The 141,387-nt window shown below is 39.0% G+C and overlaps 12 protein-coding genes and 2 pseudogenes across 19 annotated transcripts; 7 read left to right on the top strand and 7 right to left on the bottom strand.

The window, feature by feature from the left end:
- Positions 1-25,259: 25,259 nt before the first annotated feature.
- LOC120296352 (3-hydroxy-3-methylglutaryl-coenzyme A reductase 2-like) lies at positions 25,260-26,438 on the bottom strand. Its single transcript, XM_039318226.1, has 3 exons — positions 26,326-26,438; positions 25,662-26,184; positions 25,260-25,529 (listed from the first exon to the last, which is right to left on the bottom strand). The coding sequence occupies exons 1-3, from the start codon at positions 26,436-26,438 to the stop codon at positions 25,287-25,289; spliced, it is 879 nt and encodes a 292-aa protein (XP_039174160.1). The 3' UTR covers positions 25,260-25,286.
- An 8,405-nt stretch (positions 26,439-34,843) lies between these two features.
- LOC120295370 lies at positions 34,844-36,957 on the bottom strand (annotated as a pseudogene).
- Positions 36,958-44,749: 7,792 nt separating this feature from the next.
- Positions 44,750-49,180, bottom strand: LOC120295728 (glutamate--tRNA ligase, chloroplastic/mitochondrial-like). Its single transcript, XM_039317185.1, has 13 exons — positions 48,831-49,180; positions 48,585-48,703; positions 48,171-48,292; positions 47,528-47,710; positions 47,166-47,284; positions 46,987-47,040; positions 46,786-46,879; positions 46,556-46,658; positions 46,371-46,434; positions 46,085-46,199; positions 45,691-45,791; positions 45,288-45,444; positions 44,750-45,177 (listed from the first exon to the last, which is right to left on the bottom strand). The coding sequence occupies exons 1-13, from the start codon at positions 49,088-49,090 to the stop codon at positions 44,947-44,949; spliced, it is 1,722 nt and encodes a 573-aa protein (XP_039173119.1). The 5' UTR covers positions 49,091-49,180; the 3' UTR covers positions 44,750-44,946.
- A 1,104-nt stretch (positions 49,181-50,284) lies between these two features.
- LOC104415926 (EG45-like domain containing protein) lies at positions 50,285-53,138 on the bottom strand. Of its 3 annotated transcripts, none has more exons than XM_018861601.2 (4): positions 52,177-53,138; positions 51,358-51,542; positions 50,982-51,270; positions 50,285-50,835 (listed from the first exon to the last, which is right to left on the bottom strand). In XM_018861601.2, the coding sequence occupies exons 2-4, from the start codon at positions 51,536-51,538 to the stop codon at positions 50,829-50,831; spliced, it is 477 nt and encodes a 158-aa protein (XP_018717146.2). In that variant the 5' UTR covers positions 51,539-51,542; positions 52,177-53,138; the 3' UTR covers positions 50,285-50,828. The 3 variants fall into 3 exon arrangements, with proteins under 3 accessions (XP_018717146.2, XP_018717147.2, XP_039173118.1); XM_018861602.2 differs by having other exon boundaries at positions 52,212-53,138; XM_039317184.1 differs by having other exon boundaries at positions 51,358-53,138.
- A 1,564-nt stretch (positions 53,139-54,702) lies between these two features.
- Positions 54,703-56,966, bottom strand: LOC120295726 (annotated as a pseudogene).
- A 1,686-nt stretch (positions 56,967-58,652) lies between these two features.
- On the top strand, positions 58,653-60,933 carry LOC104415924 (protein THYLAKOID ASSEMBLY 8, chloroplastic). Its single transcript, XM_010027352.3, has 2 exons — positions 58,653-59,038; positions 60,320-60,933. The coding sequence occupies exons 1-2, from the start codon at positions 58,697-58,699 to the stop codon at positions 60,716-60,718; spliced, it is 741 nt and encodes a 246-aa protein (XP_010025654.2). The 5' UTR covers positions 58,653-58,696; the 3' UTR covers positions 60,719-60,933.
- Positions 60,934-61,319: 386 nt separating this feature from the next.
- Positions 61,320-63,054, bottom strand: LOC104415923 (expansin-A20). The gene is made up of 3 exons (XM_010027351.3): positions 62,474-63,054; positions 62,072-62,390; positions 61,320-61,945 (listed from the first exon to the last, which is right to left on the bottom strand). Exons 1-3 carry the CDS (start codon positions 62,700-62,702, stop codon positions 61,642-61,644), a joined length of 852 nt encoding a protein of 283 aa, XP_010025653.1. The 5' UTR covers positions 62,703-63,054; the 3' UTR covers positions 61,320-61,641.
- Positions 63,055-68,831: 5,777 nt separating this feature from the next.
- LOC104417881 (exopolygalacturonase) lies at positions 68,832-71,119 on the top strand. The gene is made up of 6 exons (XM_039317800.1): positions 68,832-69,077; positions 69,474-69,614; positions 69,742-69,906; positions 70,126-70,415; positions 70,536-70,764; positions 70,886-71,119. Exons 1-6 carry the CDS (start codon positions 68,832-68,834, stop codon positions 71,117-71,119), a joined length of 1,305 nt encoding a protein of 434 aa, XP_039173734.1.
- A 1,309-nt stretch (positions 71,120-72,428) lies between these two features.
- LOC104417880 (damage-control phosphatase At2g17340-like) lies at positions 72,429-77,465 on the top strand. Of its 5 annotated transcripts, none has more exons than XR_005553024.1 (8): positions 72,429-72,732; positions 73,056-73,121; positions 74,342-74,410; positions 74,705-74,845; positions 75,435-75,521; positions 76,266-76,489; positions 76,607-76,684; positions 76,875-77,465. XR_005553024.1 is itself a non-coding variant. In XM_039317094.1 (3 exons), the coding sequence occupies exons 1-3, from the start codon at positions 72,563-72,565 to the stop codon at positions 74,355-74,357; spliced, it is 252 nt and encodes an 83-aa protein (XP_039173028.1). In that variant the 5' UTR covers positions 72,429-72,562; the 3' UTR covers positions 74,358-74,394. The 5 variants fall into 5 exon arrangements, 1 of the variants encoding a protein (XP_039173028.1); XR_005553025.1 differs by having other exon boundaries at positions 76,971-77,462; XR_005553023.1 differs by lacking the exon at positions 76,875-77,465 and having other exon boundaries at positions 76,607-76,871.
- Positions 77,466-79,486: 2,021 nt separating this feature from the next.
- LOC108954492 (exopolygalacturonase-like) lies at positions 79,487-83,762 on the top strand. The gene is made up of 4 exons (XM_039317799.1): positions 79,487-79,762; positions 82,514-82,654; positions 83,168-83,413; positions 83,532-83,762. Exons 1-4 carry the CDS (start codon positions 79,487-79,489, stop codon positions 83,760-83,762), a joined length of 894 nt encoding a protein of 297 aa, XP_039173733.1.
- Positions 83,763-93,049: 9,287 nt separating this feature from the next.
- On the top strand, positions 93,050-99,993 carry LOC104415922 (damage-control phosphatase At2g17340). The gene is made up of 12 exons (XM_018861522.2): positions 93,050-93,360; positions 93,654-93,719; positions 94,862-94,928; positions 95,044-95,112; positions 95,410-95,550; positions 96,658-96,786; positions 96,888-96,974; positions 98,117-98,191; positions 98,260-98,337; positions 98,455-98,532; positions 99,426-99,488; positions 99,618-99,993. Exons 1-12 carry the CDS (start codon positions 93,191-93,193, stop codon positions 99,696-99,698), a joined length of 1,104 nt encoding a protein of 367 aa, XP_018717067.1. The 5' UTR covers positions 93,050-93,190; the 3' UTR covers positions 99,699-99,993.
- A 1,128-nt stretch (positions 99,994-101,121) lies between these two features.
- LOC104415921 lies at positions 101,122-102,546 on the top strand. Its single transcript, XM_010027349.3, has 2 exons — positions 101,122-101,484; positions 101,994-102,546. The coding sequence occupies exons 1-2, from the start codon at positions 101,214-101,216 to the stop codon at positions 102,209-102,211; spliced, it is 489 nt and encodes a 162-aa protein (XP_010025651.1). The 5' UTR covers positions 101,122-101,213; the 3' UTR covers positions 102,212-102,546.
- An 11,621-nt stretch (positions 102,547-114,167) lies between these two features.
- Positions 114,168-118,872, top strand: LOC104415919. Its single transcript, XM_010027348.3, has 4 exons — positions 114,168-114,673; positions 115,044-115,684; positions 117,519-117,716; positions 118,443-118,872. Exons 1-4 carry the CDS (start codon positions 114,412-114,414, stop codon positions 118,485-118,487), a joined length of 1,146 nt encoding a protein of 381 aa, XP_010025650.1. The 5' UTR covers positions 114,168-114,411; the 3' UTR covers positions 118,488-118,872.
- Positions 118,873-134,413: 15,541 nt separating this feature from the next.
- Positions 134,414-137,251, bottom strand: LOC104415918. 2 transcript variants are annotated; one of them, XR_005553369.1, is made up of 5 exons: positions 136,575-137,251; positions 136,064-136,219; positions 135,021-135,298; positions 134,819-134,917; positions 134,414-134,644 (listed from the first exon to the last, which is right to left on the bottom strand). XR_005553369.1 is itself a non-coding variant. In XM_018860127.2 (5 exons), the coding sequence occupies exons 1-3, from the start codon at positions 136,911-136,913 to the stop codon at positions 135,282-135,284; spliced, it is 495 nt and encodes a 164-aa protein (XP_018715672.1). In that variant the 5' UTR covers positions 136,914-137,251; the 3' UTR covers positions 134,414-134,644; positions 134,819-134,917; positions 135,021-135,281. The 2 variants fall into 2 exon arrangements, 1 of the variants encoding a protein (XP_018715672.1); XM_018860127.2 differs by having other exon boundaries at positions 136,064-136,202.
- Positions 137,252-141,387: the final 4,136 nt, after the last annotated feature.

Below are 141,387 nucleotides of genomic sequence, written 5' to 3'. Positions count from 1 at the left end.
TAAGCGTATCCACCTCTATCAGTGTTTTCATGCGCCACATCAAGCTTCAATTCTTCTCCTCATGAGTCAATTGCCCCATTGCCGGTGGTTGCCAACACTCCTCGCCCGCATCCGGGAGAGGGTTGCAGACCTTTGCCAAGGCATTGGCAACCTGTTAACCATTGTCAATGCCCCACTGACGATGGAGCGGCGGCCATCTAATAAGTATCGACACTCTTTGGGAACCTTCATGTAGTGTCAAATACTCTGAAATGATCCAACACACTTCGACATGTTCAATAGGCATCAGAAAATTCAACACGTGGTCAACTCTCCCAACACGTGATTCCAAAATTTCGACACGTGATTTCAACATGCATAAGGTAAATTTTAAAAAATTTCAATAAAAGAGGAGTCGAAATGTATATATGTAAAAATAATAATAAAAATAATAAAGGGGAAAAGAAAGAATTTTTGTTATAATTGATAGTGAATTGTTGATTATTTTTTTTCAACTTGTTGTTAAATGTTAAATTTAATAGTGGAATGTGGATTGATTTTTTTTTCCTTTCGAGTTTCATAGATTATTGGAATCGAATGTAGTTGAATTTTTCATATTGAAACAATAACTGATATCAACAAATGGTGGATGAATGGTTTTAGTGTAAATTCAATCTAGACTATTTTTTATTATTTATTTATTTGTGAATTTAAAAATCAAATTAATTTGATTGAAATAATCATAAAAATTATAAACGTATCTCAACGCGTCGGAATTCTCTCTCTCTCTCTTTTTTAAAAATGACGTGTTGTGTCATGTGTTGTCTGTCAGTGTCAGTGCTATTTGGGTAGCCACAAGAGAGAGGGCTAGGGCCAACCCTAGCACTTGCATTTTTTTTTCTTTTCTAAAATTTTTTAGTTTTCTTAATTTTTAATTAAAATTTAGAATGAAATTGTCTTTGGAAGAAAATGCCATTGATCGACGGCTAGAATATTTTAATCAACCGGTAAGGTCAAGCTTTTATTTGAAATTACCATGATCACTTTAGTCCCTTATTTAAAACATGATCCACTTAAGATTCTTATTTGAAAAAATAAGAATATTTTTAGGCCATTTTTAGGCCTTTATTTGGAATTTTTCCTGCTTTGGATAATGGAAAAAGTAAAAACAAAAGCTAAAACATGATTAAAAAGGACTAAATCCTTTCTAATCAAAACACTACGTATATATTATTTAAAATGTAAGCTAATAAAAGAAAAAACTTCATGTTGGAAGTGCATTATTAAAAGGATGAACGTCCCATCTAAATATGATGTTAAATATGATTAGAGAATCTATAAAATTTGTGAACCCTAGCTTTATATGGTCCATGATGGTTTTAATTGGTGATGGGCTTAAGGCCCGTCCGCCCATGCTGGGCCCAAAAGGCCCGGCCCACGGGAATAGGGCCCGTGGATGGGGGAAGGTATAAAAGGGAGGAGAGAGAGAGATGACAACTGTTTTGGAAAAACGTACGTCTTCTTCTCTCCCGCGCGCTCTCTCTCTCTCTAAAAAGAAAAAAGAAGAAACAGTAAGGCATACGGCTTTTTCTTCTTCCCTTCAAGGCTTCATCGGATCGAACAGGGCCAGATTTTTTTCCTTTATCGGCGTCGGTGTCTAATCTGTGGCTAACAAGGTACGCTCAAATCCGTGGTGTGCTTTACGATCGGTGATACATGTTTTTCCCAGGCTTCGTCTTCCACTTCGCTTTAGGGATTCGATTAAGTGTCGAATCCGGTTTTGGGATCCGTTATTCCCAACATTGGTATCAGAGCCCAAGTTCACGTTTTTCCCGACCCCTTTGATGTTTTTTCATTGAATTTCCGCGAAGAATTTCAGCCGTACGGATCGGGGGAGAAATCCCGACACCCGAGCGTTGTTCGGCCATTTTTCTGAGTTTTCGTAAGTCAAACTCGAATTCTGAAGGCACGGGCTGAAAGAGGTCGTCGAGGCGAGTCCGGCGACATGTTGTGCACCGCCGGGAGACGCCGCACGCGCCCACACGTGCAGCCGAAGCCGCTGCACGTGGGCGCGACGCGCTTAGAAGCGCCGGCTCGCCCGGCCGTGCGCCACACGCCGGTGGCGAATCGGGCACGTGGGCGCCGGCGGCCGCGAACCGGCACGCGCTGGTTGGCGGATCGACGCGTGCCGACGTCACCCAACGGCCGCAACCGCTGGGGTGACGTCATCGATGACGTCGCAATGACGCCCGGTTGGCTGGGCGGTCACCGGCCGCGACCCAACCCGACTGAATCGCGAACGCCCGACACGCGTGCGGCATGTGCCGGCTGACGTCTGCGTGACGTCAGCCCGCGCACGCGCGTGGCAAGTGCGGACGGTTCGCGCGAACGAACCGGCCCGACCAGTCCGATCGGTCCGACGACTTGACCGTTGACTGTGACCGACCGTTGACCGTTGACTGACGACCGTTGACCGTTGATCGTTGAACCGAAAAAAAAAGAAAATCTTTTTCAATTATGTTTGTGTGGGTTATAGGTAATCCATTTTTTATTCTGCATTTGTTGCATGAATCATGGAAAATTATGTATTTTCCATTTTTTTATTGTGGATTAAAAGTGATCCATTTTAGTTCTGCATTTGTTGCAGGAACTATGATGCGTTATGTAAGGATACCTGCAATCCTGAGAACGGACGAAGGAAGAGCTAGACTGAAAAGGCTGATGAAAGAGTGAGCTGATTATCGGTGACTTGATGGTGATTTAGTATCACACATGGTTAGGGTCAATCAGATGATACAGGAAATCATCTAGAATGGTTATCTTATGCCGGATTTTGAGAAGGTGCCGGCTTTGATAAACACTCTTCCACCTGAATGGCAAGCAGTGTTAGATCGGCTATGGGAGGTCAACGTGGTCCCGGATTATAGGGGGCTAGTGGAAGCTTTTGTAAGAAAGTACTATAGGACTGAATTGGCCAAAACTTCAACCCTTAGATTGAGCGCCACATGGCGTAGAGTAAATGTGCATTGGTGGCGACATGAGAGCTCTCCAAAAGTTTTTCCATGGTTGGCAAATGTGCCTTCAGTTTTCTTAGATGTTTTGACCGATAGATTAGAAGGGACATTCCCTGTTTATTTCTTAGATTAATTATGAGATGTTTTTTTAGTGTTAAATATCTCTTTCTATGTTGATATTTTGCTTTGTATACATTACTTAGTGTAATGGATTGTTATATTAATTGAAAGCATTATTATTTTATTGGATATCAATTATCTGTTGCTTTCTATTATTGCTGATTGTTGTGGGTAGTTAGCTGTGGGTAGTTATAGAAGTTTTTGTAACTTCTAGAATTTATTTTGTATAAGACAATTATATTAATGATAGTTTTAAGTTAGGATTTTTGGAAGATGATTGGAAACATAGTGACATTTTGATTCTGAAACCTTACATAAAATTATTCATTGATATGATGGGTCTGTGTAAAGTGGATGCATAAATGATAGGCATTAATTATTCGTGCATATATGTCTGATGTGTGCAGATTGATGGATTCAGCGACTAAGAACGTAATTGCTGATGTGAACGACAACAATTGTGAAATATTGAATATGAAGATTCAATATGTGCTGGAAAAACAAGAAGCATTAGAAGCTCTTGACCATGTTATGGAAGATCTTGAGGATGTTGTGCGCCACCTTGAGCTGGTAGAGGACCGCTTAACTGCATGTGAGCTGAAAATAGATATTTGCAATGCTGGTTCTAGCTCAAAAAGGGCTTTGAGCTCTAAGCGCAAACGTATTGATTCGTTCAATATGTGGGAAAGCAAAGGATCAAGTCCTTATTGCAAGAGATCAAGAGTTAACCAACACAAGAGAGGAAAACGTCCTCAAGTGAAGAAAATGTCAAGGGTGAGGTGTTACAATTGTGACAAGAAGGGTCACTATGCTCGCGACTGTTGTGAGCCAAAGAAGGTAAACACCTCTTGTACATTTGAGAACTTTGCTTATGTGTAAAGTTCTGTATTATTGGCTGAATCCAATTCTTTGTGGACTGTAGATTCAGGAGCAACAGATGATGTAGCGAAAGATAGAGGATCCTTCGTGGAATTCCGACGAATACCAACTGGAACTAAGTGGATCTATGTGGGAAACAACTCCAGAGTTGAAGTTAAAGGGATTGGTACCTGCCAACTGAACATGTGTGGTGGGCGCACCTTGTTCCTACATGATGTTCTAAATGCTCTGGAGATTCGTCGAAATTTAAGTGTCTGTTTTGATGTTGGTTAAGCTTGTTTTTAGTGCGAACTTCCGTAATAACGGTATAGATTTGTATTTGGATAAAAACTACTATGATTGTGGTCACTTTCTAGATGGTTTTATTGTACTAAATGTTGAATGTGGTGATGTCAATATATGTTATTCCATTGTTTCACGTCTTCTACTTCATATGATAATGATGTGAATGTGTGGCATGCTAGACTTGGTCATATTGGCCAATAATGTATTAATATACTAGCCAAAGAGGGCTTGTTGGGCAACATTTAAAAAGTCGATTTGCCCATATGTGAGCATTGCCTAGTAGGAAAAACGACAATGAAACCATTTGGAAAAGGTAAAAGAGCTGACGTTCATCTGCATTTAATCCATTCTGACGTTTGTGGTTCAATGAATGTGAGAAGAAAGCATAGGGCTGTTTATTTCATCACTTTTATAGATGATTATACTCGATTCGGATATGTCTATTTGATTTCTCATAAATCTGAAGCATTGTGTTGTTTCAAAAGGTTTATGAACTTGGTTGAAAATCAATTAGACAAGAAAATAAAAGTATTTAGATTCGATCGAGGTCGAGAATATTTATCTGATGAGTTCAGAAAATTATGTGATGAAAAGGGAATAGAAAGACAGTTGTCTATTCCATATACTCCTCAACAAAATGGTGTTGCGGAGAGAAGAAACAAAACCCTAATGGAAATGGTTAGGTCCATGATGGCGCATGCTAACTTACTTATCATCTTTTAGAGTGATGCGTTGTTAACTGCTGTCTATATACTTAACTGGGTGCCATCCAAAACAGTTAGTACCACTCCATATGAGTTATGGACAGATAGAAAACCAGACTTAAGTTTTCTTAAGCCATAGGGTTGTACTGCCTATACTCATAAGTCCTCTCACAAGTTTGGGAAATTTGGTCCTAAAGGCAAGAAGAGTATTTTAATGAGATACTCCGAACACTCGAAAGGGTATGTGTTCATAAGTGAGCAGGAAAGTGGGAGTATAACTGAATTTGAATCACGGGATGTCACATTCTTAGTGGATGAATTTCCTAAGAAGGGCAAAATATGGGAAGATTGTTCCCTATTTGAAACCTTGGATCAAGATAATGATATTAGAGGAGTTCGTCCAAGTGGGAGTAATATGAGAAGTGATGAATTGAATTCAACCCATTCTCAATTACAACCACATAATGAGATGATTTCGTCATTATCTAATCCGAGTGGGAGCATAATGGGGAATGATGTGCTAAGTGTACATTCTCCCATATAGCGAACAAGTTGCCAAAGTATTCCCCGTCGACGTTTCGACATTGAAGGGGAAACTTTTATGGTTGCTCCACAAAATGAGGATGAGCCAAGAAATATTAATGAGGCTCTGAATTGCCCTAGTAAGGAAAAATGGATTTATGCAATGAAAGAGGAGATTGAGTCAATGAAATCAAACCAAGTCTAGGAACTGATTGATCTTCCAAAAGGGACGCAGAGCTATTGGGAACAAGAAGATTCTCAAAATAAAGCGAAAGGCTGATGGCTCGATTGAAAGGCATAAGGCTCGCCTTGTGGCGAAGGGGTATAATCAACAGGAAGGAATAGATTATGAAGTTACGTTTTTTCCTGTAGTAAGATTTATCTTGATTCGCATTATTCTGGCAATAGTGGCTAGTATGGATCTTGAGTTACATCAGATGGATGTAAAGACTGCATTCCTCAATAGAGAATTAAATGAAGAATATATATGGAACAACCTGTTGGTTTCATAGTGAAAGGCCAAGAAAAAAATGTATGTCAACTTTTGAGGTCGATATATGATCTTAAGCAGTCGTCAAGACAATGGTATATACGATTTCATAAAGCCATAATGGCATATGATTTTACAATTATAGATGAGGATCATTATGTATATATCAAAAGATCCAAGGATCAATTTGTGATCATATCATTATATGTTGATGATATACTAATTGCCGGAAGCAATATGGAACTTGTCAATACTGTCAAGAGTTGGTTATCTTCCAATTTTGAATTGAAGGATATGGGATTGTAAACCCATTGACACTCCTATTGCAAAAGGTGAAGGATTGAGCCATAAACTGTGTCCAAGGACTCCACAAGAGAAGGAACAAATGAAACGTGTTCCTTATGCTAGTGCCGTTGGGAGCTTGATGTACGCTATGATATGTACAAGACCTGACATATGTTATGCAGTTGGAATGGTGAGCATATACCAATCCAATCCAGGTCAAGCACGTTGGACAGCCGTTAAATGAATACTAAGGTATCTAAAGGGGACTGCTGATTATACGTTGAGTTATTATAGAAAGGATCTGCAACTCAAAGGTTATTCTGATGCTGATTGGAGAGGAGATTTAAATGAAAGAAAATCTACCTCTGAATTTGTTTTCTTACCGAATAATGGCACCATATGTTGGAGCAATAAGAAACAAAAGTGTATTATAGCCTTGTCCACGATGGAAATTGAGTTCGTGGCATTATCAGCAGCAGTATAAGAAGATGTTTGGCTTAAGAGATTATTGGATCATTTAGGTGTTATTGGAAGTGCTGCAGATTTGTTATTGGTTAACTATGATAGCCAAGCAGCGAAAGCGTACACCAAAGATCCAAAATATCATGGCAAGATCAAACATATAGATACCAAGTATACTTTTGTCAAGGATATGATTACACGAAAAGATATGAACTTAGAGTACATACTACGCATAGAATGGTAGCAGATTCTATGACAAAGCCAATACCTAGAGATGTGTTTTGTGGCCATATGAAATCTCTAGGATTGCGTAGAGGATGATGTACTGAATATTGTAATTTCCCTAAGAGGTTCACATTTGATGAATTTGTGTTTTCATCATTAATGCCTATGAATCTTTATTTGATCTTTATGCATCTTAATGCTCAGTGCATTACTTTAAGTTGAGAAAGTATGTCGGACAGATATAAGATTAGCCCACTCACACGGGTAATCGCCTCTATTTACTGTGTGATAGATAGAGATGAGACTATTTTTAAGCTTATTATCTAGGTGATAATCGAGAGCTCAAGCTTAAAATACGTATGTCACCTTAACTGAGTGTTAAGATGATGACATAATACTAACTATGTCCGAAAGTAAAATCACCCACATATTTTACTTTATCTATCTATGATGCCAGATGTGAATTCTGATGAATTTTATGATTGAGTAGATACGTAAACTCAAGTTAGACATTGGGTATGTCTGAACTATCATCTGTACGGTATTGAAAGTGTAGACATACGCTCCATGGGAAAGGAGTTAATACCATAATACGTATTTCATACTACGTATGCATGAGACGATCAATAAGAGTGGTAAAAAGTTTGATCTCAACTTTTTATGACGTGTGAGACTCTTGAGGAAAAGAGTTCCTCAATTTTTAGTCCCCTCATGACTCTTACCTATTCTCAAGATTTCTATTTAGTGTTTGCTATCTTAGGATGTTGTCAATGGTCATGAGTTGATTCGATCTAATGGGACATTTCTAGAAAAGCAAGCTGAACTGAAATTGAGAGTTTGAAGGAAAGAGGAAGATCGATTTTGGAGAATCACATTGTAGTTTTGTATTCACCGGTTAACCAATTATGACTGTCTTTGGGATAATCATAATTGTGAATACAATATATATATATCATTGTTTAAAAGAGATCAAGAGAGATATAAATGTGATCGATCGATCGATCTAGGGTACTGCATACTAAATCTACTTAGGATGTGATGCCCATTATGAGCTGCTATATATTCCTAACAGATGTATGGCAACGAGCTCTCAAAGTATGCTGGTCGCACGGATTATTCACCGATATGAATGTTGAAGAGAGGTAAAGAGAATCCTGTTCAGCCCACCATGTGCGAGTGGGAGATGATGGTTTTAATTGGTGATGGGCTTAAGGCCCGTCCGCCCATGCTGGGCCCAAAAGGCCCGGCCCACGGGAATAGGGCCCGTGGATGGGGGAAGGTATAAAGGGGAGGAGAGAGAGAGATGACAACTGTTTTGGAAAAACGTATGTCTTCTTCTCTCCCGCGCGCTCTCTCTCTCTAAAAAGAAAAAAGAAGAAACAGTAAGGCATACGGCTTTTTCTTCTTCCCTTCAAGGCTTCATCGGATCGAACAGGGCCAGATTTTCTTCCTCTATCCGCGTCGGTGTCTAATCTGTGGCTAACAAGGTACGCTCGAATCCGTGGTGTGCTTTACGATCGGTGATACGTGTTTTTCCCGGGCTTCGTCTTCCGCTTCGCTTTAGGGGTTCGATTAAGTGTCGAATCCGGTTTTCGGGGATCCGTTATTCCCAACAGGTCCGACGAACTTTCTCCCCTAGTTTAGATGATCAAACAGTTTCTGTAGTTAAGGAAAGGTAGGGTTTTTCTTCATATTTTGAAAAGAGTCCATTGCATGCCTACGTGAATGCATTAGTATGACGTCATAAATCCAAGTGTCGCGACCTAATTTTTCGGGTTCACCACCTAAAACTAGGTTAATGGATTACTAAGTCTTTAAGCTTAGCTCGGGCTCTCCCAAGCTCATACCAATTCGCGACTTAGGTTTGAATTCTTGTCATGCAAATGATTTTCAATCAGGAGTCGCCACTAATCTATTTTTGGTGGGTCGATTAGAAATCCAAGTAAAGTAACGGGAGATTTACTTTACTCCTACGAACCAGAGATTTAAGAGTTCGGGGACTTGGTTACACTAGACTATCCTAGTGCCTTTTCGGTACCTTTTTATTTCATTTTCAAAAAAGTGTTTGGCAATTGAATTGATTTTAATTTAACTTCCTAACATGTGAGGTGATCATACGTGTGCGCATACCACCAATTTAACACTCAAGAAAGCACTTAAATAATGCAGGACTTACCTCAAAGCAACGAAAGCATCTGCGGTGTTAAATTAAAATTCATATCAACAACCTTAGATATGATTTCTAATTAACAAGCAATTACCCAATTTTTGTTTTCGCTTTTCTCAATGAAAATCATGCGATGCATGCTAATAATCTAATATGACATGGCAGCATGACATAAACTATATGACATGAAGAAATGCAATAATTAAATACAATCTAAATAACCTAATTCTAATGACATGCAATGCGATGCAATGACATACAAAATTATTTAAACTAAAATAACATGCGACATACAATTTAATATGCGAGCTATATGTCACACGACATTTATTAAATGACATAATCTAATGACGAGCAATTTCTAATTAGAAATGAACCTAACAAAGAATCACTAAAATGACGTGCATTTCATGGACTTAATTCTATATGACATAGACATTTTTATTTTCTTAACAAAACATGCAATTTATCTAGGAGAGATTATCTACCTATAATTGATAAGCATGCAATCCTAACATGCAATGACGTGCAAAGAATGCCCTAATTCAACATGATATATACATTATGATTTTTTTTTAGTTTTTATATTAATTTCGAAATTAAAATTTCATATGCAATTCAAATAATGATAAAACTAACAACATAAATGAATGCATTTTTTGTTTTTTTTTATTTTCCTAAATTCGGAATAAAATCCCTATTCTAGATATGCAAGATAACAAGAAATATTCCAAAACAAACTGAATCATAATTCAAATATTTTTTAAATTTTTTAGTGGTTTAAAAAAAAAAAAAAAAAGCAATTATCAACTAAACATTGAATCTAAACAATCAAGATATTCAATCAAATAAAAGATTAAAATAATCGAAAAAATAACATGTTGTCTCACAGGTCAAATTAATGATTATCCTAACCCTAATTATCACGACAAAAAAAATCAAAATAACTAAAAATCTTATTCGAATTCTTATGGATCAAATTAATAGTTATATTGATTCAACACTTAAAATACTATCGACAAACCCAATAATTAATATAATTAGAAAATGACCCGACATTTTACGGGTCGATTAATAATTACAATAATTTTAGGGATAATTCCTGAGTAATGCTTACAATATTCATACCCTAAAATCAACTCACAATATTCAAACTTAAACAATAATAATAAAGCTAACTAAAAGTAAAGTAAAATAAAAGAAATAAAAGAAAAATAAACAACCTAAGGAAGATAGAGGGGCAGCCAATTCGTCAACACCGGGCGGGAGTTTAGATCGCCGGCGTTCGGGGCTCCGACGAGGTGAATCACCGGTGCGGCTGGACGGTGACGGCTCAACTCGGCTCGGGCAGAGGTGGAGCAAGGCGGACAGGTGGTTGCTATGGCGTGCGTTCGGTGGGCGGCCAGCCAACGGGAGGAAACATTGAAGAAGATGATGAATAGTGCTAGGATTTCTCTCCTATTTTTTTTTTTTTTTTTTTTTTCTCCTATTGCACGTCCCTTCCACTCTGCCCCTCTCTCTCACGTCACTCTCTTGTTCTGCTTTTTCCTCTTGCAAAACCGGTCAAAATCCTCCCTTTTCTTTCTCTCTTTCACTTTTTGACTTTTTGATTTCTTTTCTTCGAACCGAGCGCCCCCCCCCCACATCTCAACGTACCCGATTGCTTTTATAGGTAGAAACGAAATGCAATCCTTATATGAATATTTCATCCAACAAAAAGATTGTCTATAACCTCTTGATCACCCAAAATCCTCTTATTTTCGAATATTCTCCTTGATTTCATCATCTATCGATAAAGATAAGATTACAATGCGATTTTTTAATTTTCAAAAATCATCATAATATCAGATCAAATCTTAATTTTTCGCAAGATAATCAATTAAAAATAACGACAGGCTTGGGTTAATTTTATCCTTTCATGGGCCTAGCCCGGCCTACCGAACTAAAGCTCAAAAACATAAAATTTGAACCCATCCACCACCGGTCCTAAAAATAAATAAAAAAATGCAAAACATGTAAATTAAAAATAAATGCACCTAAAAATTATATGATATGCGATTGAATTGTAATATTTTTTAGGGGTTAAAAATTAATCCTCAATTTTTATGCAATAAATGACTAAATGGGTTGTCCAAAATTTAGGTGTCAACACCAAGCAATCACATGTAGTAAAACATACACAGGGAATGTTAATCAAACTCTACTTTACCGTCAACTAGCTAAACCTTACCGCACCATCTTAACTATATATGTTCTTGTTCCTGGTACTTGATACCCTCTTCAATTTTCAGGTTGTTTCTTGAATGATGAATCAAATCCAACCAAACCTCATCTACATTAAAATGGGACGGCGAAAGTTAATCAGACTCTACATTTACTCTCTGCGAATACCATTGTTTGATCTATTAGTTGATCGACAACGATGACGGCATGTCCTATCTAATAAAAGTCCTTATGAAACGTAGCACAAATGTGTGTCTATATATATATGCAAATCAATTTATGATCTAACAAAGTCTCGAGGTTGGTCAATATCTGCATTAGGTGTTTCGACACTGCTCTTCTTTGGGGTTTGGACAACTCCGTTATTAATTGGGTGGTTCATTAGGAAAGCTCCGCGTTTATTCGTTTTGAGAAAGGTACATAATATTAACAAAGGCATTAAATTCGCACATGCGCACTATATAGGCAGAACGAGTAGCCAAATGTTGACCTAATGTGTGTGCGAAAGAAATAAATGATTGGTCATCAACCCAATGCAAAAAATTCTACTGTAGCTGGCGCCAAATTCACTACACTAAAGAAATAAATGGTAGCACAATGTGCTTTACCTTGAAGCGCATGAGGAATTCAATGTTCAATATCGAGAAACATTACATCTCAACAATGGAAAAGAGACAATAAAAATGTTACAACTTTCGTACAGTAATCATTTTAGTGAGGATTTAGTGCCGATTTAGTCTAAACATTTTTTTGGTGCCGATTTAGTCCTAAACATTTTTATGTTGTGCCAATTTAGTCTTTTCTAGTCAATTTTGATCGGATTTTGCTGACTAGATGCCGGCCGGCTGACGTGGCATAATCAGCGATGATGTGTACAACTTTTAATAATATTTTAATATTTTTGAATTTTTGAATTTTTTTATTTTATTTTATTCTTTTCTTTTTTTTTTTTTTTTTTTTTCTTCTCATCTTCTTCCTCTAGCCGGTCGCCGGAGCTCGGTGACCGGCCAAAGGCGACGGCTGGCGAGATTGAGGTCGACCTCGCTGGCCCTCTTGCCAGTGGCCGGGCCAGCTCGGCATGAGGCCAACTCGAGGCCGCCTCCTCGTGCTGAGCTGGCGGGGCTCGCCCTCGCCGGCCATGGGCAAGGCTCGACCCTCGCCGATCCAGCGAGGGCGAGCCTCACTACCCAGGCCACCCTCATGGCCACTAGCGAGGTGGCCGTCGAGGTCAACCTCGACCTCGCCGACCGTCACCTCCGGCCGGTCGCCGAGCTCCGGCAACCGACTGAAGGAAGAAGATGAGAAGAAAAAAGAAAAAGATAAAAGATAAAATTAAAAATTAAAAGATAAAAAACTTAAAATATTATTAAAAGTTGTACACGCGCTAATAAGGCTACGTCGGGCCGGCGGCGTCCGGCGTCCATAGCAAAATCCGGCCAAAATTGGCTGAAAATGACTGAATTGGCACAGCATAAAAAGGTTTATGACTAAATCGGCAACAAAAAAGGTTTAAGATTAAATCGGCACAAAACCAAAAAGTTTAGGACTTTTTGACACTTTTCCCTTAAAAAACTCCAATGTAAAAACCTCTTCATGCTTCCTATATTTTTTTTCGTCATCATCCTTGACTGTCATCTCCTTCCTCGCGAAGAAACAATGCAGATCTTTATGAAAATCCCAATAAATATATTATACTATAGGATCATACTAAAAGAAATGGGTACAAAAGATAGCTGACTTGGTAATATTGACAAAAAATAAAATAATCACCAACCCATTTCCCCTTCCTTAAAAACCCTTAGGTAAAACCTCTTCACGCTTCACACATTCTCCTTGGTCATCATCCTAAATGATCTTCTCCTCCATCATGAAGAAACGATGCAGATCTTTGTGAAAATCCCAATAAATAAATTATACGATAGGATCATACAATAAAAATTGGGTACAAAGATAGACGACTTGGTAATGTTGACAAAAAATGAAATAATCACCAATCCATTTTCCTTGCCCTAAAGTACCCTCATGTAAAACCTCTTCATGCTTCACATATTCCCCTTGGTCATCCTAAACCATCATCTCCTCCATCGCGAAGAAATGATGCAGATCTTTGTGGAAATCCTAATAAATATATTATACGATACGATTAGACAAAAAAAAAAGGGTACAAAGAATAGATGACTTGGTAATGTTGACAAAAAATGAAATAATCACCAATCCATTTCCCCTACCCTAAAATACCCTAATGTAAAACCTCTTCACGCTTCACATATTCTCCTTGGCCATCATCCTAAACCATCATCTCCTCCATCACGAAGAAATGATGCAGATCTTTGTGAAAGTCCCAATGGGGAAGACAAACACTGTCGAAGGTTGAGTCGAACGACACCACCGGTTACTTCTTAAATTCCATAAAATCGTATAACCCATCTACATTACAAAGACTACTACACTCCCACTGAAGCATATTGTAGCCTAGAATTTTTATGATACCCATTCATCTATCTTTCAGTTTCACACGGCAAAATTTGCAGGGTTAAGAGTAGACAATGGAGTTAAAACAGTGAGAAACCACGAAAAACAAACAGAGGGACTGAAGATAAAAAGAGAGAGTTACAGAATAAACTAAATGACCTATCACATATTTTCTCTGGACGCTAGCCTTGAGGTCGGAAGTCGAAGGGGATGGTAGCACATGGTTGTAGGAAAAAGCTGATGAGAACAAATAAATTTGTCTAAGGCGTGCAAACGTAAGCATTGTCCTTAAGGATAATTTTGCTCATCGGAGTGCAAAACTCGGTGCGATAGACTTCTGATGGCTATCCTCCCAAGATACAACAGACCTTCTTCTATATTCCACACTAAATATAAGAAGGAACAGAAACAACGTCTGTGTATAACCCAGCAAGAAAAAGGAAATGAAAGATTTCGAAAAGAAAGAATATTCTCTGTTTCATTCAATGTGTATTTTTAAGATTGCCTTATGAGATTTTATATTCAAACAAAATAGAGCTGTTAAAATAGCCGTTGCAAAATAATGAAGGATTTATTTGAGAAATAAATTAAACGTTACAAAACGATTGAAAAGCCGTTATATGACCGTTAAGAAACCGTTATGTGATCGTTAAAAATAATGATGGTCTTCAATGCGGTTCTAATTTTTATCAAAATTATTATTGTAAATATTTCAAAATATTATTGAAATATCCAACAATCCCCCACATATTTCAAAAGATTTTGAAAATAAAAATTAATATGATGCTGGGTTATTGGAGTGTAATGCATCGGAACTGGTGCTTGTTAGGCTTTGAACCAACCCTAGAAAAAATGAAATATAATTCACGAAATTATTGGTGAAATTTGAAACTTCTATGAACCAAAAATTTCTTTTGTGAATTATAATTTTCATCAATCACATTGCACTCTCACAAACTTTGTTGTTCAACGTGGTTTTGCACTGATAGGCCATGCGCGTGTTTGGTTTATTCAGAAGTGCTTTAGAGATTTTCGCCAAAAATTCTTATAGGAGCGGCCTCACTCCACACTTATATAGGTGATTCCATCAAGTGTATTATGCAGCTTAATACACCACCAATAATGGCTATGGAATTTCGTTAAGAGTTTAGTTCAACCTCTTTTTTCCTTGCAGTTTTGCACCATTCTTATCTTAAGATGGACAATAATTTTAAATAGTGCATCACTATAACAACAAGTGACTTGTTATTACCCATATGAACCTAATTCATGGGATCGTCAATCACATAAGTTGGGTTACCATCATTGTTGCTTTTCCTCAATTGGCTTAAGTCTCATTCCCCTCGATGTGTCATAAATTAATTTTCTTCCCACAGGTTTAGTCAGAGGATCGGCCAAATTCACTTATGATTATACAAAATCGATGGATATAATTACATCTTTAAGCAGTTGCTTTACTACATCATGTCTCAATCGGATGTGTCTATTTTTACCATTGAAAGTTCTATTATTTGCAATGGCTATTGCCGCTTGGCAATCACAGTGCATAGACACAGAAGGTGTCGGTTTCATTCCCAAAGGAATATCCGCTAAGAGGTTTCTTAACCACTCAGCCTCATTACCAGCTAATTCTAGAGCGACAAAGTCCGACTCCATGGTGGATTTAGCAATTATTGTTTGTTTGGCTAACTTCCAAGATACAGCACCTCCACCAAGGGTGAATACATATCCACTAGTGGATTAGTGGATTTTGTATCATCTGAATCCGAAATCCAATTAGCATCACTGTATCCTTCTAATACAGTAGGAAATCCACTATATAAAATACCATAATTCATGGTTACTCTCAAATATTTCATTAATCTGCTCAAAGCAGTCCAATGATTATCATTAGGATTTTGTGTATATCTGCTTAGTCTACATACAGCATAAGCTATATCAGGTCGAGTATAATTTATCAAATGCATCAAACTCCTAATAATTTGAGCATACTTAGACTGAGCCACACCATCTCTTTTATTTTTCATTAATTGGATATTAGAATCGTAAGGAGTATTCACAGGTTTGACATCAAAGTGATCATATTTTTTAAGTAGCCTCTCCATAATGCGCTTGAGTAAGCATTAGACCACTATCACTCTTTATGATTCTAACACTCAAAATAATATTAGCTTTCCCCATGTCCTTCATATCGAATTTAGAAGTCAAAAAATATTTTCTTTCATTCACTACATCAATACACGTACCAAAAATAAGCATGTCATCAACATATAAGCTAATAATTATAGATTCACCATCAACATTTTTTGTGTATACACATTTATCTACTGCAATAGAGAAAAAATCATTATTAACTAGAACATCATCAAATTTCTCATACCATTACTTTGGTGCTTGCTTTAAGCAGTATACGGATTTAACAAGTTTACAAACTTTGTTTTCTTAGCCGGGAAAAATACAGCCTTCAAGTTGCACCTTGTAAATTTCCTCTTCCAAATCACCATTTAAAAAGCTGTTTTAACATCCATTTGGTGAACAATAAGTTTGTAAATAGAAGCCAAAGTAATTAAAAACATGAACTAATGAAATTCTTATAACTGGAGTAAAAGTGTCAAAATAATCAACATTTTGTTTTTCAGTAAAACCTTTTACAACTAATCTTGCTTTATATTTATTAATAGAACCATCAGGATTATATTTTTTTTTTTTTTTAAATCCATTTACAACTGATCGGTTTTGCACCGGTGGTAAATCAACTAATTTCAAGTTTGATTTTGTAAGATAGAATCAATATCGATTTTTATAGCTTCTTTCCAAAAATTGCTTTATGAGGAAGATATTGTTTCAAAATAAGTCAAAGGATCATTATCAATAAGATAAGTATAAAAATCATTCCCAAAAAAGTTTCTTTCCTTATTCTTTTGCTCCTTCTCAATTCGTCATTTGAATTTTCAAAAATGTTTTTATGAAGAGGTGCAGGACAAATAGTATCAACACTTAATGGGAAAATATGCTAAAAAATTCTACATTTTTGTCTCAACTATAGTATTATTATCAAGCACGTCACTTTTTAATACAAGAAAAATCATTATTAACTAGAACATCATCAAATTTCTCATACCATTACTTTGGTGCTTGCTTTAAGGTATACGGATTTAACAAGTTTACAAACTTTGTTTTCTTAGCCGGAAAAATACAGCCTTCAAGTTGCACCGTGTAAATTTCCTCTTCCAAATCACCATTTAAAAAGTTGTTTTAACATCCATTTGGTGAACAATAAGTTTGTAAATAGAAGCCAAAGTAATTAAAAACATGAACTAATGAAATTCTTATAACTGGAGTAAAAGTGTCAAAATAATCAACATTTTGTTTTTGAGTAAAACCTTTTACAACTAATCTTGCTTTATATTTATTAATAGAACCATCAGGATTATATTTTTTTTTTTTTTAAATCCATTTACAACTGATCGGTTTTGCACCGGGTGGTAAATCAACTAATTTCCAAGTTTAATTTTGTAAGATAGAATCAATATCGATTTTTATAGCTTCTTTCCAAAAATTGCTTTATGAGGAAGATATTGTTTCAAAATAAGTCAAAGGATCATTATCAATAAGATAAGTATAAAAATCATTCCCAAAAAAGTTTCTTTCCTTATTCTTTTGCTCCTTCTCAATTCGTCATTTGAATTTTCAAAAATGTTTTTATGAAGAGGTGCAGGACAAATAGTATCAACACTTAATGGAAAAATATGCTAAAAAAATTCTACATTTTTGTCTCAACTATAGTATTATTATCAAGCACGTCACTTTTTAATACAAGAAAAAATCATTATTGACTAGAACATCATCAAATTTCTCATACCATTACTTTGGTGCTTGCTTTAAGCAGTATAAGGATTTAACAAGTTTACAAACTTTGTTTTCTTAGCCGGGAAAAATACAGCCTTCAAGTTGCACCGTGTAAATTTCCTCTTCCAAATCACCATTTAAAAAGTTGTTTTAACATCCATTTGGTGAACAATAAGTTTGTAAATAGAAGCCAAAGTAATTAAAAACATGAACTAATGAAATTCTTATAACTGGAGTAAAAGTGTCAAAATAATCAACATTTTGTTTTTGAGTAAAACCTTTTTACAACTAATCTTGCTTTATATTTATTAATAGAACCATCAGGATTATATTTTTTTTTTTAAATCCATTTACAACTGATCGGTTTTGCACCGGGTGGTAAATCAACTAATTTCCAAGTTTAATTTTTGTAAGATAGAATCAATATCGATTTTTATAGCTTCTTTCCAAAAATTGCTTTATGAGGAAGATATTGTTTCAAAATAAGTCAAAGGATCATTATCAATAAGATAAGTATAAAAATCATTCCCAAAAAAAGTTTCTTTCCTTATTCTTTTGCTCCTTCTCAATTCGTCATTTGAATTTTCAAAAATGTTTTTATGAAGAGGTGCAGGACAAATAGTATCAACACTTAATGGAAAAATATGCTAAAAAAATTCTACATTTTTGTCTCAACTATAGTATTATTATCAAGCACGTCACTTTTTAATACAAGAAAAAATCATTATTGACTAGAACATCATCAAATTTCTCATACCATTACTTTGGTGCTTGCTTTAAGCAGTATAAGGATTTAACAAGTTTACAAACTTTGTTTTCTTAGCCGGAAAAATACAGCCTTCAAGTTGCACCGTGTAAATTTCCTCTTCCAAATCACCATTTAAAAAGTTGTTTTAACATCCATTTGGTGAACAATAAGTTTGTAAATAGAAGCCAAAGTAATTAAAAACATGAACTAATGAAATTCTTATAACTGGAGTAAAAGTGTCAAAATAATCAACATTTTGTTTTTGAGTAAAACCTTTTTACAACTAATCTTGCTTTATATTTATTAATAGAACCATCAGGATTATATTTTTTTTTTTTTTTAAAATCCATTTACAACTGATCGGTTTTGCACCGGGTGGTAAATCAACTAATTTCCAAGTTTGATTTTGTAAGATAGAATCAATCTCGATTTTTATAGCTTCTTTCCAAAAATTGCTTTATGAGGAAGATATTGTTTCAAAATAAGTCAAAGGATCATTATCAAAAAGATAAGTATAAAAATCATTCCCAAAAAAAGTTTCTTTCCTTAATCTTTTGCTCCTTCTCAATTCGTCATTTAAATTTTCAAAAATGTTTTTATGAAGAGGTGCGGGACAAATAGTATCAACACTTAATGGGAAAATATGCTAAAAAAATTCTACATTTTTGTCTCAACTATAGTATTATTATCAAGCACGTCACTTTTTAATACAAGAAAAAATCATTATTGACTAGAACATCGTCAAATTTCTCATACCATTACTTTGGTGCTTGCTTTAAGCAGTATAAGGATTTAACAAGTTTACAAACTTTGTTTTCTTAGCCGGGAAAAATACAGCCTTCAAGTTGCACCGTGTAAATTTCCTCTTCCAAATCACCATTTAAAAAGTTGTTTTAACATCCATTTGGTGAACAATAAGTTTGTAAATAGAAGCCAAAGTAATTAAAAACATGAACTAATGAAATTCTTATAACTGGAGTAAAAGTGTCAAAATAATCAACATTTTGTTTTTGAGTAAAACCTTTTACAACTAATCTTGCTTTATATTTATTAATAGAACCATCAGGATTATATTTTTTTTTTTAAATCCATTTACAACTGATCGTTTTTGCACCGGGTGGTAAATCAACTAATTTCCAAGTTTGATTTTGTAAGATAGAATCAATCTCGATTTTTATAGCTTCTTTCCAAAAATTGCTTTATGAGGAAGATATTGTTTCAAAATAAGTCAAAGGATCATTATCAATAAGATAAGTATAAAAATCGTTCCGAAAAAAAAAAAAAGTTTCTTTCCTTATTCTTTTGCTCCTTCTCAATTCGTCATTTGAATTTTCAAAAATGTTTTTATGAAGAGGTGCAGGACAAATAGTATCAACACTTAATGGAAAAATATGCTAAAAAATTCTACATTTTTGTCTCAACTATAGTATTATTATCAAGCACGTCACTTTTTAATACAAGAAAAAATCATTATTAACTAGAACATCATCAAATTTCTCATACCATTACTTTGGTGCTTGCTTTAAGCAGTATACGGATTTAACAAGTTTACAAACTTTGTTTTCTTAGCCGGGAAAATACAGCCTTCAAGTTGCACCGTGTAAATTTCCTCTTCCAAATCACCATTTAAAAAGTTGTTTTAACATCCATTTGGTGAACAATAAGTTTGTAAATAGAAGCCAAAGTAATTAAAAACATGAACTAATGAAATTCTTATAACTGGAGTAAAAGTGTCAAAATAATCAACATTTTGTTTTTGAGTAAAACCTTTTTACAACTAATCTTGCTTTATATTTATTAATAGAACCATCAGGATTATATTTTTTTTTTTTAAAATCCATTTACAACTGATCGGTTTTGCACCGGGTGGTAAATCAACTAATTTCAAGTTTGATTTTGTAAGATAGAATCAATCTCGATTTTTATAGCTTCTTTCCAAAAATTGCTTTATGAGGAAGATATTGTTTCAAAATAAGTCAAAGGATCATTATCAATAAGATAAGTATAAAAATCATTCCCAAAAAAAGTTTCTTTCCTTAATCTTTTGCTCCTTCTCAATTCGTCATTTAAATTTTCAAAAATGTTTTATGAAGAGGTGCGGGACAAATAGTATCAACACTTAATGGGAAAATATGCTAAAAAATTCTACATTTTTGTCTCAACTATATAGTATTATTATCAAGCACGTCACTTTTTAATACAAGAAAAAAATCATTATTAACTAGAACATCATCAAATTTCTCATACCATTACTTTGGTGCTTGCTTTAAAAGATACGGATTTAACAAGTTTACAAACTTTGTTTTCTTAGCCGGAAAAAAATACAGCCTTCAAGTTGCACCGTGTAAATTTCCTCTTCCAAATCACCATTTAAAAAGTTGTTTTAACATCCATTTGGTTAACAATAAGTTTGTAAATAGAAGCCAAAGTAATTAAAAACATGAACTAATGAAATTCTTATAACTGGAGTAAAAGTGTCAAAATAATCAACATTTTGTTTTTGAGTAAAACCTTTTTACAACTAATCTTGCTTTATATTTATTAATAGAACCATCAGGATTATATTTTTTTTTTTAAAATCCATTTACAACTGATCGGTTTTGCACCGGGTGGTAAATCAACTAATTTCCAAGTTTGATTTTGTAAGATAGAATCAATCTCGATTTTTATAGCTTCTTTCCAAAAATTGCTTTATGAGGAAGATATTGTTTCAAAATAAGTCAAAGGATCATTATCAATAAGATAAGTATAAAAATCATTCCCAAAAAAAGTTTATTTCCTTATTCTTTTGCTCCTTCTCAATTCGTCATTTGAATTTTCAAAAATGTTTTTATGAAGAGGTGCAGGACAAATAGTATCAACACTTAATGGAAAAATATGCTAAAAAAATTCTACATTTTTGTCTCAACTATAGTATTATTATCAAGCACGTCACTTTTTAATACAAGAAAAAAATCATTATTAACTAGAACATCATCAAATTTCTCATACCATTACTTTGGTGCTTGCTTTAAGCAGTATACGGATTTAACAAGTTTACAAACTTTGTTTTCTTAGCCGGAAAAATACAGCCTTCAAGTTGCACCGTGTAAATTTCCTCTTCCAAATCACCATTTAAAAAGTTGTTTTAACATCCATTTGGTGAACAATAAGTTTGTAAATAGAAGCCAAAGTAATTAAAAACATGAACTAATGAAATTCTTATAACTGGAGTAAAAGTGTCAAAATAATCAACATTTTGTTTTTGAGTAAAACCTTTTTACAACTAATCTTGCTTTATATTTATTAATAGAACCATCAGGATTATATTTTTTTTTTTTAAAATCCATTTACAACTGATCGGTTTTGCACCGGGTGGTAAATCAACTAATTTCCAAGTTTGATTTTGTAAGATAGAATCAATCTCGATTTTTATAGCTTCTTTCCAAAAATTGCTTTATGAGGAAGATATTGTTTCAAAATAAGTCAAAGGATCATTATCAATAAGATAAGTATAAAAATCATTCCCAAAAAAAGTTTCTTTCCTTATTCTTTTGCTCCTTCTCAATTCGTCATTTGAATTTTCAAAAATGTTTTTATGAAGAGGTGCAGGACAAATAGTATCAACACTTAATGGAAAAATATGCTAAAAAATTCTACATTTTTGTCTCAACTATAGTATTATTATCAAGCACGTCACTTTTAATACAAGAAATCTATATGTAGCACTATGTTCAACATAACCAATAAACATGAAGTCAAATGATTTAGATCTTATTTTCATTTTCTTAGAATTAGGAAGTATAACCTTAGCAAGACACCCTCACACTTTCAAATATTTTAAATTAGGACGATAACCTTTCTAAAATTCATACGGTGTTTTACCAATAAATTATTTGGAGCAGTAGAACTAACAAGCATATAATTCAACATCTCTTTGAAAGTCCTATTTTTCTTTCAGCTATGTCATTAAATTCAGGGGAATATGGAGGCATAGTTTCATGAATAATTCCTTCATTTTCACAAAATTCGTTAAGCAATACATATTCTCCACCTCTATCCGAACTAATTCTTTTTATCCTTTTATTCAATTGGTTTTCTACCTCAGCTTTATACAAAAGGAACATATCAAAAGCTTCATCTTTATGCCTAAGCAAATAAACTTTAGTAAATCTAGAATAATCATCAATGAAGGTCACGTAATATTTTTTACCTCATCTAGTCATAGTTTGTTTTAAATCTCCTAAATCAGTATGAATTAAACTCAACAAATCATATTCTTTATTTACAAAAATACAAGGCTTTTTTGTTAATTTTTTTTTTATACATATTATTTATTTATTAAAACATAGGTTTTTAATTCCAAAAATTAAACCTTATTTTTGCATTTTCTTAATATAAGAAATACTAACATGACATAATCTACCATGCCATAAATCAACATATTCAGCGACATAAGCGAAAGTAGTAGCATTTTGATTGATAACATTGGAAACGTTAAGAACAAAAAGTCCTTGATTACAATAACCCTTTCTCACAAAGACATTATTTTTTTTCATTACAATCTTATCAGATTTGAATGACGCCTTCACCCCAACCTTTTCTAAAAGGGCTACTGAGACCAAGTTTGCCCTTATATTAGGGACATGTAATACATCATTCAGGGCCAAAGTCTTGCCAGATGTGAGCTTGAGAAGAACGTTTCCTTTCCCTAAAATTTGAGCTGTTCTTGAATCACCAAGATAAATAATTTCTTCTCCTTCCCCTACTGGCGTGTAGGAGGAAAATGCATTTTTGTTTGCACAAATATGCCTAGTAGCACCTAAGTCTACTAGCCACTCTTTCACATTGGCCATAATGTTAGTCTAGGAAATAACCGCAACAATTATATCATTAGAGTCATCTGTTTTAACCAAATTGACTTTTGGTTTAGTACAATTGTCATTTCCCAATATTCTCTTTCTGCAGTGCGCTGGATGATGACCTAGTTTTCCACAAACAAAGCAAGAGCCTTTCTTTTTGAAGGTGGGGTGAGCAACCTTGGGTTTGTAATCAAGTTTTTTGTTATAATACATGTTTTGGCGATATTGAAATTTCCCTTGCACCAAATTTGCCCTGGTAGCAATTTCCTTAGCTTTGGCAGCTTTGATCTCCTTGCGAGTTATATCCTCAATGATAATATGCACGATCAGATCCGCTAGTGATAATTGCTTGTTCTTGTGCTTGAGTTGTTGCTTGTAGTTATTCCAAAACTTAGGCAACTTTTCAATTAGCAAGCCCGCAATAAATTCTTCTTGTAAATTGATGTTTTCTGTCTTCAAGTCCTCCACTAGCTTGTGATATTCATTGATTTGTGTCTTGATCTCCTTATCATCGAACATTTCCCATCAATAATAATTTCCGATTACAAATTTTTGTCTGCCCACATCTTCGGCAATGTACTTTGCAGTCATGGAGTCCCATATTTGTTTTGCTTTCTTGTACAAACAGTAGACATCAAACAATTCATTAGAAAGAGTACTAATAATTATGTGCCTACATACCTTATTAATGTGTATCCATTGATCTCGAAGCTTGTTATCAGTTTGTTCGGCCTCCATAAGTGCGAAAGCCACGCTGTGCACATCTAGGATAGAGAAAACCTTTCTTGCCACCTTCTGAAATTGTTGCCATTGAAAACTTCGATCTTCGATATGTTGGGGAATGGTTTGGCATAGGACATATGTGGTAGTGGTGGTAGTGCAACTGGACTGGTGGAGATTGAGGCATCAGCAACAGTATCAACTTGATGCTCCATGGAAATTATCCTTAAGATTGTAGGAAAAAATTGATGAGAACAAATAAATTTGTTTGAGGCGTGCAAGCATAAGCACTGTCCTTAAGGATAATTCTGCTCCTCAGAGTGCGAAACTCGGTGCGATAGGCTTCTACGGCTATCCTCCCAAGATACAACAAATCTTCTTTTATATTCCGCACTGAATATTAGAAGGAACAAAAACAATGTCTATGTATAACCCAGCAAGGAAAAGGAAATGAAAGATTTCAAAAGAAAGAATATTCTATGTTTCATTCAATGTGTATTTTTAAGATTCCCTTATGAGATTTTATATTCAAACAAAATAAAGCCGTTAAAATAGCCGTTGCAAAATAATGAAGGATTTATTTGAGAAATAAATTAAACATTACAAAACGATTGAAAAGCCGTTATATGACCATTAAAAATCGTTATGTGACCATAAAAAATAATGATGGTCTTCAATGCAGTCATAACTTTTATCGAAGCTATTATTGTAAATCCTTCAAAATATTATTGAAATATCCAACACATGGTTTGTTTCTTTGGCCCAAATTTAGAGCCAGTTGATCAATTTGGGGCAGAAATAAATGCCAATTTATAATTATTTTTTGTTGATTAGATTTCTCCTACCAACCTCAAATTTTCTTGCAAAGGAAATCCCTAATGGCAAGAAACAAACTTTTTTTTACCAAAGTGATACTTAAGTGATCGCTTTAAAAGTTTTGGTACTAAAGTGAGCATGGTAAAAAAGTTGTTGCATTAAAAATTTTGGTACTAAGGTGAGCACCATAATAATGTTGTGACACTTCTAATATCATTTTTCCTCTCAACAAGTATACAGAATATGCAGAGCCATCAACATAGATCGAATTTACAGAGGGTCGAAAAAAAATGAACTGAATGTGTGAAATAATACAAATACGGACAGTGGGATGTCTCCTCCTTCCCTGATGATCTGTCTTTGAATTCTTTTGCCTACCATGGCTAAACTGTGGCCAATTTCTTTCCTTTCTTGTTTATTCCTCGCGTTCTTTAATACTGTGAGCGAAGGTTTTTGAAGCAGAGAAGGGCAAGTTCAGTCATGGTTCAGGAAGAGACCTTGGAGACATCATTGTTGGACCTGTTGTACCTCATGTGGCTCTTGACAAGCTGGCCGGCCGTGAGAGCCGACGTCAGAGAGAGCTCTCTCGCAAGGACCGAGCCGGCCACAACGGTGGCCAAGAGCCACGAGTTTGACCCCGGCGCTTCTCTGTTTGCCCCCTTCACTTCAAGCAGGTTCAAGCACGCCGATTGCGAGGCAAGCTGAGTCCCACCTCCAACTGTTCCCACCTGAAACGAAAGATGGCAATTTTTTTCATGTCAGACACAAATTCTACATCCATCATCAACTAAGAGTTCCCAGAAGGTGAATTCTTGAATTAGCCATTTTGTTTTGTTCGAATCTAGGAAAAGTGAATTTACCTCAATTGACGGCATCGTGACAGAGACATGGAGGTCCTTGCCGTCGTCGACAGCTTCCATCATGGTAATGCAATGAGAGCTCTCCACGTTCTGGGCTGGGTCTTGGCCTGTGGCAATGTAGATTGCCGTGACGATGTTGCTGGCGTGGGCATTGAACCCTCCGAGGGCTCTGGCCATTGCCGAGCCGGTCAGGTTCTTGAGCATGTTCACCTTGACCAGCGCCTCCACACTGGTCTTGAGCACCCTCCTCACTACGTTGCCCTTGATCACGGCCTCGCACACGACCGACTTGCCCTTCCCCTCAATCCTGTTCACTGCCGTGGGCTTCTTATCCGAGCAGAAGTTGCCAGAGATCCCCATCACGTCTATGTCGGGGAAGTCCGTCTGCCGGAAATCCATGACGTTCTGGACTCCCTTTAAGACCATGTTCATACCCATCGCGTCTCCGGTGCTGCACGAGAACCTTAGGTAGAGGTTTTTGCCCGCGATTGCGCATTTTAAGCTCTGGAGCCCTGCGAATCGGCTAGAACTGCGTCAAAATAAAATTGAATTGAACATCCAAGTTGTACGCTAACAAAAGCACAAAGCCGACTACAGATTGTAAAGAGCAAATTTTGCATTTTCAAGATTGAATTACTAATCAGGACTTTATCAAGATCGAGACCAACATGTTAAAAACAGAGGAGAGGGCTTAAAATTCTCCGAGCTGTCCAGGTAAAACTTAAGCTCGGCGGCCCTCTTCGCCGACCCGAAGTGCATGACAGGCGCCCTCGTCATCTCATCCCTCAAGACGACGCTGCTTGCGCCGCCAAATTGTTGGTTTTTGTTTCAATAAATAAGAATACGTGCATAAATAAATTAAGATCAAAATCTGTTTGCAGGGGGAGTAAAAACACTTATACACATATTTTCAAAGCATTTTCGCGCATTCTAATAAAAACACGTAGATATGAGAAGTAGGCTATTCACATTACCCTTAATTCTTGCTAAAAAAAAATTGATTTTGACGTTTTTCAAATTCTGACCACGAACATCTAATGTTCTCACAATAGTTATTCTGATGTTCTTCTACGAACGTTGATCTTCTGCTAACACGTATTTCCAAAGCATTTTTGCGCATTTTAATAAAAACATGTAAACATGAGAAGTAGGCTAATCACATTACCTTGGTCCTTACTCAAAAATTTTGGCTTTGACGTTCTTCAGATTCTGACTACAAACGTCTAATGTCCTTAAAGCAGTGATTCTGATGTTCTTCAAATTTTGACTACGAATGTTGAATTTTTTTAAAAACATTGGTTGTAATATTTTTGGAATTTTGATCACGAACGTCTGATGTATTTTGGTAATACTAGTCCGACGTTCTTTAGATGCAAAATGTTTGATCTTTTTGTAACGCAGATTTTGACGTTCTTCATATCTAATCCCACAAGTGTTGGGCCTCTAGTTTAGACATACCACCAATCTCACGTTGAACAGAAGAGAAAATTGAGAGATCTCACAACTACAATTGTGTTAGCAATTGCTCTAGTGTGTGAATGACTTGGTTGATCACTATCAACACTCTCAATTATCGATTGATCATCCTGTGATCTGCTCTCGTAATGACCTTTTTATAACTAGTCCATATCACATTTAAGTTGACTCATTAACTCTAAAACCGTTTTAGAATTAATTTGGCCGTAATGTCTAACGGATGTAAGTTCTAATACCATTACAGAGCATTATTCCAGGCATTAATTTATAACTATTACAGGTCTTTACTCTAGGCATTAAATTTTCAATTGTTACAAATATTTAATTTGACCGTTGCATCTAAAACTATTTTAGAACATTAATTGGTATTAAACTGCCGATTGATTCTGAAACCGTTTAAGATCATTAATGTACTGTTACATCTGAAACCGTTTTAGATCATTGATGTGGCCATTAAATTTGAAACCGTTTCAAAATATTAATATGACTGTTAAGTTTGAAATCGTTGTAGACTATGCACGGGGAAAGCACACATGGCGAATGTTGATCAAACTCTACATTACCGTCAACTAGCTAAACCTTACAGCACCATCTTAACTATATATGTTCCACTTGTTCTAGGTTATAGTTCTTGGTACTTAACACCCTCTTCGATTTTCAGATTGTTTCTTAAATGATGATTCAAATCCACTGAACTTCATCTCCATATAAATGGCACGGCAAAAGTTAATTGGACTCTACATTTACTCTCCGCAAATACAGTTGATGGATCTATTAATTAATCAACAACGATGACAGTGTGCTATCTAATAAATGCACTTATGAAACATAGTACGAATGTGTGTGTATATATATATGCGATTCAACTTATATTTTAATGAAGTCTCGAGATTGGTCAAAATCCGCATTAGTTGTTTCAACACTGCTCTTCTTTGGAGTTAGGACAACTCCATTATTAATGGTCGGTTCATTAAGAAAGCTTCACGTCTATTCATTCGTTTTGAGAAAGGTACATCATACTAAAGAAGGCATTAAATTCACACATGCACACTAACATAGGCAGAATGAGTAGCCAAACTTTGACCAAAAGTGTCTGCGAAAGAAATAAAAGATTGGTCATCAACCCAATGCAAAAAAGTCCACTGTGGCTGGCGCCAAATTCATCACATTAAAGAAGTAGATGATGGCACAATGTGCTTTAGCTTGAAGCATACGTGGAATTCAATGTGCAATATCGAGAAACACTGTATTGGACTCCATCTCAACAATGGAAAAAAGACATTAAAATTGTCACATCTTTTGTACGCTACTCATTTTAGTGCTAACACTCTTTGAGCGATCATTTAAATGTCTTAGATGACAAATTCCAACAAAGAATCTTACATGGCTTTTCAAATAAACTTTTAAAACCTACATGGCTTTTCAAATAATCTTTTAAAAACCACTAGGATGTCCAACTATACAAAAATTAAAAATTAAAAAACCCCAAGGGGCTGCCCTAGGGCCACCCTTCCACTTGGGAAGGTGAAGGTAAGGAATTTAATTCCCTTTCTTCTCAGGGTTGGAGTGGGGACGCATAAGTGAGGGAACAGGATTTCGCGACTTGCACATAGCACATGGCACACCGATTGACTCGTGAAATAAATATTATAGGTTTGCCGACAATGGTGGCAGCTGACAACTGACCAAAGTTGAGCTAGAGCCTCGTCACAGGTCGACAAGGGTCAAGCTCGTTAGATGCCAGTGATGTTGAGCCTTGCTTGATCAAGCGAGGTCTAGCTCGCCTAACACTGGCAAACTTGAGCCTTGCCAAATCCAGCCACCTAGGTAGAGCTCGAGTCTTGTAGAGGTCACCAAACATCGGCAAGGCTCTAGTGACCTCCGATGAGGTTGGAGCCTCGCCCAGCTCATTGGATCTGGCGACCTCAAGCTTGGCAGTGGCGAGGGAGGTTAGCCTCACCACAGGTCGGCGAGGCTTGACCTCGCTGGAATTTGGTGAGTTCAAGCCTCACCAACCTATGGCAAGGCTTTAGCTTGCCTCTAACCGATTGTTGGCCATTGCGATGACCGGCGACAAGCCAATGAAGAAGAAGAAAAAAAAAGAATAAAAATAATTATAAAACAATCTTTTAAAAAAAAATTATTGAAAGGGGTGCATGTAAGAAAAGATTTTCCTATCTAACAGCAAAAAAAAATTTTCTAGTTCATTTTCGGGTTTTAGCCGGATAGTGGAAAATATGTTTATTTTCGGGAAAATGACTTCTTAGAATTTTTTTTTTTTTTTTAAGTCAAATTTTCTGTGAAACGAACGAAGTAAAATGTTAATTTGCTTGGGCTCTAACATTTGTTTCTTTAATTTTAGACCAATCTACCATTTCATAATTTGTCTAGTTTACAATTAGTAAATTAAGATAATATAAAATTCATTCATCTTTTTGTAATTAAAATTCATTTATTGGTACTGCCTGATATTTCTATGTATATCCACGGAGAAATATAGGACCAATTCTTCTCCAAGCCTATTAAGCGAATACATAATACAAAGTACGCAATCATGGATTGTGTCCTCATGCCTTCATTATCTATTATATGTATTATACACCTAATGTGTTACATTAGATTTCATACCAAAAATAAGGATTTTGGTGTCTTTTAAAGTGATAAAAAAAATTAACTAAAATGGTAATGTTAAGGTAATTGAATTGCTACGAATTTAATATTGCTTTTTCTTTTTTTTATTTCCATGTGATAGAATTTACAAAATTGTTTTCATTTGGAAAAGTAATGGCGGTATATTGAATTTATTTTTTCACCTAATTAAAAAAAATGAAATTCTTATGAAAACCAATTAATTTTTTATCTTGCTCGGCAAAAGACAATTTTATTAGAAAATTAATCTTACAATAAATAACAGCAAAAAAGAAATAAAAAACAGAAATAAAAACAAAAGTAAAAACCAAAAAACTGAACCGAACTAAACTAAATCAAACCAGGATTTCGTTTGGTTACATTTCATTTGGATTGGATTTCGGTTCGGTTCACTAAATTTTCTTATCGATTCAATTCGGTTTGATTTTCGAAAAACCGAACCGAATTGAACCACTTACACCCCTACCCGACAAGCCTTCAAATAATAATTCAAATATGTAAGTACGAGGTTGACCATTTTTTATCTCCTTAATTCCTTCTCAACTCTCTCTCTCTCTCTCTCTCTCTCTCTCTCTCTCTCATCAGGACCTATCGGGCACAAAACTTGGACGTCTCGACCCCGTTTATTGGTGTAGATCAATTTCCCAGTGAGACCTCCAGCCAAGTTCGCCACTCTTGTTTTAAGCATCAACACCATACATGAAACAAAAATCCTTGACGGACCGGTTACCCATATCTGTGACCCTTGCCTTCATCGTCGTAGTGCTAGGCAAGCTCAACCTTGCCCAACGATTGCAAAGGCGAGCCTCATCCTCACCAGGGGTGATTGAACCCTAATGGCCAAGGAGGTTGACCTCGCTGGCCCAAGCCTCTAGCTAGTTGCTAGACCGGCTAGAGGAAGAAGAAAAAAAATAAAAACTTTAAAAAGAGAAAACAAAAATAAAATAAAGATAAAAATTGACAAAGTCAACCTTGGCCGGATAGTTTGTGAGTCAAAATTAGTTGGATGGATTGAATTGACATAAATATAAAATGTTTATAATTGAATTGACAAAAAAAATGGGTTAAAGATTGAATTAGAAGAATTGCAGTAGGTTTATAACTATTTTAGTAATTTTCCCTTGAGAACTTGATCAGACCATTTGATCGAAATAGGAGCTTTGAAGGAGAGGGAAAAGGTTGATTTGGTTTTGCTATAGGAGGTTAATTTATCCTTCTTCTTTTCCTTTTTCATTTGAGAAAGTTAGTTGGAGATCATGAATAGTGATGAAGGAAGAGAGAGAATCCGAATCCTCAATAGTGTGAAACGAATGGTATAGATGAGGGTATATGAAAATTGACAAAGATTTGCTTGAAATCGGCCATGGTTGACGGAGAAACTAAAGGTGACAGTCGCTTTTAGCTATGTTGCTCGAGTGACTGTGATGTAACTTCCTTTGCATGCCTAGCGCATATCTTGTGGTAAAACAGAAGTTGACGCGATGGGTGTCAGTTACATCGATGTTCGTCAAATGAGATATAGGCCGTTAATTCTGATGGCCCAAAATTGGTGACACCTTGGGTTGCTCTATGTGTTTGGCATCTGTCCCCATGGCAAAAGGGGAAAATACGTGAAAGCCAATTTACCCTCATCCTATCAAGTACCCTTAAAGAGACTAGAGCGGGAGGCAAGTGTTAGTGGTGGTTTTAATTGAACAATTGACTCATGACACTTGTTCCATTAATGCCGAGGGGTTAAATGGCATAGCCCGATGGGAAGACCCACCAAAACATGATTTTGATGCTCGAGCAATTCAATTTATGGTACTTGACAAGACACCAGTTTAAAATCACCTCATTAAAAGTGGAACAGTGCAACACTATCTGAAAGGCTAGAGATACATTGATCCCTACAAGCGGTTCAAATCCACTTGTCAAGCCATCTCATGCACTTATCATACGAAAATCACCACCTCTCAAGCATTACCCAACAGCCTACTAGAGGGGTGACCTATAAATAGTGATTCAAAAACACATGCACAAGACTGGCCATATCCATCTCCCTAATTCCTTCTCAAACATCTCTTGCTTGCTTGAACATGATTTTGGTGTAGGTCAATTTCTCAGTGCAAGCTCCGGCCAAGTTCGCGACTTTCGTTTTGAGCATAAACATCATACATAGAGCCAAAATCCATGAGAGACGAACTAATATAGTCAAAAAGAGAGAACTTAAGAAGAAAGAAGCGTTACATTCACAAGATTAATCCATGAACTATTGTATGAGTAGTTGAGTTTGTTCTGCCTCTTCTCTTTCTCGAGGAGGAGATCTTTTATTTCTTCTTTCTGCAGCTCGAAAATAGAAGAAGCAATAGCACAATTCAAAAGGCAATATTCAGTTGATAAAAATGTTTCAACAAAAATCAATAAGGTTAAAAGTCATGAGCGCTACGAACGAGCCAACAAAAATTCCATCAAAATGTTCTACAAGGTTTAACTAAAGACAAGAAGTAGTTAATTTTCTTAAATCACAAAACGTAATCTTGATGACATTTGTGATGCCGCTGATGATGGAGAAGCCAAAACATGACTGAGAAGGGCTAAATCCTTGCTAATGAAAACACTATGTTTATATTATTTAAATTATAAGCTAATAAAAGAAAAACGTTCACGTTGGAAGTGCATTATCAGAAGGACGAACGTCCCATCTAAACATGATGTTAAATATGATTAGAGAATATGCAATGTTTGCAATCCCTAGCTTTATGTAGTCCGATGAACTTCGCCTCTAATTTAGATGATCGAATAGTTTCTGAAGTCAAGGAAAGGAAGAGTTTCTTAAAAGCATCTATTGCGTGTCTACGTCCATGCATTAGTAAGACGTCGATCCCATATAGGAAAACATACACGGCAAATGTTGATCAAACTCTACATTACCGTCAACTACCTAAACCTTAGGGCACCATCTTAACTATATATGTTCCGTCTGTTCTAGGTTACAGTTCTTGGTATTAATGCCCTCTTCGATTCTCAGATTGTTTCTTGAATGATGATTCAAATCCACCGAACTTCGTCTCCATATAAATGGCACGGCGAAAGTCAATCGGACTCTACATTTACTCTCTGCAAATACAGTCGACAGATCTATTAATTGTTCGACAATGATGACAGTGTGCTGTCTAGTAAATGCACTTATGAAACATAATACAAATGTATAATATATATATATATATATATGCGATTCAACTTATCCGCACTAGTTGTTTCAACACTGCTCTTCTTTGGAGTTAGGACAGCTCCATTATGAATGGGGTGGTTCATTAAGAAAGCTCCACGTTTGTTCGTTTTAAGAAAGGTACATAATATTAACAAAGGCGTAATCACACATGCACACTTACATAGGTAGAATGGCTAGCCAAATTTTGACCAGATGCGTGCGCGAAAGAAATAAATGATTGGTCATCAACCCAATGCAAAAAAGTCCACCGTGGCTGGCGCCAAACTCACCACACTAAAGAAGTAAATGATGGCACAATGTGCTTTAACTTGAGGCAAATGTGGAATTCAACGTGCAATATGGAGAAACACTGTAATGAACTCCATCTCAGTAATGGGAAAGAGACATTAAAAATGTTATAACTTTCGTACGATACTCAATTTAGTACTAAAACTTTTGAACGATTACTTAAGTACAAAAATCTTACATGACTTTTTGAATAAATTTTTAAAACCTACATGACTATCTTATTAAAAAAAGGCGTCCAACTGTACCCAAAAAACCCACTTGGAGTTGTCCTAGGCCCACTCATCCCACTTGGGAAGGTGGAGGTAAGGAATTCAATTCCCTTTTTTCTTGGGTGGCTAGAGTGGAGATGCATGAGTGAAGGAGTAGGGTTTCGCTACTTGCGCACAACACAGCACACCCAATGACTTGTTAAATAAGTATTATAGGATAGGATTAGACTAAAAAAAAAAAAAGTGTACAAAAGATAGACAACCCGGTGATCTTGACAAAAAATGAAATAATCACCAACCATTTCCCTTACCCTAAAAACCCTTATGTAAAGCCTCTTCAGGCACCCATATTTTCTCTGTCATCATCCTAAACTGTCGTCTCCTCCATTGCGAAGAAACGATGCAGATCTTTGTGAAAATCCCAATAGGGAAGAGCATCACCATCAAGGTTGAGTCGAACGGCACCATCGATAACTTCTTGAATTCCTAAAATCGTATAACTCATCTGCATTACATAGACTACTACACTCCCACCGAAGCATATCATAGCCTAGAATTTTTCTGATGCCCATTCATCTATCTTTCAGTTTCACGCAGTAAAATTTGTAGGGTTAAGAGTAGACAATGGACTTGAAACAGTGAGAAATCACGAAAAACAAACAGAGGGACTGAAGATAAAAAGAGAAAGTTATAGAATAAACATAATGACCTATCACACATTTTCTCTGGTCGCCAGCCCTGAGGTCGGGAGTCGACGGCGATGGCAGCACTCGGTTTGTTTCTTGGCCCTAATTTAGAGCCAGTTGATCAATTTGGGGCATAAATAAAGGAAATTTTATAATTATTTTTTTGTTGATTAGACTTCTCTAACCAACCTCATTATTTTATTTAAATAAATGCCTCGTCAAATCTTCCAACGAAGGAAATCATTGTGGCAAGAAAAGGATTTTTCAGGAAAGTGACATTCAAGTGATTACTCTAAAAGTTTTGGTACTGAGATGAGTGTCATAAAAAAGTTATGGCATTAAAAATCTTGGTATTGAGATGAGCACTGTAATAATGTTATGACACTTCTAGTATCATTTTTCCTCTCGACAAGTATACAGAATATGCAGAGCCCTTGACATAGATGGAATTCACAGAGGGTTGAAAAAAATGAACTGAATGTGTGAAATAACACAAATGCGGACAGTCAAGTCTACTCCTCCCTGATGATCTCTCTTTGAATTCTTTCACCTCCAATGGCTAAACCGTGGCCAATTTCTTTCCTTTCTCATTATTCCTCGCGTTCTTTGACACAGACAGCGAAGGCTTTTGAAGCAGAGAAGGGCAAGTTCAGTCATGGTTCAGGAAGAGACCTTGGAGACATCCTTGTTGGCCCTGTTGTACTTCATGTGGCTCTTGACGAGCTGGCCGGCCGCGAGAGCCGACATCAGAGAGAGCTCTCCCGCGAGGACCAAGCCGGCCACAACAGTGGCCAAGAGCCTCGAGTTCGACCCCGGCGCTTCTCTGTTGGCCCCCTTCACTCCGAGCAGATTCAAGCACGCTGATTGCGAAGCAAGCTGAGTCCCACCTCCAACTGTTCCCACCTGAAACGAAAGAAGGCAATTTTTATTCAAGTCAGGCGCAAATTCTACATCCATCAACTAAGAGTTCCCAGATCGTGAATTCTTGAATTATCCATTTTGTTCTGTTCGAATCGAGGAAAAGCGAATTTACCTCAATCGATGGCATCGTGACAGAGACATGGAGGTCCTTGCCGTCGTTGACAGCTTCCATCATGGTAATGCAATGAGAGCTCTCCACGTTCTGGGCTGGGTCTTGGCCTGTGGCAATGTAGATTGCCGTGACGATGTTGCTGGCGTGGGCATTGAACCCTCCGAGGGCTCCGGCCATTGCGGAGCCAGTCAGGTTCTTGAGCATGTTGAGCTCGACCAGGGCCTCGACGCTGGTCTTGAGAACCTTCCTCACCACGTCGCCCTTGATCACGGCCTCGCACACAACCGACTTGCCCCTCCCCTCAATCCAGTTCACAGCTGCGGGCTTCTTATCCGAGCAGAAGTTTCCGGAGATCCCCATCACGTCCATGTCGGGGAAGTCCTTCTGCAGGAAATCCATGACGTTCTGGACTCCCTTTGAGATCATGTTCATCCCCATCGCGTCACCGGTGCTGCACGAGAACCTTAGGTAGAGGTTTTTGCCTGCGATTGCGCACTTGATGCTCTGCAGCCGCCCGAATCGGCTAGAACTGCAAAAAAACAAATCGAATTGAACATCCCAATTGTACAGTAGCAGAAACACAAAGCCGACTACAGTTTGTAAAGAGCAAATTTTGCATTTTCAAGATTGAATTACTAATCAGGACTGATCAAGACCGAGACCAACCTGTTGAAAACAGAGGAGAGGACTTCGAAATTCGTCGGGCTCTCCAGGTAAAACTTCAACTCCGCGGCCCTCTTAGCCGACCCGAAGCGCACAACCGGCGCCCTCGTCATCCCATCCTTCAGGACGACGCTGTTTGCGCCGCCACACAGCGCGATTGCCTTGCAGCCCCGGTTGGCGCTTGCCACCAGGCACCCTTCAGTCGTGGCCATCGGGACCGAGTACTCCCGCCCGTCGAGCACAAGTGGCCCCGCGATTCCCACGGGGATCTGCACGTACCCAACTGGCATCTCGCAGCACTGCCCGAGAATCGAGTCGTAGTCTAACCCTTCCAGCGGCAATCCGGCGAGCGACTTCCCTGTCTTCCTCTGCAGTGCCTCACGGCGGATCGCAGCAGCCCTCCTGCAGTCCCCGAGCTTTGACTCCAGCGAGTACGACGGCGTGGTTCCCGCCACCACCGAGGCGATCACCTTCTCGTCCTCTTCGGTCAGACCGATCGGCTCATCCCATTTCTCTGTCTCGACCGGCTTCGCCTTCGGAGCAGCGGGCTTAACGGGGTCGAACTCCAGCTTGGTGGTCTCCTCATCAAGGGCCTGGCCACAGGGCGCTTTCAGCGCGCCCTCCTCGGCAACTACGGAGACCACCCTCTTTCCTCGCCGTCGTCGGCCCAGATGTCGGAGGGGGCGGAGGAGGAGGGACTGGAAGAACTCGACCCCGAAGAAGCCGAGGAGGTAGACGGAGGAGGCGGCGAAGGCGAGGATTGCGGCGAGCTCAGGGGCGGAGAGGACGTGGAGCGGGGAGGCGGAGCGGATCTTCTCGCGCCAGCGGGAGAGGAGGTAGTAGAGGAGGGTGAAGAAGGCGCAGATGGCGGAGGCGTTGACCAGGTAAAGGAAGGCGGGGACCTTCAGCGACGGGTCCTCGTCGGCGTAGTACTTGAGCGGCGATGGCGAGTGCTTGGATTTGGCGTCGAGGGAGGAGCCCGCCGCCGCAGCGGGCTTGGATGGTCGCCGGCTAACGTCCATTTTAGACATATAGAGAGAGAGAAAGAGAGAGGTTGGCTTGACTTTTGAGGTTTTATTACTTGGTGGTGGTGAAGGGTGTCGGGGTGGAGAGCTGTATTTATAGGGACTAGGGAGGGAAGAGTCAAAGAAATGGACTAGGGAGGGAAGAGTCAAAGAAATGCGAGGAGAAGGTGCAGCTCTTTGTCGTTTCTCTGCCGGCTTCGATGATGCTTCTGTCCTGTTCCGAGTTCTGACCCCGCTTTTGGATTCGTCGTTTGTTTAGCTTTCTCCTTCGCTTCGATTCCGTGTCTGGTAACGGGATAACCGCTGCTCCGTCCGTCGGTATCGAATCCCGAATGCCGCCGGTGATTTGGGAGGATCACACGGAGATGGCGACGGCTCAGTTAAAATTCCAAAACAAGAAGAAGGAGAGTTCCACTTAACTGGACGGTGGGCATTGCCAAATTTGCCATGCTTGGCATTATTACTGTCACTAACTATAGAAGAGCACGAGATAAAGATGGACACTGTTTCCTACTACCTTTCCTCCCTTGAAGTGATTCCAAGTAAAATCATTTCTTCCTCCTACGTCTGTTGGGACTATAATGGCAAAATTAAAAAAATTATGACAATATTTAGAAATAATTAATCATTTTCTCTCGTAAGGAAGTAAGCTAGAGCGGTCGCTCGGGTTAAACCAAGGGTCATTCAGGACCATGTGCGGAGGGTCCTAATCTCCCCTTGTGCCAAAGCTAGCCATTTTGATCGTCAAAGGAGAGGAAAAGGGTGAATTTGGCTTTGAAATAGGAGTTTGTTACAAATCCTTTTGAGGAAGTAACATGAATAGAGATAAAGGAAGAGAGAACCCAAATTTTAACACATGAGAAACGAGCACTCAATAAATTAATACCTCAAGATGCCTCAAGATTTGCCCAAAAACTCCCGTTTAAAAGAACAATCACGATTAATGCAGGAACTAAAGGTCATAATCATCATTAGTTATGCCACTATCGACAGGCTAGATTGCCCTAGCAAATCGGACGGCCTAGGAAGAATGTCGATGTACTTTGCATGCCTCGCCCAAATTTCATGGTGAAATAAAAGTTGACGCGTTGGCCATCGGTCACATCAATGTCAGATGGTTGAGATACAGACCACGAAATCTAACGGTCCAAATTTTATGTCATCGTGGCTTCTTCTATGCCTTTTGCATGGATTTCTAGGACAAAGAGCAAAAATATATAAAAGCCATTTGCCGTCAACCTGTCTGGTATCCACAACAAGAGGTGGTTTTGGCTAAAACAATTGACTCCTGACATGCGTTCCGGTTTTGCCAGTGGATTAAGTAGCACGATTAGATGAGAAAATCTATCAAGACACGGTTCGAGCACCCGAGCAGCCTGACTAATAGCACTTGACGAGAGATGACTTCAGAATCACCTTATTAAAAGGAGAGAACTATGCAACTACTTCTTCTTTTTTTTGTCAGTCATATTCTATTCTTACTCTATACTCACTCTCAGACTTTTGCCCTGTCTCGTGCAGAGCGTGGGAATCAAAACCCACTTGAAACTCAAGCGTCCTCACCCCATCCCCGAGAAGGTGGGGATTTGACCCCTCACCTCCCCTTCCATGTTGGAAGGATGGCACTGGGCGAATCCCGGTGATTAACGTACCAACTACTTAAAAGAATAGAAATACATTGATCTTTAAGGGTGGTGCAAATGTCACTCTTCAAACAATCTCATCCATTCATCATCCGAAAATCATTCTCCGTCAAACACTACCTTACAAGCCTAGAAATAGTAATTCAAGTATGTAGGTAGAAGGTTGGCCATTTTTATCTCCCTAATTTCTTCTCAACTCTCTCTCTATCTCTCCCTCTGTTTTACATATAAACACGGGATTAGGCATCGGATCTATAGGCGTAGATCAATTCCAGTGAGAACTCCAGCCAGGTTCGTGGCTCTTGTTTTAAGCGTCAACGCCGTAGATGAAACAACAATCCACGATGGACTGGTTATAAATGAAGATCCATAAACTAATATAGCCAAAAGGAGAGAAATAAGAGGAAAGAAGCCTTCCATTCAAAAAAATCAATCCATCAACTACTGCACGAGTTGGTGAGTTTGTTCTGCCTCTTCTCTTTCTCGAGGATGAAATCTTCTATTCCTTCTTTTACAACTCCGAGAAAAATGAAAGAAAGCAACAACACAATTGAAAAGGCAAGATTCAATTGCTAAAAACGATTTAGCAAATTCGAAAGGCTTAAGAAATCATGATCGCTACGAACGACCCAATAAAATTCCATCGAAACGTTTCATATGGTTTAACGGGAAATCCCAATTAGTTCATTTTCTTAAATCACAAAACCTAATCTTGGTGACCTTGGTGATGCCGCAGATGATGGAGAGCCTATATACAGAAGCTAAAACGTGATTAAGAAGGGCTAATCCCGTTCGGGGCAAAACCCTACGTATATTATATTTGATTACAGGCTAGCAAGCAAACACAAATTCATGATGGACGTGCTTTATTAGTGGACACGTCACATCAAAACGCGTGTCAAATATGATGAGCAGATATATTAAATTGGAAACCCTAGTTTTATCAAGTCCGAAGAAGTTTCGCCCCTAGATTAAATTGATCAAACCATCTCTAAAGTCAAGTAAAGGTAGGGTCTTTCCCACATATTCAGAATACAGAAGGGAAAGAGTAGTCCATTGACGCGTACGTGCATGCATTAGTGTGACGTCCTAAATCAAAAGTAGGTAAACATGCGCAGTGAATATTAATTAAACTCTAACATTACCGACCACCAGCTGGACCTTATAGCACGATCTCAATAATATGTGGTCCGCCTGTACTGGGTCATAAACTCTCAGTAATCAATATTCTATTCGACTTTTAGGTTACCAAACTCTGTCTCCATTCAAATGGGTCGGCACATATTAATCGGACTCAACATTTACTCGCCCCTGAGCACTGCCGATGAATAAATCGACAGATCCACAGCGGCCAACGACGACGTGTCCTCTCCTGTCTGTAAATGCCCGTATGAAACGCAGTACGAATACATGAGGGTCCGCGTAAGGTGTGTTTTGACTCGTGCGCGCATCAATGCCCATCGACTTCGGACAGCCCCATCAATTGGGTGGTCCCATTACGAAAGCTCCACGTTCGATCGCCTTGAGAAACGTAATATAATAACACAGTGCTTCAAATTCAACATACGCACACTATATAAATTCAGACGAGCTGCCGGATGTTGACCAAAAGCGGGTGTGAAAGGCATGAATAAATGGCCGCTTTGGTCGCGCGCACCCGGTGCAGAAAAGTCTGCAGTGGCTGGCGCCAACTTCATTGCACTAAAGTCCTCCAAAGCATCTGTGCTGTTGGGTAGATGTGAACGTATGTAGTCAATGGGAGACTCGGCAAGCGTGAGTGAGTTCAGTCATGAAACGACAATCTTTTCTATCTTGATGACGAGAATAGCTAGCATGAAGAGGTAGACCTTTTCGGTGGAGTAGCGAGACCGCCATTAGCAGCATGCTGGGAACGACTCCATTGAGAAACGCCAGATGACATGGCTACAAGGAGCATTGAATCTTTCTGCAAATAGACTGCCATTGGTGGTCCATCTGGGTGGGAATTATGGAATAAGGCTTGCTCAATTATCGCTCGGAATTTTCTCATTTAAAATCCATGATTGGTATTGAGAAGATTATTTTGGTCTCCTGCTTTCTTACCAAAGATGGAATGTTGATCATTATCCGAATTCTTTGACACTATGATTGCAAGAATTTACTCTCCATACATGGTACTTCACCAATTAAGCGAGTTGCTTTTACTTACCACATTTGGTAATTTTTGACTTAAACCAATCAATTATGTTGTGTGTAGTAAGTTATTCGCACTTCATAACATTAAGTGCCAACAAGTTCAATTTACAGCACTTAACGGGGTTATGAAACATAGACTAAGACTTCGACACTTTTGCTCTCCTGTTGCCGCAGCAAACTAGAGCCTCTTGCCCATCTGGGACCGAAAATCGTGATCCCTGTTGTCATTGTCGATATTTCCGTTGTATTGGGAGATCAATTGTTTGGACGTCATTGCATGCTTTCTATTCTGTTCCTCTAGATGTTACATATTTGTGAATGTAACATGAAGATTTTGCTTGTTTATTGAGCGTGCTGATTTCAGACCCTTTTCTGGATTTTAGATCTTCTGTTTGGTTCATCATATGCTCCTGGCAAATTCTTGAGGGAGTTGATATATTCCTCTCAACTGAAGAATATCCGAATCTGTGCTTTGCTTACCTAGTCTTTAATAGAAAAGTAACATCAAAATGCTTTTGAGACTTTAAGCTTCCTTTCAGCTTTTTGCTTTTCAAAGATCCGCAATGAAAAAGGAAAAGATTTACATTGGACTTGGACTGCTTACTCAAATCATTATCAGCATGAGCATGAAGAGAACTGCTAATCATGCCCATGATTAAGTTATACTTACCCTACTTTTTGTCATTTTCCTTAATTAATTTTATTATTTAGAATAAATACTTATCGAAGAGAATCGACTAGTTCCAAAACCATGTCCTCGCTTACGAGATCACCGGTAGCAAATAAGATGACGAGTACCTCCCTCACCATCATTTCACGAATTATCTTATATTTCTAATCCCCATTGTTCAATTTTCCTTTGTCATTCTTGATAAGCTTCTGAAAAAAGAAAGAAGAATTATCTTTTTGATCAGAAAAGAAGAATTATTCAACAAAAGGAACCGATGGAGGTCATTGAAATAAGATGACAAAAACTCAGTCTTCATCTTCAATTGAAGCGACCGAATAGTACTCATACATGCTATGCGAGTGATTGTCCGCGTGCGCCCTAGACAAGTCGAAGTATACAACGGTAGTCTTACAAAACGCTGGTTAGTCAACGGTCAAAGAGTGAAAAAAGCAACGTTCATGGAACCCTAAGTTGTCTCCAGCTAGGGTTAGGTGCGTACTCGTTTTTGGGCTGCCTTTTAACAAGGCCTTATGGACACGATTAATGTGTGAATGCGTTATTATCCGCTGATTAAATTAGTTCGTAGATGCCAAAAGAATGACATGTTGTCTACATTCAATGACTTAATTTCTTATTGTTGAAAACTTTGATTGTTCGATTTCTTAATGTAATTATTTGACAATGCGTATGCCGTGTATGATAAGGTTGGGAAATCGACAAGACAATAGGACGAGATTCACGGACTCATAGGACACAAGCAGTCATTGCTTAATAACATAATGGTATTGGTGCAAATTACACTAAAGCCCATGATATTCTTGACTCCATTTATTTCACGAAAAAATCAAGAATTAGAAAGATATTTTCTTAATTCTTCATCATTTGTTTCATTTGAGAATTTGAGTCAATGGAATGGTTTTCATTAATAATAGAAATCTACGTGTAAAACAAATTTCGTTGGTTGTGAAAATATTTTCGAGACATTATTTAATGCAGTCCTCATACTATTAACGGAATTCAATTTTGGTCCTTATGCCATGTTTTGTAGATGAATTAGTCCCTCAACTTATCTCGAAAGGGGATGGTTTTCATTAATAATGGAAATCTATGTGTAAAACAAATTCCGTCGGTAGTGAAAATGTATTCGAGACATTATTCAATGTAGTCCTCGTACTATTATAAGAGTTCAATTTTGGTCCTTATGCCATGTCTTGAAGGACGGTTTTCCATGTTCCAGCAAAACGTGAACGAAATATGTTGAGTCAGTGCCGGGAGTTACAAGTGGCGCTGATGTGGACCAATCAACAGAAGATTAGCTGAGTCAGGCTCATCGTGTAAAGAGAAAACGTGGGAATAGGCGCATGGTTCGATACTGAGATGTGCGTTCGTTCAAAGCGCATTAAAGATCTCGAGTACAGGTTTGACTAGTCGAGGCGCAAGGGAGAGGGATGTGATTGATGGTCGCATCTCGGGCCATCAACGCAGTCGTTCTCCTCTGTGTTTTGCCCGATCCAAGACATAACGACTTTATACCCACCTGGCTGTGTAGGATCCTTCTGGACAGTTTCATGCAAAATCTAATAAAGTTAGAGAAAGTTTGCATGCCCTGAAGAAGGTAGTCCCAGTAAAAGGCCTGTCAGGCATTGGCACACTTTTGGTTGGGTCGATCCCTGTGTCGATCCACGCATGGTTCGATACTAAGTAGTTAATTGGTGTCCACAAAAGCAAGTACAAAACAACATCCTGCAATACCGGAGTTGGAGCTCCTGGGATATGTAAAGAATTATTGCTAACTTGGCCGCGATGTTTTTAAAAAGTGGACTGAACTGGCCAGTTCAACCGGTACCGTCCAGGCCACTGGTCCTGTTCACACCTTTATAACGTTGATGGCCAAAATGGGCCCAGAAACGGACAAACAAGTCAGTTCAACCGGTACTGGCCAGGCCACCGCTCCTGTTCACACCTTTATACCGTTGACGATCCTGTTCCTGCCGTCTATATTTCCCTGCTCTTTATTTTCAAGCACTTTCATTTCACTACGCTTCCTAAAGTTGACATGTGATTAAACTTGAAAATACCATAAATGACTTGGGTTTAGCACTGTTTCGAACTTGAATACTTTTTGTTCGAGTTGAAAGGAATCAATTCTTGCATTTCCAATAGTTGAAATCATATTTCGCATCTTCTAAGGGAATTTCATTGCTGTTCCAGATGTTGGTTTTGTCATGATCCCATGAGAACAAATGAGCAATTAATTGACTTATCAAAAAAGAGTTTTGTTAAAGTATCCTAGCGCACTAGTTGTCTAGAGTACCTAGACAAAATGAACATAAACATATTTGCAAAGAATAGCATCCTCTAAATAGAAATGTTTATACATCCTAAATACAAATAATAAGCCTTAACAAATGCCATGAGTAGAGATGTGCATGGTCCCGGCGGGCGGTTCCCAACCTAGAATTGGAAACCGCTCATTAAGGACTTGTTCAAAAAATTGAAATCAGAATCCACCCGTTAATTGTATGGATCCACCCGAAAATCGGACCGCTTGTCCTGGTCCTAGGTTCCTAGTGGATCCATGGAACTTGATCTTACAATAATAATAATATTATTATTTTCTCAAAAGCTTTAATCTTGACGAGAAATAATTTTGGTTTTCGACCAAAATTGCCGATTCTTCGCCGCCTGACCTTTTCTTCTTCTCCTCCTCTTGCCGCCCTGCTTCTTCACATGCTTGTTTTTTGCCCACCAATTGCTCGACGTTTTGTCAAGGTGCACTTTAGACCTTTTAGCTTCAGCACCTCTCCATTTGGTTTGACTAAAGATCAGCGCCTCTCCATTTGGGGCGCTTTGGACTTTTTTCCCACTTTAATTAATTTTTTTAATTATTTGATCTAGGTTTGTTAATTTGTAATTTCATATTATATTATTTTAATATAATTAGTCCAGTCTGAGTGAGCGGGGTGGATGGATCCACTCATGGAACCAAAAACCGGACCGGTTCCCTCAAGAATCACCGGTTCCTGATGGTTCCGATCCGATTCTAGATGGTCCAGGCTAGTCCCGATTTTTTTGCATAGCCCTGGCCATGAGCATGCATTAATAAAATACAAACGTCTTGCGCCAATTGAGGATTCAGGTCCTCCCTACGCATTCATATACGCTTCTTCAACCAACTTTACTATATAACCTTGTTTCTTTTGTTCTTTCTCTCTTATTTGATTAGTGTTCATATATTAGGTTTCCCAAAATACCATTGGATCCTCATTTCAAGGAAAAAGTGTCCACCAGTCTCCCCGAATTGCCCAGGTAAAAACCATCTAAAGACTATTAGCTTTACTATAATACAGAAATAAATGGAAGCGAGCAAACATAGAGGCTTTATTGGAAATCACTAGTTAAACCACCAAAAGATACATTCCACGTGAGTCATGCTTCGTGCTAAGCCGCTAATATAAGATCCTTCATTTCTCATCTTATCGAGTAGACGACACAGAAGAAACAAATTACAAAGTTTCAAACATAACTCACCCTCTGGTCAAAACTGGCGGGTCTCAATTCGATAGGGTGGCAGTGGGCTCTAACAGAGTCTGATCCTGGTTAACAGATTCCCAGTTGATTTGCTTGAGCATGTTAAACCGCTCATCCAATGTTACAAACCCAGCTTCAGGAGCAACTACATCATATTTCCCAGCCTTGTAAAGCAAGAGAACACTGGCCCCCATATCAGGACCATGGAGCTTTCCAGTTAACAATACTCTCAGAGGCATGAAAAGTGTTTTCCCCTGCAACGGCAGTAAAGGTCAAAAGTGTGAATTTTCTTATCTTCTGAGGACTAAAAGCCAAAACAAGTATGACGCTGTCAATTATATTGGTGAAGCCAATTAAGGCTCACCTTGCGCTTTAGTGATTTGCCGAAGCCCTTCACCCACTTCTGCCACCCTGCATGGCCTTCTTCAAGTGCACCTATGAGCTCACCACTGTCATAGGCAGCTATGAGGCTCGCTGAGACTTCAGGAAGCTTATCTTCTACAACCACTTTACCTTCAGAGCTAAAGATAAGATTATATCTGTCATCACCAATCTGGAAGCACACCTAGCCAACTTTTCATCCATATCTTGATTTCATTTCACATGTTCTCATTTTATAAAAGCTAATGTACATATTCTATCAGTCCTTGTTGCAGTTAGCAGGGGAACTTGCGCAGGATTAACTTGAAATCAACAGCAATGGAAAGAGATACCACGCCAATATATGGAAGTAAAAAACATCTGATACAACCAATTAAGGTCATCACCTCGTCAATGTAGCATGTAAGGGATATGCCAACAAGTTAGTTAACGCCTTATCTGAGTCTGGTATCAGGTCAATCCCATCTTTGAGAAGTTGAACTGCCTCCTGTGGATGCCATGCCACATCACAGATTTAAGCATGCACCATAGCACAACAAAAAATAATCTAGTACCAAAATGGATTGCAGGCCAAAAGTTCTGGAAGAATGCCAATTCTTCCTTTTAACGCAATCAGCAACACTAAACTGTTTTCGGAATAGCTAAACAAGGGATGTAATCTACCATACACTATATGTAGCACAGTTCCTTTGCATAACATATCAAATCAACAATGACATAGGACAGCCTCCTAGTTATTGATTAGGAAACTAATTGACATGGCAGTAGATATGAACTCACCTCAACAAATGGGCCGTCTGATTCTTTCAAAGTGCAAGTGCTCTTCCAGTGCTGACCAATAAGCCCAGTCAATGCCTCTGATGGAATCGCTCTTAAATGCTGACCATTCATCCACCTTCAGTTCAGACATGTCAAAATAGATTCTCTCAGAAAACATGAATACAACTATCTAGGGGCATAGATGCCGGAGCACACAAACCACATGCACTGCAGCTGCATGCTATAGGTAGCTGTCATTGATAAAGGGAGGGATGAAAGCAGAGGCTAGCTGAAAAGTAATTATTACCTTAGCTTAGTAGAATCAAAGATTGCACCACTTTTGTTGACTCGCTCAATTGTGAACTTTTCAACTGAGAATTGCATAAAAGTACCCGTGCTAAGAAATTAGCCGAATGAAAAAGGGGCCTCAGGACAATAATCTATAGTTCAACAACCAAGGACATAAGTGAAAGTTGAAGGAAAAACACAAACCAAGTTGCTCAAGGGTAAAAAACTCGTTTTCAGTTCCATCTCCCCATCCTAACAGAGCCAGATAGTTCACCATTGCCTGAGGGAGATATCCCATCTCCTTAAACTGTCACATGTAATTAGGGAAGATTACATTTCTTATCCTGATAGGAACTTCAACTAGAAGTGAAGCAAAAATCTTAAGCAGAATCAGACGGAAAACAGAAAAAGTGTTTGATTAAAATTAAATATACCTGGCCCACGGAAGTTGCACCATGCCTTTTTGACAGTTTACTTCTATCAGGTGCAAGGATCAAGGAAACATGTGCGAAGTAAGGCATAGGAAGCCTAGAGCCTGTATTGAGAGTAAAGAGGACAAATTTATGCTGCCAATGTCTGATGAACTGATAAAGAACCACGAAAACCCATTACTAAATATAATAGGCATGAATCACATTACCTTATATATAAGCGCTTGCCTCAGAGTATTCGGCAGATGCTCTTCCGCTCTGATGCACACATGCCAGGAGAATGAGGTGAAGCATGACACAAAGCCTAAAACTATATGACTTGGGGAAAAGAAATCAACTTGCAAATACCCCAACTACTCACGTGACTAACGAATATTAAGTACCTTATAACATGTGAAATAGCCATAGTTGCATCATCGACAGTGACACAGAAATTGTAAACTGGCTGCCCATTGCTCCGCATAATTACAAAATCTCCAAGTGTGTCCAAGTTCCAACTAACCTTCAAAACACTATCCATAAGGTCAGCAGCACATACCATTGGACAAAAAGGGACAGGTACATTTCATCAATCATAAGAGTTATTGTGATCAAACTAACTGTTTTAAGTCAAGCGATTTTCTGGAATTCATTAGCTGTGTTTTGTAGAGATTAATGAAAGCGATTTTCTGGACAGACAACTTTTGTTCAATAAGAATATGAAAATGTTAGAATGCAGGAGGACTTGAATGGAAACATTACTTACTTCTCCTCGAATAAGATCACTTATTTTCAGACTTCCCTCCTTTGGCACACGAAATCGATATGTGAAAGGGGTTCCCTTTGCCAACTCTTCTTGCACTTCTTCTTCAGTTGCAGTAGCCCATCGTCCAGTATAAACTGGAGGCAGTTGCTTTAGTTTCGCAATCTCCTTCATTTTCTCAAGCTCCTGGAGTAATAATCTAATAGCCTTAAGTATTTCGAGCTAAAGTTCGACAGAAACATGACAAACGATTCTGATTGTTAAATACAATGGGATTATCTCTAGATGAATTGTAAGATGTGAAACTAATTCAGAGTAATATTGACTGACCAACACATCCAGCCAGATAAAACCTATTGCTTAAACCATAAGTAAATAAGGCAATTCAAGCTGACAACAATTGAAATTTCATGTACGTATTGTTTAAATCATGCCTCACAAAGAAGGGACATGACAAGCAGCCGCATTTGAGGTTACTGTCATACTTGCATATATTGAATCAGAGACCAATATTCCTCACTTTCAAAATCAACCAACAGGATTATCCTCTCTTATTGAAATTTCAACACAATCTTCTCGGCAAACACAGTGCTTCTTGCATACATTTACTAATGAAGTTCAGAGATCAAAAGCTAGAACAGATTACCTCATTCGAACAAAAGCAGCGGTAGACATGACCAGATTCTAAAAGCTTCTGAGCGTGCTCCTTGTAAAGGGAGTTCCTCTCAGATTGCCGGTACGGTCCATAATCTCCACCAATGCCAGGGCCTAGAAGATTTTATCGAAGATATTATCATGGATAAAGTAATCAAGAAAGTCCGCAAAACACAACATCAACATTAAACATCGAAAAGCCCACAACACACTTCAAAGAGCCAGAAGCAAAACAAGCAACAAAATCAACTAAAACCATGTCCATACAGACAATTCCCAACAAAGGATTTGGAATTGGGACTAACAATTCACAGTTAATTGCAAAAGAAACACGAAAAACTTCCCCCTGTTTTGATAAAAACTAGATGTAAAACACTTGAAAGAAGTAAGGAAGAAAAGAGAAAACCTTCATCCCAATCAAGCCCAAGCCATGACAGATCCTGCAACACTGCCTCCTCGGACTCCTTGGTTGACCTCTCCAAGTCAGTATCCTCGATTCTAAGCACAAATTTCCCGCCTTTCGACCTGAATCAGCTCCAGGAAACACGAAAGAATGAAAACAACCTCAACCACCCAATTCGCACAAGAGGCCACCAAAAACCACCACGACGCATGCACGCGCGGAAAAGAGAGAACCGAGAGAAAAAACTACCTAGCGAACAGGTAATTGAAAAGCGCGGTCCTGGCGCCGCCGACGTGGAGGTTGCCGGTCGGGGAAGGGGCGAACCGGACGCGGACCTGGCCGTCGGAGGCCGCGGAGGCGGCGACGGCGAAGCATCTCCGGGGGAGAGGGGCGGCGATTGACCTCAGGCGGAGAGGCGAGGAGTGGCGCAGCATCGGAGGATGGGCGAGGGTGATCTCGCCGATCGACCTGAGCCTGGCCCAGCAAGGCGAACCGACGAAAGTCGCCATTTTTACTCCTTTCTACCTCTGCTCGCGCTTCGCAGAAAGCCCCGCCGGCGGTGGACTTTTTGAAGAGCGGAGTCGAAGTGAAGAAGAAGAAGAAGAAGAAGAAGATAACGAGAGATTCCGAAGTCGCTTGTACGCTTCGCGTTTTGGATGGTTGCTGGAGGATGCGGACGTACGAACGCACCGTCGTTTTTGCGTATACGAAGGTATAAAATTTATGAGATTTGAAACCATAAAACTTGTTACAAAGTACAATTAAAATCTAAAAGTTTTCAAAAAATATAATGAATCTTAAAATTTTCGAAAATTATAATTAATGAAATAACTTAATTGTTCGATTAAAAAAGAAATGACTTAATTGAACTAATTTGATCAATTTTAGTATCTAAAACTCAATTACACTTTCATAATAAAATTTAGAATTTTTTTTATAAATAAAATGTAGATATGTCTCATACTATTTTGATATTACCTTTCTAAAATTACAATTTATTACATACTAACAATACATGGAAAATCAAGCATGCTAGTTAAAATACATAATTTATGTAGAGATCATATAAAAAGAAAGATCAAAATACTTAATCTAAAACTAGGATCATCATATCTCAGACCCAAATAATAATAATAATAATAATAATAATAATAATAATAACAACGCGTATCTATTTTACATTCCTTGTAGTACCGCTGTCATTTTCCCCTGCCGTCTATGTTTTGATTTACTATTATCTTGTCACACAAACCGAAAAGATAAAAGGATTTAGGTTCTTAAACTTTTAATGATTCTTGTGGTCCTGATTGGAAGGGAGGGATTTGACGGGAGATGAAGAAAAAAGAAACAGAACCACGATCACCAATTACATGATTTAAACGAGGTCTAAAAACCTCTCTTCAGTCAGAACTTGGATCATTAGAGCAGAAAAAACCAAGTAGTGAGCAACCAAGTTGGTGTATAGTTCAGAAAAGCAAAAGAAAGAGGACATTACAACCAACTTAGATGATTATGATAGAGAAAAACCAAATGGACATTAGCAACAAGGTTGGTATACGGTTCAGACGAGGAAATTAAGACCAACTCTAATGATCAGAGAAAATCCAGCACAGCCAACAGCGATCACAAGCATATGCCATTGTTCCATTAGTCTTTGCAAATAAATCCAATGACTCTTGCTGCCAATCATCAGGAATACCATCTGTAAATAGAGCAGTTTCAGATTGATTGAGTTTAAGTCCAGATAGAGTCCTAGACCAGTCGAAAACGCAGAGCACAGCCACCAAAGAACACACAGCAACTTCCCGGCTCTGAACAATTCAATGGAGTCCACATCTATAGTAGCAGATCTCCATGTTAGCACCGCTTGCATTCTTTCTCCCACTCAGCTGCCACGTAAAATTTGCAACGGTACCACCGACGGAATAGAAACAGTGAGAAAAATACCACATGAGTACAAATTTGGGGCAGTGCTATAATTCTTCCCAAAACTTCAAACCAGCGACAGAGTAACATCTATCTTAGCAAAGATCAACCGCGACCAATGTAACCTCCGATCTTTCCTCTCAGCCCTCACACTGGCTGAGTCCATCCTCTTAAATTCGAAAACAGCAAACATTTGAAAAACAAAAGAGCAACAAGACCAACCAGCATTCCGAATAAACTGTGTCTAAATTTATATGTATCACTATTACAACTCGATTTGCTTTCGCCTCCCTGTCTTGAGCCTTGTGCCATAACCAAAAATCAGACCCTGCACGTTTCACACACAAAAGACGATTTCAAAATCTGTACTACTATCGGAGTCAGGGGTCCCTCTGATCACCGCCGTTAGATCGGGGAAAATTCAATTGAATTGGGATTCTAAATGAAAAGGAGCAGAAGAAATGGATTCCTCACCTTTTAAACTCCACGCTGATCGAAACCATGGACGGATTGGCAATGGCTTCGAATGCAAACTGTGACAGGATCAAATCAGCGCCGGTCATGGACTGCCTGGGGCCAACCGATAGCGCGGAGTCGACGATTTTGACCCGGATAGCGCCGGAGCCAGGTTTGCAGCCACTGGTGCATGACACCTCATACTCCCTGCCGCACGCTGCCCCAAGGTCCCATAGTCCGTCGCCCACGGCCGCGAACGGCTTGCTCTCCGGGAACTGGGATGACCCCTCACCATAGCACTCTGTCCCTGAAATAATGGCAAGAAAAAGGTTTATATGGCAAAGCTCTTTTCTCCTTCTCTTCTTCTTGTTATTAGGGGGGGTTCGAGACTTACGATCATAGGGAGGGCCATAGTACGAAGCCGTGCCAGAGTCACCGAGGGCCACAGGGACGGTTGCCGAGAGCACGGAGGCCACAAGGAGGAGTTGGAGAAGACGATGGGATTGTAAAAGACTCCTGGTCGCTGTTTTTAAGCCATGTTGCATCATAAGGATGAAGCAACTGCTGAAAGCCATGACACTGACAACACCACATCCATCAGTGTAACTATAGAAAAGAAATATGTCCATGGGGAATAAATTAACTAATGCCAATGCTAGAGATGATGAAGGGGACAAGTTAATTCCGGCAACCCAAACAAGAGATCTTACCAAAACATTATGGAACATTTTACCAAGCCACTATTCAATGTCAAAGGTTCGTGAGCCAAACTGAGCAAATGTTCTCTACACCTACGTTCCTCAGACAAAGCACTTAAGCTACAAGGTTACTAAGACAGAGCGATCAACAAATCCATTGCTACGACTTTGCAATTTCGACCTTCGAAATCGCAGCTCATGGAATCCTCTTTCGTTCACCACACACGCAAAGTACAACGCATGCATATCCAATGAACATGCCAGCAACAACTTCACACTCTAAACAAAATATAGAACACCCATTTTGTGCATAACACATCCCCAGTCCGTATTCAAAAACACCAATTCAACACACCATCCACAGTAATAGCATACTCAGGCCATGAAAAAACTCATTTTGGAGACACACGTCGACTAGGAACCTTTCCATGTGGAATATCGCAATCCCACAACAGATCGCAAGGCAATTGATCAACAACTAAGAAATCGAGGTCGACACAAGAGAACATTATGACCTCCGAAGCAGAGTCAGACGGAACGGGATGCAAACCGATTTGATCGGACCAGGTCCGAAGAGGCGAGCTGCAGCACAACGCCGAGACACGGCAACGTTGAATCCTGGGACGTAAAGCCGCCGGTGCAGTCGAGCGCCGTCGCAAAGAAGTAGCGAGCTTCGTCAGTCAGGTTCCGCCGGTGCAGTCGACCTCGAAAGTCAACGGAACCCGCGGCTCAGCTACGGGGGTGGCGAAACCCGGCGTCGGATGGGGGGCGGCGAGCGCGGGCGGCCGGACGAGAGGGCCGCGGTGTTCCGGGAAATGGCGAAAGGGCCCGTAAGGTGGTGACGAGCGGGAGGAGAAAGATTCGAGACCGGAGGGGGAAAAACCTCGGCGGGAGAAGGTGCGGGGGAAGCTTTCTCGAGCGGGGCGGCGCCGCTTCTTGGCTCCCCGGCTTTGCCACGGAAGAGAAGAGAGAGAAGAGGGAAGAGGAAGGGGAGGGGGAACGCGGCCAGGAGCAACAAAGCTTAGGACGTGGATCGTAAATGAGGAATCATGCAGGAGACAAGAACTGCTGCAGCTTTTTATTCATATTTTCCATTCATTGGCGGACACAGTGCCGATGGGCCCCACTGTCCACTCTCTCTCCTATCCTCTGCTGCTGGCGGTTTCCCCTCTTTTTTTTTTCCTCCCCTCCACGTGCCTCATGTTCCTTCTCCAACCTCAGCCCTGCCTCCGGCACGTGACCTCGTCTATGCTCCCGCCCGCCCCATGCTCCTCCGTCTTCTTCCCTCTGTCCTGTCTCTCTCTTCGGTTTGAATCCAAACTTGTGGCATTTTAAATTATTCTTTAATTTTCATGTGGCTTTTTAAAATTAGTTTTTACTCATTTTTTAAAATATATTTAAAAACTAAAATTTATTTTTTCAAAAACAGTTTTTAAAAAAAAAATGGCAGCTCTTCCCATCACCCTTTTTTAAATAAATTTTAGCTTTCTTTTTAGTTTTTAAATCTAATTTTGAATAAATATAATAACTTTAAAAAGCCACGTGTGGAAAATAAAAAAATCATTTAAAATGCCACGTCCACGTCAGCGTCAGCATTTTCCGTTAATAAGTCTAACGGTGTTAACTTTATAATTCAATTGAACCAATTTAACAAATTTTAAAAATTAATTGCATTTTTGCTAATTTTATAACTTAATTGCATATTCGTAACAAGTTTTAGGACTTCTATTACATTTATTCTATTAGGGAACAATCTTTGGAGGAGGGAGAGGGATGGATATGGGAGTTGAGGTTGGTGAGGAAGATGGGGGTCTCGATTTGGAGGAAAGGAGAAAAATGTACAAGAGAATGGACTCCGGTTTCGTGGAGGAGGAAGACGACGTCGCCGCCACCGACATTGGGTCTTGTCGTCAACGAGAAATCAATAGTTCTGATACCCATATGTGGTGATGGACGAACTCTGTTGTTGTCCCGTGAGGTAGGCAAAAGAGAGTGAGACGGAGGAAACCGCGAACAGAGGGAAGAAAAAGAAATGATGGAAAGAACAAAGGGAAGAGAGAGAAGAGGAGAGAGGGCGTGTCAAACGGCTCTGCACGGTGGGGGCCGCGCGATGAATGGACAAATATCACACGGTGAAATAAGAGCTACAGCCAATATTTTCTCGATCGAGACATAACGACTTTATAACCACTAGCTCAGTAGGATCCTCCTGGACAGGTAGTCCCAATTATAGCCCTGTCAGGCATTGGCCCACCTTTGATTGGGTTGATCCTTGTATCGATCCGCGCATGGTTCGATATTAAGGGCGTGTCAAAATTTTTGTTTCTTTATTTCTCTATTTTTTTTTTTCCCGAAACAGATTTGAGGAAAAAAATTTGAAACAGAAATTCGTATTTCATTTTTCTATTTTTGAAAAATTTATATTCCAAAAATAGATTTAACACACAAATCAAAGGTTAAAATTTTTAATTTTTTTTTCTGAAATAAAAATGAAAAATCAAAATTTTTCTCATCGTTACTCTCGTCACCGCCGGTCGCCCACTTGCCGCTCATGGGATGCCGAACGCCCGCCGCGACCGCCAGCCACCACACTTCGGCTACCCGTCGCCATTCGCTCATCGCCAATCATTAGATGTCGAAGGCTCACCACCAATCACCGAATGTTCGTTGGTGACCGTCTGCCACTCGCCATCGGCCGCCGGATGTCGGCTGCGCGCTGCCGGACTCCGGCAACTGGCCACTCGCCATCAACCTCCTGTTGCCGGACTCCGGATGTCGGACATCGACGCGTCGAATGCGGACGTTGGGCCGGTTGCCGTCGTCGGACTCGAACTTTGGCCACCCGCCACCAGATCCACTGGACTTGGCGTCGGACGCCAAACGTCGGATTTCAGACTTCGGCCACCCGCTGCCGGTCACCGGACGCCGAACTTCGGACTTCGAACTTCAGCCGCCCGCCGCCGGTCACCGGACGCCGATCGCCGGTTGCCGATTCCACATGAGTCATGCTTCGTGCTAAGATGCTAATGTAAGATCCTTGATTTCTCATCTTATCGAGTGGATATGGACGCAGAAGAAACAAATTACAAAGTTTCAAACATACCTCGCTCTCTGGTCAAAACTGGTGGGTCTCAATTCGATAGGGTGGCAGATGCTCTTCCGCTCTGATGCACACATGCCAGGAGAATGAGGTGAAGTATGACAAAGAGCCCAAAACTATAGATGACTTGGGGAAAAGAAATCAACTTGCAAATACCCCAACTACTCATGTGACTAACGACTATTAAGTACCTTATAACATGTGAAATAGCCATAGTTGCATCATCGACAGTGACACAGAAATTGTAAACTGGCTGCCCATTGCTCCGCATAATTACGAAAATCTCCAAGTGTGTCCAAGTTCCAACTAACCTTCACAAAACTATCAATAAGGTCAGCAGCAGATACCATTGGACAAAAAGGGACAGGTACATTTCATCAATCATAAGAGTTATTGTGATCAAACTAACTATTTCAAGTCAAGCGATTTTCTGGAATTCATTAGCTGTGTTTTCAAGAGATTAATGAAAGCGATTTTCTTGACAGACAACTTTTGTTCAATAAAAATATCAAAATGTTAGAATGCAGGAGGACTTGAATGGAAACATTACTTACTTCTCCTCGAATAAGATCACTTATTTTCAGACTTCCCTCCTTTGGCACACGAAATCGATATGTGAAAGGGGTTCCCTTTGCCAACTCTTCTTGCACTTCTTCTTCGGTTGCAGTAGCCCATCGTCCAGTATAAACTGGAGGCAGTTGCTTTAGTTTCGCAATCTCCTTCATTTTCTCAAGCTCCTGGAGCAATAATCTAATAGCCTTAAGTATTTCGAGCTAAAGTTCGACAGAAACATGACAAACGATTCTGATTGTTAAATACAATGGGATTATCTCTAGATGAATTGTAAGATGTGAAACTAATTCAGAGTAATATTGACTGACCAACACATCCAGCCAGATAGTACCTATTGCTTAAACCATAAGTAAATAAGGCAATTCAAGCTGACAACAATTGAAATTTCATGTACGTATTGTTTAAACCATGCCTCGCAAAGAAGGGACATGACAAGCAGCCGCATTTGAGCTCACTGTCATGCTTGCATATATGAATCAGAGACCAATATTCCTCACTTTCAAAATCGACCAACTGGATTATCCTCTCTTATTGAAATTTCACTACGATCTTCTTGGCAAGCACAGAGCTTCTTGCAAGCATTGAACTAATGAAGTTCAGAGATCAAAAGCTAGAAGAGATTACCTCATTCGAACAAAAGCAGCGGTAGACATGACCAGATTCTAAAAGCCTCTGAGTGTGCTCCTTGTAAAGGGAATTCCTTTCAGATTGCCAGTACGGTCCGTAATCTCCACCATTGCCGGGGCCTAGAAGATTTTACCGAAGATATTATCATGGATAAAGTAATCAAGAAAGTCCACAAAACATAACATCAACATTAATCATCGAAAAGGCGAAAAGCCTGCAACACACTTCAAAGAGCCACAAGCGAAACAAGCAACAAAATCAACCAAAACCATGTCCATACAGACAATTCCAAACAAAGGATTTGGAATTGGGACTAACAATTCACAGTTAATAGCAAAAGGAACACGAAAACTTCCCCCTGTTATGATAAAAATTAGATGTAAAACACTTGAAAGAAGCAAGGGAAAAAAGAGAAAACCTTCATCCCAATCAAGCCCAAGCCAAGACAGATCCTGCAACACTGCCTCCTCGGACTCCTTGGTCGACCTCTCCAAGTCGGTATCCTCGATTCTAAGCACAAATTTCCCGCCTTTCGACCTGAATCAGCTCCAACAAACACGAAAGAACGAAAACAACCTCAACCACCCAATTCGCACAAGAGGCCGCCAAAAACCACCACGACGCATACACGCGCGAAAGAGAGAGAGAAGCGAGAGGAACAAACTACCTAGCGAACAGGTAATTGAAAAGCGCGGTCCTGGCGCCGCCGACGTGGAGGTTGCCGGTCGGGGAAGGAGCGAACCGGACGCGGACCGGGCCGTCGGAGGCCGCGGAGGCGGCGACGGCGAAGCATCTCCGGGGAAGAGGGACGGCGATTGACCTCAGGCGGAGAGGCGAGGAGTGGCGCAGCATCGGAGGATGGGCGAGGGTGATCTCGCCGATCGACCTGAGCCTGGCCCAGCAAGGCGAACCGACGAAAGTCGCCATTTTTACTCCTTTTTAACCTCTGCTCGCGCTTCGCAAAAAGCCCCGGCGGTGGACGTTTTGAAGAGCGGAGTCGAAGTGAAGAAGGAGGAGAAGATAACGAGAGATTCCGGGGTCGCTTGTACGCTTCGCGTTTTTTGGATGGTTGCTGGCTGGGGGATGCGGACGTACGAACGCACTGTCGTTTTTGCGTATATGCAGGTATAAAATTTATAAAATTTGAACTTATAAAACTTGTTATGAATGTACAATTATATTTTAAATTTCTTCAAAAATATAATGAATCTTAAAATTTTCAAAAAGTATGATTAATGAAATGATTTGTTGAACCAATTTGATAAGTTTTAGTTCTTAATTGTACATTTAAAAAAATTTAAAATTCAATTACGTTTTTATGATAAAATTGAGGACTTTTTACAATGCACTTATCCATTGTTAATAAATAAAATGTAGATATGACTCACACTATTTTGATATTACCTTTCTAAAATTACAATTTATTACATACTAACAATCTATGGTTAATTGAGCATGCTAGTAAAAATACATCATTTATGCAGAGATCATATAAAAAGAAAGGTCGAAATACTTAATCTAAAACTAGGATCATCATATCTCATACCCAAAAAATAATAATAATAATAATGAAAAAATAGAAAAATCATGTCAATTGGATATTATCATTTCAAATGATCCACGTGATGATCAAATTTATTCTTTTCTATTGTAATACAATCGAAATTGATGTGAGTGCTAGATTTTTTACATTTTTTCAAGAGCTCAAGGTCATTTCACTATCGACATCTATTTTCTTTCATGTTTTAAAGCAGACAATGATCAACTTTATGGAATATAGTAAACATTTTGAAAAGCGACCTAGAAGATGGTTTTCAATTATGAGTGTAAAAGGATTTCTTCATTAACATTGGTCCATGAAACATCCTTTCCGCCAAAGAAAAAAAGTTTTAAACATGAGTGTTTCTAAAATACTTAGAGAACATATCACAATGAAACTATCAATTTTCAATATACTCATCACATACTTTACAAGAATAATCAATGCATGAAAATTTTTAGACAAACTTAGAGTGTGATCTTTTTATAGAAAATCAATTATTTGAAAAACATCTTTCCTATAAATGCTCCATCGTATCACTTATAAAAATGAACAAAAAAATATTTTCATTATTTATAAAAATATTTAAATATAATGGTTGTTTATAATAAAAATATTTTCAATTAACTTATTATTTCTAAGAATATGAATGATTAATTTTTAGAAAATATTTTTCAAATCATTTCTTATCAGCAAAATAAATGGAGTATAAAAATTGACAGTTTTCTAATTAATTATCTGATATGTACTTAGAGACAAAAGTCAATAAATTGAAAAAAAAAAAGAATTTTAAATGCATAGTTTGTGTGCTCTTTTTTGCCACAAGCCTCATCTCCTCTCATTGATTTTTTTCAGCTGGTCAATTTTTTTTTAAAATTATAATTATCTAATCAAATGAGATGAACATGAACTTTACATAGAAAATATTATATAAAACCTCGTTTGTTACGCAGAAAATTAATGATTTAAAAAATAATTTATAAAAATGATTGCTTTAGATAATTATTTAATAAAAGATATTTTTACAGTCATTTAAAATATTTTTATCAATTTTCCATTCATTTCCTTTTTATAAAATACGGTCGTTTTTCAAAAATATTGTCCAAAAAAACCAAGCCTAAAATTCATCTTAGCCCGGGATATTTGATAAAAACATCTCGCCGTTCCCTCCTTTCACGTGCGTTTCCGTCCGACGATGAACGCCGTGCAGACTCCGACTCCGCTCCGCTCTCTCCCGTCCGTTCTTCCCCTCTCCCGGCCGGGCCACCGTCCGCGGCCTCCGCAGCCGCCGCCGCCGCCGAAGGCCATGAGGGTTTCGATGAGGGACCGGAGCAAGAACCGGAAGCCGCTCCAGCGGGGGAGGAGCCTCAGCATCGAGGCCATCCAGGCCGTGCAGGCGCTGAAGCGGGCGAGCGGCAAGGGCCCGCGGTCGCTCGAGCTGGCCCGCCGCTCCACCTTCGGGCGCCTCCTGAAGCGCGACATGGTCGAGGTGCTCCGCGAGCTGCTCCGGCAGAGCCGGTGCGACCTGGCCCTCAAGGTGTTTGTTCCTATTGCTTTCTTCGTTAATGGGTTCTTGCAGCCGGTCTCGTAAATTGAATTGGCAGTTGACCTCTATGTCACGCTCCTCGCTTGCGGCTTTGATTTCGTTCGTTTCCTGTTTGTGAGTTGGATTGACGGTAGGCCTCTTTGGAGGAAAATGCAATTGCGATGCGCCGCCAAAGATAACCGATGAAGAAAAAGAGTTGTCTTTTACTGGTTTGCATTTAGGTGTAAGCATGCTTTGAGGTTTTGAAACACTTTCTGTACATGAGTGAGTCCCTTCGTAGCAGATTCATACCTTAACGAGCAGTCAAGCGGGAATCTTGGGGTGTCTGGTCGTGTGATTGTATCTGATTGTTTTTCAAGAAACAAATTGTCTCATGTTGCCTGTCTTAAAGTTATTGTTCCAATATTGTGGAAGCTTAATTTGAAAATATGGCCTCTCTAATGGACTGATCAATAGTTGGAGACATATTCTTGCAATTGCTCATATATCCAAGATTTCCTCTTTTGCATTGCCTCTCTGAGTATATGTAGTTAGCTTCCGACAATGAAATTTGTTTTTGATTTATGAGTCCGAAGAGAGCGAGTTAATAAGTAGACTAGGAATATAAGAAGTAGAGTTGGTGCATTGGAATCTGCTGCCTCTTCTCACAGTCGCTGCGCCACTGAGGATCCATCCTCAGTAATGACTACTGCTGCTGTATGCCATATGAGAGTTTTGGGTTAGCAAAAAGAATGGTAAACTAGAAGTACCTGCCTCCGTGCTAGACATAGAAGACAATAACTGCACTTTATCTGGCACAGTGATGCAATCCCAATGGCCAGTTTTTTATTTTTTTTGTGCGGTCAGGCCTGAGTTTGGTTGGGGAGACGTGCTCTTGTCTAGGTTTGGCGCATGAGGAAGTGTGACTTTATGATTGGGGCATTGGTCAAAGGAGGGTGGGGTGCTTGAGACCATTTGGGTGTAAACTTAACAAGGGAGTCCTGATTACATGGACAGAGTATTAAATGAGATTGATGACACAAGAGGAGCCTCATCCCTGTCTCTCGTAACAAGGAAAGGTTTTCTTGTTGTTGTGGTTGCTCAAAAGGACAGGACAACTTATCTTTTGTGCTTTCCCATTGTCTTGGATGCTATATGTCGATAATTTGTATACCTATTCTAATTCATGTGATTTAAGTACTGGAGTATTATTCATTTTCCACTCCATAATTTTTGGATTGTCAGTATTACTCTCAGCTAACGTCTTTTAATTGCTTTGACTCATTCCTCCAGGTTTTTGAAGATATTCGGAAGGAGTACTGGTATAAGGCTCAAGTACTGTTGTATGCTGAAATGTTTTCAGTCTTTGCTGGCAATGGATTGTTTGAGGATGTTAAACTTCTTTACCTGTATCTGAGAACAGAAGATAATATTGAGCCTCATCTTGAGGGGTTCAATAGTGTCTTGAGAACCTTCATAAGTTTTAGTCTCGTTGAATTGGCAACAGACTGCTATTATTTCATGAAAGAAATAGGATGTGAACCAGATAGGTCCTCCTTTAGGATTCTTATAAATGGTCTTGAATCAATGGGTGAACAGGTTGCATCAGCTAAGCTAAGAGAGGAGGCTCAAAAGTATTATGGGGATCTGGAGTTTTTGCAGGAGACTGAAGAGATGATACGCCAATCTTGATCATACTTATCACTGTAGAAAGAGTTGAAAAGGCCATGTCTGCTGTGCCTTCATCTTCAGTTTCGACTGAAACTAAGGGTTTTGTCGAAAAGATGAAAAGGAAGTCGAGTGGTACATATCTCTCATGTGTTGTACATTCTAGAAACTTAATGGCAGTTCAACGTAATATACCAATATATTTGATTTTTCGTAGAAAATGACTGATATTTGCACTATATTTTTTTTCTCCATTTTCTTAACTTGGTCATCTGGAAATTCGATTACTTGTTTCTGGTATGCTTTGTAATCAAGCAATCAAGGTCTTCCTTGATTAGGATTAGCCTTTTTGACGAGGGGAGTCTTTTGAGTTCCTCATTCCCCGAATTGATTGTTCGTTTTGCATGATAGCATCAGTGAGATCTAAACAAGTTCTCCTGTACAGATTGACACTTACAAAAATGCACAATGCCTTTGAGCTTGCCCTGTACATCGCTACTTCTTCTAAGCAAAATATCGTAAAGCATCAATCTGTGGCTTAAATGTTTAAGTTCTAGCCTTTTTGCTCTCAAAAGTATTTGGGTTCAGGGATTTCAAATGAGCTTGGGCAAGCCAATGGCGTCACTTAGCAATAGATACTCCTTATAACATTAGGAAGGTATGATGGAAATACACATACTCCAATTGCCCAATGTAAATGCATTGCTTAGCAATGAAGGCATGCCTCTACCTTTCGATCATTAACACAATACAATGAGACAAAACTAGGGCCTTGCATTCATAGTCTTTTCAACTGTCTTAGGCAACTTTGCTACTCTCTTTTCGTCGCTACTATGTTCATGGTACAGAGAAGACATGATAGAATTCTGCTTCTACTATGAATGCGTTGCCCTGAAGCTTGGGAGAAGCTTGCAGTATACAGTTCCTGTTCTTCATGGTTTTCCATGTTAGAACTGTTTCCCTTCAAATGTCTGACCGAACTGCCAGCTCGGCGGAGCCACATTGTAAGATGTGAGGGTTCTTCTGTCGCTGGTGGTCACCTCGAAAGAGAGAGGCTGTCCTCTAAGGTCGACGTTGGATTGCCAACTTTGGCCCCAGTTTCTTGCCATCGGTATCCACCCTGTTTTCGATCCCTTCATTTTCATGGCAATCACCTCCCCATCTAGGCCTACATTCGTCACCAAGACCTGAAAGAAGTGAGAGTTTCCGCTCAATGTGAATCTCAGACCACCGCTTCTCAGACAGTTCACCCTGCAGATGTTTACACAGAGTCGAAAGATGTTAGGAATCAAGTCTCACAAATACATCCGTTAAAGTAGCTGCATTTTACGACCAAAAAAAAAGTAGCTGCATTTGCGTGGGTTGCTTTCACCATACCTCCTGTACTGGATAGGCACCACATCAGCCCTTCGCACCGCAATCTCGGCGAAGGCTGCCTCCGACATCTCGAAGTGCTCCTGCGGGAAGTTGCACCATCCGCCGTAATCTGCCGCGAGCCCGTAGTTCGGAGGGCAGAAGTCGGTGGCGGTGAGGATCACCGACGGGCTACCAGGGAGGCACCACAAAATGTGGTCGACGCACCGGAGCTCGAAGCAAGCCCCGCAGGTACTCCCTCTGTTGAACAGCATCGAGCTCAAGCCGGCACTGTACTTGCCATAGGTGGCCCTGTGAAGGTCCCCATAACCACAAGCCCCTTCTGCTAGCACCGGAAACAGAGGTTGAGCAAATGCCTGAAAACAGGGGAACTAGCGCAAGGAAGACAAGAGGGACTACCAGTACCCGTTATCAAAGATCCATCCGTCTCTACAGAGTATGTCGCGGTAGCAGTCTTCCATTCGCCACCAGAGTCAGAGGAGGCGACAAGCTCGCAGCTTTGCACGAGCATCAAACAGAGAAACGCGGACCGAAGAACACCCATTTGAGGATCAATGCTTCCTAGGAAGTTCGGCTTCGTACTTCTCTTAGGATTCCTCACCTTTTCTTCGCATTGCCATGGGGATTTGGACATGCTAGTGGTCTGGAGAGTGAGGGAAAAGGGAAGGAGGCCAAAATGACCGATAGCTCCTTGAACCCTTTTGACGAAAAGTAACAAATAGCTACCTCAGTTCACGCCGTGGGACATTCCAAAGAGCGCTTTGCCGAAACTTTGGGTGTAAACCGAGGAATGGAAGAGAAGGGTTCGAGGCTTTACGTTGGTGGCAGACACAGGAAGGGAGGGAAAAGGTGGGAAAGGCCCTAGAACCCCCCGTTCGTCCAAAAGAGCCAAAGGGTATTTTCCACGCTTTGCTGCAGGAATGCGGGCTCCCTGTTCGGGCTCTTCTTTTGAGAAGAGAAACCAGGGAGAGGGAGGGAGAAAGAGAGAGAGGCTCCTCCATTGTCAATAAAGTACGGCTGATTGAAGAAGAAGCGCCAAATAATGATTCGGCGGGAAGAGAGGGGGCCCTGGCCCTTGGACACTGCAATCATGCGCGGGAGGTGAACGAGAGTTAAATGCCATTCGCGTTCTTCACTTCTGTAATAATGATAATATCGCAATTCCTGAGTTGAGAGCAGGCTAGTGCAGCTGATTCTAGGCCATCCTACTGCCTTCGTAGCAACCCTAGTCGAGTCTCGCCGCCGAGCCACGCCCCTAGGATCTCCATCCGGGTCGTTTTGAACTGAATGGCTCGGTGTGTTTTTCCATCATGTCTCTCGATTTACCTTTATCTTGTTAAGGAGCTTGCGTTTTTTCACCCCATTTTTTACTTCGGACATCCCCTGCCATTTTGAACTGATTACCTTGTCCATTGTCGGTCTCAGTTATAATGTTGTTGAAACTTAAGATCATTCAATAATAACAGCGTGGAGATTAAGGTCAAGTGTGGGGCCCACTCTTGATTTAAGCTTATTGCTAACCTTTTTTCCTTTTTCTTTTGGGGTTTCTTCCTCTCTCTTTTTGAGTTTGAAACGAAATCAGTGTCCCTCTTTTCCAAAAATAAAGTAGTTTATTATATAGATAGACATGTAGTTATTGTGTCCCTGACTAGTATATTTATTTATTTTTATCCTATGCTAGCAAGACCATTATTCTAAAAACACCTTAAGAACAAGTAAGAGTGAAAAGAATCATCTTCTAATTTTAATGAATGCATTTGGTTTAATTGAGTTCAATACGTGTCATTAAATGATAATTCGCATATTTTAACGGCTCCACTATCAATTCATTCAGGGGATCCAATTTTTATTTATTTTTCATTGCATAACTAAATGTTTTTTCAAAGAAATTTAAAAAATAATGATCAATAGGACAAGGTTAAGTTGATTGAAAATTCTAAACTTTATCAGGCAAACTCAAAAGGAAAATCTCCCTAAATGTTATCACATGGGACACTATCTTCGCCTTGATTACATGGAACAATAGTGGAAAAGACTTTGTGTGTAATGTATATAGCAATCTTGATATTCAATATTTCCGTAAACTCTCATAATTTTTTTTGCTGGAAAAGAACGAGGGAAAATAAAGTGAACAATGGGCAAATAAAACTTTTTTTTTTTTTTTTTCACTCAGATGCATGTTTAATGTTTGCACGGATTTCAATCAAGCTTAAACTCTCGTGTAAGTGGACAATAGAAAATTAGTTCCGAAGAAAACAAAATGTAGGAAGTATTGATATATGATGGGTGAAAGAAGCGGGTGCTAGAGTGAAAAAAGTTGTCTGTAGCGATGTTTTTTGTTTTTTAGTAAAGTTGAAAAACCAACGTAAAAAAAAGAAGAAAAAAATAAAGGTTAGAATTAATAAGAGTGGACCCTACATTTGAACTTAGTCTTCATTGTTTGAGTAGAATTATGATTAATAAATGTGAAGTTTTAACGTTATGCTAGATAGAACCAGCGAGTGGCAAAGGATTTCAACACTAAAGAATAGAGTTGAGCAATATGAACTGACCAAACTAAGAACCGCCAGACTGGACTAGATCGATTGGTTTTAGACAATTCACAAGAGTGTTAGTCCAATTCTCAATTTCATAAAATTACAATAAGTGATTTTGAGTCCGATCCCCTGTTCCAATGGGGAACTAGAGCGATATGACTGGGACTAAACTAATGCTTTTTTTTTTCTCACACAAATTTCTTTTTTTCCCTTCTCATGTGCCACTTAGAGCTACTTTGTGGTCTATCTTTGTCCTCTGTGTTCGGTGAACCGCTCATAAAATTAACCATTATGAACAATCTATAAACTCTCAAAAGGAGTACAACACCAACCAATTACTATGATGCGTTTATGATGTGGTCAAATTCATGAACTTATCTTGAAAAAGAGTAGTTTGGATTCTCAATATTTAGATAGGAATATGTGCGAGGGGTTGCATTTTGATTTCATTTTCATCTCCCATTGGACCACCAGGGACCAAACTAGACCGGTCGGTCCAATCTGGTCCGATCCCCAGATTGGTTGGTCCTGTCCCCTATCCAGAAACTAGAAATTGATTGTTCTGCTCTAGTTCCTAATTCTTGGGTGGGACTAAATTAAACTGGAAACCAATCACCCCTACTAAAGAATGAGATGAAAAAAACGTGCCCCATGATATTTCCACCCCTAAACTGGTAATATGTGTCGACAACAATGGCACAAAATCGATTTAAAGTCGCCAGCCATGAGTTCGTGCCAACTTACGCCGAGTTCAAAAAGAAGGTTTTCTTATTGATGATGTTATTACACAAGAAGGGATAAGTTGTACATGAACGGGTAAAAAGAACCCCGGGCAACATGGTTCAGAAGGGGCCGGACTCGTCGGGCGATACAATGATGTTTTCCAAGGGCACGACCTGGCCGACTTCGGACTCGCCGCCCTTGCTGCGAACGGCAAGGACGTTGAGGTCGTAGACCCCCTCTCTGCTGCTGTCTTTGCTTCTGGAGCTCTCGGAATCGGAGTAGAGCTTGTGCGTTGCTTGATCCAGCGTCCCTTCTCTGTACACATAAACGAACTCGCCCTCCTCCAGAGCGTGCCACTTGCTATAGAGATCAACTCGGTTCATGGGCATACCCCTATACATCAAGAAATAGAAATAAAATAAGAGAAAAGAGAAAAATAATCAATTCTACAATTGATGCTGCTCCCTCCAATTCGATTGCCAATAGTTAATTAAGAAAATTTCAAATAAAAGTCTGAGATTTAAGAGTGAACTCTATTATAAGTGTTCGTGATCAGTAACTAATTAATGAATCAGATTGGATGACCGCTGGGTTTTGTGATCAATAAATGGTAAATAATCTTCAAGAGCTTAATTAGAAATAATTTCCTGTTTCATTCTTCTTCTTTTTTGGTTCTGGTTCAGTCCTATATCTATTTTACAAGTAAGTGTGCGTTATGTGCAGGTTGCAAAATCAAGAAATAATTTCCCATTTCATTTTTTTTGTCTGGTTCTATCTCACATCTATTTTACAAGCCACTATTCCCACTTTGCGTGCTATATGTTGTCTCCAAATTCCGAAACCCGGAAATAATTTCCTATTTCAATTTTTTTTATTTGTTCTATCTAATATCTATTTTACAAGTCATTATATGTGCTATGTGCAGGTTGTGAATCCAAGAAATAATTTACTATTTCATTTTACTATGTGTGCTGTGTGCACATTGTGAAACCTAAAAATAATTTCCCGTTTTATTTTTATTTTTTTGTCTGGTTCTATCTTGTATCTATTTTACAAGTCATTGTGTGTACTACGTGCTGTGTGCAGGTTTCGAAACTTTGCTCCCCCACTCAAGCTTTCCTATCCTAGTCTTCCGGAAAGGTGGTGAACCGAACTCTCCATCTCTCCCTTCTCAAGTGGGAAAAGCAACCGTGGGAAAATCTCAAGCGGTTTCCTATTTCATTTAGATAAAATAATTTAAAGATAATTACAAAGGACTCCTTGTTGGTTAAATCAGATTCTATTAGCTCTATAATCATAGTCAAACTAGGAATTGCATTAATTGCTAAGACTTGGCGCGTATCTACAATCCTAATAATTATGGGATCTGCATTTATGATATTTAAAGCGGAAGAAATTTCGCATTTTCCAGATTTTTTTTTTCCACCGGCAAGTATGTAAACACATTCCAAGCTACACATCATTGTACTGAATTAGCCGAAAGTGAATTTTTAGAAGTGAGATTGAATTTGCAATTTTGGTAAGCATCATCATCTGCCTAAATTGACTTGAAAAACTCGTCCTCGCGGGGTAGACTCAAAATTGTGAAACTTGAAAAGACGATTTTCAAGTTTGGTAAAGAGTATTAGCTGCCTATAAACTGATTTTTTGCAAACTTTGAAGAGAAAAGATTATAAAATCCACCTTATTTGCTACGGTATCACATTGACAAAAATGGGTCACATTAGGAATGACGTAATTACCTAATATTTTGACATAACGCATATACTCGAATCACATAAATGTTGTACATTGGCGCGGAAATATTACTTCAAATCGCGCGTCTATATATCAAATAGAGGGTACGAGAAGAAAACTTGTAGCCATACCTAACATGAAAAACAGTCGAGATATCATGCATCTGGAGATGGAAGTTCAATGCCTCTAGGAAAGCCCGGTAGGTGTGGTCGTGGAGGCCGTCAATCCTCGGGTACGGCAGCCTTGGCCGGGGGCGGTCATGTGGCCCGGCGGCGAACACGTACTCTTTCCAAGTGGTGCCGCCGTCAAAGCTCGGCAGGGCCGGCGGGAGGGCCGTGAATCCGAGCGTGGACATGATCGGCTCGAGCTGCTTGTGGCTGAACAGGGGCCTGAAGTGCCTCGTGTTCCATAAGGCCAGCTTCCTCATGCTCAGGGGTATCGTGATTCGCTCATCGTCCATTGCAGGAGTTGCTGCTTCTCAAGATGATCTTGATCTTGATCTTGCTCCAGCTATGGGGAAGGGAAAAGAAGAGAAGCACAGAGCATCTTATAATCTCTCAATGCTGAGGACTGCAACTGTGGAGTGTGCTAAAACCATGGTGCAACAAATCATGGGGTTTGGCCAAAGTACGGTAATTCGAATAATGGGATCGGTTTTTCAATGAAAGCCAAGTGATTTTTTTTTTCCTTCTTTTGATTTGGGAAGAAGACCAGTAACGAAACGATAGCTAAAAGTTTGAGAAGGAGAGATTGGATTTATATTGCTTTAATTTTTGGAATTTGAAACAGATTTAGATTCCTCGAAAGAGTTTCGGATGATACCAAATAAGGACTTATCGCTTTGGGAGATTTACTTCCTTAACTGGCTTCCTTCCTTAATTGAGTTATTATTTCGTTTTAGGAAATACCCTCTCTCCTCTCTTTTTTTTTTTGCGACACTTTTCCCCCCCGAAAACCGATTAAATGCACTTTTTCCCGCTAAACCCTAATTTCATTAGAAGCCCTCTTGACCAAATTGTATATCCTGAGTAATGACATGCAATAGAAATATTTTTCCATTTTTAATTTCGTTCTTTTAAAGAGCAACCAAAATAAAAAAAGAACTCTTTACTGAGATAATTTCTTTTCCGTATCTAGTAATACGAAATTCCTCATTGGACATCCCTTCCTTTTCTAACAAAAAGTCTGGCCAAGATCTTGTGAATCTAGAAGAAAAACATCGGACACTCTAGGAATGGTGATCTTTCTATCTGTCTCCTGTATATGGTTCTTATGATACTTAAAATATGCCAGAATTTTTACTTCGATTGACCGCTTACTGATGGAACTAGTACAAGAGCGGCGGGGCGGCGCAAGCTTATGACAGGCCCGGAAGTGAAGATGTGAGATGTTAGGTATTTTCACAGATTATATGAGCACCCGACAAGATGGTCAAGCTTGTTAATGTAGATTCCCGAGCTTGTTTGTTTTCCATGTTTTTTCGGTTTGTGAAATGTGCCAAAGATGGGTCAATCAAGCCTGTTCATGTCACACGACAAGGAGCCGGTAACTGTAGATTGTAGTGGGGACGGCAGTTAGCGACGGTTACTTCTCACTACTCGGCAAATCCCAGGAGAAACTTGTTTGCTTCGGGAACTCTCGCCTCTTCTCGCTTTCAGCAGGAGGCTACTCCCGATTCTGCTGATCAAACCACACGCTACTACCGCAAGAGGGCGCAAGAAAGAGAGGAGCTGCTGCAGTCCTGATCAGTGGAGTTGTGACGAGCGATGAGGCTCGCGAATGGCGTGAGGTTGAGGCTTCCACTGTTCGCCACGATGCTGTTTTTGGGTGGTGTTGTTGAAGGAAGAGGAGGAGCTTTGACGGCAAGTGGCGGCTTGGTTTCGGCTTCGAGTTTAGGAGACAGAACAGCAGATAGGGTTGGTCATTCGGATTGGAAGAGAAGGGTCGTTTCGGTTGTTTTTGATGTCAAGAGATTCGGTGCACTTGCCGATGGCCGGACCGACGACCGCAAGGTTTTTCCTCTCCTCTCCTTCCCTCCATGTCTGGGAAAGTTGAATAAAGAAATCAAGATCATAGCTAGATAGTCAGCATAGTTTCAAATGACTATAGAGTTCCAAACTTCAAGTGGGACTTAGAAGCTGATTTTGTTTGCCTTCACGAAATGTGCTTTTGCATATCCTGAGGAGTCTCAGAGTTCGAAAAAAGAATGTTCAAGAGAGACAAGAGATGCCATCGGTTCGCATCGATAGCATGAAGTTATCTCCCTCGGCTGCCTGCGACAGGAGTCATTGCTACTTTGATCCTGCTCTTGCCTAAATATCTTAGACGTTTAACATGGCATAGTGACCGGCGAAGACACAGACACACAAACTGTGTCTCGGCTCAGGAACTTGTGTTTCTTATTGCAGGCGTTCGAGGCAGCATGGAACGAGGCCTGCAGATCGACTGGCAGAGTAAATCTTCTGATACCTAAAGGCACGTACTTGCTTGGCCCCGTAAGGTTCGCAGGCCCTTGTACCGATGTGTCCTCGCTAACGGTCACCATGAAGGCAAGGGCTTAAATTCTTCACCCATGCTCCCCTGTTTCGTGCATGCTTCGTAGGATTGACCTGTCATTTATGCTGCTCGACTTCGGCGGCGATGTTAATGGAGATCAAAGTGCAGGGTCATCTGAAGGCTTCGACAAACTTGTCGCATTATGGATCAGATGCTGGCTGGGTCGAGTTCGGATGGGTCGAAGGGCTAAGCTTAACTGGAGGAGGAGTGTTCGACGGTCGAGGTGCGGAGGCGTGGCTGTACAACAACTGCCTCGTCGATTTTGATTGCAAGCTCCTTCCACCTGTAAGCTTCATTGCCCAAAATACTTGCATAAACCGTAGCTGTTACAAACATTCGATTCGCGCCTGGAATAAACGACTAAGCCTGATCAAGGGCATTGTGATATGCAATTGCATCTGAAGTCTCTCTTCTGCCTGAATTGTGTGTTCACTGGCAAAAGAAATTATGCAGGAACAAAGATTTCAGGAATGCCCTAACAAAGACAGCATTTTCTTGCTCTAGAACATAAAATTCATCTCCATGAACAAGACCAGCGTGCGTGGTGTAACGTCCGTAAACAGCAAGTCCTTTCACATTGCTCTGGTGGAGTGCGAGGGCTTCAGAGGCAGTGAGATCAGAATATCCGCACCAGCAGATAGCCCGAACACAGATGGCATCCATATCGAGCGAAGCTCGGGGGTCTACATCTCCAAGTCTCGTATCAGAACCGGCGACGACTGCATTTCTATTGGACAGGGCAATTCTCTGGTCAGGATAACAAACATCAACTGCGGACCGGGTCACGGAATCAGGTGATAATCATTTCGAGTCTTATGGTGTCGGACGCCGTTTCAGGTGGTCGAACTTTCGTTTCAGTGAATCGTAGATGTGGCTAACTCACCTTTCTTTTCCCCGTTTTCCCACGATTATAGCGTGGGAAGTCTGGGAAGATATCGGCACGAAGGCAACGTGAGCGGAGTCGTGGTGCAAGACTGCAACATGACTGGGACGGCCAACGGCATTCGGATCAAGACGTGGCCCGACTCCCCCGACAGCAGCATCGCGACCAACATGACCTTCGAGAACATAAGGATGAACAACGTGACGAACCCGATAATCATCGACCAGACCTACTGTCCGTTCGCCTCTTGCTCATTCAAGGTAAGTACCAGGTACCCGGAACTAATGACCATAAACTGAGAAAACCGAATCAACTCGAATCGATACCACATCGCATATTTGATCTCGTCTTTTAACTTCGTTGGTGATTTCTTTCTTGCAGGAACCGTCGCGGGTCAAGCTGAGCGACGTCCATTTCAAGAACATACGTGGGACCTCGTCATCGCCGTTGGCAGTGGCGCTGGAATGCAGCGGAGGGTTTCCATGCCAGGACATTTACCTCCAAGACGTGCGCCTGGATCTCCTGGATGGGAAGAGAGATATGAACGTGACTTCGTCCTGCAAGAACGTGAAGGCCAAGTACATCGGCACTCAAATCCCGCCGCCATGTGCCTAGCGATCCGCCGACTCGAGTCAATCGGAACAGTCGGATCACGTGGGATCCAAGCGGCCTGCTCGCATATAGATCCTGTCTCAACGGCTGTGCTGAACTGAATCTGGTGAACTGAGTCCAAACAAAAATTTCGCCTTCATAACGGATTGGCCAGGGATTGGCCTACTTTCCTTTCGATTTCCATTCAATTCTGTTGAATTGGTCACTTTGATCCCTAGGATGTAAATTATTAATTAGGGGCTGTTTGTTTAACTTTGTTTCTGCTATCCGGAATACAAATTTTTGTTCTTCGGGGAACAAAAGAAGAACAGAAACGTGTTTGTTTATACTTTTCTTCTTAGGAACAATTTTTTTTTTTTTCCTCGAAGTGATTTGGAACGAAACAAAAGTAGAAAAAACTTGTTTCTTATTTCCCGGAAACAATTCTAAGAAACATTTTTTTTCTCCTTTTTCTTTTTTTTTTTTATTTAGCCAGTGGCCGGCCATGGTCGAGGTCGGCCAAAAGAAAGAAAAAAAGGAAAAGGAAAAAATAAAAAATAAAAAAATAAAAAGAAACAAAAAAATTATACAATTTTATCAAATGTGTTTTTATTCTTTTTCATTCCAAGAAAAAATAATTTTTTTCTATTTTTATTCATTGAAACAATTTTTGAACATAAAACATTATCAAACGCAACTTTAGTATTCAAACCCTTCTTCGAAGAAGCATGTAGATGATTCTCCTTTGGCAATTGAGGAGTTTTTGGTATCGAATTGAATTATCTTAATTTGAAATTTTGAAGTTTAATGATAAAGCTGTTGTGTACGGATGAAATCTTCATAGCCCAAATCACATATTAGCATGGAAATTGTGAAACAAAGATTTCTTTTTCTCTAAAGATGCGTTTAAATTCCGGATTACCTCCCTTTGCAAAATAAAATTACGTGTTTTTACAATAAACTATATTGCCAATTAGAATGAAAATATACATCGAATATCAAGTAGACTGCTAGAAACTCATTTATCGAATTTAATACGTCTATTAAGCACGCTGTCCAATCTCAATTTCCTTTTTTTTTTTTTTTTGCAAATAGATCCTTTTTGTTATAGAAGAATGTTCTGTTTTTGTGAAAAAAGTTATCAAAATTTCATTTATTCATTAATTTTTGCTAAATGATACAAAATTGTTAATTACTTTCCATTTCCTTAATTACTTATCATTTTTTTGGGTCGAATTAACTAGTTATCATTGAAAAGCAAAGGAAAAGACCTCAAAAAAATTGAAAAAAAAAAAAAAACAAGAAGAAAAGAGAAGAAAAGGAATATGTTGAAACGGCAGAGGGAAGCAGGACGAAGAAGAAATCCATCCACGACAAGATCAAAGCTCCGACCTTCTTCCGCTCTCGTCGAACCGCCGCGAACCGGCCGCCGGCATCGAATCCGATCGGCGAAAGCGAGGAGGAGCGATGGAGAGCGCGTCGGAGATGGTGCCGTTCCCGCTGCTGCAGACGCCGATCGATTCCAACTACAGGGCCTGCACCTTCCCCTACCGGTTCCCCTCCGACAACCCGAAGCGCCCCACCCCGACCGCGCTCGCCTGGATCGACCTCTTCCGCAACTCCATTCCCTCCTTCAAGTAAGCAACCGCCGCCGTTCCATTCGTCGGCTTCGTCGATGTTCGCTGCATTCGCGCGTGGATGATGAGTTCGTAGGGGACTTGAATTTTAGGCCTTCGTTGCGCTTGGAGGTTGAAATTAGCCGGAACCGTTTTAGATGGTGGCGATTGTGTACTTTGGAGGATGATCGCTTAGATAAATCTGCTGAACGAGGGAAGCGAGATGCCTTGTTCTGCTGGGATGAAGATATTGAATTATTCAATTTGAAAGTTGTATAGGAGTTGTGGAGTGATCAAGAGGAAGCTTTTGAGATGTGATATTAAGCTTGTCATGCGTTTTGCAGGAAACGGGCGGAGAGCGATCCTACGGTCCTTGATGCCCCTGTCAGAGCTGAAAAATTCGCTGAGAGGTACATTTCTTTTAGTTTTCGCGCTGCTCCGTCGATCTGCTTGTGATAAGTAGAATGTGGTTGGGCTTCATGGTCTGGTTCACATGGACCGAGATTTCGGAATTAGGTCTACACCAATGCGAGTAATCGCTACTTGTGAAGGAGTGTGCTGGGATATTACTTCTCTCCTGCACCTCCTCATTTCTGTTGCTTGTGCCTTACATAATCAGGACTGCCCAACTTAGTCTGATGTATCATCTTCTTGGTAATCATGTTGCATGTATGGATTTTACATAGTTAAACATGACAATGACAACATGTGTATTTGTCGAAATTAGGCATTTCTGTAGACATTTATGTGTCCTGTTCCTTGGTAGTTCTGGGTCCTCTTATGGCCTTTTCCCGTTGAACATGCTAGAGGTATTAATTAGAAGTGATATGGAAAATGTTTATATAGTTTTTGGGACAGTAGCAGGCTCGTGCAATTTCCAAAAGATACTTTAGCAGAGCCTTTTTGAAGACTCAAAATTCTATTGTTGATGTAAATAACATCCTTACATGCTATCACCGGAATCAAAAGATTTATCGTCTCATCTGTCAGCATGGTTTTCTCGGTATGTGGTCTTTGTAAAGTGCATCCCTCATGCTAGTGTTGCTTAAATATTCTGGATCTGTCAAACTAGTAAATGTTGTGGTGTACAGTGTCCTTTAGTGGTAAATTATGAGACTCTAGAAGTTCAAGTTTTGACGACCATGTTCTCTTCCCACACACGCTCATGGGCACCGTTGCGCGCACCCCCATAGACACACACACACGCTACAGTAAGAGCATGCATACGTGTGTGTGTGCGCCAAATAGAATGGGGAACCTGGATGGATGGTTGAATGGGGTAGAAGGGGAGTTGCAAAGTGGGGAAAGTGAAAGGGAGTTCGAGAGAGAGAATTGGAGATCATGGGTTGTTGAATTTATATCTCATCATGATAATGCATGTCTCAAGTTTCTTCTTTAGGATTAGGAAAAGAAATTTCATTGCCTATATTGATGAACCATCAAATTTATTTTTAAACTTGGAGGCTCTATTATATCTCATCATGATAATGCATGTCTCAAGTTTCTTCTTTAGGATTAGGAAAAGAAGTTTCATTGCCTATATTGATGAACCATCAAATTTATTTTTAAACTTGGAGGCTCTATTAACTATTTGTGACCTTGTGATTTGTTTTATGTGGTGTTTTTACAGCTTCTGTGCAGACTAAGAGAGCAGATTCTTTGAGAGTTGGGTTTTCAAGACATATTCAAAAAAGTTGAGGTAATTATTGCACACATTTTTCTGTCTTTTTTACAATCTCCATGGACAATATCCAATGTGGAAAGATTACACCATTATCTTGTGGTGAAATCCTAGCAAAGTGTTTGGCATTTTCAATTAGGACACTTTGTTGATGAAAGGGAGAAAAGATAAAATAGCTTTAAGTTGAAAATTCATGATCAAGATAAGTGTTGTGGCCTACTTGGTAGTTGGACATCGCGGGTGTTCTTCTTTTCTTCCCTATGTTCCTTACTGATCTCTTCCCTTCTGTGAAATTGTCATTGACCATGACAGGATGAAGAGAATGCGGAAGCCATATCCCTTTTCAGTGATGTAGTTAATCTTAATGATGCAATTGAAGACGAAGGCAAGCGTTTGGAAAATCTAGTTAGAGGAATATTTGCAGGAACCATCTTTGATCTTGGATCTGCACAGGTTCGTAAATTTGGTTGTCTTCTACTTTTGGAATTATACTGCAATTATCATTTGGCTTTTTGTAGAGCATCCACTTGAAAACTGCCACAAATTACTTCGTAGTTTTGCAATTTTCTGAGTGCCATAAATCTAATATTATTATAGAATTTTGGCGCTCCATGGAGGGCCTTGTGGAAGGTTTATATGGGACCTAGTTGATGGTTGCCAGCATCCCTTCCCTAAGCTTTTATCTTTTTGTTTCTTCGTTCCGTTTCATTTTCAGGTGATAACTTATAAAAAAAAATACTTATCTTATGTGGATACCACTCCACCTCACATAGTTCACTTTTTTTTTTTCATTTTCTTCTTTAAATTCTTAAAAAATAATTTATTCTCAATAAAATTTTATTAAATAAAAAAAAAAATTAGATATCATTGTAATGATCATGATGCATGAAAGTTTTCAAAACAGCACATGATTAAATTATCTATGTTTCTTTTATCATCTTATTGAAACATTAAATTTAAACGAAAAACAACATTTGTTCTTTATGCACTTTTTGGATTCACGGCAGAATTTGTACTTTCCTGACCAAATCCTTTATGACAGGCTATCATATTTGCTGATAACCCCAGTGCAGATATCATTTTGGGTATTTTGCCGTTCGCCAGAGAATTATTTCATCGTGGGACTTAGGTTTGCTTTCGTCTTTGTTTCTTTTAAATAGAAAGTGGTCATAGTGATTACTCCATCCACAATATGCAGTACTAGATTTTGGAACAGTGTAACTTTGACCGGTCATTGTGATTGCTTTATCCACAATATGCAGTACTAGATTTCAGTATAGTGTATCTTTTATGTTTAAGTTCTCTGGTGCAGGAGGTTGGCCTGTCCTCCATACTTTTTTGGGAAAGTAATTCATGCATCACCTGTGGGATATCTTTCATTATTTGCTGCCTAAGTCTTTTTCATTGGAAATTACGCATTACCGATGAGACAAATAGATCTCGTTGTTCATGTGGAGACTTATTTGCATTTTCAGCATAAATATTGGTGAATAATGTTTTTGGTATTATGTCTGCATCTGATTTGTGTTGTCTAGGGACCTGCATTTATTGTTTACTGATTGATGTGTACCCTGTTACTTGTACGGTGATAGTGAGATCACTTAGTTGGTCATTTGGAGGCTCTATTGCCAGACTTGAGCATTCGACCGATATTGATTTTAGCTTTGGGTAGGCCTACATTTTATTAGACTTTGTTATCCTGATGCCAGTTCATTAGATATATTGTTGATAAAAAAGAATGAAAGATAGGAGTCCTAGCCAAAAAATGAAAGATAGGAGGCCTACATTTTATTAGGTGTCTTTCTCTTTTTTTTTCTAACTCTTGGATGGTAGATTTGGATATACTTCTGTCTAACCTTCTCTCCTGCTGTAGGTTGTGCTTGCTGTTAATGATTTGCCATCTCTTAACGATGTCACCTACCCTGAACTAATTGAGAATATATCCAAGGTATGAATAGCAAGATTTTTAGATGTGATGTGAATACACCATGTTGGTCCAGACATTGTTCCAGTAACCAGCTGAAGGATGAGAATGGGAAGTTAATGGGTGTTGATGCTTCAAATCTCTTGATCGCTAATTCTGGGAATGATTTGCCTGTAAGAAATTCGAGTCCCTGCTGTTGTTTTACCTACCCTCATATTTTGCTTTCCTGGTGATTGATAAATATGGTGAACTCCATGTCGTGAACAGTCTTCCTCCTAAACTTTTTGTAGGTTATTGATCTCGCACAAGTATCCCAAGAGCTAGCCTTTCTGGCGGCTGATGCAGATCTAGTTATTGTGGAAGGAATGGTAAGTTTGGGCCGGTAATGCCAGCAGATTTGCGGCACATTTAAGTTCTTTTTCACTGGAGTTGCCTTTGAGATTGTGGGGCAGACGAGAATGCGTTATTGTATAATTGCTATAGATCTTGGAATTTGGAATTATTGTTAAGATTTGCTTATTTCTTTTGTAATTGAGATGCATGAAAACTAATGCACAGGAGTTCGGGCCAACTAATGCCGAGTTCACAAAGGAATTTCCTTAATCGATTATGTTATTCCACAACAATGGATAAGTTGGACATGAACGAGCACAGAGAACATGGACGACATGGTTTAGAAGGGGTCGGACTCATCGGGCGATACAATGATGTCTTCCAAGGGCACGACCTGGCCGACTTCGGACTTGCTGCCCTTGTCGCGAATGGCGAGGGATTCGAAGTCGTAGACCCCGTCTCCGCTGCCGTCTTTGCTCCTGGAGCTCTCGGAATCGGAGTAGAGCTCGTGCGTTGCTTGATCCAGCGTCCCTTCTCTGTACACATAAACGAACTCGCCCTCCTCCAGAGCACGCCACTTGCTATGGAGATCAACTCGGTTCATGGGCATACCCCTATGTATCAAGAAATAGAAATAAAATAAATTATAATAAAGAGAAAAATAATCAATTCTACAATTGTTGCTTCTCCTACCAATTCGAATGCGCTATTTACTCATCGAGAAAGTTGTAAATAAGGACCTGAGATTTAGAGTGGGCTCTGTAATAAGCGTTCATGATCGGTAATTAATTAATGAATCGGATTGGATGGTCATTGGCTCTTTTTTTTTATCAATGATTAGTAAATAATTGTCGAGAGCTTAACTGAAAATAATTTCTTGTTTCATTCTATCTTTGTCTGGTTCTTTCGTATATCTATTTTACAAGCTACTTGTGTGTTATGTGTTATGCATAAGTTGTGAAACCTAGGAGTAATTTCCCGTTTCATTTCTTTTTGATCTGGTTATATCCTGTATTACAAGTCACTATGTGTACCATGTGCTATGTGCAAGTTTCGAAACTCTGCTCCCTCACTCACCCCTCGCCATCTGGGTCCCTTGAGAAGATAGTGAATCGAATTCCCTACCTCGCCTTTTCCAACTGGGAAAGTGATCACTAGGAACCTTAAGTTATAACCTGTTTGATTTAGATGAAAAGAATTTAAGATAACTACAAAGACCTCATTGTCGGTAATTATCTTTACATTGCACGAAATAATTTATTAATTCAGATTCTATTAGTTCTATAATCATAGTCACACTAGGAATTGCATTAATTGCTAAGACTTTGCGCGTATCTACAACCCTGATAACTATGGGATTTGCATTTATGATATTTAAAGTGGAAGAAAGTTCGTATCTTCCAGAATTTTTTTTTTCCACCGGCAAACACAATCCAAGCTACACATCATTGTACTGAGTTAGCTTAGAATTTTTAAAAGTGAGATTGTGAGCTAAACAACTGACTTGATAAACTCGTCCTCCTAAAACTTGAAAAGACGATTTTCATGTTTGGTAAAGAGTATTATCTACCTATAAATTGATTTTTTGCAAACTGCGAAGAGAACATTCAAGAGAAATTTCCAAAAAATGGCTTGAATTGCATCATATTTACAAATAAGGATCTAAATTAAATCTTATTTCAAATAAGAGTATGAGATGTCAGCATTTTCTTAAATAATGACCTAAAATGAATTTTATTTCAAATAAGAACATGAAGTAAATCTTGTATCAAATAAATGCATTAATTTCCAGTGGCTAAGGGTAGTTTAGTCATTTACCGTTTTCCCTTTTTTCTTTTCCCGGTTCTTCTTCTTCCTTTTCACCAGTGGCTAGCCGGCCACTGGCGAGGGACGGCCTCGCCCAGACTGCCCCTTGCGGCCATCTGCGAGGTCGGCCCTCACCGGCCCCAGGTGAGGGCTCAACGAGCAACCCTCGGGGCCCTAGGTGAGGCCGACCCTTGCCAGCGGCCGGCAAGGGCTCGGTGACCTCGTCAGCCGCGGGCGAGGGCTTGACCGGCGACCCTCGGGGCCCCAGGCAAGGCCAGCCCTTGTCAGATCTGGCGAGGGCGGCCTCGCCCGTGGCCAACGAGGGCTTGCAGGCCCTTGCCGATCCTTCCCAGCGGCTAGCAAGGTCGCCGAGCCCTCGTCGGCCATTCCCAGCGGCTGCGCGAGGGTCGCCAAGCCCTTGCCGGTCTTTACTAGCCAACGCCAGAAAAGAAAAAAAGGAATAAAAGAGGAAAAATAAAAGCAAATTTGGAAGACAACATTGTTAACCGAATGGAAAATTTAGCCGGCGGTAGCGAGTGAGGTTGGGTCCTTATTTGAAACATCACTACATGTCTTTATTTAAAAAATTGGGAATATTTCAGGTTTTTTTTTCCTAAAATCCATCTTATTTGATACGGTACTGCAATAACAAAAACGATTCGCATTAGGAATGACGTAGTTACCTAATATCTTGACGTAACACATATACCTGAATCACTTAAATGGGACATATAGGCGTGAAAATATTACTTCAAATTGCGCGTCCATATATCACATAGAGGTGTATGAGAGAAAACTCGTAGCCATACCTAACATGAAAAACAGTCGAGATGTCGTGCATGTGGAGGTGGAAATTGACCGCCTCTAGGAAAGCCCGATAGGTGTGGTGGTGGAGGCCATCAATCCTTGGGTATGGCAGCCTTGCCCGGGGGCGGCCATGCACCCCGGCGGCGAACACGTACTCTTTCCAGGTGGTGCTGCCATTGAAGATTGGCAGGGCCGGTGTGAGGGCCGTGAAGCCGAGGGTGGTCATGACCGGCTCGAGCTGCTTATGGCTGAATAGGGGCCGGAAGTGCCTCGTGTTCCATAGGGCCAGCTTCCTGATGCTGGATGGTATCGCGGTTCGCTTGTCGTCCATTGCAGCTGCTGCTGCTTCTCAGGATGACCTTGATCTTGATCTTGCTCTTGTTCTTGTTATTGATCTTGATCTTGCTCTAGCTCTGGAGAAGGGGAAAAAAGAGAAACCCAGAGCATCTTATAATCTCTCTATGTTGAGGATTGCAACCGTGGAGTGTGCTAAAACCATGGTGCAACAAATAAGGACTTATCGCTAAGTTGAAGACCAGTATGATTATCGAAACGATAGCTAAAAGTTATAGAAGGAGAGATTGGTTTTATATTGCTTTACTTTTTGGAATTTGAAACATGTTTAGATTCCTAGTAGGAGTTTTGGATAATACCAAATAAGGACTTATCGCTCTGGGAGAATTACTTCCTTAATCGGCTTCCTTTTTTAATTGAGTTTTTATTTCGATTTAGGAAATACCCTCTCTCTTTTCTTTTTTCTTTTTCCGACCCTTTTCCCCCGAAAACCGATTAAATGCACTTTTTCCCGCTAAACCCTATTTTCACTTGAAGCCCTATTTGACCAAATTGTATATCATGAGTTATTACATACAATAGAAATATTTTTCCCTTTTTAATTTCGTTCTTTTAAAAGCAAAAAAAAAAAAAAAACTGTTTGCCGAGGTAATTTTTTTTCCGTATTTAGTAATGCGAAATTCCTCGTTAGACTTCCCTCCCTTTTCTAGCAAAAAGTCTGGCCAAGATCTTGTAAATCTAGAAGAAAAACATCGGACACTCTACAAATGGTTATCTTTCTGTCTTCGTCCCGTGTATGTGGGTCTTAGAATACTTGAGAAAATACGCTGTTTTCTCCATAGAAAAGAAGAAGGAACAAGTTCTCATATGGATTCGACGAATTTTTCCTTTGATCGACCGCTTACGTACCTATGGAACAAACACAAGATCGGCGGTGCAAAAGGTATATTCGCAGAATATACGAGCACCCAATAAGATGGTAAGGTTTATGATTGTAGATTCCCGAGTCGTGTTTTCTCTTTAGTCTCTCGGTTTGTGAAACGTGCAAAAAAAAAAAAGATGGGTCAATCAAAGCTCGTTCACGTCGCGCGACAGTTAGCGACAGTCACGTCTCGCTGCTCGGCAAATCCCAGGAGAACTCGTTCGCTCCGGGAGCTCTCACCTCTCCTCGCTTTCAGCAGAAAGGTCTCTCCCGATTCTTCTGATCAGACCACACGCCACCAACCACCGCCAGAGGGCGCGAGAAAGAGAGGAGCTGTCGCAGTCCTGATCAGCCAACGGCGTGAGGCTGCGGCATTCGCTGCTTTTCGTTTCCTTTCCCTTTCCAAAATCCAGCGGATGATCCAAAGAAAACGCACGCTTGTCGCTGTCGGCGGGCGCGGGACCCGGGGGACACGTGTCGAGTTCATGCGGCATGTGATAATGATGTTTAGTCCCCAACTCCCCCCTTTTTCTTTTCACTTTTTGGAAGTTATATTTTAGCATCGCACCTCTGCATTTCGAGGGTTTTCCCCCACTTTTCTCTCTTTCTATTTATTTTTATATACAAAATTCATGCAAAATAACAAAATCTGGCCCCTTGGATCATGCGTCTGTGGATAAGGGTCGGATTCGATGGCCGTACCCCTGCCTTGTGAATTTGGAGAACTCAAAAGGCTGTGGCTAGGGTGGAATGCAGATGACAGCCGATCGTGGCGGCCTTCGGATCTGTCGACTACCATGATTTATCACGGTGCCATGGCACGCCTAACTGGAGGATAAACTCCGTGCAAGACAAGTTCGCCCCCGACGGCGAGCTGCCCCCGTCACTTATTAGGGAATGAATTCTGTAAACCGATTTTAACAAGCTTGACATTCTGAATGTCAAAAAGCGATGAGGGTTATGTTTGTTCTACATCTGTGGTTGCCGGAAACCATGCCTTGGATTGGCTGGCGGGTTATGAGTCGTGACGGTCGTTTCGGCTGTTTCCGATGTTAGGAGATTCGGCATGCTTGCCGGTGGCCAGACCAACGACCGCAAGGTTTTTCCTCTCCTATGTCTGTGAAAGTCGAATAAAGAAATGAAGATCATAGCTAGAGATAGTCAGCATAGTTTCAGATGACTGTAAAGTTCCAAACTTCAAGTGGGACTTGGAAGTGTTACAATTTTTTTGGATGTGTGCGTTGCGGAAGTTGGTATTAGTTATAGTTTTTGGTTAGTGACGTGTGCAAGTGTATGAAATAGTTTGTAGAGGATGGACAAGGGATAAAATATGATAATTAAAGGATAAAGAACATGGGATATGGGATATTTTGAGAAGGTTTATGGGACAAAAATAGTTTCATTAGTTGGATAAAATAATTTTACAATAATTGAAGGAGGTGTTGGTGAGGGAGCTACATGATGTGGATTTTATGCTTAGCTCCCCTCACTCTTTTACATTTGTTGCTCTACTATGCTCTCCCCTCTTTCCTATTTATAGGGTGCTCTGCCAACATTCTAGATTTGTGTAGAATGTTGTCCACTTTGGCTTAATCTAGAGAGTTCTAGATTGTAGTTTATCCTCTCTTCTTCTAGAGAGATCTACACATGTGCTTCTACATTTTTCTCTTTCTTCCAAAAACTTCATATAGGGAATTCTAGAAGTTTAGCAACTCTAGGAAATTCTAGAAAATGGATCACCATTTCCAACAGGAAGCTGATTTTTGTTTGCCTTTGCGAAAAGAACATTCATGTGCTTCGGCACATCCTGAGGAGTTTCATAATTCCGAAAAAAAGAATGTTTGAGAGATGAGAGATACCGTCGGTTCGCATCGATTGCGTAAAGTTTTCTTGCTCGGCTGTCTGCGACAGGAGTCGTTGCTAGTTTGATCCTGCTCTTGCCTGAATATCTTAACGTTTAACATGGCACAACGACTGGCAAAGGCACATACACACAACTCCAACTCGGCTCAGGAACTCATGTTTCTTACTGTAGGCGTTCGAGGCAGCATGGAGCGGGGAGTGCGGATCGACCAGAAGAGTAAATCTTTTGGTACCTAAAGGGACGTACTTGCTCGGCCCCGTAAGGTTCGCAGGTCCTTGTACCAATGTGTCCTCGCTAATGGTCACCGTGAAGGCAAGAGCTCAAATTCTTAAACCAATGCTCCACTGAGTCGCACATGCTTCATAGGATCGACCTGTCATTTATGCTACTCGACTTTGGCGGTAGCAGTAATAGAGATTGACGTGCAGGGTCACTTAAAGGCTTAGACAAACTTGTCACAGTATGGATCAGATGCCAGCTGGGTCGAGTTAGGATGGGTTGAAGGGCTAAAGCTTAACTGGAGGAGGAGTGTTCGACGGTCGAGGTGCGGAGGCGTGGCTGCACAACAACTGCCTCGTCGATTTTGATTGCAAGCTCCTTCCAACTGTATGATTCATCGCCCAAAATACCTGCATAAACCTTAGCTGTAACAAACATTCGATTCGTGCCCAGAATAATCGACTAAGTCGGATCTAGGGCATTGTGATATGCAGTTGCATCTGAAGTCTCACTTTTGCCTGAATTGTGTGTTTACTGGCAAAAGAGAATATGCAGAAACAAAGATTTCAGGAATGCCCTAATAAAGACAACACTTTCTTGTTCTAGAACATAAAATTCATCTCCATGAAGAAGCCCAGCGTGCACCGCGTAACGTCTGTAAACAGCAAGTCCTTTCACATTGCTTTGGTGGAGTGCGAGGGCTTCAGAGGCAGCGGGATCAATATTTCCACGCTAATAGATAGCCCGATCACGGATGGCATCCATATTGAGCGAAGCTCAGGGGTCTATATCTCGAAGTCTCGCATTAGAACCGGCGCCGACTGCATTTCTATTGGACAAGGCAATTCTCTGGTCAGCATAACAAGCATCAACTGCGGACCGGGTCACGGAATCAGGTGGTAACCGTTTCGAGTCTTATGGTGTCGGGCGCTATTTCAGGTGGTCGAACTTCTGGTTCGGTGAATCGTAGATGTGGCTAACTTACCTTTCTTTTCCCCGTTTTCCCGTGGGAAGTCTGGGAAGATATCAGCATGAAGGAAACGTGAGCGGAGTCGTGGTGCAAGACTGCAACATGACTGGGATGGCTAATGGCATTCGGATCAAGACGTGGCCCGACTCCCCCGACAGCAGCATTGTGACTAACATGACCTTTGAGAACATAAGGATGAACAACGTGACTAACCTGATAATCATTGACTAGACTGTCCATTCGCCTCTTGCTCAATCAAGGCAAGTACTAAGCACTAGGAACTAAAAACCATAAACTGAGAAAACCGAATCAACTCGAATTGATACCACATTGCATATTTGATCTCATCTTTTAACTCTATCGACAATTTCTTTCTTGCAGGAACCATCGCGGTCAAGCTGAGCGACATCCATTTCGAGAACAAATGGGGGACCTCGTCTTCGCCGGCGGCGGCAACGGTGGCGCTGGAATGCAGCATAGGGTTTCTGTTGGGATTAACCGATCCCTGAAAAGCGGATTCGACACTAAATCGAACCCCTAAAACGAACACGGAAGACAAGCCCGGGAAAAACACGTATCACCGATCCTAAAGCACACCACGGATTCGAGCGTACCTTGTTAGCCACAGATTAGACACCGACGCTGATAAGAGGAAGAGACTTTGGCACTATTCGATCCGATGACGACAATTCGCTTGGAAGGGGAGAAGAAAGTTGCCTTGTGCTTACTGTATCTTCTATTTGAGAGAGAGAGTGTGTTTTAAAGAGAGGGAGACGTACGTTTGTTAATTATGCCAAAAGGTACGTTCTCCCTCTCTCCTCCCTTATATATGTCCCTCCAAAAAACAATTAATCATGCCCCTTCATCCATGGGCCCTACTCTTGTGGGCCGGGCTTTTAGGCCTCACATGGGCGGACGGGCCTTAAGCCCATCTCATATAAAACCATCATTTCCCACTCGCACATGGTGGGCCAAACAGAATTCTCTTTACCTCTCTTCAACATTCATACTGGTAAATAATCCGTGCGACCAGCATACTTTGAGAGCTTGTTGACATACATCTGTTAGGAATATATAGTAACTCATAATGGGCATCACACTCCGAGTAGATTTCGTATGCAGTACCCTAGATCGATTGATCACATTTATATCTCTCTTGATCTCTTTTAAACACTGATATATATATATATGTATATATATATATATATATATTGTATTCACAATTATGATTATCCCAAAAACAGTCATAATTGATTAACCACTGAATACAAAACTACAATGTGATTCTCCAAATTCAATCTTCCTCTTTCTTTTAAACTCTCAATTTCAGTTTAGCTTGCTTTTCTAGAAATGTCTCATTAGATCGAATCAACTCATGACCATTGGCAACATCCTAAGATAACAAACAATAAATAAAAATCTTGAGAATAAGTAAGAGCCATGAGGGGACTAAAAATTGAGGAACTCTTTTCCTTAAGAGTCTCACACGACATAAAAGTTGAGATCAAACTCTTGCCACTCTTATTGGTCGTCTCATGCATACGTAGTATGAAATACGTATTACGGTAATAACTTCTTTCCCATGGAGCGTATGTCTACACCTTCAATACCGTACAGATGATAGTTCAGACATACCCAATGTCTAACTTGAGTTCACGTATCTACTCATTCACAAAATTCATCAGAACTAACATCTGGCATCATAGACATATAAAGTAAAATATGTGGGGTATTTTACTTTCGGACATAGTAAGTATTATGTCCTCATCTTAACACCCAGTTAAGGCGACATACATATTTTAAGCTTGAGCTCTCGATAATCACCTAAATAATAAGTTTAAAAACAGTCTCATCTCTATTTATCACACAGTAAATAGATGCGATTACCCGTGTGAGTGGGCTAATCTTATATCTGTCCGACATACTTTCTCAATTTAAAGTAATGCACTGAGCATTAAGATGCATAAAGATCAAATAAAGATTCATAGGCATTAATGATGAAAAACACAAATTCATCAAATGTGAACACTTAAGGGAAATTACAATCCAGTACATCAGACTCTACGCAATCCTAGAGATTTTACATGGCCACAAAACACATCTCTAGGTTTTGACTTTGTCATAGGATCTGCTACCATTCTATGCATAGATATGTATTGTAAGTTCACATCTTTTCGTGCAATCATATTTTTGATAAAATTTATACTTTGTATCTATAGGTTTGGTCTTACCATGATATTTTGGATCTTTGGTGTATACTTTTGCTGCTTGGCTATCACTATTAACCAACAATGAATCTGCAGCACTTCCAATAACACCTAAATGATCCAATAACCTCTCAAGCCAAACACTTTCTTATACTGCTGCTGATAATGCCACGAACTCAACTTCCATCGTGGACAAGGCTATACACGTTTGTTTCTTACTGCTCCAATATATGGTGCCATTATTCGGTAAGAAAACAAACCCAGAGGTAGATTTTCTTTTATCTAAATCTCCTCTCCAATCAGCATCAGAATAGCCTTAGAGTCGCATATCATTTCCTTAATAACTCAGTGTATAATCAGCAGTCCCTTTAGATACCTTAGTATTCTCTTAACGGCCTTCCAATGTGTTGGACCTGGGTTGGATTGGTATCTACTCACCATTCCATCTGCATACACATATGTCAGGTCTTGTACACATCATAGCGTACATCAAGCTCCTAACAACACTAGCATAAGGAACATATTTCATTTGTTCATTCTCTTATGGAGTCATTGGACACAGTCTATGGCTCAATCCTTCACCTTTTGCAATATGAGTGTCTATGGGTTTACAATCCCATATCATTCATCTCAAAGTTGGAAGACAACCAATTCTTGACAGTATTGACAAGCTCCATATTGCTTCCGGCAATTAGTATATTATCAATATATAATGATATGATCACAAATTGATTATAGGATCTTTTGATATATATACACAATGATCCTCATCAATCATTGTAAAATCATATGCCATTATGGTATTATGAAAACGTATATACCATTGTCTTGACGACTGCTTAAGGCCATATATTGACCTCAAAAGTCGATATACCTTTTCTTCTTGGCCTTTCACTATGAAACCAGCAGGTTGTTCCATATATGTTCCTTACTCTAATTCTCCATTGAGGAGAGCAGTCTTTACATCTATTTGATGTAACTCAAGATCTATACTAAACACTATTGCCAGAATTATGCAAATTAAGGTAAATCTCACTACAGGAGAAAATGTATCTTCATAATCAATTCCTTCCTGTTGATTATATCCATTCGCCACAATACGAGCCTTATGCATTTCTATCGAGCCATCATCCTTTCGCTTTATTTTGAGAACCCACTTGTTCCCAATAGCTCTACGTCCTTTTTGGAAGATCAACCAGTTCCCAGACTTGGTTTGATTTCATTGACTCAATTTCCTCTTTCATTGCATAAATCTATTTTTCCTTACTAGGGCAATTTAGAGCCTCATTAATATTTCTTGGCTCATCCTCATCTTGTGGAGTAATCATAAAAGTGGCGACTTGTTCGCCGTATGGGAGATTGTACACTTTGCACATCATTCCCCATTATGCTCCCACTAGGATTAGATAATGATAACATTGTCTCATCATGTGGTTGCAATTGAGAATGAATTCAATTCAATTCATCACTTCTCATATTACTCCCACTTGGACGAAGTCCACTAATATCATTATCTTGATCCAAGGTTTCAAATAGGGGTAATCTTCCCCTATTTCGCCCTTCTTAGGAAATTCATCCTCTAAGAACGTGACATCCCGTGATTAAAATTCAATTATACTCACACTTTCCTGCTCACCTATGAACACATACCCTTTCGAATGTTCAGAGTATCTCATTAAAATACTCTTCTTTCATCTGGGACCCAATTTCCCAAACTTGTGAGAGGACTTATGAGTATAGGCAGCATAACCCCATGGCTTAAGTAAACTTAAGTCCGATTTTCTACCTATCCATAACTCATATGGAGTGGAACTAACTAATTTGGAAGGCACCCGGTTAAGTATATAGGCAGCATTTAACAATGCATCACTCCAAAAAGTGATATGTAAGTTAGCATGCGCCATCATTGACCTAACCATTTCCAGTAGGGTTCTGTTTCTTCTCTTTGCAACACCATTTTGTTGAGGAGTATTTGGAATAGACAACTGTCTTTCTATTCCTTTTTCACCACATAATTTTCTGAACTCATCAAATAAATATTCTCAACCTCGATCGGATCTCAATGCTTTTATTTTCTTATCTAATTGATTTTCTATCAAGTTCATAAACCTTTTGAAACAACTTAATGCTTCAGATTTATGAGAAATCAAATAGACATATCCGAATCGAGTATAATCATCTATAAAAGTGATGAAATAAACAGCCCCATGCCTTCCTCTCACATTCATTGCACCACAGACGTCAGAATGGATTAAATGCAGAGGAAATTCAGCTCTTTTACCTTTTCCAAATGGTTTCATTGTCATTTTCCCTACTAGGCAATGCTCACATATTGGCAAATCGTCTTTTTCAATGTTGCCCAACAAGCCCTCTTTAGCTAGTCTATTCATACGATGTTGGCCAATATGGCCAAGTCTAGCATGCCACATAATCACATCATTATCATATGAAGTAGAAGACATGACATCACTACAGTCAACATTTAGTACAATGAAACCATCCTCAAAATGACCACAACCATAGTAGTTTGTATCCAAATACAAATCTACACCGCTATTACAGAAGTTCACACTGATAACAAGCTTAACCAATACCAAAAACAGACACTTAAATTTCGACGAATCTTCGGAGCATATAGAACTTCATGTAGGAACAAGGTGCGTCCATCACGCACGTTCAATTGGTAGGTGCCAATCCCTTTAACTTCATCTCTGGAGTTATATCCCACATAGATCCACTTAGTTCCAGTTAGGGGTGTGCAAAATACCTGGGAACTGCCTGGACCACCTGGAACCGGACCGGAACAGCCCGGAACCGGCGGTTCTTGAGGGAACCGGTCCTGTTCTCGGTTCCATGGGCGGATCCGCCCACCCAGACCGAACCGGTTCCCTTTTAATATTAAAAAAAAATACTAAAATTGAATACAAAGCAATTGTTTTGTGGCAATTGTTTTTGCTACAGGATGAATACAAAGCTAACTATTGGGGAATTCTTATGCTTTTTCGTTGTTTAGTTTATTTATTAATATAATGATGAAGGTAATGTATTCAATAAAGTCGTGTTTAGTTGCACTTCCTTTGTTTTCCTGTGTTTGGATGGTGCCTCATTTCACCTCCTTTGATTTGTTTGTGCGACTTGTGATATTTTGCCGAACCTAATGAGGGATATGTATAGTTCATAACTTTAAGAGAGACCCATTTTTCCTAAACACTTACTACTCTCTCTACCTCTATATCAACTTACGTACATCCATTCCTTCATTGGTTGCATTTATAGTTGCAACAAATGAATTTTGTTCCACGTACTTAAATTTGGTTTTTCTTTTTTTGGCTTGCTTTGATATCACGTAGTCGTTTTATGTTGGAAATCAAAATTGTTTCGCGTCAAGATCGGTTCCATGGATCCACCCAGGAACCGGACCGGACCGGCGGTCCGATTCCCGGGTGGATCCATGCAACAAACGGGTGGATCCCGGTTCTAATTTTTTGGAACCGGTCCTTAGCGGGCGGTTCTCGGTTCTAGGTCGGGAACCGCCCGCCCGGACCATGCACACCCCTAGTTCCAGTTGGTACTCGTCGGAATTCCACGAAAGATCCTCTATCCTTCGCTACATTGTCTGTTGCTCCTGAATCTATAGTCCACAAAGGATTGGATTCAGCTAATAATGCAAAACTTAACACATAAGCAAAGTTCTCAAATGTACAAGAGGTGTTTATCTTTTTCGGCTCACAACAATTATGAGCATAGTGACCCTTCTTGTCACAATTGTAACACCTCACCCTTGACATTTTCTTCACTTGAGGACGTTTTCCTCTCTTGTGTTGGTTAACTCTTAATCTCTTGCAATAAGGACTTGATCATTTGCATTCCCACATATTGAACGAATCAATACGCTTGCACTTAGAGCTCAAAGCCTTTTCTAAGCTAGAACCAGCATTGCAAATATCTATTCTCGGCTCACATGCCGTTAAGCAGTCCTCTACTAGCTCAAGGTGGCGCACAACATCCTCAAGATCTTCCATAACATGGTCAAGAGCTTCTAGTGTTTCTTGCTTTTCCAGCACATATTGAATCTTCATATTCAATATTTCACAATTGTTGCCGTTGATACTAGCAATTACGTTCTTAGTTACTGAAACCATCGATCTGAACACATCAGACATATATGCACGAATAATTAATGTCTATCATTTATGCATCCACTTTGTACAGACCCATCATATCAATGAATAATTTCAAGTAAGATTTTAGAATCAAAAGGTCACTACGTTTCCAATCATCCTCCAAAAATCATAACTTAAAACTATTATTAATATAATTGTCTTATGCAAAATAAATTCTATGAAGTTACAAAAACTTCTATGAATTACCCACAGCTAACTACCCACAGCAATTAGTAATTAACAGAAAGCAAATAATATCTAACATCCAATAGAATAATAATGCTTTCACATAATACAACAATCAATTACACTAAGTAATATATTCAAAGAAGAAATATCAACATAGAAAGAGATATTCACACTTAAAAAACATCTCAAACTAATCTAAGAAATAAATAGGGAATGTTCATTCTAATCTATCAGTCAAAATATCTAAGAAATTTGTAGGCACATTTGCCAACTATGGAAAAACTTTTGGAGAGCTCTCATGTCGCCTCCAAAGCGCATTCACTCTGCGCCATGTGGCGCTCAATTTAAGGGTTGAAGTTTTGGTTAACTCAATTCTATAGTACTCTCTAACAAAAGCTACCATTAGCCTCCTATAACCCGGGACCACGTTGACCTCCCATAGCCGATCTAATACTGCTTGCCATTCAGATGGAAGAGTGTTCATCAAAGACGGTACATTCTCAAAATCCGGCATAAGATAACCATTTCAGATGATTTCCTGTATCATCTGATTGACCTTGACCACGTGTGATACTAAATCACCATTATGCCACCGATAATCAGCTAACTCTTTCATCAGCCTTTTAAGTCTAGCTTTTCCTTCGTCCATTCTTGGGATTGCAGGTATCCGTGCATAACGCATCATAGTTCATGCAACAAATGCAGAACCAAAAAATGGATCACTTATAATCCACAATAAACAAAATGGAAAATACATAATTTTCCATGATTCATGCAACAAATGCAGAATAAAAAATGGATTACCTCTAATCCACACAGACATAATTGAAAAAAAGAAACAAATTCCTTTTCTTTTCTTTTTTTTTTTTTTCAGGTCAACGGTCAACGGTCGTCGGTCAACGGGTCAACGGTCAGGTCATCGGTGTCGGACCGGTCGGGTCGGTTAGGCCGGGTTGGACGAACCGACCGCACGTGCCAGGCGTTCGCGGGTCGGGTCGGGTCGGGTCGCCGGCCGGTGACCGCCCGGCCAACCGTCGTCGGTGCTAACGTCATTGATGATGTCATCCCAGCGGTTACCGACCGTTGGGTGTCATCATGCTGACGTTAGCACGCGTCGGTTCGCCGACCGGCGGCGCGCACGTGCCGGTTCGCCGATCGGCGCGTGTGGCGCCCACGCGCAGCGACTTCTGGCCGCGCGTGTGGGCGCGTGCGGCATCTCCTGGTGGCGCACGACATGTCGCCGGACTCGTCTCGACGAGCCATTTCACCTTACATTTTCAGAAATCTATTTCGACTTATAGAAACTCGAAAAAACGGACGAACAATGCTCGGGTGTCGGGATTTCTCGCCCCAATCCGTGTCGGCCGAATACTTTCGCGAAAATTCATTCAAAAAACATGAAAATGGTCGGGAAAACATGAACTCAGGCTCTGATACCAATGTTGGGATTAACGGATCCCCGAAAAGCGAATTCGACACTAAATCGAACCCCTAAAACGAATGCGGAAGACAAGCCTGGGAAAAACACGTATCACCGATCCTAAAGCACACCACGGATTCGAGCGTACCTTGTTAGCCACAGATTAGACACCGATGCCGATAAGAGGAAGATAATTTGGCACTATTCGATCCAATGACGACAATTCGCTTGGAAGGGGAGAAGAAAGTTGCCTTGTGCTTACTGTATCTTCTATTTGAGAGAGAGAGCGTTTTAAAGAGAGGGAGACGTACGTTCGTTAATTATGCCAAAAGGTACGTTCTCCCTCTCTCCTTCCTTATATATGTCCCTCCAAAAAACAATTAATCGTGCCCCTTCATCCATGGGCCCTACTCTTGTGGGCCGGGCTTTTAGGCCCAACATGGGCGGACGGGCCTTAAGCCCATCTCATATAAAACTATCAGTTTCCATACCAGGACATTTACCTCCAAGACGTGCACCTGGATCTCCTGGATGGGAAGAGAGAGATGAACGTGACCTTGTCCCGCAAGAACGTGAAAGCCAAGTACATCGGCACTCAAATCCCGTGGCCATGTGCCCAGCGATCCGCCGACCCGAGTCGATGGGAGCAGTCGAATCATGCGGGATCCAAGCAGCCCGCTCACATAGAGATCCCGTGTCGATGGCTGTGCTGAACCGGATCTGATGAACCCGAGTCGAGACAAGAATTTCGCCTTCAACGGGGATCGCCTGACTTTCCTTAGGACTTCCATTCAATTCGGTTGAATTGGTCACTATGATCCACGGGATGTTTTTGCTCTATTTTTGTCAATTTTAACTAGCATGTTAATTATAATTCAGTATTCAAATCCTACTTTGAAGAAGCATGTAGATTATTCCTCTGTGGTAACTGCGGGATGTTTTTGCTAATTCTCTTGTTTTTTGATATGGAACCGAATTGTCTTAATTTGAAAGTTTTAAGTTTAACGATAAAGCTGCTGTGTCTGGACGAAATCTTCATTACCCAAATCACAGATTAGCATGGAAATTGTGAAACAAAGATTTTTTTCTCTAAAGATGCACTTAAATTCCAAATTACCTCACTTTGCAAAATAAAATTGTGTTTTCACGATAAACTATACCGCCGATTAGAATGAAAATATATATCGAATACCAAGTTGACCACTATAAATGCATTTATTGAGTTTATAACATCTATTAAGCGTGCTATTCAATTTTAATTTCCTTTTTTTTGGCGAATGAACCCCTTTTTTATATGTTTTCTTCTTTATAAATGAATGTTATTTTTTTTGTGAAAATGTTCTCAAAATTTACTTATTCATTTATTTTTGCTAAATGATACAAAATTGTTAATTACGTTCCATTTCCTTAATTATTTATCATTTTTTTGGGTCGAATTAATTAATTATCATTGAAAAGCAAAACGTGAATTAGAAGGAAAAGACCACCAAAAAAAAAAAAAGAAACTTAAAAAAACAAGAAAAGAGAAGAAAAGGAATATGTTGAAACGGCGGAGGGAAGCAGGACGAGGACGAAATCCATCCACGACAAGATCAAAGCTCCGATCTTTTTCCGCTCTCGTCGAACCGCCGCGAACCGGCCGCCGGCATCGAATCCGATCGGCGAAAGCGAGGAGGAGCGATGGAGAGCGCGTCGGAGATGGTGCCGTTCCCGCTGCTGCAGACGCCGATCGAATCCAACTACAGGGCCTGCACCATCCCCTACCGGTTCCCCTCCGACAACCCGAAGCGCCCCACCCCGACCGAGCTCGCCTGGATCGACCTCTTCCGCAACTCCATTCCCTCCTTCAAGTAAGCAACCGCCGCCGTTCCATTCGTCGGCTTCGTCGATGTTCGCTGCATTCGCGCGTGGATGATGAGTTGCGCTCGGAGGTTGAAATTAGCCGGAACCGTTTTAGATGGTGTCGATTGTGTACTTTGGAGAATGATCGCTTCGATAAATCTGCTGAACGCGGGAAGCGAGATGCCTTGTTCTGCTGGGATGAAGATATTGAATTATTCAGTTGGAAAGTTGTATAGGAGTTGTGGAGTAATCAAGAGGAAGCTTTTGAGATGTGATACTGAGCTTGTTTTGCGTTTTGCAGGAAACGGGCGGAGAGCGATCCTACGGTCCCTGATGCCCCTGATAGAGCTGAAAAATTCGCCGAGAGGTACATTTCTTTCAGTTTTTTCCCCGCTTTGCTTCATTAGAAAGGTGCGGCTAAGGATTGATCTGCTTGTGGTGAGTAGAATGTGATTTGGCTTCGTGGTCTGGTTCACATGGACCGAGATTTCGAAATGAGGTCTTGACCGATGCTAGTAATCGCTACTCGCGAATGAGTGGACTGGGATATTACTTCTCTCCTGCATCTCCTTATTTCTGTTGCTCGTGCCTTACATAAACAGGACTGCCCGACATATTCGCAATGTGTCATCTTCCTTGTAATCATGTTCCATGTATGGATTTTATGTAGTTAAATATGACAGACAGTGTGTATGTGTCAAAATTAGGCATTTCTGGAGACATTTATGTGTACTGTTCCTTGGTAGTTCTGGGTCCTCTTATGGCTTATTTTCTGTCATACCTGTCGGGGATATTAAATAAAAATGATATGCTAGATGCTTATATAGTTTTTGGGACAGTTGCAGGCTTGTGCAATTTCCAAAAGATATTTTAGCATAACTTTTTTGAAGACTCAAAATTCTACTGTTGATGTAAATAACATCCTTACATGCCATCACCAGAATCAAAAGATTTATCATTAGTCATCATGGTTTTCTCAGTTTGTGGTCTTTGTAAAGTGCTTTCCTTATGCAAGTGTTGCTTAAATATTCTGGATCTGTCAAACTATTAAATTTTGGTGGTGTACAGTGTCCTTTAGTGGTAAATTATGAGACTCTAGAAGTTCAAGTTTTGACAACCGTGGTCTCTTTCCACACACGCTCATGGACACCATTGCGCCCCCCCCATAGACACACACACACATGATACTAGAGTAAGAGCTTGCAGATGTCTGTGTGGGCCAAATAGAAGGGGGAACCTGGTTGGATGGTTGAATGAGGGAGAAGGGGAGTTGCAAAGTGGGGAAAGTGAAAGGGAGTTCGAGAGAGAGAATTGGAGATCATGGGATGTTGAAATTATATCTCATCATGATAGTGCACTTCTCGCGTTTCTTCTATAGGATTAGGAAAAGAAATTCCATTGCCTAAGTCGATGAACAAAAGCCACCAATTTTTTTTTTTAATCAATGAGAAGATGACCAGTTTATATAATATCTTCTGATTAAAATTTGTCCAATCATGATACATGAAGGTATGGTGCAATATTAGAGGACCTTAAGAAAGATCCAGAAAGTCATGGCGGGCCCCCTGATTGCATTGTAAGTTGAATATCACATCTGTACCTTAAGCATAAGCTAGAGAATACGAAGGTCATTTGGAGGCTCTATTACCTATTTGTGACCTTGTGATTTGTTTTATATGGTGTTCCTACAGCTTCTGTGCAGAATAAGAGAGCAGATTCTTCGAGAGTTGGGTTTTCGAGACATATTCAAAAAAGTTAAGGTAATCATCGCACACATTTTTTTGTCTTCTGTACAAACTCCATGGACAATATTCAGCGTGGAATGATTACACCATTATCTTGTGATGAAAGCCTAGCAAGGTGTTCGGCATTTTCAGTTAGGAGACCTTGTTGATAAAAGGGAGAAAAGATAAAATAGCTTTAAGTTGAAAATTCATGATCAAGATAAGTGTTGTGACCTACTTGGATACTTGGACATCGCGGGTGCTATTCTTTTCCTCCCTACATTCCTTACTAATCTCTTCCCCTTTTTGCGAATTTGTCATTGACCATGATAGGATGAAGAGAATGCAAAAGCCATATCCCTTTTCAGTGATGTAGTTAATCTTAATGATGCAATCGAAGACGAAGGCAAGCGTTTGGAAAATCTAGTTAGAGGAATATTTGCAGGAAACATCTTTGATCTTGGATCTGCACAGGTTGGTAAATTTGATCATCTTCTACTTTTGGAATTTATACTGCAATTACCATTTGGCTTTTTGTAGAGCATCCACATGAAAACTGACGCAAATTACTTTGTAGTTTTGCAATTTTCTGAGTGCCATAAATCTAATACTATTATAGAATTTTGGCGCTCCATGGAGGACCTTGTAGAAAGTTTATACTGGGCCTATTTGATGGTTGCCACCATCACTTCCTTATGCTTTCACCTTTTTGTTTCTTTTTTCCTTTTCATTTTCAAGAAATAACTTACTAATAAAAAATACTTATAATATGTGGATACCACTCCACCTCACATAGTTGACTTTTTTTTTCTTCTTTAAATTTATAAAAATAATTTATTCTCAATAAAATTTTATTAAGTAAAATAAAAAATGAAAAATATTTAGATATCATTGTAATGCTTGCAATGCATGGTAATTTTCAAAACAACACATGAATAAATTATCTATGCTTCTTTTATCATCTTAATGAAATATCAAATTTAAACCAAAAACAAAGAAAATTAATCAGATAATTTATAGATACTCAATATTAACCTAATGTGAACATATTTTTCTACATTGACGTCATTTTATTTGAACAGAAAATTATAAGATAAGACGTGAAAAAATATAAAATAATCTCGAATATGTAAATAGAAAATTATTTCAAGTGAGTCCAACTATAGCTTCATGAAATGATAGGACAGACCCCATATTCTACAAAACTCCCCTATTTTATCTAACTCCCGATTTATCTCTTTTACTTCCTTTACGTCTTGTCATATTAAATTTGTTTTACATTCAATGATCTTAAATTCGCGTACTTTCTTTTTATAAATTGTCTATCTCAAAAATGATTTCAATAATTCATGTGACATTAGAATATGTTATTTAGTAGTGTAATCCAAAAATTAGTTTTTCTCCTGCACATAGCATGGGCCATAAATCTAGTGGCACTGTATAATTATGACATCTTGTCTGTCAAACATATTAGAATGTGAAGATTTGGATGGATATATTTATTATCAAAGTGATGAGCCTGAAGAGATGCTTCTTACGAATTGTGACGCTTAACCTTGCTTTTCCTTGGCAATTTTGAAGCTCGCAGAGGTTTTCTCCAAGGATGGGATGTCCTTTTTGGCTAGTTGCCAGAATCTTCTCCCACGACCTTGGGTCATTGATGATTTAGACACTTTTAAATTGAAGTGGAGCAAAAAATCCTGGAAGAAGGCAAGCTTGTGCAACTTTTCTAACAATATTTGTTCTTTATGCACCTTTTGGATTTGCAGCAGAATTTGTACTTTCTTTCCTGACCAGATCCTTTATGACAGGCTATCATATTTGTTGATAACTCTGGTGCAGATATTATTTTGGGTATTTTGCCGTTCGCCAGAGAATTACTTCGTCGTGGGACTCAGGTTAGCTTTCCTGCTTATTTTATTTTATTTTTTTTAACTAGAAAGTGATCATGGTGATTACTCTATCCACAATATGCAGTACTAGAATTCGGTATAGTGTAACTTTTATCAGTCATTGTGATTACTATATCCACAATATGCAGTACTAGATTTCAGTATTGTGTATCTTTTACATTTAAGCTCTTTGGTGCAAGAGGTTGGCCTGTCTTCCATATTTTTTTTGGGAAAGTAATTTGTGCATCACCTGTGGGATATCTTTCATTATTTACTGCTGAAGTCCTTTGCATTGGAAAATGAGAGAATGAGCATCACCAATAAGACAAATAGATCTTGTTGTTCATGTGGAAATTTATTTGCATTTTCAGCAGAAATAGTGGTAAACAATGTTTTAGGTATTATGTCTGCATCTGGTTTGTATTGTCTAGGGACCTGCATTTATTGTTTAATGATTAGATGCGTACCCTGTTACTAGTACGGTGATAGTGTGGTTACTTAGTTGGTGTGATATTGTCATCCTGTTCTCAATTTCTGGGCACTGATTGCTACACGGTATATTCCAGTGCTTTGACTGCATCAGTTTGTGTTGCTAAAAGATGATGTTCGACTATGGTTGTGATAATTTATCTTTGGATTATGCTAGTCAGTCTTTTGCCCTTCTTTCTGCTTTTCTGGAGACTGAATGATCATGCCATAGATAAGCAATCCTGAATCCAGGTTTTATCCCTGCCCCCCACCTTCATTGACCATGCCAAGGGTCACAAAATTTGCAATCAGATCTCAGTAGTGTGTCATTATTATGCATTTCTGGATTTGATGCGACAGTAATCCATCACATGAGTTTTGGGGGTTGTTTGTGACTTGGCAACCTTTTGTATCTCTGTTCCAGCTAACAATTATCATGGTCATGGTTGCCATAGTTGAGCAATCAACCAGTATTGATTTTAGCTTTGGGTATTCCTACATTTTATTTGACTTTGTTATCCTAATGCCAGTTCATTAGATATATCATTGATAGAAAAATAAAAGAAAGGAATTCATTTTATTTGTCTTTCTCAGTTTTCTTAACTCCTTGATGGTAGATTCAGATATACTTATGTCTATTCTTTCCTTGCGGTCGCCTAACGTTCTCTCGCGCTGTCCAGGTTGTGCTTGCTGCTAATGACTTGCCATCTATTAACGATGTCACCTACCCTGAACTAATTGAGATTATATCCAAGGTATGAATAGAAAGATTTTAATGTGATGTGAATATACCATGTTGGTCCTGACATCGTTCCAATAACAGCTGAAGGATGAGAATGGGAAGTTAATGGGTGTGGATGCTTCAAACCTCTTGATTGCTAATTCTGGGAATGATTTGCCTGTAAGAGATTCGAGTCCCTGCTGTTGTTTCACCTACCCTCATAATTTGCTTTCCCGGTGATTGATAAATATGGTGAACTCCATGTCGTGAACAGTCTTCCTCTTAAATTTTTTGTAGGTTATTGATCTTGCACAAGTATCCCAAGAGCTAGCCTTTCTGGCGGCTGATGCAGATCTAGTTATTATGGAAGGAATGGTAAGTTTGGACTGGTTATGCCAGCAGAATTGTGGCACATTTAAGTGCTTTTCTGCAGTTGCGTTTGAGATTGTAGGGCAGATGGGAATGCATTATTGTTTAATTGCTATCCATCATGAAATATTGGAATCATCGTTAAAATATGTTCATTTCTTTTGTAATTGAGATGCATGAAAACTGACAACACACCCACATACAGATTTCTCGATAGAGCTCAGATTCAGGAGTATAATTCAGCTGGTACAATGTTACAAGATGATCAACATGTTTATAGACATTTTTAGGGGAACCTTAATTAAAAATCTGGAGATACAAGTACCACTTAGAGTTTTGTGATTGTTCTTAACAGTACCATGCCATTCCTTTTCACACTCACAAGCTCATATGCTTTATGCTTTGTGTGCGCTACATTAGCTGCATGTCCTTTTCACCCCCTAATTTGTGGACTTCCTGCCCTGTGTAAAAGATGCATATATTGAGAGCCAAAACCACCATAATAATGGATAGGTATTTTGAGTTCTGATTTTTGGATATTCCTTCTTTTCATGCTGGAATAGACATTTGGAGAGCCACAACCACCTCTTCAATGTATAAGTCTATTGTGTTCTGATTCTTGGACTTCCTACTTCCCGTACACTAGAATAGACATTCTTTTGGTCATATTTTGCTTCAAATTCAATGGATAAATTCATTTTTCTCATTTTACCTGCTCATCATGCACGATATGCTCCTTTACCGATCTCTAGAGTACGTGCTCCAAAAAACTAGATCAACTATTAGATGCAAAAGAAGAGGTATCCGCATAGAGATTTATTAAGGCCTCTGCCTAAATGAATGCTTGAAATGTCAAATATATGATATTGCTCACTTATGACTGGCGTTCCTTTTGGCAGGGCCGGGGGATAGAGACTAACCTATATGCGCAGTTTAAATGCGATTCTCTCAAAATTGCAATGGTACTTGAGTTCATCCGTCTGCTTTAGATTTACGAGTTCTGTTTCATTGATTGCTGTCTGGTTTAATTGCTGCCAAATGGCTCTTTCTAGCGCAATTTCATCTTTGTGGCTTTGCACATTATTCAACAGGTGAAACATCCAGAGGTTGCTCAGTTTCTTGGAGGACGGCTTTATGATTGCGTCTTCAAGTACAGTGACGTATTGGGTTGATGGGAGATTTCTGTCTGCACCATCCGCCAAATAACATTATGTCTATGAATTATTTGATCCGAGCTCTTGCCTGAAGAATATTCTTCCTTCACGAGGATTCACGTCGAAACCTGCCGAGGCATAAAACCATCCTGTACTATGTATGGACGGACATCTACTGAATACGACAAAAACCTTATTCAAAATCATGGATGTTCTAGCACATGCGCACGCTGCTAAGCATGCATTATGTACACTAACAAAAGGAAATATTTTGCATCCGATTCAAGTCTTTCTATTTCGCCCGTTTCGATTATGATTGTGATCTCCATTGCATTTCTTCGGTCTTTAGCAACCTTTGCCGATGATGTTAGATTAACATTGACAAATGCAGGAAGTTAAAGGTATTAGAAAGGACCATGAGGGGACCCTAGATCTAAGGGCTATTACACCTTCACATGTTTTTCACAAGCTCGACTTTGCTCGATAAAGATCTGATACGCAATTCAAGCTCGAGTGAGCTTATTTTTGGCAGCTCGAGGCACCAAGGTACTCGATGCAAGGCATATTCCTTTCTTCCCAACACAGGTCGTACTAAAAACGCCTCGACTCGTTCCTCCCTATTTCCCAAAGTAAATGATTAATTTCACGGGCAACTATGATCGATCACCATTCCTATGGGATTCTCTTGCTGATCGACGGACTCAACCGATCAATCAGCTCGTCACCGACTCCTGCCTCTTGGCAAACAATCTCCAGCTCTTCGTTACCTAACAATTCGGAATATCCCTAATCGTAGTATTCCGATTCTCCCAAGTCATTGAATTAGAGAGCGCGAGGGACGTGTGCGTATGAGTGATCCACACTTCACAACCGACAAGGAATTGGACCTCACTTCTCATCCCATGCCCATGTTCTTCACATGTTCCAAAAGGAAAATAATAATAATAAGGTTGCCCATCTAGTCCAAAGGGCAAACACATGGCAATGGCGAGGCAAAGTCCAAAAAGAAATGCCCATTCCATGACCTTTTTGCAGGTAGATCTTTCACGTATCAGACATTACCCAGTACTTTTTTATTTCGTGTAAAACTTGAGGCCAAGTTATATTTACAAGAGCTAGTCCAACTGAATGGCCATCTTGAGTTAGAAGGAGATATTTATAGGCAAAATCAATAAAACAAACTCATATAATTCATCAAGACCCGCTTATTGTATAAATAAAATATTACACAGATTGGGTACCTGATAAAATAAAGTCCATGGAAAAAAAGTGTCTAAAATTAGACAAATGATGAACTTTTTAGCCTCCAAGTAAAGAAAGATTTTGCGCTCTTGCCCGATATTATAAATGAAAATAAGAATTCTTGCGTTGACCCCACACCAACCGGTCATCCACCTCCCCCAAGTACCATTAAAAACAGCCTTGTGATGGATGAAGCTGCGAACGCTACACTTCACCACTCTCTCTCTTTCTCTCTCTCTCTCTCTCTCTCTCTCATCTTCTTCAGTTTCTCATCCTTGTCGGGGCGCAACGATGTGCTCCATGGTCGAGAGCATCCGAAAGAGCACCTCCATAATTCCCAGGATCCTCCCAAACCAAGCCCACCATGACCTTCCACTCTCACAACCGCACTCCACCACTCAAGGGGAGCAAGTTGGCGGCGGCAGCGGAGGCAGCGGCGGCAGCTTAAGGAGGAGGATAATGTCATCTCTTTCTCTCAGGATACAACCCATTTCTCATCCTTCATCTTCTTCCTGGTCATTCCGCAGATCCAAGTCCATGTCCTCCATTGGAGACCAAGCAGGTTAAGTCCAACCAACTCCTCTTAGCGTTATCAATATGACAAACTCGTCCTGGGTTATAGCTAGGCACAGGACCACAAACACGACACGGTTGGACACGAGATACATAGAGAGACTCCGATAATGACACGGCACGAACAATGTTCGCTTGATTCCGGAAATAGTTAGCCGAGATCTAGATTTTTGGGTTAGGTGTATAATATTTGCCGGTTGAATTGAATGGTAGGAATGCTCACATGATGGAAAGATTGAAAAAATAGGAAGGATCCAACTGGATTGGTTATTACCTGTCAGCATGTGCATAATTAGGGAGAACTCGCCATATTATAGAGAATACAAGCATGTTTCGAGGCTGATGATGTCATGCATTAGTACCGCCACGAAATCACCCGAACTGCCATTTTTGTATTAACAGTGAAAACATGGCGGATTGAATGTTTTTCTTCTATGGTACTAACAATCTATGGTGTCGATACGATGCACTATCGATCTGGACTTGAACATGACGCAGGTAATTCGATCAAAAAGTGGTGGGAGTGGGGTTGGTCATGGATCACGTCGAGAAAGCCGGTCTTCGCCCAAGACCTGGAGATGAACGAGGAAGAAATCAGAGTCCTCGGCGGCCTCCAGAACAGAGGAAGCTGGAGACACGTTCTCTACAAGGTTAGGTCCGAGATCCGAAAGATTGTTCGTTCCGACGATGTGGGTCTCCCCCAGACTATCAAGTGATTGCTCGAGGTTCGTTCGTACGGACCTGCGACGAATATAAATTATCCATGAAATCTCGACGACAACGGAGTCATGCAAGCGCCGGGAGAAAAGAGAAGAGATCTAGAGATTTGCAGGGCGTTTGTGTGACTGGCCAATGCGTATTACTTCTATTCTTTGGTTAGTTGAGTGAACTTAATGGACGGAGTTTGCTGTGTAATTAGAGTGAATATATATCTAAGTTGGTTACTTCTCTATTTCATGATTATGTAAATGTGATCAAGTGACAATATCAAGAATTGTTGTTTGAGAGTAGGGTTTTCTAAGAGTATAAAAGGGAGGGTGATCTAACATTAGGGTTTTCTAAGTGTACGTAATTAAAAGAATTGTCTTTTTCGAAGGCCAAAGTAGGTAATAGTTACCTAGTAAGTATGAATTTAAAGCCATAACCATTAAGAAGTTTAATTGGAGTAATTTAGAAGAGCATGGCGTTATTTTGAATATCTACCTACATTTTTATCGTATCACTTAATAAATCAATTTTTTGCATACCCTCCGGTCTGAACACAGAAATTTAACAAACTCCACACATTAAACCTACAAATCCACAGGAAGGCGAGAAGATGTTGATAGCATGACAAAGAATCCAAACTCATCTCGAGAGCTTTAACTCGCACAAGTTTGAGGCAATTAGTATATACCGTAGGAGTATTGATAACGCAAGCACAATTTGTGAGATAACTTGATAACTCAGCAAAAATTGTCCCATATTCATTTAGATGTTGAGTGAAGAAGAAAGAGAGAGTTCTCACTTGGATAATTGTACCATCGAATATGTCCTTACTGTTGTGGCATCATTTCAATTTAACCCTGATATAGACAATCAATGGCTAGTTAATGGCATTCTTGTCCGGGTTGGCATTTTTCCAATCTGCAATTTTTACAGAGGCCTCATATAGACTTGTATTTGAAAATTTGAGATACTTGATTAAACCAAAGAAAAAAAAGTACTCAACAGGCCAAAGTTCAGATACTTACAATGTCATTTACCCACCTACACCGTGATGGTAAAATATTAACCTACCATATACTCTTGTGGTACGAATTGTCATATGTACATCGTGATCACTCTTGTAATTATAGTTTGAGATAGCAGTAGAAAGCGAGACAAACCCATCAACTTTGATTTGGAATTCGATTTTGATTGCGTAGTACAATGATTACAGTATTCCTAGGTTTTGTATTTCTTTTGGCAAATCAACATTTCATCACTTCTTAAAAAATAACCCTAGAGAAACATGAGGTCACTTATCCTAAATCCCACGAGTCACATGCAAACTGCTCTAGGTTAGAGCCTCATTTACGAAACAAAGGCCCGATCTTAACCAATTCAGAAGAAAACATAATAATTGAGGCTCTAGGGTCATGCTGCTTCTTTGTTATTTTAGAGTAAAGGAGAGAGCGGCCAAAGATGTATGATCACTGTTTTGATTTGGACTGGATACTTGCCAATGGGTGCTGTGATATTCCAACAACCAAATTGCTTCTTCTGGTTCTCTAATTGGTCACGTAATGAAACTACTCAGCTCAACCGTCGGTGGTGACAGAGAGACGCGCAACGATCGAAAGAGACGCCAATCATTTGCCAGCTCACGATGACAACAATCTCTTGGTGGCTTCCATGTCTCTTCTTTTGTTCTTTTTGGGGTCCGGTTCTATCACTTGCTTGCTCGCTACAAAGGACCACTTTTGGAAGGAATGGTTACTAGGGTTTTTACAGTTTGGTTGGGAAAAACACCATTGTCGGTGGTTGAATTTTTTATTTTTTATTTTTATTTTGATTATGCACTTATGGTAATCACTCGCTTTGTAAGCTAATTTTAGTACGTACCGAGCTCAGTTAGTCACAAAAAATAATCATATATTCATTTCACATGCAACAATTCACTTAACCTATCATGTCTCTTAGAATCTACTGAGCAAAATTTATGTCTTTAAATAGGAGGATTGATATGTAAGGGTAAAGGCCCTTTAAATGGTAAATCTCTCCTTTACCTTTTCCCTTTCCCAACCTTTTATTTTTGCTTTACAATATCTGTGCGTTAACTCTAAGTCTTATGAGAATTATTAGCAAAAATTATGATGTCTCAAAGTCTCGTATTATATGGAAAAAGATAACATTAAGTGCTTCGTAAGTAATATCTATCATTTTCTTTATTCTTTTTCAGAAAGTTAGATCCGTCCTTAAATGTTCACTACCTTATAGTCACCCAAATGTGTCTATGGAGGGCTAAGACCAGTTGAAACAAAATGGGCCACTAGAAAATGTTATGGCAGTTGCCTCAGACCTTCGTCATACATACCTACGGCCTCCAAAAGACGTTCGCTTTTGCTTAGCTCCTTTCAGGGGATGTCACCTCCATAAATATGATCAATTGCCGATATCTAGATGAGCTATACAAAACTGATTATCATTCACTTTTCAAACCGTTTTATATACTCTAACAAAGTAGAATTTCGATCATCAATTTGAAATGGGACTAAACCCTAAACCCTCAACTCTGAAAGGAACTAAGAAATAAAAAGCCCACCGGGGCTAATTTTTATAGATAATTTATTCTTCTATCTTGCACTAAACATTGCCGGTGGGAAAAGTGCCAAAAAAGTCCTAAACCTTTTGGCTTTGTGCCGATTTAGTCATAAACCTTTTTTTGGTATCGATTTAGTCCTAAACTTTTTTACGTTGTGCCAATTCAGTTATTTCCGGCCAATTTTGGCGGTTTTGCTAATCGGACGCCGAGCGCTGACGTGGCCTGATCGGCGCGTGTGTACAATTTTTAATAATATTTTTTGAATATTTTTGAATATTTTTGAATATTTTTATTTTATTTTTCTCTTTTTATTTTTATTTTTATTCTTTCTTTTTTCTTCTTATCTTCTTCCTCCAGCTAGTCGCCGGAGCTCGGCGACCGGCCGAGGCGATGGCGGCGAGGCTCGCCCTCGTCGGATCCGGCAAGGGTCAAGCCTCACCCATGGCCGACAAGGGCGAGCCCCGCCAGGCTCGGCGTGAGGCCAGCTGCCTCGGAGAACCCCAGGAATCCCAAAACCCTCACCCTCGACGGATCGCCCCTGCGGGAGAAACAGGCGAAAATCCGGGGCTGGAGCCGCGCGACCGAAGACACCTCGAGCTCCCGTAAACCCTAGAGACGACGACGATGACGAGCGGAGGAGGGAGGAAATTTCTAGGGCGAGATTGGGATTGGAGAACGGAGCCGGAGAGGAGTCCAGCTGGCCTCGCGCCGAGCTAGCGGGGCTCGCCCTCGCCGGCCATGGGCGAGGCTCACCCTCGCCGGATCTAGCAAGGTCGAGCCTCGCCGAGGGCACGAGGCCGCCCTTGCAGCCACTGGCGAGGTGGTCGGCAAGGTCAACCTCACCGGCCGTTGCCTCGGCCGGTCGCCGAGCTCCGGCGACCGGCTGGAGGAAGAAGATGAGAAGAAAAAGAAAGAATAAAAATAAAAATAAAAAAGAGAAAAATGAAATAAAAAATAAAAATATTTAAAAATATTAAAATATTATTAAAAATTGTACACGTCGCGCCAATCACACATCAGCCGACCGGCGTCCAGTCAACAAAATCCAGCCAAAGTTGGCCGGAAAGGATTGAATTGGCACAACGTAAAAAGGTTTAGGACTAAATTAGCACAAAAAAAAGTTTATGACTAAATTGGCACAAAACCAAAAGGTTTAGGACTTTTTTGGCACTTTTCCCCATTGCCGGTCATATCCAGTAGACTGAAGACAGTGAGTTTAGCTAGAGAAGATAGAGGGCACATCTCAATTCATGTTCCATGCTTTTCAATTTCTGATCAAGCTTTAAATTAATTCGCCAACTTACCTTGATCAACTTTTCATCATGTACTTTGAACCGCTTCAATTGCAAATAATACTTTTTTTAAGCAGCCCAATGTGAAAATATCAGGGTTTGTCAAGGTAATCGATACCTTTTTTTTTTCCTCATACCGCATCATTATGTCAAATCACTTTGGCCCATTAAAATTATTCATGAAATTCTTACCATAGCTCTCTTTTTCTTTATATTCTCTGTGTGTGTGTGTGTATATCTTATAGCCAGTACCTGTTTTGTAATGAATTGCAGAAAAGGGAATGGCATGGAAAAATTTAGCAGCAAAGGTGGATCGAGAGATGACGATCATTGTGGCTCAAACCCAAATAAACACCGATCAAAAGTTGCCCTAAAGCTCCCAGAATAAAGCCCATGATGTAGAGGCAAATACTTTCATTTATAAATTAATTGGGTCAAAATGGTCGGTCCAGCCCGAAATTCGTGGAGAAGATTTTGCACGTCTTTCATCATCCGTGCGATACCCGCTGTTGATGTTAGTTTTTGCACCTCCTCATTGAGTCAATTGCGCAAAAGATTCTAAACGACGCACACCAAATTTTTCGCCATAGTAGATTTAAGGCAATATTCACATAGAATACTTTAAATTACTCCCATGATAAATTTCATTTCCGTGATTTGTTGGCTCAGAAAGTAACCTATTTAGGACAAATTCTTGCATAGCATATTGCATTTTGTTATAGATTAGTTTACATTGGGTAACATGTATAACATTCTTGAACTTTTATTTTACCGCTTATAGGGTCTTGTCCGCAATTACGAGGTCATGTTTAATCATTGCTCAAGATGGCTTTGGATGATTTCTCTATTTCTTACATATTGGCTGGGATAGCTTGTGTTAAATTTATTATAGCAAGAGCATTGGGAAGTAATATATAGGCGGGAATTGAAAAATGACGGAAAAAAAAAAAAAAAAAAAAAAAGAGAACGAAGGGGTCAGTTCATTGACTATTCGATGACCAGTCACTGATTCGTTTTGGTTTTTGGGGTTGACCGCCGATCATTTTCTTAGCATGGCCTGGCTTGAACCGAGCAGGGACGGCTCATTTTGCCACCCGAAGGCCGGAAAAATTGATGCCCTATAGGTACTAGGACCAGATGCATTAATGTGTCTAGCATGTTCCAGAAAATTTAGCTAGGGCCAGGCAGAAGTGCTAGGCATGCGGTATAGAGGAGCATTAATGATCATGTCTGCTGGTGGAATTTTTCTTTCAAGCATAACTAACTGGTTCCAATTCAATGTTTGAACATAATGAGAGATGGTGTTGGGGTCTAATTCAAGAAATAAAGACAAACGTCCGTGATTATGAGGGTCCTGAGAGAAAGATCCCCCCAATAAGCTTAGGGATCTTGAGAGGATTGTGCAAGATCATTTATATCCGCCATCTCCTATTCCTGTGATAAGTTGTCCTTTCTTGATTCTGTGCCTAATTGAACTCTTCAAGTACCTGTCTAGCTTTAGGTGCAAGTCCAAAGTGGTCTCATGGGACAAGTGTTGAATAATCCCATACTTCTTCATAAATGATCCGGTTTTCCTAACATATAATTCTCTTAAATACTCTGTAGTTATATTCAACAAATCCAACACAATCAAGGAATGACTTGTAAAAACGAGCTTCCTGAATATATGGTTGAGGTTTGTAGGTTATAGTTCCTACTCCTATTGGAGCATTAGTGAATGTGCCATTATATTGCACAAAAGTCCATGGTTGAGGAAAAACACAATGCTATGTGTTTTTGGCTTTGCTCGAGTAGTTCTCAGTTCTTCTAGGAAAAGGTATTTCCAATAAACAAGGGGATAAAACCATTCGAGTACAGTCATAAGGTTTTTGTCACTTTCATTCTCATTGTTACAGTCAGGTATAATCAGCATGGTTAACTTAACAATAAATTTCCTAGTGGGAAACTCAATAGCTATTAAATACTTACTAGTTAAGTACCATAATAGCCATCGAAGTTTTTCAGGGAAATCAACTTCCTTCTAGACTAATGAATATATGAATAGATACCTAGGGTTTAATCCAAAATATGAAGAATTGAGCCTCCATAGAATTTGAACAAATTTGCATAACACTGCCAGATGAGATTGTCATAATTTCCAATGAGACTATTATTCTAGATTTACTCAATGATCTCCCGAGGGGTATTTTGGACATGGCCATTCTCGCATTCTCTCAATCTTATATTTTTCTTGCTTGGAAAAAGAGTGCCTTAGAATGTACATAGTGATATCCGTTGGTGCCTTTGGCTTAGGAAGAAAATCAACAAGCACATTTTTTTTTTGCTTGCAATATGTTTGGTTTCGAAGGAGTACTTCAAGAACCATTTAGCCTATTGGAGTAGTTGAGAATGAGGGATCTGCTTCTGTTTGAATTTGGTCATATGAGGAAAGGATGCCATATTGAATTTTACTAGAAAATGATGGGTAATAAGATGAAATTTAATTTTTTTTATTCCATTCTATATCATTTCAGTATGGGAAAACTTTCCATTTTTGTAGGTACACAAATGCCTCTTACCATTGATTTCTTCAAAAGGTATGGTTGCCTAGTATTCATCACTAGTGTTAGTTTGGAGGATTCTCTTCCCAATGATGGTATTTGCAATGAGAAAAGAGTTTACATGACTTCTTTTAATTATGCTACTGATGTGGTTTGATTCTTTTCCTAAGGTGGATGATTTTTCTTCAACATTAATTGCAATGGAATAAGCATTTTTGCAATATTGGAAACAAAGTTTCTAAGATAATTGATTATGCCAATAAATTGCTGAACTTGTTTTGCAAGAAATTGTTGAACTTGTTTTGTTGTGAAATCCTCTTCTAGAAATTTCAATAATTCCTTAGTAATGTGTGGCCTTGAAAAGTATGTACCTTTGTTAAGGTGCATATCTAGAAATTCAATTTCTGTCTCAGTAATGTCCATCTTTTTTTCAGGAAAGCATGATTCCATATTTCTTTTTGCATATTGCTCAAGAAGTCAGCAATGAGTTTTTTCATTAGGACTATAAAGTAATATGTCATCAATATAAATTGCTGCACTAGGCAGGATTGGCTAAAAGATGAGCTATATAGCTTTTTGGAACAATGAATGGGCTACTTTGAAACCAAAAGAGAGAACCTTCCATTGAAAATATTAGTTTGGAATACAGAACCCTGTCATGGGTCTATCTTCAAGACAAATACCCAATTGCCAAAATTTGGTTTTGAGGTCAAATTTAGAATAGATGTGAACTTCGGTTAATCTAGCAAAAAGGGAATTTCGAGAGGGCAAAGAAAATTTATCATTTTGGAAAAAAGGTCAAGGACCAATCGCATTATTCATATGTTCTGTTCAGCTCGCTTTTAACATAAAAAGCCTCGCAAACCTATTGAAAGTCTGAGATTTCAATAAAACCTTGCCGCAATGGTTCTGAGTATTCATTTTGAGCAGAAGTAAGATGTTCTAGGTTCATTTTCATATAACTTGCCTTAATAGCATTTTTTTAGAGAAGTCAAAGTGAGATTCTAAATAAGATTTTGACAATTTTTGCATGATTGGATATAATAAACTTATTTGAATAGAGAAGAGCTTTTGGATATTGACAAATTCAAAGAATTGATCTTTATACTTAAGCCCTTTTTCAAAGAAAAATTCAAGGTTGAAAGATTTGGGTCATAATGTCTCAACCAATGATCAAATCTTTATTAGAAAGGCTAGATCCAAATATTTTAGCCGTTATATAACACTGGAGAAAGAATTGAATAGTTACTGGGGTTGTACGCACATTTGTAGAAAAAATATTTCCAAAGGCAGAATTGAAGTACCGGAAACAAGAAGTCCAATATTCTTTAGGAAAAACTTTGGTATCCAAAATTGAAGAATTAACACCAATATCTATGAGAGCAATGACTGAGATTGGTTTAGTAAACTTTGAGGTAAAATTTTTTATAGGAAAATAAGAACAATAAACTTGGCTGGAGTAGATACTAGGGTTTGTAGATGTAGATGTTAGAGACAGATGAAAAGATCTTCATAGTCTAAATCAAAATCAATTTCATTGGGGTTTGATAGTAAGAAATAACACAAAGAGTTTGTTTAGATGGATTTTCATCAATGTAAAACAATGATTCGACATCATCATTCTCAAGGGAGATAGCAGTTTCAAATTCAATATGGTGTATCAAGTGATTCTATTCTTTTTTCACCTGGGAGCAATTTTTAGCAAAATGACCATTCTAATTGCAGATGAAGCATTTGGTTGATTTTTTGCGACCTAAGCGGTCTTTCCTTCTTCATAAAAATCTCCATTTTTTCTTTCTTCGAAAACGCTTGGATCCATGCTTGGATCTTCCCACCTTGTATTTCTTGAAATGCTTCTTTTTTCTAGAATATTTTTCACAAGAGCCATTGCAATCTTTTTTGAAACACTTGCTCTTAAGATGCTGGCAAGAATAAGCACCATTAAGCACTCGATTATCTCTAATGTAATTTTTCAGCATCTTGTGTTTGAGACACAAATTATCAAGACAGAGATGGATTTCTTGTTGTATTTTTCTGAAGAGAATGTCCACAATTTTTTTCTCTATATGTTGAGAAATGACCTCTCAACTTGCTGGGGAAGCTCTCTCGAAATAGAGGCCTAAAAAACTTATTTTAATTTTACATCAGATCAAGGCCAAAAAAGGGTTTGGGCATTTCTCTATAATGTTGATCAAGATATATTTTCTAGAGATAACAATTTTTTCTTTGAAAATATTCTCTTCTTTTGAGCTTAAGTAGATCAATGGGTTTACTAATGAAAAAGTGGTAGACAAATTCGATGGCTTCAGCAAAATCTACCAACAATAGAAATTGCGCTTGTCCACCTCAGTAAATCTTGTGACAAATTTGAGGATGATCTTGTATTTACTTTCAATGGTAAGAGCTCGAGTATTGAGCTAGTAATGAAATTCTTCAAATCTTTTTGGTCATTTAGGATATGAATATCATCAATGATGAAAAACTGTTTAGAAGAAGAAGTAGGAATCTGAGATGGGTTATTTAGTTGCATAACCTCTAGTTCGAAAGGATTTGATTTGATTTCTTGTTCTAGTGGATCATCCATAAATATTGAAGATGTGGCTAGTACAATGGAAAATGATTCTATAGCAGGGATTGAAAAAGAGGAAGAGGATGAAAGGGATATCGAGTCTAGTTCTGAGCCTAAGTCTAAGTCGATTGGGAGGATTGGTTTTGGGAAAGATTGAGCGTGATCTAACAAATTCGTAGGATTAAACTGTTTATCCTCCCAATTGCTTAGGTCTCTTAAGAATGATTCCAACAAATTGGATAACATCATATGGTTCAAATCTTACTTAGCCGGTTTGGAGGATTCCTCAGAAATCTTCTCCTTTCCTTTTTCCTTCCTTAGCATGTCCATTTCTTAGAGGCGATTTATCATTTCTACCACATCAATTCTATCTCATTTACTAAAAGTTTCTACAAGAGTAGTAAAAACTGAAGTGCTTTGTAGTGGTGGAAAAGAATATTTAGTTTTAGGAAAGTAGGGAATGGATTATAAGACTTGAATTTTTTTTTTCTTCAAGGAGTTGGATTTACCTTTTGAGCTTCTCTATTTAAGCCTTTGACTTTTAAGATGAGAATATCCAAAATGCTGTCTTGATTCCAAGGCATGAAGCATTTTTTGGAAATCTGAAAGCATTTTTGTGGTGGATTCATCATATCCGTTGAGATCTCAATTTATATCAAGAATTTTATAATCAATCGTTTTGAAAGCATTATTATGTGTCAAAAGAGTCTTTGATTGCCAGTTTAAAATAGTTTTAGTAACATGAGTCCTTTTTTGCCTTCTATGTTCATCCACATAAGTTGAAGCATGTATTTTTGGGACATAACGATACCTTCCCCGTGGATCAATAAATTCTTCAATGGCAGGAAAAGAAAGCTTAGAAGAGGGTCCTTGATTGAGAGAGAGAAAATATGTTTCTTGGAACATCGAAATAGAAGAGTTAACTTCTTCATGAGATGATGTTTCTTTTGGAAGTTCAAGTGGAATTGAATGCTTTTTTTGCCCATTTAAGGATTGGTTTGTAAAATGGAGAAACAATTGGATTTTTATACGAAGGTGAAGATGGGGAATAATAGAGGGATCTCTATTCAAATATCTTTGGTATAAACCATCTTTAGTCTTTCAGGCTTTTTGCTTTGATTTTGTAGCTAGGTCTACTTCATTACGGGAATTTGTACATGAAGAACATTGACAAAATGAATCTCATAAACAATGACCATAGGGGTCTTTTTAATAATGGAGAAGATTTCCATCACTTTAGAAGTACTAGACAAGTTTCTGTGGGTCTGGCTTAGGGACTGGATTGGGAACACAAGGCTAGATCATAAATAGAGTTTGAAAGATAGAAAGACTTTTTTTTTTTTTTCTTACTGAACATGATAGCAGCATTGCCAATTTTTTTCATGATGAATTTAGAATCTAAGGACTTAAGTGGTTTATTGGTTTGATGTAACTTTTCATAATTGGTAATCCAAGTCTCTAGGAGAAGCTTGGCCAACTTTTCTTTAGGGCTCTACCTAAGGACATGGATATAAGAGGCTTGATCATTTTGCATGGAGGTGAACATGGCATCTTCATTTCCATTGTGGAAGTTGAGATCAAGGGCATGATTCTACATATGATAGACCATTTAATAATGGAGGGTTGTAGCAATGGAGTTAGCAATGTGAGGTGCCTCTGTGAGTTGAGAAGGAAGTAATTGAAAATCCAAAAGAGCAACATTGAAATTTGGATATAAGGTTACAAAGACTATCTCGGCATTCGGGGTGATTTGGACAATGCCAATATAAGCATGCTGATATTCTAAGAACCAAGTGTCTAATAGGGCCATTCTGGCCATGACTGACAAGTCTTTTCAACCATGAAAAGTGAGTGCAAGATGCGCATCTCCATAATGGATATGCAAGTATCCTTTTGGGTCTATTGTTTAGGAAATTTTTGGGAAATCTGAAGAGTAACAAAATACTCATTTTCAATGGCTGAAATAGGATGCTAGTCAAACTTGGAAGATTGCACATATTCTCTTACTTCTTTCGGAGTATGACGAATAAGGTCGTATAGAGTAGATAGGGGAAAATGAAGAAGATGGTTTAGCAAAAGCCGAATAGGGTTTCATGAGGGGAAGCTATGTTTTAGAGATTTTTGTATCATCACTAAAAGAAAATTCATAAAGTTAACTGTGGAGGCATTTGACACACGAAACTCAACTAGAGATGAAGAGAATGGAGATGGAGATAGAGTGATAGGAGCATTGAGAGTTACTAGAGTAATTTCCGAATCAGCCAAAATGAAGAGAAAATTTTCTTAGTACTGAATTCACCATTTAAGCGCATTAAACAAATTCAGTTATAAATGGAACCATGGCTATGATACCAATGAAGGGATCCATGCTTAGAATTAGGGAAAACCAAGTCAGTTGCAATACCTCTTATTCGAGTCCTCTAGGGACCACCTTTTAGCTACGGACTACTCAGTGATTTATTTGAGAGCATAAATTTATGATAAATTTACCTTAAATTAATTTTTTATTTAAAAAAATTCATAAACTTATACGCTTGTAACAAATTAACCCTAAACTAGTTTTTCTTAAATTTGATCATCAAATTATTAAGTTGGATAATACGTGTTAATTGATAAATGTACCTATTTGTGATTTTATCCTTCTTTTATCACAAATGTACTGATTTGTAGTTTTTTGTTGTATTAATTTAATTTAATGAAAACTAATAAAAGTAAATTTGTCACAAATGTATTAATTTGAGGTTTTTGTGATAAATTAATTAATTTTGAATATATTTATTACGTGTGTATCGGTTTAAGGGTTTTAGTGATATTAACCTTGTTGAAATCTTTTATCACATGCTTTAAAGAAAAATGACGGGCGCATATGCATTTGTATTTCGCTCCATATAGTTTTCGTTTCTGTACTTACACATAAAGATCGCATGCCTTGGGGAGTACTTAAGGGAATCAAAAGTGGTTCGTGACTCCCTGCTCAAACAAGAATATTCCCCTGCCACTCCGCAAGATTCAATTTTTATTCAAGCCCATTCTCTCTCTCTCTCTCTCTCTCGCCTTACCGAATTCGACTGGTGCTCTTCTTCTCTGGTCCGCGCGTGCGTGTCTCCGTCTCGGTCCTCGCTCGAGCCCATCCACTCTTCTGCCTCTCTCGCTTCCCACCACCTTCGTCATCCTCTTCTTCATCTGGGTTCGAAGGGAAGAAGAAGAAGAGCGAAGATCGTCTGAGTAAATGGCATTAGCATCGGCCTCTGCAACGAGCAGGACTTCCATACTCTCATCCCGCGCGAGGACGCCCCTCAATATTGTTGCTCCTCCGCCGTCGCCGAGGCTTCAGAAGCTTCGGACTTTTCACCCTTTGACCACCCCTGGCCTTCGCTGCAGTTCCTTCTCTCTGTCCCAACAAGCTCGGCTCCCTTCGACCCCTTGCGCTTCGCCGTCCATAGCCGGCTCGCCAATCCCGGGTGTCGAAGTTCCGGAGAGTACCATCGATGGTAAGTGACGAATTCTCTTCTTGTTTTGATAATATTTCAGTCTGCGGAGTAGTGGGTATGCGGGAAAATTTCATCTTCACTGAGTTTGCTCTTGTAGAAGATTGGAAGCGGTGTTCCACCGTGGCTTGGTTTCAAAAAGGGAACGATCGTGTGATTGAAGTGAATGTTCATTGTTCTGAATTCATATATCTTAAAACTGATTCTTTTACTCAGTTTAATCTGGTCAAAAGGCTGTTAGGAGCGATTTCATTTGTCATGGTTCTGGTTAGATTCCTTTAGCAAAAATGCAATGATGTTTGTAATGATGTTTGAATTGAGAGCTTTATTCAATTGCCTGAGGTTTTCTATTCGATGTTGTGCATGTGAATAGCCTGGGGAGAATTCGCCAGAAACATATCTGGCGAGTGGGATGGGTTTGGGGCGGACTTCTCCATTGAAGGGAAGCCGATTGAGCTTCCTGAGTCGGTTGTGCCTGAAGCTTACAGGGAGTGGGAGGTGAAAGTGTTTGATTGGCAGACTCAGTGCCCTACTCTTGCAAATGCTGAAGAGCGTATTCTTGATTACAAGACGATTAAGTTGCTTCCCACCGTGGGATGTGAAGCTGATGCAGCCACGCGCTACAGTATCGATGAGAGATGTGTTGGGGAAGCAAACAACAAAGCTTCCGCATTTGCCTATCAATCTAGTGGCTGTTATGTTTCTGTTTGGCCAATGGAAGATAAGGTCACAGATAAGATGTTGGAAGTGGAGTTTTGTTTGATTAGTCCCCTAGACCGGGAGTCCCGTGTGAGGATAACTCAGGTCATACATGTGTCCAACAACAAGGTTCTGCTTAAAGGTGTTAGGGTTTTTTGTGAGCAATGGTATGGGCCATTTAGAAATGGCGACCAACTGGGGGGATGTGCTATCCGCGATTCTGCTTTTGCATCTACTCCTGCCACGGCAGCTTCTGATGTTGTCGGTGTTTGGCAGGGCCCCACTTCTACGGTGGATTTCCACTGTTCTCAAGATGTGAGTTTCCTTCCCTTCATTCACTTTTGTGTTCACTAAAGTCTATTTGTATGGTGTTTCATACATGGATCCTTAGTTACTGATGACCCTTTTTCCTTTCTTCTTCACTAAACTGGTCCAGACTTATTTCTCTTTACACATAGGCATTGCTTTTTCTTTTGGTGATGCTCTGTGATGATGTTGCAATAAACCGAATTAATCTATTATGTTCTTTAGTGGTGTGCTGTCTTGCATGATGCATAGATGGGACATAGTTTAGTCGTCTTTTCAGTCATTCCCATTGATTGTGAGTTCAGCTTTTGTGCGATAAAAATCCCGAACTTTTGTAGGGCTGTCAGGAACAACGCTATATAGATAGAAGAGGATAAGGAGACGAGAATAGTTGTTCTTCTGAAAGCGCTGTGGTTATCTTCTGATGATCTTGACTTGTTTGGTAAATCTTTTAAACCAAATCAAGTATGATGTCACAAACTTGAGGCAAAAGTGTTGGTGTTGATGTTTCGTCAGCATGACTATGCTAGTACTATCACATAGAATTCAAGGTTATGGAACCAACGATCTTCCTAGATTCATATTGGGAAAGGATTTTAGACGATTGAACATATTTTTATTATGGGAAAAGACCAAATACCATCCTCATATTTTACTCCATTGCCAATTTCACTCCTTTATTTTTAGATTTAACACTTTCAATCCTGAGCATCTTAGATACAAATTTGCAGCTTAGATGGGTTTTGCGGTTGGTGAGTTGAGAGTTATGCTTGTTTTCTAGATGGAGGGCAATTTGGTCTTTTGCCCATAACATTTTATCTAATGATGCAAATTGGTATTTGGAGAAATAGAGGAGAAAAAGTGGTAATGGAGTAAAAGTGAGAATGAAATTGGTTTTTGTTTTCTTATTATTATCTTCAAATTCAATTGGAAGGAGAGTCATGGCTCATTATCAATACATTCTGGTTGAACTATCATTGGTGCCTTTGATATCATCTCTTGTGTCTTTTATGGCAGTCAGCTGTTTGCACCTCATTTTGGTTTTATAATTGACTCATTTCTCTGTTCATTTGAATTTTTCTTTGTGAGAGCTGCCTTTAAGGACTTCAATTAATCCGAAAATCATCACTCAAAGATCTTTCAAATGCTTCTAATTGTTCTACAACCTTTGATATCAAATTTCTTCAAGGTTTAAGCTTTTTTTGGAAATAACGGTTGAGGCTTATGGCATGACCAAACTATTAAAAAAAAGAATAGAGAATCATTTTATCTTTAAAAAACAAAAATCATTGCATTGTATCATAAGAACAATATCCCTTCACACTCTTACTCTCTCCGAGTATACATTGGCTATGTATATAGAATACCGCATATGTAGATCGTAGAAAAGATGACAGAGTTCATCGGACCAGCCCAAAGGAAGCATAGTAGCTAAGAAAGGAATTTCACTCCAAAGTGAGGATCCCCCCAATCTTGTAGGTTGTTTGTATAGGTCATCTGAGGGTTTGCCTTGGGGGGTAATCAGCAATGTAGTTCTTGGAACTGCTTGGTGATGTTTCCATCAACTTGAGAATTGTGTAGTTATGACTTATAAGCTGATAAAGGTGATAAGGCTTTGTTGAAGATGCATAGGATGCAGATTGGGTATTTATTTAGTTTTTCTTCTTTTTTTTTTCTTGGAAATCAGGCTAAAAGTTAGTCAAATATAGTTTTCTTTTAAAGATGTGGCTGTATACTTTGTTCAAGTAACATTGCAAGTTCTACTAGTCAAAAAGTTTGCTTCTATATCCCAATAGCTTGAATCAGCTGATCAATATGTTCGTAATCTGTCAAATGATTTCAGAAACTCTTGGAACTTATGGAGGTTGGTGTACAAAGATTGGCGAGGGACGATAGTAACCTGGTGTTGCTTCCAAAACAGTTGTGGTGTTCACTTCGAGGAAGAGAAAATGGTGAAACTTGTAGTGAGGCGGGATGGCTGTTCGATAATGGCCGTGCTATCACATCCAGATGCATATTATCAAGTGACGCAGAGGCGAAGGTAAGTGCATTCAGTGTGCTTGCATGTGTACATCTTACGGATGCACATAGAGAGAGAGAGAGTGGTGTGTGTAGCCCAGTTTTATCAAATGCTGGAATCTCTTTCTCCCTATAAGATTCTCATGGAAGTTCATCCAAAAAAGTAGTTTCCCCTAATTCAGTTTAAAGTAAGCATAGATATGTTCTTAGCTCTCTGGGGTAAGCAAAGATTTAGATAGTGTCGCATGTTTTTGTTTTCTTTCGTCTCATATTATAAGGAGATTGGCTCTGCAATTATAAACAGAAAAGGACATCTGGCTGTTAATGCTTCTACAGGAGTACCATTATTTATGAGTAACTGGATTCGGACCTTCATATTATGGCTGTTGCCAAGAAGGAGATAATATAATGTGCTTGAGTGCATGTCTACGGACTAGATAACATCCAATTTTGAAACCTTAACATTCAGTCGATAGGCACAGTTTTAAGTGAGGCTTATGGAAATCCTAAGGACTGTTAGCCTCGACAATCTATTTGCAGTTTCTCTCTTGAATTGAACTTACTTTCACATTGAGAACATCTGGGCTGACCATGATGATATTTGTCCCGTTATGTGAAGTGAGGTTAAATATGGTGTAAGTGGTGCTGCTATTTGTGCTCGTGATTTCCTTTGAGGAACTGAAGTCTCTTGCTGCTGCCTGTTGCAGTTATCAATCATATTTGATGCAATGCACCATTTATTTTGCAGGAGATATCGATAATGCTTGAATCCGCATCGTTGGATAATGTATAAAGAGCAATGACAGCCAAAACTTCCAAAATAATGCCGGAAGTCTAGACTCGGTTTCAAGTATGTTTGGCTGTCGGTGCGTGAGCACTCAAGCTTCATAAGTTGAGGACTCGTTATCGTGATGAAAAAGAGATCAGCCATTTGAATGAGAGACATACCCATCAAGCAGGGGATACCACGGATTACGTCTGCTCTTGCTGTTTGCAGAGAGATGTTAGCTCTTAAATTATGTTTTGTATTGCTCTCCAGATTAATACCATCGTTGGGTCAGTGATACTTTTGCAATAGAAGTACACTGTATCCATCGTTCTCAAATTTCTTTTACTCTGTTGTCGTTACCATCTATCCATAGCTAATAAAGAAGTTGCTAGCCCTTGTCAATTCATGATGATTTGTTTTTTTCTCATCTGCTAGCACACTGTAAATAAACATATCGGTCTTCCTTCCATTCATGGCCAGATGCTGAATTGCATCAATAGCACCCTATTGTTTGTAAGGATTGGTGAGAAGTGAGAGACGGGAAGGTATAAGGCCTCGTTAGATGGGAAACTTGCATTAAGCATTCGAGAGTCATAATGTATCACGCCAACTGTGGCTAATGAACAATGACTGTTGTATGTCATCTTCGATTAGCTTTGCCTGAAAGCTGAAGTACTTCTCGCAAATGCTGTTTCGTATATGTGCCTGATCATAAAGTGCAAGCTTTTCATGGACAACCCCTGGAACGGAAAAGATCATATGAATCTTTACATCCAAGAATCAAAGAAATCCAGAAGAAGACACTGATTACTTCCGTGAAATAGAAAGCTCCGCATTGAGATCAGAGCAATTTAACAAGTAGACACGAGATGCCAACACTCAACACACAGCTGAAACCATTTTCGACAACTTCATACGGCACAGCCACAGGAAGGATAACCCGGAAAGTATCTGCGCCTTCAGCAAACCTAGAAAAAGGAAAGGAAATCATCAGCATAAGAAATCTTCCTACATGGTTATCAAGTTTCTTCTCTCCTCCCCTTTCTCTCTGCCCCGGTCACTCTTCCGCAACCGGAATGCCACAGGAGTGCAGATAGAATAAAAATGAAAAGGAGAAGAAAAAAGAAGAAAGAACAAAAGAGAAAAGAGGGCAGAGCACCACTGTGCTCTAGCTGGAATCCGTCAGCATCTCCCTCATTTCTTCAATAGGTTTCCCCACCAATGATCGCCACGTGTCCAGTGGGCCACCGCCATGATCAACACACCATAAAGCAAAAGCGGATTCTCATGCTTGTTTCTTCTATTTTATTTTTGTGGCCATGATCTCTGCAAATGTAGTTGATCTCCAAGCATTTGTGACCTGATATTTTGCACTGGAAGAACAACCATCGCTAAATCCCGTGTACACAATCGAATCGACAACTTCTGCTTATATCGTCACAAGTCTATATGCACGATGATATGACAATGCAGAGGTCAATCAACTCATCATCTTAACCCAATACAACACATTCTCAGCAGGTGAACTTAATCATTGCGGTGAATGTAGTAGATGATTCGAGATGGAAACACCACCAAAGGAAACATTTAGCTCAGAAAGGAATTTCATTCCAAACTAGGATCCCCACGCTTAATCTTGGATAGGTCGTCTGAAAGTTTGTCGTGGGGGGGAATCGGCAGTGCAGTTCTTGGAACTGCTTGTTGATCCTTCGATGAACTTGAAAGTTGTGTGAATATGACTAATAAGCTGATAAGGGTGATAAGGCTTTGTTGAGAATACATAGGATATGGAGGGGTACTGATATAATTCTTCATTTTTTCTTGGAATTTTAGTCTAAGAAATTGGTTGAATATAGTTTTCATTTGGAGATATGGCTGCATTCTTTGTTCAAGTGACTAAGCAACTTTTAGTAGTCGAAACCTTTGCTTCTATATCCCAACGTCTTGAATCAGCTGATCAATATGTTCGGAATCTGTCAAGATGCATATCATCAAGTGATGCAGAGGCGAAGGTAAGTGCATTCATCGTGCGTGCATCTTGTGGATGCGCAAAGAGACGCCGCTTCATCGGAAACAGGGCCGTCAACAACTCCCATCACTTCCATTGATTAGCCCAAAGGTCTCTTTCACTTCACCCATCTCATTCAACTCTCTGAATGTATGTCTTTAAAACAGAGGAAAGAGACTGGTTTCTTATGAGGCTCCGCTTTTGATGTGGGAGTAGGTGGAAGACGCAGGAACGTTGCAAGGAGTTAATATCAGCAATCATCAAAATGGAACTACTGAATTTATTTCTCCGAAACAACGGAAAGAGAGACCGGCTTGTCTTGTAAGGGCATTCGCTATTACTTCTACTCTGTCTCGTTAATCAAGGACGGTTCGCTTTTGATGTGGGAGTAGTTGGGAGACGCAAGAGAGAGCTGCAGAGGAGTTAATATGAAAACTCTCCATTCTCTCACAATTCAAGAACCAGCTGTACTGTTTACGCGTGCGAGGTAGAGAGTGTGAGGATCCAAACTTGGAAACCTGCCCTTAGCATAGGCCAAACTGCGTTGTCCTCGTGTTTCCAGGAAAATTTCACAGAGAGGGACTCCATTCACCGATCAGTTGAGCATATCTAACGGCCAAAAAGTTACTAGAGCCTACCGTCAACCTCCTTTGAGTGAAAGATCACACTCTCATTTTCCTTTTTTCAAAACAAAAACAAACTCATGGCTAGTCCCCTCGATGATCCATCAATAAAGGAAAGGCAGATGAGCATTCGTGAAAAATAACACGTGTGAATAATCAACGTGACTGCAAGGAAGTAGGTGGAAGACGCAGCAGAGGAGTTAATTCGTGAATGCTTTAAGCGTAAAGACAGGAAAGCAAGAAAGCTATATAGTATTGGATGAACCCGCCAAAGAAAACCCAGAGAGAGAATTTGCTTCGCACACGGTGTATACTCCAAAACTCGACTCTTGATTGCAAAAAGAAACAAGAAGGAAAAAGAGAAGAGAAAAAAAAAAAAAAAAAAAAAAAAAAAAAGGAAACAGAAGAGCAATAGCACCGCTAAACCCTCTAGCTAAATGGCTGCTATGTATTTGCCAACCCGGAAACCATGTAAAACTAGCCAATTTCACTAATTACTGAAAAGCAAGTTTTTCTTAGAGTTGTGTTACTCGATTTCTTAATTGGACCGTGATTTTCCCAGTTTTAAGTATATACAAGTGATGAAGTAGTGAATGATGATGATATAATAGTTTTTAGCAAAATAAAAGGTTCATGAAGTGTAAACAGATATTAGATGATTTCACCTGAGCAAAGACATAAGGTAGGCTATTGTAATTATCCGAGCTTGTTATTTTTGTTTTTATCGTCTATTGTGTTTTATATTTTTTCCTAGACGGCAAGTCTCTCTTGGAGCTCTTCTTAACCTTCTCACTCTATCCTTCTCACTAGGGGTGTAAGTAGTTTGGTTCGGTTTTTCAAAAAAACCAAATTGAACCCGTTCAATTCGGTTCGATTTGGTTCAGTTTTTTTATTTTTACTTTTGTCTTTGTTTTTGTCTTCTTCTTCTTCTTCTTCTTTTTTTGCTTTTATATATTGTAAGATTAATTTTCCAATCAAATTATCTTTTGCCCAGCAAGATAAAAAATTCATTGGTTTTAATAAGAATTTCATTTTTCTAATTAGGTGAAAAAATAAATTCAATATACTGCTATCACTTTTCCAAATGAAAATAATTTTGCGAATGCTACCACGTGAAAATAAATAAAATGTAATATTAAATTCCATAAGAATTCAATTACTTTAATATTAGCATTTTACTTAATTTTTATCACTTTAAAAGACACTTAGATTCTAATTTTTTTGCATGAAATCTATGTAACGTATACATATAATACATAATGAAGTTTTGAGGACACAATCCATGATTGTGTACTTTGTATTGTGAATTCACATAATACCCTTGGAGAAGAATTGGTCTTGCACATCTCCGCGGATATAATTAGAAATATCAATGGTACCAATAAATGAATTTTAATTACAAAAAAGATGAATGAATTTTATATTATCTTAATTTACTAATTGTAATTGGACAAATTACGAAATGGCGAAGTGGTCTAAAATTAGTGAAAAAATGTTAGAGCCCAAGCAAATTAACATTTCATTAAGATTCCGTTCGTTTCGCGGAAAATATGATTTTTTAGAAATAATTTTCCAATAAGTCATTTTTTGGAAAAATAACCATATTTTCCGATTTTCGGCTGAAACTTGAAAATGATCTAGAAATTTTTTTGCTGTTTGGTAAGGAAAATATTTTCCCACAATAAATTTTTTATTTTTTTAAATTGATTTATTTTATTTTTTTTATTTCTTATTTCTTTTTCTTCTTTTTCATTGGCTAGTCGCTAGCCATGTTAGCGGTAGGCGATCGGGCGAGGCGAGCAAGAGCCTTGCCACCGGCTGGCAAGGCTTGAGCTCGCTAGATTATGACGAGCTCAACCCCACCAGATCCGTGCAAGCTAAGCAAGCTTGAGCCTCGCCCATGTGACCAAATTTGGCGAGGCTCGACCTCGTCGAAATTTGGCGAGCTCAAGCCTCATCAAACCTATGGCTCCAGCTTGCTTCGGCCAATAGCTAGCTGCCACCGTGGCCGAGATCAACCAAGGAAGAAGAAGGGAAAAAAAAAGGAAAAAGAAAAAGAAAGAAAAAATGATTTTTATAAAATAAAAGGAAAAAATTTAGATTTTATCAATTTGGTTGGGTGATTGGAATAGAAAAAAGCAAACTTGATAAAAAAAAATTCGATTTTTAATATTATATGAATTGAACCAAAAAAATTGAACTTTTCGATTCGATTTAGTTCGTTTGTTGACACCCCTGCTTCGAGCCCGTTTGGTTCGGTTTTGGGGAAATGCCATTAGGAAAATGCAAATATCTTTGAGGTAAAGGAGTTTTCCGAAATGTTAGACTATTTAGTAAACTATAACTGAAAAGTGCTTTAGGAAATACAAGATTGTTTGGTAAACATATATTTGAAAAGTCATTTAGTGTGACCAAATTAAGTTTTTTAGTTTTAGTATTTTTAAAATTGCAAAAAGAAACAATTGCTATATAACATTTTACATTTTCATATTGAGAGTAATGTAAAAGATATATATTAGTAAATTAATTTAAAAATTATATTAAAAGAATTTTATTATAGATTAGATGTAAAGCTCAACTTTTGGCCTAGGGTTCTTTTAGGTTTGTTTTCAACTTTGAATAATTTTTTTAATTATTGTAATATTAATCATCTTCGTTAATTAATGATTATTCTAGTGTATTGATAAAAAGTTGGGCTATTAATTATCAAAAGATAAAAATGACAAAAAAAAAGGTGAACCTAACATTTGCAAAGGTTTTTTTTTTTTTTAAATAAAAATAAAATCCGATGAAATTCTCGCCAATCAAAGGCGGTTGGGGGTGTAGGGAAGATGATCGGTTAAAAAAAAAAAAAAAGCTAACGGATGAATAGTAGAGGTGGACTTGCACTTTCGAAATGCTGAAAGCCCAGCATTTGGCCAAGAACACCTCCAAATGCTGAACCAAATACTTAAAAAAATTTTCCAAAGGGCTTTCGAGGCTGAAAGCCCTTTAGGAATGCTGAACCAAACGGGGCCTTCTTCCTAATCCAAGCACAACGAATTTCACACTTGATTTTGCTGATGGAGGATGGTTGATCGCATCGCGCTTTGGTGATTTAGGGCATGAATTAGCTTTAATTCGCTTCTCCCCTGTGTGATTATATAGAACGATTATCGTGCAGTGTGCATCTCTTTGATGGAGGCGTATCTCAAACATGAGAATTGAGTTCTCAAGGAAGTGAAAATGAAGGGAAAATCTTTTGAATCTCATCGTACATGCAAATAATAATATAATTAAATTTGCTCCTTGAGGGGTGAGGACGGCGACAGTGGCCAAGGAGAGAGGACGATGTTGATGTTTTTGTTGAGTATGGGTGTAAGTGATTCAGTTTGGTTTGATTTTCTAAAAAAATCGAACCAAAACCAAAATCCCAATTCGATTAGGTTCGGTTCGGTTCGGTTCAGTTTTTCGGTTTTTATTTTTGTTTATATTTTTTCATTTTTTTAATTAGGTCAAAAAATAAATTCAATATACCGCTATTATATTTTCAAATGAAAACAATTTTGCGAATGCAACTATGTGGAAATAAATAAAATGCAATGTTAAATTCCGTGGTAACCCAATTACCTTAATATAAGCATTTTACTTAAATTTTTTTTCACTTTAAAAGACACTGAAGTCCTTATTTTTGCATGAAATCTAATGTAACATACATATAATAAATTATGAAGGCTTGAGGACACAATCCATGGTTGCGTACTTTGTATTATGAATTTGCATAATAGGCTTGGAGAAGAATTGGCCTTGCGTATATCTCCGCGGATATAATTAGAAATATGATATCAACTATACCAACAAACGAATTTTAATTATGAAAAAGATGAATGAATTATATTATCTCAATTTATCAAGGGTCTGCTCGTTTCACAAAAAATAACTTCTAGAAAAATGTTTTTCGGATTTTTTTATGTTTGTTTCATGGAAAATGAACTAGTAAAAAAAAAAAAAAAACATTTTTTGCTATTGTAAAAAACACATTCAAAAATGAGAAAAGTGTTTTTCACTTTTCCACATTTAAAAGTGGAAAACATTTTCAATAACTTCTTCCACCTCACATTTTTCACCAAACACATTTTTATTTTATTTTTATAGGAAAATATCATAAACAGTCCCTAAACTTCCACTTAATGTACAATCTCGTTCCTAGACTTTTAATTTGTTCAATTTGATCCCTGAATTATCAATAAATATCCGATTTAGTCCCTGACTATTTGAAAATTGACCAATTTCGTCCTCAAGCTTTCGATTTACTCAATTTGGTCCATGAACTATTAATAAATGTTCCATCTAGTCCTTCCGTTTGTTCAAACCGTTAAATGATGACGTGGAACTAAGTTGGATTACTAGAATTATGAGTCAATATATATCTTTAAAAAGGAAAAGAAATCAGGGGTCAGCGAGAGATAAGAGCATTGATCACAAAAGTAGAGAAAAGAAGTGGTTTTGTATCTTTTTTTTGGACGATGGCCACAATTTGATCTGTTTTAAGGAAAATTTCCATGTGGATATTCCACATGTCCCTTTTTATTTTATATTTAAGAGACTAAAAGCTATGGAAGCCAATTTTGTTAACTTTAATTAACGGAAGGACAAAATTGGTCAATTTTCCAATAGTTAGGAAATAGATTAGACATTTATTGATAATTCAGGGACCAAATTAAACAAATTAAAAGTCTAGGGATGAGATTGCACATTAAGTAGTAATTCAAAAACCAAATTGAGCAAATCGAAAGCTCATTGATGAAATTGAACATTAGATGAAAGTTTATGGACCGTTTGTAAAATTTTCCCATTTTTATATTTTCTTTCTATATATATATATATATATATATATATATTTTTTTTTTTAAATCAAGTTTTTAATTTTCTTTTTTTTTTTTTTCTTTTCCTTTTATTTTATTTTTCTTCCTTGGCCGATCGTTGGTCGTGACCATAGGCCAGCTCGAGCCTCGCCATAGGCCAACTCGAGCCTCGCCATAGATCGGTGAGGCTTGAGCTAGCCAAATTTTGACGAGGTTGAGCCTCGCCCGATCCGGCAAAGCCAAGCTCGCTCGAGGCTAGTGAGCTGGCCGAGGCTTGGGCCTTGTTGGAGTTCGCCAAAGCCTCGCCGATCTCTAGCAACCTAGGGCAAGGGCCAAGCCCCATTGAACTTGCCGACCTTGACAGAGCTCGAGTTCACTGATCAACATCTTGGTCAATTGTCGGGCAGCCGGCCATTGCCAAGGTAGACGACAGCGGAGGAAGGAGGAGGAAGGAAAATGAAAAGAAAGATAAAAATAAAAATAAAAATAAAATCAATTTAAAAAAATAAAATTAATTAAAATATCAATTTTTAACAAATATAAAAAGTAAAAATAAGGTTTGATTTGTGGAAGAATAATTTAGATTTTATTAGTTTGGTTCAGTTAATCAAATAGATAAAAACTAACCAAATCGATAAAAACTGAACTGATTAAAAAAAATTCAATTTTTATTATTATTCGAACCAAATGAGAATCCAACAAAAAGAAAAAATCAAATTTTTCGATTCGGTTAGTTTGGTTTTCGATTCGGTTTTAGATATCTCTAGCGAACACATCATCACCATTTTTATACTACAATAAACGGTTCTGTTTGCCTTTCAAGGGCGCCTGTAGAGCATGGCAAAGCCATGGCGACGACTTCATCAAGGGATCAAATCTCCATGCCCATTAATCGTATCGGCTCATAATCTTCACGAACGGCCCTGATCAAAAGGAGAAATCCAACCGCCACAGTGTTACCAAATCCTCTTATATCAAGCTCATCCCATCCTTCTCCACTGCAAAATTACTTCTGCCGACCAAAACAAACAAATGAAAACCCCACTCGCATGCTTTGTCTGACTCATCAACGGAAGGATGAATCGCCGAAATGAGCTCTAGCAGCTGCTTTACACATCTTCGAGACAAGTGAGAACGTAAGGACGTCCTCTATTTGCCTTTCGTGTTCAATTGGTAATTCTAGTTCATTTGATCTGATTTATGATTTTTTTTGTTCCTTTTTTTTTCCCTTGCGTATTAGATCATCCCACCAAGCTCGCGCCGTCCTGCTTTCGATTGAGTTAGCCTACGCTGCGGAAGGTGACCGGATTATGAGTGAAGGAGCTATAGATATCTAAACTCTAGACGAAGCAAGGGCACTATTAAGTTGCTGAGAAAATATCCACCGCCTTAAACACTTTGAAATGTAAGATTCATGCTAACCAGCCCCCAAGAAGTAGCGTTGGCTGACGATGTCATTGCAGAGATCAAAGGTACATTGCAGAGGGGCGGACTCCAACATGCCCTAAATCAGCATGCCCCAATCCAGCAGGCCGCAGTGCAGCAGCTCCCAAGGTAGAGTGGTTGTCTAAACTTTTTTTTTTTTTCCCTTTATTCTCTTTTTCACTTTTAATATATTTGCAGGAACGACTGGATTATTCTAGAGAATATGGCTGGGACATGACTGGTGGATGTGGGAGAATAGAAAGAAATTGAACATGAAAGGTAAATAGAGCAGGTCATCACGTTCTGACTTGTCTTAAAGATGTGTAAGGCAGTTGCCAGAGTTCAATTCGGCGATTCAGCCTTTTGATAGTGAGTCAGACAAAGTGAGCAAGTGAGGTTTCCATTTGTTTGTTTTGGTTGGTAAATTTGATTTTACAATGGGGAGGATGGGATGAGCTTAATATAAGGGGATTTGGTGACACTGTAGCAATCGAATTTTAGTTCATCATCCTCCTTGTACATATTTACTCATTTATAATGCATTGTTCTTTATTTCAATACTCGCCTTATAACCTTATCTAACTCAAATGTGATATTGAACCTTGTTCAATGGGAAAACAAGATGGAGATGAATATCGGGCTTGTCAATTTCAATTCTGCCTTGTACACGTTTCAACCTTGCTATGCTGCCACGTCACTTATGAAGCCACACGGTGGCCACCGTCTTCTCTCCTTTTGGCCTTTTCTGTCCCTCTTTGACCCACGAGTAGGCCTTGAGTCTGATCTCCAGTGAAGGCATTTCACCTACTAAACTGAAATGACAATTATTTTAAATTACCATATTGCATCTAAGACTGAGAGAAACAAAATAAAATTGCAAGAGCGAGTCTGAGTTCCAACGTAAATATTATTCTTAGTGTCTGCAAGAAGAAGCCTGGATATGGACAACGTGTGTAGAAAAAGCATGTAGATTGTGTTGAGAAAATATGGCTTCGTTTTGGGTAAAACAATGAAGTCGGATCGTTAGAGTACTCAAGTCGGACTTTGAGGCGTGATATCACTTTCTTTAAGGATTTATTTGCCCCACAACGTTGCTAATGGTCACCGACAAATCCTTCAGGATACAACAAAGTTTCGGATGAGAATACTAGATAGCAATTCTAGTACTTCTCCAGAATCTCTCATGAGAAACAGAGAGAAACAATTAGAAACAATGGCTGTAGTTTCTCTCAAAAGAAAATGAAAAAATGGAAGATGTGTTTGATCTTAAAATTTATCTTTTTCTTTCGAATAAAGGCAACTCTTCAAAAGGTTGCAAAAGAACAAATACAACATTTCGTGAAAAAGTACGTCTAAAAGGTTATAAATAAAAAATAAAAAATAAAAAATAATTGTAACTTTTCATGAACAATCGCACTGTTTCAACAAGATTTTGTAGTTAATATTTTATATAAATAAATTCGAATTTTCTCAATAAATAAAATAATGATCGTTGGTTAATGTCAAATCTCGTCCACGTGTGCACTCACATCTTTTCGATGTGGGACAAGACACCTCTTAATTTGTTTTATAAACAATTTACCAACAGATTGTACGTTTAAGGAATAGTGGCATATGAATTTTGACTAATAACTTGTTAGAATACTCATCCCAAAAGTTTAAAACCGATAAGTAGTGAGAAATTTTATGTACGTGGACTATATAAAGAGCGTGAAATTTGACTGGAATCCTTTCCAGTTATTAATCTAGAAATACAACAACTGCTGTGGTTGGTGTACTTTATACTTTGTCTATAAATCATATAACTGAGGTTAATTTCTGTGGAGATGCGTTGAAACTTGAAAACGGAGAGTAACAAGAAGATACACGATTATGAAACTATGAAAAAAAGAAAGTATCAAGATAAGAAGCTCTTCATTCACGTAAGAAAAAAGAAAAGGATGTGAACCACCAAAAAGGATGATCACAAAACCTGTTTCTTTTCCAACTAGGTCATATTTTCCCAGGGAGACATATTGTAATGGAGCATGACATTGTGCAGAGGTCTGAAAATGCTATTAATGCCTCTAACATCAAGATGAATATCAGACAATGTCACTACAAGTTAAACAGATTCCAGTCCCGCCAAAAATAAAAAACTGCGAGCATCTCAACATGATGTAAACTAACCTAGCTTTCAAATCCCTTCCATCCTTTCCATCGGCAAAAATTGTCATCCGATATGAAGATTACAAAGTAATGAAGAAAATACCAAAAGCAGCATTGGTACTACAGATTTAAAGGAGGAGCACCAAGTACCTCTCATATCTTTAGTCGCCAAGTTCCTGGAAGCTTTTCAAGTGTTTTCTACGTAAAATAACAGCGCCAAGAACATAACCGAAAGTTAACAGAATACAATTGACTACAGAAAAAAATGACACTGAGAAATAACATTTTCAATCTAGCAAAATTGTGGTTCTGTTCCACCAAAAAAAATTTACTTGTTTGCCCTTAACCACTTTCGTAAACTAAACTAAGAATGCCCGTCATTGCTCTTAATTCATCGATCAATAAGCCGTCTTGAACTCCCCACTATCAAGGAGAAAGAAATATTCGCTCTCCATTTATATTTTAAACTATCCTAACGTATGGGGCTAAAAAATGTCCATGAATCCAATCTAGAAAAATTCCAAATTATCTGAAAAAATTCTAACGGCAACTTTGGTCTCGAAATTTTCCTAAAGAATTTCATGAATTCCCGTACAAGCTTTTAAGGCGATGGGCTAAGTGCAAACTCGGTCTTTCCAAGTTTGGCATATGTGCAATTTGACTCTTTAATTTTTATTTTGTCCAATGGAGTCCCCTAATTTCATGAATTTGTGCAAATTTGATTGCCTAAAGTCTTATTTGGTGCAATAAAATCCATGATTTTCCGAATTGGTGCATTCGAATCTTCGATCAACAATGCCAAGTAACCAATCGAATTAATGGGCGACGGAGCATTATTTGCACGGCAATATAGGAAAAGATGGTGTTGGGAACAAGAAAGCATTCTTCGGCTATCGACATGTGTCAAGTTGCGATTGGGCCAGCAACATACCACCACTGAATGCTTTTTTGTTCCCCACACCATCCTTTCCTATATTGTCATGCGAACAATGCCCCATCACCCATTAGGAATACACCCTGCTTTTTCAGGGCATGGCAAACTTGCCGTGAGCAGGTTGTATGCCCCGTTTTTACAGGGCATGAGAAACTTGCCATGAGTGATCCAAAGAGAATGACTCAATAATAAAAGTAATTCACTAATTTAACTTTTCAATGTTCAAAAACGAAATGAAAAAAAAAAACTTTTGTTTTTGCCAGAGGAAAAAAAAGAAATTGCTTCGAGGTCTTTCTTTTGTAGCTTTCCAAAAAGTAATCACGTCAGATAAACCTTCTAGGCACATGACATTTTGACATAACGATATAAATGAATATTTTAAGTATGAAATAAAACAGAAAAATAGGGAGAATAAATATTATTAGAAAAGATGTTCATGTATAACATCATGTCAAAATGCTGTGTGCCTAGAAAGTTTATCCGACCTGATTACTTTTTCGGAAGCCCTAATTACTTTTTTGGAAGCTACAAAAGAAAAGCACCGAAGCACTAGCAATTTTTTTTTCCTCTGGCGAAAACAGAAGTGCTTTTTTTTTTCATTTCTTTTTTGAACATTGAAAAGTTAAATTAGTGAATTATTATTTATCACTGGGTCATTTTCTTTTGATCACTCAAGGCAAGGCAAGTTTCCCATGAGCACTCCAAAAGAGAAAACCTCTCTTTCCTTTCATTAAAACCAGGCGTAGAAGGTTCCCAATGCCAAGACACAAGAGAAAACCACTCCTTTCTTCGTTGTCAGATTGTAATCATGATGTGTATTGTGCACAACCCTTCTCACTTACGAGGATCGTCATCCCTCTTGAAGCCATCGTTTCTTTTCCCTTTATTTTTTGTTTTGAATTTATTATTGGTAAACGAAAAATTTCAAAGAAACCCGACTATATATCCCTTATAAACCGAACACCACAGGCATCACTTAAAGTTTTCAGCGTAGGTGGTGACTGCGTATTTGCCCTCTTTTCTCCTCTTTTATTGCCTATCTAACTTCCTTATTCTCTCTCATCTAGTATTTCTTCTTTTCATACCATGGGGATTGTCAAGCTCATCACAAAATATACCCACAGTCTTTATAACGTATTTTTTTAAAGTATCTCTTTCTTCTTGTCATTCTTTTCACATCATGAGGATTGTCAAGCTCATCACAGAAAATACCCACAGCTTTTATAATGTATTTTTCCAAGGATACACCATAAAAGTTCTGGTTACTCATACCGCTTTGATTGCCTCCAGCTGGCTCTCGAACCTCGGGAGCGGGCGCCAATGTCTCGTAGTCGTCTTTAATGCCGAGTGGGTAGGTCAAGGCCCCTGCCATCATCCAACTTTCGGTGGGGGAATCAATGTATAATATTTCAACTAATCTAGGCCATGGAGATTCCCTTGGCTCTCAAGAACTTCTTGGAAAACGAACACAACACCTTTGTTGGGGGTGGATGTTGGCGAGGACGTCCAGAAATTGTCAAATCAATATACTCTCGATGTCACTGACACGATGGATCCGAAGCCCCTTTCTACGGCTAAGGGGTGGGGGTTCGGAAAGAGCAGGGCGTTGGCAAAAGTGGGGATCCATCATGTCAGTGACATCGAGGGCGTACTGATTTGACAATTTCTGGACATCCTCGTCAACATCCACCCCAACAGAGGTGTTGCGTTCGTTTTCCAAAAAGTTCTTGAGGGCCAAGGGAATCTCCGCGGTTTGGATTAGTTGAAATATCATGCATTAATCCCCCGAAAGTTGGAGGATGGCAAGGGCTCTGATGTACCCACTCGGCATCAAGGCCGACTACAAGATGCTAGCTCGCGCTCCAGAGGTTCGAAAGCCAGCTGGAGGCAATCGAAGTGGAATGAGTAACCAGAACTTTTACGATGTAGCCTTGGAAAAATATATTATAAAGACTGTGGATATCTTCTATGACGGGCTTTGACAATCCCATTGTGTGAAAAGAATAAGAAAAAAGTGATACTTTGGAAAAATACATTATAAAAGACTGTGGGGATCTTTTGTGACGAGCTTGACAATCTCATGGTGTGTAAAGAAGAAAAAAGAGATACTGGATGAGAGAGTGTAAGGAAGTTAGATAGGCAATGAGAGAGAAGGAAATATGGCGAATACGCATTCACCACCTACTCTGAAAACTCTAAGTGATGCCTGTGGCGTTCGGTTTATAAGAGATATACAATTATGTTTCTTTTGAGGTTTTCGTTTACCAATAATGATTTCAAAACAAAAAATAAAAGGAAAAGAAACGATGACTTCAAAAGGGATGGTAATCCTCGTAAATGAGAAGGGTCGTGCACAATCCATAATACACATCATAATTACAATTTGACGATGAAAAAGGGAGTTGGTTAGGGAGTGGTTTTCTCAGTGTCTTGGAGTAGCATTGGGAACCTCTACACTTGGTTTTAATTAAAGGAAATAGAGGTTTTCTCTTTTGGAGTGCATTGGGAACACACCTTGCTTTTTCAGGGCATGGGAAATTTGAGCAGGTCCTATGCCCTATTTTTACAATGCCCTATTTTTATAGGGCATGAGAAACTTGCCATGAGTGATCCAAAGAGAATTACCCAATAATAAAAAATAATTCACTAATTTAACTTTTTAATGTTCAAAAAAGAAACCAAAAAGAAAAAGCACTTTTGTTTTCGTCAGAGGAAAAAAAAATTGCTTCGGGGCCTTTCTTTTATAACTTCCCAAAAAGTCATCACATCAGATAAACCTTCTAGACGCACGGCATTTTGACATGACGTTATACATGGATATTTTAAGTATGAAATAAAACAGAAAAATAGGTAGAATAGATATTATTAGTAAATATGTCTATATATAACATTCCCCATCCTATAGCAAAAAATAAAAAATAAGAAAAAAATATTTTATTATCGAGTTTCTTTCAAAGAATTTGTTAAGACATATTTAACTAAAACCTTTAAAATTTTCAAAGATTGAGAATTGAAATCCGTTGACCATACTTTGACTGAATGTTTGCTCTGCAACAAGAGAAAAAGGAAAACAATAAAGAGGACTAGAAGAAGATTAGTGGAGTTCACAGAAGCGAAATGACCACGGTCGGTAGCTAAATGTTTGAACGGCTAAGCAAGCTCTTTGAACATTGATTACTCTGCAAGAGTGGAGCGACACTCTATAGGCTTCTTTGCGATTTTAACCGTGTAGCAGAATTATATGGTACTTGGCAAACGGGGAACAAAAAAGAATTTGTAGTCCTAGATGTTTATTGATTGGAACTGTTATGCTTATGCTTTTCGAATTATTTAAGTTTCAGCAACGCTCGTGTACGTTGTCGACGCGATGTAGGACTTGGTATCAGTTGCACGTTGAAGCCAAGTCGTACATCGCTTCGCTTCAATACTGCAGCAACTTACTGACTCCCAAATACTTCTCACGTGTTCAACTTCAACTTATGATGAAGGTCCAGATTGGCCATCAGTGTCTTTTGGTTTTGAAATAAGGAAATTGGCTGTGTGATTTTTACTAGAGCTGATCTTTGTTTAATGGGCTCTGCTGTCCATGGAGATGATGAAGCCATCGAGACACCAACAAAGGAGAAGCTATCGCCATGACCCTATTTGCCATGACCCTATTTGCGGAACTCCCGCAGGCATGCTTGTAAAGAAAGAGAACATTTAGGGCTTGGTGATACCTAGGGGTGAGTGGTTCTCGGTTCTTTACAGGTTCTGCCTGGAACTTGAAGCCTACCTTCAAACCTACCCGTCTGAATCATGAATCTGGAACTTACCCTATCACAGGTTTTGGGGTCGATTCCAAATTCCAATAGGTTCTTTTTTATTTTTTGTTTCATTTTTAGTTCTAAAAAAAAAAGAAAACAGAAATGTATGTAGCAATAATAAACAAGCTTGTCATTCATCAAAGAAAATACAACACAAACACAAAATCTATAATACTCGTAAGCATTTAATATTCTAGAATGTGAACCAACATTCTACACGGTGATACTAGCAAAAATGAGTATGCCACATGCCACGTTAGACCTATGTTGAATATTTTACAAATGACAAAGTGATAATGGATACTACTAAACAAGTACCTTTTTAAAATTGCCATCTCCATTGTTGTCTTGGGAATTGAGACTATTTAACTTGCACTTAGATAATGTATTTCTCTGCAAAAGCGAAAGAAGTAACATGAGCATTTTGTGAAGCTAGTGCACCTTGAGAAAACTTTGAATCAACCAAGATATACAAATCCAATAAGTCTCAGGTGCTTTATGACTCAAATGAACAAATAATGTAGATAGGATGTCTAAAATAAATGTACGAAACTCTAGCTTCAATACCATTCAAAGAAACATGGCCGACCACACTTTTGGGGCCATATTCACCGCTTGACCGACAGATCGAAATCCGAGAGTTACCCTTGCTAGCGTAGCCTAAGCCTGCAAATACATATATCACAAATCAGTAAGCCCCTTCTCATGAGGATCATACTCACTTGTTCGTGTTCTCTTTGTCCCAAACACACATTTTTTTTTTACAAACCTCTGAGTCTGAATATTGTACAGCTTCAACCTTCTGATACAACAATGAGCAACCTACTACTTGATTCAGTAGAAAGGTGTCTGCTGCTTTAATTATGTCCCAGAGGAGGAAATGCGCACCCTCAAACCCTTTTCAGAGAGGATAAATAGCCAAAGATCCTCAGTAGCAGCAACAACAGCAAGCATGTCGAAAGATTTCTAGCCCAGAGGGTTTGAGCTTTCTCCAGGGCTCTTGGATTCTTCCATGTACTCAGATGCCTGTTCAGATATTGCTATAATCTGAAACAACAGAAAGAGGTCATTCATATTTCGAAAGGTTGGACAGTAATTAGCAATTTATGCAAGCGAGGATTCATAAAAGCAATGACACGAGATGATAGAATCAAGGAGTAATAATTAGCCCAAACAGCTTCAAGAATATCTTGTACATGACAGAGACCATATGCAGCATATTATCTCAGAAACTAAATCTGATTCACCAGATTCAGCCACTGATGAAGCAACTTAGTTCTATACAGAAACAAGCTCATCATAGAACTGCCTAATGAACAAGGTGATTGCATGAGGACAATCATCATGAGCTTATCTTACAAAGAGGACAAAGCTGTACGATTTATGCTGTTTTAAAATTTCGAAGACAAACCCAAATTAGCCTCACCTCACTAGTCACTATTATGCCAATCATTTTAGAATACAGGAAAGGGATACATGAACAATAGAAAGATGCTAAAGCTAGATATGAAGTAAGACAATTCCAATAATAAATCAAGCCTCGAAAATCAACTTTTGATGAACAACAGATAGTGCACAACATAGTTTTCAGGATGATTTTGGGACCCCAAGAACATAGCAAGCTCTAAAAACTAATTTATCTCCTCTTAAAGTTGTGCTTTAACTGGTGTCAGCCACCAAAGTCATCAAGCTTACAATTTAAGTACTATATAGCATATAAAGAGTTACTTCTGTAGATCTGAAATCCATTTCATATATATTAACCGGCAAATTCACTTCACAAATATAATGAACATGCGAAGTAAAACATACCGTGAGCCTTGAGGATACGCAAAATCTTGCTCCCCGTGATGCTCTTCACTTGGGCAATCCCGTGAGAGTCACGAAGAATGACACCAATCTGTGATGGCGTCAAACCTTTCTTGGCGAACTTGCCGATGTTCTCCTCAACCTACAAAAGCAAAAAAACTGCACGAGTGAATGCAAGTGAATAGCAAAACCAAAAGGCTAAAACAGAACAACGAAAGCAAATTTTAAGCACTTGTTAAGCGTGCTGAAAAAGAAACTGCTTTTGTCCAAAATAATTAGAAAAGAAATATATTGCTTGCATTTTTTAAACTTTTGGGTTGCAATTTGCAGTAGAAAAATCACACAACCGCCGCGCCCCGAGTGAATGTTTGTCGCCGCACTCACCGTAAAAGAAACAAGAAAAAAAAAACAACCACCAAAGAGAGCGAGAGATACAGGGAGAGAGGGAGAGTTTCAACAAAGTGTCCTGAGAGGGAACAAATTAATGCACTCAAAATCGCAGAGAGAGAGAGACCTGAGTGATGATGTTGCGCAGCTGTTGGATGATGGTCGCTGAGCCGCGGCCGGCGTTGGTGATAGCAAACGATTCGAACGAGAACCACAGCGTCGCGGAGAGGAACAAGATGTCAAGAACGACGAGATGAACAGAACCACAGAGAAGTGGAAAGAACCACAGCGTCGCGAAGCAAGAATGGACCAAGGGGAAGAACGAAGGAGAAATGGGTTCCCTTTTCTTGTTGTTGACAGAGAGAAACGAGAAAGACAAATTCAGGGTTTGGGTGTTCCCGGTTCCCAAGTTACGCCGGTTCCGGTTCCTAAAAAAATGGAACCGAGAACCTACCCGGCCCCTCATAGAACCAGGAACCGAATTGGTCCCGCCGGTTTGGTTCTTCGGTTCCGATTCTACCTTAGAATCACGCTCACCCCAGTGACGCCATCGCTCTACTTACAATTCTCCAGCAGGCACGTCGGTAAGGCGAAGAGAATTACTTATGGTTGGTGATGCCATGGCTCTACTTGCAATAATCCTACATGAGCACGTCTGAAATGCAGGGAGAATGGGTGTGAAGAGAATGACCTTGCGCGTGTTCCTTATGTTCTTTGAAAGTAGATTAAAGGCAGCGTATGCCGTTGAGATGATAGATAGTGAGAGATGTGCTGCAGGGGCATTAAAGAGGGGCAGAGAGTGACGGAGGCCTTGATCTCACTGTCTGTCTCCCAGCCAGTGCTGTAATGAGGGTAAGTCTAAAGCAGAGGCAATAATGGCACAACTCATGGCACCATCTATGCCTAGTGAAATGGCTTTCTTTGCTTAAGCTCAAATTAAATTGCAGTAGAATGACTCTCAGGTGATTAAAAATTAAGATCAATGATATCTGTTATGCATAAAACAAGTGAAGTGAAGAAAAGACCAAAATAAGAATAATGAATTATTAGAGAAAAAAATTATCTTGTTAATCTAAATCTTGGAGATGAAGATGTGAAGGGACCTAAAAAATTACAAAATAAATCTTAAAATCACATGAGTAAAAAACAATGATTTTTGATATATTTTTATACAAATTTTACCTAATATAGCTCCATGAGAAGATTCACTTGATCACAAGATAACTAATCCTCTATTATTTCATATGGATAAAAAGACAATTTATTATAAATAGTAAAATATTTTATTTTAAAAAATAATAATAATTGCTAGCAACGATTGAAACCTCGATTTTTTCTTGAGTGCAAATCAATTTTTTAGAAAAGCTACCATGACTCATCTTATCCAAATTCCAAGTTAAGTGAACATCAAAAAAATTCCTTATATCCTCATCTTAGCAAATTGTATTCGTTTATTCAACCGGTAGACATTAAAACATGTATTCCAAAGAAATCTACATAATTATTGGCAAATACTTTGGAAACACCATACTATGGATGTAGCTTCACTCGAGCCAACATGCATTATGGGGTTGTTTTTTACTTCAAGAAAGTTTAGGTATATTAATTTAGCAAATTAGTATCAATATGAAAATAAATATGTGAGAAAATTACGTGGTGTCAATTGCAATTATCAGTAAAAAGTGTTTATGCTTTAAAGTAATTGTTTAATACAAACAGTCGAATGATTTGCTAGCATAAAAATGTCAGAAAGCTCTAATTTCGAGGAGGAGGAGAACTGTGTTATAATTTCTTATGCTGTGCAACCACTGTATTTGGTGATCTCTACATGGAGATTTGAACTATTTGTCTTTATTTGCATTAGGCCGTTCAAAAATGTAGAAATTTGAAATGAAAAAGCCACCGAAAAACAAGGAAGAAACCAGTGGTTCAAAAGATTCACCCTCACATTCAAAGGAACAAAAGAAAGTACGTTTGCACCATAACTGTTTCTCGTGTTTCTGTCATAAATGGCTGTTTAGTCGCTTTTTGATGTTTCATTTACTTTATAGTTGAGATCTGAGCAGGTTTATAAAAGGCTCCCGTTAAGTCCATGCGACGGAACCTAGAGAAAACTCTTAGGGGGTGAAGAACTGGGTAGAGCCTGGGATTCCGAGCTTGAAAAATATTCCAACCCCACTGGGTTACCCAGCCACGCCCTCCCTCGGGAGGATAGGTAATCCCCTTGGATCCCCGCGATGCCTTTCCTGGGTAACCAATCCCGGCCGGGTATAGGGAAATGAAGAGGCTCGAGCCCTTAAGGGGGCCCGGGGTGGCCGGCTGGCTGACAGTTTTAATTGGCCCTTTTGTCTGTGATTTTAGATATATATGTCCCCCCCCTTTTGCTTTTAGGAACCTGCTCCAAAGAAGCAACCATTAGCGTCTAGATACGGCACAATTGCTAGCCTTGCCAAGGACTCGAATCTTCGGATGATGAATCCGAGGAGGATGAAGTTAGGACAAATAGTCATTTTATTTATGTTTATGGCAAATTTCGTCAGTTCTTTCTGCACCTGTGACGTCTTGTTAATGTCCACGTGATTACTGGCTAATGAAGTTGTCGAGCCTGCACAACAGAAGGAAGTTGTTGCAAAGGAATCATCAAGAGATCAATCAGAAGCTTTTCGGATGATGAAATTTTGAGGACAGCAAGTATTAATTGCTCTGATATTTAATTTTAATGAAATAGAACAATTTTTCATGTGTTTTGATCATGACTTTTAGGATAAAAGTACAGAAAAGTCCAGCGAAAGCGGCCCGTGGCGGGAGCAATAAAAGGTTCAATCGCTGCTCCCGACAGGGATGAATTGATCTATAGTTCCAATGATGAAAGCAGCGAGCAGATGACGACGACATAAAATTCTAGATTCTTTAGTGACGCGTTAAATTTTAACTAGATATTTCATGTGCGTCTCATGAATCGCATCCAATTTTACCATTTGCATCTTTGCCCAATTCATGTAGTCATATCCCCATTTTGGCAATTTCTAGAAATCAAACAGTTGGAAAAACTAAAACTAAACCATTTCTAATCAGACAATGATGTGAGTAGCTTGTTTGATATTAGATGTTGGTCCCCAAATTTGGTTTGGGCAATGACCCACAATGTCATTTTGCTAATGTAATGTCTCATATTTTAGTGATTCCATATATACTTACTGATCTTGCACCTGTTACTGCAGTTGGTTTTTGCATGCATATGTATAGACGTGCAACATATTGCATTGATCTATATATTTAATTTGTATTGACTTATATTGCACCTTATGTATCCAATCGGTTGTTTGTGGTGGATATTTTATTGTGTCCATTTTTTGGCATCACATACGATTTTACTTTTAATTATTCCCTTTTGCTGATAATTGTCTTGTGATAAATAACTGCGCAAAATAATTTCCATTATTTTTCCCTTTTACCCTTTCGTCCAAATAAAAACAAATTTATAGCGGTCACTCCTTTCACATATCTTGTCCTATACTACCAACAGCATATGTTTTTCCATGCCGAGCTCGCTTGCGTGACCCAAGATAAGGCGGGGATGGGAGGAGACTAATGTCTAAAGCAGCCAAAGCCTACATGGCTGCTGAGCAAGCTTATCTCGACAAAGGGTATAGTCTTGCCGAAGAAGCGTCAGGGCCCTTTATGTCCGATGAAATTTTGATAAAAAAAAAGGCATAATAGCATATTTTTTTAAAAAAATTCCAATAAGATGATTTAAAGTAATTGACATTATGATGTTTAGGACTTTCCAATAATCTAAATTAGGTCAAACCGAATTAACGCCGCATGCCTTACGAAAGAGTAAATAGTAAAAAAGTATAAGATCAACGAAAGATTTTGCTTTCAAGTTTCATAAATTGAAGCCAGATCAAATGCTTAGTAACATAGTTCTTATAAGAGCTCTTATGTTTCAAGCAAATTATAGGCAATGGGATTGACAAGAAGGTCCAATTCAGATTCTAGAACGAGGAGACATGAAATCTTCAAATCGCAAGTGATCCCAACTAAATAACAGGTACATAGGACGAGTGACTCACCCAGTAATTCCATTTTTGGCGTGAAATCGGCCAGATCAGGAGGTGTCTCAGGCTACACCACTTGTAGTCCTCAATTCGCCGAATGCGCAAGCAACAGAGAGGGCGAAGTCGAAGTGATGAAGAAAGAGAAGGAGCTCCGCTCTGAGCAAGATCAATCCATCGACGAACAAATACGTCACCATGAATCAACTAAGCACAAGAAGTCGTACCTACTAGAGAGAGGTCACCGGAAGAATTGATTCATGATAAACGCTGTATGGATGAATTCAGGAGCCTTGACATAGTAGTAAATAGTCTAGCAAGTTCCTGTGCGCTTACTCACAGGACTGGTGGAACATTTTCGTTTCCAATTCGGTTTGATTCCCAAAAATTCACAATTCTAACACTTTTTATTTAAATTGAACCGTATTTAGGAAGTTGAGCTTTCTATAGATGTAAAAATTAAGTTAATAGGATGTTGAATGGAAAAGTTATCTTATGATCCATCAAACTTTGGCCAAATTTGAGTAAAAAGATATGCAATATATATATATAGTTAAATTCCAATAAGATGATATGTAATAATTAGAGATTTCTAATATCTAAATCAGGTCAATCATGGCAATAATGCGGTGACCGTCCAATCATCTTGATTGAGGATGATGCTTTCTTCTTTTAAACCAAACTGTATTTTGGTATGATTGGGTCTTCAGCTTTTTATAAGTGCAAAAATTGAGTCAATGGACTGTCGGATGAAAAATTATAGTCAATCTAGTCTGACCCAATACTGTTTCTGTTAAATCAAACAGCATAATTGGGCTTTTCTAGGTGCAAAAATTGAGTTAATAAGACGTTGGACGGAAATGTTATGTCTAATCAAAGTTT

The sequence above is a fragment of the Eucalyptus grandis genome, chromosome 7 (assembly GCF_016545825.1).
Source record: "Eucalyptus grandis isolate ANBG69807.140 chromosome 7, ASM1654582v1, whole genome shotgun sequence".
Classification (NCBI taxonomy): domain Eukaryota; kingdom Viridiplantae; phylum Streptophyta; class Magnoliopsida; order Myrtales; family Myrtaceae; genus Eucalyptus; species Eucalyptus grandis.
This window is presented reverse-complemented; position numbering and strand designations above follow the sequence as displayed.

Excerpts from the sequence above, each read along its gene's own strand:
- LOC120296352 (XM_039318226.1), bottom strand. The coding sequence starts at position 26,438 with ATGACGAGGGCGCCTGTCATGCACTTCGGGTCGGCGAAGAGGGCCGCC. Across the intron at positions 26,185-26,325 it reads CCTCTGTTTTTAACATGTTG|CCGATTCGCAGGGCTCCAGA; the intron begins GTCTCGATCTTG and ends ACGCAGTTCTAG. Across the intron at positions 25,530-25,661 it reads TCACGATGCCGTCAATTGAG|GTGGGAACAGTTGGAGGTGG; the intron begins GTAAATTCACTT and ends CTTTCGTTTCAG.
- LOC120295728 (XM_039317185.1), bottom strand. The coding sequence starts at position 49,090 with ATGGCGACTTTCGTCGGTTCGCCTTGCTGGGCCAGGCTCAGGTCGATC. Across the intron at positions 47,285-47,527 it reads GTGATCTTATTCGAGGAGAA|GTTAGTTGGAACTTGGACAC; the intron begins GTAAGTAATGTT and ends AGTGTTTTGAAG. Across the intron at positions 46,880-46,986 it reads GCGCTTATATATAAGGTAAT|GCTTCCTATGCCTTACTTCG; the intron begins GTGATTCATGCC and ends TACAGGCTCTAG.
- LOC104415926 (XM_039317184.1), bottom strand. The coding sequence starts at position 51,691 with ATGTTCCATAATGTTTTGGTAAGATCTCTTGTTTGGGTTGCCGGAATT. Across the intron at positions 51,271-51,357 it reads CTATGGCCCTCCCTATGATC|GGACAGAGTGCTATGGTGAG; the intron begins GTAAGTCTCGAA and ends CCATTATTTCAG.
- LOC104415924 (XM_010027352.3), top strand. The coding sequence starts at position 58,697 with ATGAACGCCGTGCAGACTCCGACTCCGCTCCGCTCTCTCCCGTCCGTT. Across the intron at positions 59,039-60,319 it reads GGTGCGACCTGGCCCTCAAG|GTTTTTGAAGATATTCGGAA; the intron begins GTGTTTGTTCCT and ends TCATTCCTCCAG.
- LOC104415923 (XM_010027351.3), bottom strand. The coding sequence starts at position 62,702 with ATGTCCAAATCCCCATGGCAATGCGAAGAAAAGGTGAGGAATCCTAAG. Across the intron at positions 62,391-62,473 it reads GGATGGATCTTTGATAACGG|AAGGGGCTTGTGGTTATGGG; the intron begins GTACTGGTAGTC and ends CGGTGCTAGCAG. Across the intron at positions 61,946-62,071 it reads GTGCCTATCCAGTACAGGAG|GGTGAACTGTCTGAGAAGCG; the intron begins GTATGGTGAAAG and ends AAACATCTGCAG.
- LOC104417881 (XM_039317800.1), top strand. The coding sequence starts at position 68,832 with ATGAGGCTCGCGAATGGCGTGAGGTTGAGGCTTCCACTGTTCGCCACG. Across the intron at positions 69,078-69,473 it reads GCCGGACCGACGACCGCAAG|GCGTTCGAGGCAGCATGGAA; the intron begins GTTTTTCCTCTC and ends TTCTTATTGCAG. Across the intron at positions 69,615-69,741 it reads CGCTAACGGTCACCATGAAG|GCTTCGACAAACTTGTCGCA; the intron begins GCAAGGGCTTAA and ends GGTCATCTGAAG.
- LOC104417880 (XM_039317094.1), top strand. The coding sequence starts at position 72,563 with ATGGAGAGCGCGTCGGAGATGGTGCCGTTCCCGCTGCTGCAGACGCCG. Across the intron at positions 72,733-73,055 it reads AACTCCATTCCCTCCTTCAA|GAAACGGGCGGAGAGCGATC; the intron begins GTAAGCAACCGC and ends TGCGTTTTGCAG.
- LOC108954492 (XM_039317799.1), top strand. The coding sequence starts at position 79,487 with ATGACCGGCTCGAGCTGCTTATGGCTGAATAGGGGCCGGAAGTGCCTC. Across the intron at positions 82,655-83,167 it reads CGCTAATGGTCACCGTGAAG|AACATAAAATTCATCTCCAT; the intron begins GCAAGAGCTCAA and ends TTCTTGTTCTAG. Across the intron at positions 83,414-83,531 it reads TTGGACAAGGCAATTCTCTG|ATGTGGCTAACTTACCTTTC; the intron begins GTCAGCATAACA and ends GGTGAATCGTAG.
- LOC104415922 (XM_018861522.2), top strand. The coding sequence starts at position 93,191 with ATGGAGAGCGCGTCGGAGATGGTGCCGTTCCCGCTGCTGCAGACGCCG. Across the intron at positions 95,113-95,409 it reads ACATATTCAAAAAAGTTAAG|GATGAAGAGAATGCAAAAGC; the intron begins GTAATCATCGCA and ends TGACCATGATAG. Across the intron at positions 98,338-98,454 it reads ATTCTGGGAATGATTTGCCT|GTTATTGATCTTGCACAAGT; the intron begins GTAAGAGATTCG and ends AATTTTTTGTAG.
- LOC104415921 (XM_010027349.3), top strand. The coding sequence starts at position 101,214 with ATGTGCTCCATGGTCGAGAGCATCCGAAAGAGCACCTCCATAATTCCC. Across the intron at positions 101,485-101,993 it reads CTCCATTGGAGACCAAGCAG|GTAATTCGATCAAAAAGTGG; the intron begins GTTAAGTCCAAC and ends AACATGACGCAG.
- LOC104415919 (XM_010027348.3), top strand. The coding sequence starts at position 114,412 with ATGGCATTAGCATCGGCCTCTGCAACGAGCAGGACTTCCATACTCTCA. Across the intron at positions 114,674-115,043 it reads TCCGGAGAGTACCATCGATG|CCTGGGGAGAATTCGCCAGA; the intron begins GTAAGTGACGAA and ends GCATGTGAATAG. Across the intron at positions 115,685-117,518 it reads ATTTCCACTGTTCTCAAGAT|AAACTCTTGGAACTTATGGA; the intron begins GTGAGTTTCCTT and ends AAATGATTTCAG.
- LOC104415918 (XM_018860127.2), bottom strand. The coding sequence starts at position 136,913 with ATGAGGGGCCGGGTAGGTTCTCGGTTCCATTTTTTTAGGAACCGGAAC. Across the intron at positions 136,203-136,574 it reads TGCGCAACATCATCACTCAG|GTTGAGGAGAACATCGGCAA; the intron begins GTCTCTCTCTCT and ends TTGCTTTTGTAG.